Source organism: Myodes glareolus, chromosome 17 (genome assembly GCF_982192425.1).
Source record: "Myodes glareolus chromosome 17, mMyoGla1.1, whole genome shotgun sequence".
Taxonomy (NCBI): domain Eukaryota; kingdom Metazoa; phylum Chordata; class Mammalia; order Rodentia; family Cricetidae; genus Myodes; species Myodes glareolus.
The window spans coordinates 43,422,645-43,566,823 of record NC_142042.1 but is presented as its reverse complement, the minus strand read 5'-3'; the positions used below and the strand labels follow the sequence as shown (position 1 = coordinate 43,566,823).

Below are 144,179 nucleotides of genomic sequence, written 5' to 3'. Positions count from 1 at the left end.
GGTACCCAGACATTAACCTATTGAAATTATGTTTAATAAAATCTTCTATTCATCTTCTGGCTAACAAACTGATGTCATTTATATATACATACTTGTATTACTTTACCTCTTGAAAAATGAAAGGTCTGCTTCCTTGAGAGAACCATTGTGTATTTAAGTTATGCAATTTGTCCAAAACAGCCTTTATGTCTCCAGGCCACATGTGCTTAGAAGCATCAAGTCTGAACCCTGCTACACCAATGTCAATGAGATGATTCATATAGTCAGCCACCTTGGTACGAACATAATCTTTCCCAAGTGCAAGATCCAGAAGGCCAGACAGACGACAATCTCTGACCTATTGAAACAAATAAAAACAAGCCAAATAGAAGGTGATTGATTTAAATGGCACCTGTCACCTCAGACTCCCTTTGACTAGTCACATCTTTACCAATTGGTTTATTAGGAAGCTTCATAAAGCCTATTCATGGGACAGTGGGAATATTCACGTTCTACTGTGAATACACCCTAAGAAGATTTTCCAGCATGAAGGAAGAACAATGAGGAAATGACATAGGTAATATTATAATTGATTGAGAAAACCCTTTGTTTTCTTCTCTCTTTTCCATTCTTTTTTATTTCTTTCTCTTTTACTGGTACACAAATCAAACTTTGAGACATCAAATAACTAGAAATGTTTTTGAAGATTTATTTGTATTTCTCACACCTAGTAGTGCATTGCTTAAGGAATCTAAACTACATTTCAAATATTATTCCAAAAGTTCTATGTGCATACTAAGGACAGATATTTTTATTCTGATCATTTTCCTCACCTGAGCAGCATCATTGTAGTTTTCAATGCCTCCACTTCCAGTTCTACATTTGCCATCATTAAAATCCCAACCGGAGTATGGAACTCCAGGGAATTGCCTGTTTTGTGGGTTGAAATAAGTTCCACATGTACTGCTGGTTCCTGCTTGAGCCCCTTCTCCACACATGTGGTTTATGACAGCATCCACATAAATACGGACCTGAATGGAAAAGTGTGTTATTTGAATTAAAATAGAAAGATAAAATGTATATAAAGTGTATATAGCCTGCATAGAACACTCAAATATATAGATAAATGGATGGATGGATAGATAGGTAGATGATAGATGATAGATAGATAGATAGATAGATAGATAGATAGATAGATAGAAAGACAGACAGAAAGATAGTAAATAGATAGAAGATAGATAGATAGATAGATAGATAGATAGATAGATATGCTATTTTATAGTTTAATTTTAGACAAGACAGAAAGTCAAGTGTGAAAGAAAACCAATGTGAAATGACAATCATGAACAGTCCTAATATTAGCTTGAGGATTTATAAAGCTGAGAGGTGGAAACCCAGAAACAGTTATCACTAAAATCAAATAAAATGTGTTATTTTTAAAAAAAATATATAATTAGGTTAAGAGAAAATGGACATTATTGATCTTAAAAGGAGTTAATGTGAGTCATTTTTAGTCTCTGAAGAAAAAAAAAAAGGTAGATACTGGTCATTATTAAAAGGAGAAATAGCTATTGGCCATAAAGTGAAAGTAAGAATTGCCCTTGAAATTTCTATTACCTGACTAGAAAATGGTTAGTAGAAAATGAGTGTGGTTACAAGAATAAATAGTCCAAGTTTTGCTTTATGGTTTGTTAGAACCACTAAAAATGTTGACATTACAATGGAGAGGGCCTTCTTGTGTTATAAAACAAGATGCATAGTTCCCATCCCCCTAAACTTTTCAAGTGGTTCATATAAAAGAAATTTTAAAAACTGACCATAAAGAAATTAATTTTGAGTTGTAGTTAAAATGTAAAGAAAAAATAAAGTTTGAATGTTTGTTTTCATGAAGACTAGGAAATGTAAGACAGAAAATAGTTTTTCAAATAATAACTTCAAAGGAAATATGACTTCACTTACCCCAACATTGTTACACCTAGTCACCATGTCCCTGAATTCATCTTCATTTCCAGACCTTGAACATATTTTGTAGCTAATTGGTTGGTATCTTTCCCACCAAGGTCTTGAAGGATTGTTAACTACAAGATTTTCATTGGGTGGAGAGACCTACAAACAAAACAATTAAGATTATCAGATTAGTTATGGTTTACTTTACGTAAATAAATCCTGTAGAAAACTATGAATGATCCTGCAATTCTTAGACTGTGTACTTGTAGATCTATATGTTAGAACCACTAAAAACACTGACAGCACAATGTAGAGGGCCTCCTGGTGTTCAAAAACAAGATACAAATTTATCATCGCCCTAAACTTTTTTCTTCCTCAAAAATGGACATTGAGCCTATAATTCATGATTCTCATGAAGCTAAATAAGAAGGTGAACCCAAAGAAAAACATATAGTTATCCTCCTGTATATTGAAAGTAGACAAGATTGCCAGGCAAAAGTGGGGAGCGTGGGGATGGCGGTGGGTTGGGGGTAAGGAGAAATGGAGAGAGAGAAGGGAGAAGGGGAGAATGGGGAGAGCTTGGGGGAATGGGATGGTTGGGATGGAGGAAGGATGGATATGGCTGCAGAGAAGTAGATATTTTAATTAAGGGAACCATTTTAGGGTTGACAAGAGACTTGACTCTAGAGGGGTTTCCAGGTGTCCAAGGAGATGTCCCCAGCTTGTTCCTTGGGCTGCAAATGAGAGAGTGCCTGAACTGGCCTTGTCCCACAGCCACACTGATGAATATCTTGCATATCACCATAGAACCTTCATCCGGTGATGGATGGAGATAGAGACAGAGACCCACATTGGAGCACCGGACTGAACTCCCAAGGTCCAAATGAAGAGCAGAAGGAGGGAGAACATGAGCAAGAAAGTCAGGACCATGAGGGGTGCATCCACCCACTGAGACAGTGGAACTGATCTAATGGGAGCTCACCAAGGCCAGCTGGACTGATGGAGCATGTGATCAAACTGGAGTCTCTGAATTTGGCTGACAATGAGGGTTGACTGAGAAGCCAAGGACAATGGCACTGGGTTTTGATTCTACTGCATGGATGGGCTTTGTGGGAGCCTAGTCTGTTTGAATGCTCACCTTCTTAGACTTGGATGGAGGGGGGAAGACCTTGGACTTCCCACAGGGCAGGGAACCCTGACTGCTCTTAGGACTGGAGAAGGAGGGGGAATGGGGGGAGGAGAGGGGGTGGAAATTATTAATAATAATAAAAAATGTAAAAGAAAGGAAAAAAGAAAGTTATATATGAAGTAAAACATTGCTAAAAATAATCAAAAATATAATAGAAAACAATTTTATATAAGCACAGTGCACTCTGCATTTAAATTGTGAACCAATATTACCTGCACCCCTCCGAATCCCTTAGGAGCTAAGTATCTCTCACATTCCTTGGCAATATCAGCCCAGCGCCACTCGAACAGGTGGACAATAGCACTGCGTCCATATTGAGTATGTGGGTCATACTGAGCCCAGCAGAACCCAATGAAGGAAAGCAGAAGGAAGAACTTCATTTTGCTATGGTGTTGTTAGTGTTTTTTCTAACAACCACTTTATTCCTGAAAAATAAAAATTAGAAAGAAAATGGGAAAGAGTACAATGAAATAAAAGCTAACGTGAATCAATATTCGAGTTCTGGTTATTTATAAACTGTAAAGTATTACTAATAATATGGTCCACAAGAGCCTAATAACAAGAAAAGGAGAAATGCTAAACATCTAGGTTTTTGAAGGTACTATCACTTATTAAGGAGAATAAAGGAGAACGTATCAGACCTGAGAAGAATAACAAGACTGATACAGATTTAATTTTCCTCTGTCAATACTGATGCTCCTCTTTCCTCCTTCCCCTAACAAACTGCATGAACAGCACCTTTAACAAAACTATACTTTTTCATATTTCACAGGCAATGCTGGAGTTCCATGATAATCCTTGTTCTTTCTATGACCCACTACCCTTAGGAAAATGGTGCATTGGCAACTGAAAAATGTTTTATTTTAGTCTACATTTATATTCTCAGGTGAAATTAGTAAATGTTTTATCTGTGACAAGTTTGAGGGTTATACCATTGAATTGTTTGATTTTTATTATAAATATATTAATATTTACACATTCTCCTTTCTGAACCAAAGTATATTACTGGTTTCCTTCAGAGATAATATTCCTAGTCTTAGCAAAAAATCAGTAAATTCTCTTATGTTCTCAATAAATGGCTGTAATAGACATACACTGAGTTCCTCGTTTTTTAGTAAGTGAACACTATACCAGAAAATCTATATTAGAGTCAATTCTAAGACTTGTGATATACACAAAAACATTCACACAGGACCAGAATAACTAAGTCAATTTGGCTTATTTAATAATTGATAATGGCAGAATTTGATAATATGTCTAACTGAAAATTGGTGTATTTTTTATTTTAGCAATATTTCTGAAGCTCTACTTTACAATATAATACCCATTCGTAGTAATTACTTGTTTAACCAAATTAAATAGAGAGAAATTCACAACAACTCCACTAAAATCAGGAACATGAAATGTTGTACACTCTCTCCATATCTATTCAATATAGTATTTGAAGTTCTAGCTAGAGCAGTAAGAAAACTGATGGAGATTTGCAGATTATACCAGAGTATAGAAAAGTGAATGGGATAGTAGAGGTGGAGGAAGGGCAGAGATGATAGCTCCCCAAGTCCAATTGAAGAGTGAGAGAAGTGAGAACATGAGCAAAGAGCTCAAGACCATGATTGGGACACCCTCTGAACAGTTTATATGAGCTAATGGCAGCTCACCAACACCAGCCAGACAGGGAAGGAACCAACATAGGACCAAGCTAGCTCCTCTGAATGTGGCTGACAGTTGTATGGCTGGGCAGACTGCAGGGTCGCTTGCAATAGCACCAGGATTTATCCCTACTGCTTTGTGAAAACACATTCTCTCTGGAGGAATATCTTGCTCAGCCAAGATCTAGCAGGGAGGACCTTGGATCTTCTCCAAAGCGATGTTTCTTACCCTCTCTGATGGAAGGTAGGGCAGGGGGGAAGGTGGAGGGAATGGGAGGAGAGGAGGGAGTGGGAACTGGGATGGGTATGTAAAATAAAAAAAAAAAAAGATAGCTTGGTTTTTTTATAAAAAATAAAAAAGAAGAATCTAAGATCTGAGGGAAAGAGTTAAACACTGTAATACCTTGCCATATGGATTAAACACGATTTTGCAAGTGTAAATGCATAGCAAATATGATCATATGCGCAAGACTTGCACAGAAAAATAATGAAAAAGAAGTTGGACAAAAGACGTTAAAACTGTGGGTATGGGACTTAGAGAAGATAAAAGGGAAGGGAATCTGTTCAAAATACCAGGCTTTCAGTTCATATATATATATATATATATATATATATATATATATATATATATATGAATATTTGATTTTGATATCAAACAAACAACAACAAAACAGTTCCTCTCAAGAAGCACAAATACTTAAATTTTCAAGAAAACCTATACAATATTTGTAGCTACTTTGTAGTATTTTATTACACATACACAGTGCATACTTAGGAAAATAGATGATTTAATGTTTCTTGGTCCTCGTTATAACTTCTTGTAGAGCCTTTCATCTCATTTCCTGTAGTGAGTCATAAGGTATTCGATAGGCTATTGTGAAATACAAATCACCTATGTACTGTGGGCAGCAATTACAGGTTTATAAAAAATTATTAGGTGGAAATGTTAATAACCCCAATTTAGTAATTATTTGAATAGCGTAATATTTTTAAGTATGCATAATGCAAATTAAGTTATGTAAAAAAAATTAAAATTCCTAGTTAACATTAAGAAATCTAACTCATGTGTGGCTTGGAGAGTTTGTAGGGACAGCGGCAGTGGAACCAATATTTATTCCTAGGCATGAACTGAGTTTTTGAAACCCATTGCCTATACCTTACTCAGCCTAGATGTGGGGGTATGCCTTGATCTTGCCTCAAGTTATGTGACAGACTTTGTTGACTTCCCTTAGGAGACCTCACCCTCTCTGAGGAGTGGACAGAGGCTGGGGGAAAAGGAGGGAGGGGTAAGAAGAGAGGAGGGAGAAGGAACTGGGATGGATATGTAAACTAAAGGAAGATTGTTTTAAAAAATAAATAAAATATCTAACTGAAAATTAAACAATGTTATCAAAACATTTTTCTAATCAATCTTATAAAATTGGTGTCTTATTATTTCAGTATAAATATTAAAAAGGAAGAACTCTATTATAAATTCAGAATTCCTCTTAACAAATGAAACTTCAATTTAGGCATTTAGCTTAAACTCTACTTAGGGATATGGAAGTCATATAATTAGAAGAAAATTGGTCTAAATGTTAAAAAGTAGCAAGCTCTAATTTGTATTTATATCTCTAGATTTCCTTGTTTGCATATGTAAATGCCAATTGTTTGCAAAATTTTTCATATTGGATTCTCCTGAAATTGATGACACACTAAGACATTATGAAAATGAGTTAATGATGAGCAACAAGAGGCAGCTTACCTACTCTTGCCATTAGTAGTTAGTAGCCTAGAAGTCTCATAGCTAAATATCTTTATAGTGAACAATTTAGTATTAGGGTAATTAAAATATTGGTTTCTCTAATCTTAACATATAATTTTTTCTTCTATATGACATTGACTATCTCTAAGTGTTGAAAGTGTACATGTTTTATTTTTCCAGTTTTTAGCATTCTAAAATATTAGGAAAATATATTATATAAAAATTATTCAATTTATGGGTGCTTTCCTTAAAATAATTCATAATTTCTCTGAATTGTACACTGAATTCTGTCTCAAATCAGTAAGCATTTATCCACCAATACCACCCAACAGAAAAATATATAATGTTTTGCTTAGTATAAGTTGCATATGAAGGCCAGTACTGTAGAATTAAAGATAAGTTTTGAGCCAGGGCTCTGGAGCGTTTCCAACACAAATAGTACATTCTGTGCTGCTGGGCAAGTGAACACGGTCTGTCAACAAACTGATAAAAGACCACGAAACACTTACATCTAAAAAGGACGGTGAGATTATTAAATAATGAAACACAAACAACTCGTATTTAAGTACAAACAGGTGGAGAGTAAAAAGAAAATGCATGTAGTTTTAAATAACTTACCACAATAATTTGTATAAATAAAAAATCATCCAAACCTACCGTTAAGTGTTTGCCAATTATAAGCAAGAGAAATTTCAATGTTTTGGTTTCAATTTCTCTTCAGTCAAAAAAAAGAACAGATTTAGAATTTTATAATTTTCTATAATCTCATCCTTTCAACATTCACTCTTGAAAACCTTATATAATTCTCCAAATATGACTTCTGTCAGCTTTGTGATCTGATCTCCAAGGTGACTGACGGTGGACTGGGCACCACCACCCTGGTGTCCTTACACTGCCTTCCCTCAGCTGCTGCTCTGCCACCTCTTCTATTGCAACATAACTCACCAGCTTGCTTTCTCAATAAGCAACTTTTCCTCCTACGGTCAAATTTTCCTCTGAATTATTTATGTAAAATATAAGGGTACAAGTCTAGAAAAATAATTTTAATGATCAGTTTTGCTTGTCTCTAATTAGTGAGCCAAACTGAATCAATAAAATAGATGAGACCATAATGGGAACAAACTCACTGGATCAGATGCCTATTGTTAGGTCTGAATTTATCACCCACAACGTGATGTTTGAAAAAAAATATTAAATTAATGGGATTTATGATGTGCCCTTTTATCAAATTATAAAACTATTGTTAAATGTGACTTTTTAAAAAAGACAAAACTTCTAAGAAAAACACTTAATGTTTAGTGACATGTTTCCTCATACACGCGAAAGGGAGAATTGTAATCATCAGTACACTTAGAATGAGAAAAGAAAGTTATGGATCGAGGTGGTGGTAAGATTGGTTCAAAATCATATAACAGGAAATATTGCAGTCATAATTATAATCCAAACATTCCAACTCCAGAGTGAGATCACTCTTCTTACTTTGTCCCTTAATAGTTGCTATGATAAAATCAAATAAGTTTCCCATTGCCACAGTAGATATTATACACTCTGTTTCTATTCTGCTAAGGATATCACATCATGCAGATTTTTGAAATTCAAAGAAACATCAACGCTATTTGCCAGAGAAAGTAAAGTGACATTCGGACAAGTGAACATTTCTTCTAAGTATACAGACCCTGTGTTCATTCTTAAACTATCCTCATATTTAATCCAGGAAGGCATTATCTTTGAAATAGTATAGATTAGCCCAAATGCTTGTCAATTTGCTTTCAACTTATGGATCTAATTGATCAGAAATTCTATCTAGGATTACTCAGGACATCCAAAATAATTTATTATTTTTTTGGTGACTGTCTCATCATACATATTAATTCTGTTACTTGGTGGTCTAAAAGTGACTCTGTTTTTTAGTTTATTGTTCAAATTATGACATAAATAATATCATCAAGATAATTTATTTCAGTTCTTTTAAAGTATTCTAAAGACATTCATGGTATTTTATAAGCATTCAGCGTAAAGATATTTTCAGCAGTTACTTAGAGTGGCATAATGCTTTTGTACACTGTAAAGATTTATCCTTCATATTGGTGTAATAAAATGCCGATTGACCACCAGCCAGGCAGGGATTATAGGCAGAGCCACCAGACTAAGAGAATTCTGGGGAGATGAAAGGAACAGATGTAACCACCAGCCTGACACAGAGAAAGTAAGATAAGAATGCCTCACTTGGAAAAGGTACCAAGCCATGTGGCTAGACATAGACCAGAATTATGAATTAATTTAAATTGTAAGAGCTAGTTAATAATAAGTCTGAGTTAATAGTTCAAAAAGATTATAACTAATATAAGTTTCTGTGTGCTTCTCTGGGACTGAACAGTTGCAGGGCTGGGTGGGACAGAAACGTCTGTCTGCAGTTAGTACTTTAAAATATTTTGTGATTATGACCAGAAGCCTTAATAAAATATATGTATTTTTATTTGTGTGTTTCTTGGAACTGGAGAGAACTCAGAAGTGTTTACCTCTCTTGGAGAGGACCCACTTTAAGTTTCTTGCACCTACATGGCAGTTCATACTCACCAGTAATTTTACTTTCAGGAGATCAAATACCATTTTTTGAACAAATGGACTCTAACACATACATGATGTACACATATATATTCAGGCATACATATTTATATATTTTTATTTACACGTACATGTTTATAAAAATAATTTTTTAATTTTCTTTTTAAAAGCAATCTTCTTTATTTTGCATGCCAATCCCAGTGCCCCCTCACTCCTATCCCCCTGCTCCACCTTCTTCACCCACCCCACCCCCATTAGCTCCTTAGACAGAGTAAGAACTCCTATGGGCTGTCAACAAAGTCTGGAATTTCACACTGAGTCAGGATCAAGGCTCTGCCCCCTGTATCTAGGCTGAGCAAGGTATCCCTACCATAGGGAATGAGTTCCACAAAGCCAGTTCATACATTGGGGCTAAAAATGCTTAAGTACTAATAGCAAAATAAGAAATAAAAAGAAAAAGAAAAGAAAAAAATTTAAGGCTATGGAGAAAATGCCTGACTAATAGTTGAGAGTTCTTAAAATATATTTGAAGAAGATACAAAATGAAGAGATGAGATTTACTATGCTTTTCAAAGATACTAACATCTATTTGGACTGCTTAAGTTATCAGTACTACATTGACAGATATACATCCATGTCTTGTTTCCCATTTCTCTGGATGAAAAGGCTATGAAGGACATTTTTATATGTTTTCTAGGTTAATTGTTTTCTCTTTTAACTATTCAGTTCTTCCTCCTGCCTAATGTGTGGTCAACATTTATGTTATATTTGTTTCTATTTGTAAAAGTGCATGTATTCTCTCTTCCAACAGTAAATTTTTAATTTTGTAAAGTTTTAAATAAATGGAAAATATTAAAAAAAAGATTTTAAAATTTTGTTTATTCCTTTGATGTATATTTACCAGAAATGCAAGATATAAAAGTTGCAATGTTAAACTATGTTTGACTTCTTTGGGATTTGTTTTAGGTAACTTCTTCCCACTTTTTTGTAACTTAAAGGAAGTATATAAATGGTATCACTGATACTAACGTTATTTTGATGAGGAATTACCTAGTAAAGTAAATGAAGAGGTCTTAGCCCAAGCCAGGTGTGGTCATTCTGTCCTGTTGCAGAACCACAGGTTTTATTGAAATTAATAAGAGAGAGTAGATTGTAGGTCCATATTTCTAAATAGTGTGACAGCCAAGTTCTCGGGCCATGGTTGGTATCCAGAGCAGTCATGGACCCTTCCAGACAGGCTGTCACTACCCTAACAAAAGCTCAGGATATGCTGCTCCTTTTCTTTTGTAATTGTGTAGACTGCCTGAGAAGAGGTGTTAATTCCAAGCTAGTGACCTAGCTCTGGATGGGACTGTAGTACTGCTACCCCGGAAACAGAATGCTAATGAACTTCATGCTAATGAACTTCCACCTTAGTTTACCTGGGGAGATAAAAGGTGTTTGGATAACAAACACAGGTAGGTGATCTTCAGGATTTGAATGAATCCAGAGACTCTCTTCTGATATTTCTTTGTGTGCTGTGTCTCAATTATTCCCATGCCTCCACGCCAGTCCAAAGCGAGTGAAAAATAGTTTATGTTGGGGCATTGAACACTGAATATGTTTACTTGATGTACATTGGTGTTTGCCTGCCTGCATGTCTGTGTGAGGGTGTCATTTCGCTGAAACTGGAACTGGAGACAGCTGAGAAATGCCTTGTGGGTGCTTGAAATGGAACCTGGGTCCTTTGGATAAGCAACCCATGCTCTTAAAACCTGAATCATCTCTCAGGCCCCTTTCACATAGTTCTAATCATATTTCAGGTTTCTGGTTTAACAATGATATATATGTTGATTTATGAGGGAGAATTTTTAATTTTATATCTTATGCAACTATTCATGTTAAATTTTCCTTAACTAATTATATTGTGAAATGGTATGAAAAACCAGATATAAGCATATGTTTAGGTATTTTCACATAGAGTTGAATAATTACTGAATATCATTTATTCCACTCAAATAGCGCTCAATGCCTTCCACCAGCAATAAGCAAACAAGTCAATGGGTGTCAACAAACATGCAGCCATAACACAAAATACAAACTCAGTTGCACTGACAAAATAACATTAAGACACTAACATGAAATTTGTACTCAAACAAAATAGCATAGCCTTCAAAGAACACATACCATGTGCAGCCTTCCAGTGCAGTTGGACTATTCTGCTCTGGGTCAAGAATGGTTGCCCCAATCTGAGCAGCAGAATTTATTATCAGCTAGGAAAAACATTGTTCTTATTTTTGGCTGTTCTTTTTGGATTGTGCGTCCATAAAACATTCACCGGTAATCTCCATAATGCACCAAGTAGAAAGAACAATGTGTGTTTCCTCTGGCCACAGAGCCATTGTACCTCAGGTGTCAGAGTAATGGGGTAGGTTGTAGAGAACAAGCTGTGCTTTGACCTGAACTGTTCAATACTGAATAGAATAGCAGATTTGGGGGATGTATACTACACTGACTTATCTTCTTCATTAGGCAATAGCTCTTCCACTATGAAAACAATTATCAAAGTAGAACAACCTTACATCATCTTAGACCACTAAACAGCCACCATATGCCTAGGAGCACATCAAAAGACAGACTTATCTTTTCCTCATAATTCTTAAAAAATTTATTTGTGATTTTTCCAAATGATTTCAGGAACACCAAACATATGTGCTGATCAATATAACTTCCTGCCACCTTGAAGGTATAGCAAAAGTGCAATGAATGTGTCTCATGAACTGGTCAGACCATATCCACTACAATATATATCAATAAAAAGTGTAGAATCATTGGGAAGACACTGATTTTTAAAAATATGTATCTCCAGATTGCCTGTTTCAAACAACTTCACAATCCCACATAGTTCTCCTGGTTATCAATGGCTACTGCAGCAGTTATTAAAGAGTTATTTTAATATACTATATTGCTCAAGTTATTAGTAGACATTCATGCTATCCATATGGTGATGGAGTTTTCTCAGGTGTAGTGATGAAAAGCTGTGGAGTCATGCAAGCTTTGATCATACTTTTACAGGAAGATGTGGGAGGCTAGGTGAATCAAAATTCATGCATATAGGCCTCCAACATATGATTTATGAAACATTAAAAAGAATGAAGCTAATGCTAAGATGTTATGTAAGAGTTATAGATATTGTGGATGTGAAAAATCTATTGAAGAAAACCCAGGCCATGAACAGAGCCAGGATAAGACAGAGATTATGTCTGCTGTATCCAGCAAGAGAATGGAGATGCGAATTCCTAAGATTTTGAAGGTCACACCACAGTGCAATGTGGTCAGAGTGCTGGGTGTGAAGACATAGGATTTAACGTTTTCTTATTGGGTCTTGTTCTTTCCTTGGTTTTATTTTCACAATTTTCTATTCCTCCTCCTGAAAATGAACCTTTCACTCCATGGCACCTCACACTGAAAGCACATAGAGTAAAATTGTCTTACAGAGTATCACAGATCAGATACTTTCTTTAGTGCTCAAAGGAAATTCAGGACTTAAAGTTTAAGATATACAGGATGGCTGAGACTTTTGGAACTCTTGAAGTCTGGTACTTTGAATTTTGAAATATACATGAATCTGTGGGGGATAGAATGGTAAGGTTGCTGTAGCATATATGTAACATAAAACATCTTCCAAAAATATATATATAGTGGAAGTTTCATCCCCAACTTATGAACATATTAAAAAGTAATAAGATAAGTAGGGTGATTACTACCTTGGTGAATTAATCTAGTCATGAATTTTTATTGACGGAAATAGCAGAAGGAATTGTATGGTTAAAGAAGAAAGTCCCTGCGGGCATAGCTCTGAAGGAATGTTTTATCCCTGGCTCCTTCCTGTCTTTCTCCAGTTAAACAAGCTTTGTTCCAACTTATGATCCCAGTATTGGTGTTCTGCCTCACAGACCAGTTTACATATAATAAAGGAAGTGGATGTGTAATGAAATCTCTCAAACCATGAAACAAAGTAAATCCTTTCTGTCATTTTTCCTCTGGGATATTTATTCACAGTGATGGAAAATTACTAGTGCACTTTTGTTATTGGAAATTTAATTTGGATTCTAAATCCCTAAGATGTGTGCCACCAAATTCTGCATTGCATCACTTAAAAAGAATAATATGAGTGTTTTTGTCACTGGGAACACTTTGGTCTCCTGCTATCAAGAGTGACAGTGTGTACTATCATGCATTGAAGTACTCTGTTGTAGAAGAAAGGCCTTCAGTTTGTATGTTGTCTTATTTTATTTTCTATTGCATAAACCAGAAGTTTCTTTGTATACATCTTAAGTAAAATAAAGAAAATTGTAACATATTAAATATTACTTGAAAGTTTACATATAGCAATACAATTTACATATTTAATAGCAGAGTAAGAGAATTATTTGATATAACTTTGAACAGAAGAAAAATGGGGAAATTTCAGTTAAAAACCCTCACCTTTAAAAAACATTTTTAAAAATATCTTGTTCTAAATCGGTCAATATGACAAACATACTCAGTGTCTAATTCCTATTGCATTAATGATCAGTAAAATTAAAAGAAAAATGAACTTTCACAATCATTTCCTTAAAACGGTAATACATGTTTTGGATTCTTTGGAATATGAAAATAGTATTTCTTCCTCAATACATAGACATTTGAAATCACACATCAATCGTTGTGAGATTATTTTAAAATTGTGAGTATTAGACCCCTTTCTGGTTTTGTTTTTGTTTTTTGGTTTTTGTTTTCTTTTGGTTTGGTTTAGTTTGGTTTTTCAAGACAGGGTTTCTCTGTAGCTTTGGAGCTGAGCCTGACCTGTAACCTGCTCTTATAGACCAGGCTGGCCTCAAAGAGATTTAGCTGCCTCTAGCTCCTGTGTGCTGGGATTAAAGGCGTGTGCCACCACCGCCCCGCCTATACCCCTTTCTGAAGTGCAGAAAAATTCTGAAGTGATAAATATTTTTCTTCCATTCTGTGAGCTCTTTTAATCTGTTGGTAGGTCTTTCCCCTTTGTTTAGCTTTGTTTTGTTTGCTATACATAAACTTTTTAAATCTGATGTAGTCCCATCTGTTGATTCTACTACATTTTGTACAAACAAAATCTGCCAGTATGCCTCAAGAGTAATTCAGTCATGTCAATAAAAATTCTGCCTCTGAATATTTCAAGCAATCTCTGAAATATCATACTGTGAACTGTATATTTCCCTCACTCTAGACTATAAAAGAAAAACTGGCACCAACAGATTTGAGACCATGTGATTCCACAGTCATTTGTTAGGGAACTCTTTCAGGAAGATCACCTGAGGACAAACTTCTGACTGTCCCTGGATCTCAGGTCAAGCATACTCTCTCCTGACCAGGATACATGGTCCACTTCAAGATGATATTCCAAACTGACACTCAAAACTGCCTACTATGTAGATTTGTTCTATTCCCTGGTAGTCCTGTATCTGTGTTCATTAATCCCTTATCTGGTCCTGAGTATCACCTCTACACAAGTATCTACCTTGTATTTTTGCATTCAATATTAACATTTTATACTCTACAGCCTCAATCAATTTTTTGGCCTTTTGGTAACTGTCATAAAATATATTTTTATGTGAAATACAACGTAAGCTCTTACTGATTTTTGCAATCAATATTGGAATGGATGGAGATGGCAGAATAAGATATTCTACATACAGTGAATTAATTTCAAGAATTGCAAATATACATTGCATTCTAACAGGACACTTTGAAAGAGCATCAGGAATCATAGACAGGATGATAATACATTAAAAAAGCACAGAGAATGAGAAGTCTAACTCAGCATAAAGTGCAAAGCAGCATATGAATTCATCAGAATCCCCATAGGGTTGTAGGTGTGGATGAGGAAAACACAGATGTTCCTAGTGAGAAGTAATTGGCAGTCATACCCACAACACAAGCTTGCAGTTCTTTAAAGTCTTGCATCTAGTTGGAGAATTTGATGAAACATTTTTTCTTGCTTCATGCAATCAATAGGAGATTGACTTTGTTACTCCTCTAGTTCTAGAGAGTGATAGATAGGTGAGTACCATCTTCACCAGTAATGGATCTTTTAATGTTACTCTATTCTAGGACTCTGACATAGGGAATGAAACACAAAGTACACAAAGCAGTAAGTACCTGTAAATAATTAAATTTAAGCACACTTTAAGCAAGAAAGTTCTAATGGAGCTGAGGGTCATATTTGTCCAACAAGTTAAAATATTCCAGAGTCTCTACTTGATATGAGTAATTCACTTGATAGTTGAAATGTAAATGGCCATCACCTATTTTAGATAGTGTAATAATATTTAGTTTGTGTTTTAGAAAATTCACTAGCCTGAAATCAGAGTGCAGAGCTATGCCACTAGAGACCAGGCAGTGGTGGTACATGCCTTTAATCCCAGGACTTGGAAGGCAGAGGCAGACAGATCACTGTTAGTTCAAGTCCACCCTGGGCTACAGGAAATTGATCCAGTCTAAAAGAGAAACAACTCACACAGAGGTGATCCTAGCTCTTGGGATCCCATGCCTTGAATTGCAGTGCTAAGGAGGTGGAGACAAGATTGACATGGCTGGGCAGAGAGAAGAATAAAAGGCAGGAGGAGAAGGAACTCATGCAGTTCGAGGCAGTCAGTCTGAGGATGCAGTCTGAGGAGACAGTCTAAGGACAGGATGGCCTCTTTGGTCTAAGTTTTGATAGAGGTAAGAACTCCAGTGACTGGTTGCTCTACTTCTCTGAACCTTCCATTTTCACCTCCTGATAGCTGACTCTGAGTCTTTACTATTAAGAACAATTAGAATTCGTGCTACAAAAATAAAGAATTCAGTTTAGAAAGACATCCTTTTGTTTTACTGCAGTAGCTTATCATGGATGGGAGCATTTTCATGAATTCTCACCTTAAATGAAACACTAAGAACAATTAATAGGTACTGAGAGGAGGGAAATTAGTCTACTCTTGTGATGAACTTCCTGATATGTTATCCAATACCAAGTGATTAGTCCTAAAACTGTACTAATATGAACCGTGTGTGAGTGTGTGTGTGTATTTGTGTGTGTGTGTGTAACAATAAATAAATAAAAGGCCATGAATCTGAGAACAATATAGGTGGGGCAGAAAAAGGGTTGGATTGGTAGAAATGGCATAATTAAAATAATCCAGTATGAGATTCTCATTTTTTTAACAAAAAAAGAAGAAAATGCAACCCCTCATCCATATTCCTACGTGTATGTGTCAAGCTAAAGAAAAAGAAGAGCAAAAAGGAAGAAGAGGTATTTCAGGACTGGGAGTATAGCTCAGTTAGAGTAGTGGTTGCCAATCGTATTGCATGAGGCCATAGGTACTATCCCTCGCACCACAAAGACTATTTTAATAGTTAGTAGATGTAGCTTCCTTAACTTAAAAATAAAACTTTTTGTGTGACATGACATGAAATACCAATAATATTCTTTCTTGAAATTTAATTTCCTCAAGCAAACAAAATGATTAATAAGAGAAAACAAAAGAAATTATCAGGATACAAGAAAATCATTAATCTTAACATTCTTTCATAAATGTTATTAAATATTTATTTCAATATCTTTTAAGTTAAATTTGGTTCATAACTCTGGCTATATAGGATCCCATGTTTCACAAAAGTTTTGAGGTTTTTAAAGTCTGTTGAACCTACTATAATTTTATCATGATTGTTATTTTAACATACTATAAAAAACATAAAAATGGATTGCTATATTGCCCTCCTGAACATGCATTTTCTGTGCTATTTCATATAGCCATGAGCTGTCTGTGTATAGTTAAGAAGTAATCTTGCTTTGTTAATTTTCGTGTTTTGCATGTGTTGACTCTTTAAATTCTTAGATGATTTCTTATATGTACAAAATATTGTGAGTGTATTTATTCCCCTCTTACTCCTTTATATCCACTTTTCTTCCTTTCTTATTCCCTTATTCTTCCTACTGATAACCCCAGTGACTACACCCTTAGAAGAAAAAGTGACACTCCCTTCTCCAAAAACCATTCTCAGTTATTAACTCCTCAAGAAAGGATACATTCATGAAAACCTCCTCTGTTTGTGGTGGAAGGCTAGAAGGACTATTCTTGTGCAGGTATCCATACATGCTCAGTGTTCACGATAGCAATGACAATGTCATATCTGGATATTAGTGCTTCTTACCTCTTATTCATCTTCAGATTCTTAAATCATTCCATCTTCTCTATTGTGAAATTCCTAAGTCTTAGGAATAGGAGACTATATATATGTCTTGAGCACTCATCAGTAACTTATTATCAGCATTTGGATCATATGTAAGTCTATTTATCAACCATCATTCTCTGCAAAAACTCATATTCCCAGGCTGAGACTTTCATAAGACTGTAGGCATATACATATTTATAAGCCAGTTTGATAACATATTCACTTAGAGAAAAATGGTAATGTGTTTACCACTTGGATACTTATTTTTCCCAGCCACAGGCTTTTGATGAGGTTGATAGTTTCTTGTGTGTATTCCCTAGTGTCGTATATACCTCAAAATCAATTAGTTATTTTGAGGTTTTTATCTAAAAATATTCATATCACCACTATTGCACTGATGAGCATAACCTGCCTAGTGTCAGTACTGTAACACAAATAATTTGGAGCTGAATGATATAGTTGATGCATTTTCAACCTCAGCAGTCTATATGCCATCATCAGACACTGTGAACCCTAGGTAGCAGGAACCTGTTAGGTTCTATCTTGTTTACTCTGGGACATGTAGCCTAAATGTGGTATTTTCGCCAATCTGGATTACCACCAAGGTATGGTGGTCTTGCTTATTGGCTTCTGTAAACACACTTAAATTTAAAAACAAAAATCTCCATTTGTAGCAAGTCTCTGAATTCAACATTTTCTTTCTGAGCCTGACTACCTCACTCAGTATAATATTTTTCATTTTCATCAACTTTCATTCAAAGTTCAATTTTACTTTTATGGATGAATAGGATTACATTATGTAAATATACATTATATATTACATTATGCATGTATGTACATATATGCATGTTTCTTTCATCAGTTGATGTACATCTAGTCTGATTACATTACCAAAATATTGTAAATAGATTCATGAATTAGGCTGTAAAGTCCTTTAGGTACATGCCCAAGATGATATAGGTGGATCATAAAAGCATTCCACTTTTAGCTTGGAAGTAGCCTGGAATACTATGCCCACATTCCCCAAAAATGGACTATGGATATTTTCCTTTGTTTGAAAAAAAAGGGGGGGAAGTGGTGCAGGAGATTTATTGTCTATATTCTGTCAATTATGTTTTAAATAAATGCTGATTGGCCAGGCAGAAAGTATAGGCAGGTCAACCAGACAAGAAGTAGAGGCAGGGCGATGAGAACAGGAGAATTCTAGGATGGAAGAAGCCCATTCCTCCCAGTCCTTCCCTGATCACCGAAGAAGCAGGATGTGACCTGCCCAGATAAAAAAAGTATGTGGCTATCATAGATAAAGATAATGGGTTAATATAAGTTACAAGAGTTAATAAGAAGCCTGAGCTAATGAGCCAATCAGTTTATATCTAATGCATTTAGTTTATATATTAATGCAATTAGTTTATATATAATGCATATGTTATTCTTTGGGGGCTTACCAGCTGTGGGAAGTGGGTAGGACAAAAACCCCCAAAAGCCTGGCCCTCATGTTACAAGAAAGGAGTGTCTCAAAAGGTCTGAGAGGCAATGGGTGGAATATACCATGATTGGCCCAGACAAGGCAATCTTGAGAGCCTCCCGAGTGAGTTCAACTTCTGCTGCCAGGGCTGTCAGGCATGGTTGCCATCCACAAAGGGTGACATCCAGCTGTTTGGATAAAAAGATTACTGCCCGATTCAAAGGCCCAGCCTGTTGGGTTCGAACTCCTGTGGCCACTCTTGACCTCTCATCTGTATAGAGATGGTAAGGCTTTGTGGGGTATGGAAGAGCAAGGGCAGAAGCTGTTAGAAGGGCACCCTGCAGTAGAGAGAAGTGGCAATGGACAATGGCTGGGTGGGTGAGAGGTCTCATCATTGTCTCTCTGGCTGTCTGGTACAGAGGTTTGGCTGTTATGGAAAAGTTAGGGATCCAACAGCGAAAGAACCCCAACAAACTCAAACATGAGAGGACCTGAGCCCCTGTGGTTGGAGGCTGTAAATTTCGCAGTGCCTTGACCCTGTCATAGGTGAGGGTCTTAGACCCCAGGCTAAGTTGAACACCCAAATATACCACTGTAGGAGAGCATAGCTGAGCCTTATTTGGTGAAACTTGATATCCCAGGGATTCAAGGAAGTTCCCGAGTGCAGAGGTGGCCTGTTGGGACAGAGACAATGTAGGACTGCAGAGAAATACGTGGTCCACATACTGGAGGAGCACGTTGGAACCTGTGCCAAAGTTTGAGAGATCTCAAACCAGAGCTTGTCCAAAGAAATGGGGGCTGTCTCGAAAACCTTGATGGAGAACAGTTCATGTAAGCTGTGTGGTTGACCGGGAGTCAGGGTCCTCCCCAGGTAAAGGCAAAGAGGAAATATGAGTCAGGGTATAAAGGGACAGTGAAGAAGGTATCTTTTAGACCTAGAACTGTAAAGTAGGAGATGGTAGGAGGGACGTTAGACAGAAGATTGTAAGGGTTGTTAACCACTGGGTGAACTGGAATGACTGCCTCATTTATGAGGTGGAGGCCTTGAACTAGGCAGTGGGTGCCAGAGGACTTCCACATAGGAAGAATTGAAGTGTTGTAAAGTGAATCGATAGGAATTAAAAGTACTTGAGACAGGAGACAGGTGATGATAGGCTTAAGGCCTTGGTGGTGGATTTCAGAAACAGGAAACTGGGGTCTGGAAAGGAAGTATGAAGGATCTTTAAAACTAACTAGCACTGGCTGGTAGTGAGTAGCAATCACAGGAGTAGAAGTGTCCCATACTTCAGGCTCTACTGGGTAAGGGAGTGTAGGGACAGAACAGTCTGGGACAGTAACCTGAGAGGCTGTTAAAATGAGAAGAAAGTGTGACTCAGAGGAGTGAGTGGGGCATAAAGTGAATGTGGTCCTGAAGCAGCTAAGGATATCTCAACCCAGTAAAGGTGTTGGGCAAGCAGGTATCACTAAGAAAGAATGAGAGAAAAATTATCCTGCAAAAATGCAGGGCAGTGGCAAAGTTTTAAGTGGGGGAGGAACAGGTCGTGCCTACCCCCATAACTGAAATTGGTGAGGGGAATGGAAGGCCTGAGTGAGAAGTTAGAACAGAATAGGTAACTCCCCTGTAATGGACTCACCTACTACCTGTAGCATTACCCTAGGCTCAGATAGGGTTACAGGATACACCAGGTCTGGGCAGCATCAATTCTCTGCAAGGTTGAGAAGTTTGAGAACTGGCACAGTTTCACTTGCTGATGTTGGTGAGGCCGGACCTCCATGGCATGGCATACAAGACAACCCTGCATGGGGACATTGTGATTTCTAGTGTCCAGGTTGCTGGCAGAAAGGGCATTACCTTGGAGGAGGCATAGTGCAATATCATGCCACATGACCATTTAAGCCATACTTGAAACAGCTTGCCTGTGAGCTTGACTTAGGCTGGGCTCTAGCAGGGTAGAGCCTTGTTGTTGGCTTCCTTTGTCCCCCTTCCTGTGGCCTTAGGGTGGCTGCTAAGGCCTGGGCCTGCAAGGTACCTGTCTGTTACAGTCTTGTTTGTTGGGAAGACTCAGCTGTTTCTTTTCGGGCATTAAAAATTTTGAAGGCCATTTTCACCAATTCCTGTATAGGGGTTTGGGGACCCTCCTCAACCTTAACTTTCTCCTGATATCTGGTGCTGGCTGAGAAATAAAATGACTAGCCAAGACCATGGCTCCTGCCGGGGAGGCTGGATCTAGCGTGGTATATTGGACCATCGTCTCTTGTTGGATTTTCAAATCAAAATGGTTGGATTTTCATCTGTTAGCTGTGTAATCTCTTGGAATTTGTCAAAATTAACTACTTTTTCTGAGACCATTTCCATACTCTGAAAGAGACAATGGACTGTGATGTCCCACCTCTGTTGACCACTTTGGCCAGGTTGGTAGTCCCGGTTTGGTTCTGGGGCCCGCACAGCCACTTCTCCCACAGGGACTGTAGTGTCTGTCAAATGAGTCTGGTCTGCATACTGCCTAGCTGCTACCTGAGTTCTATTTCGCTCCTCAGGAGTGAGAGTAGAAGCTTGGATGATGTAATAGTCATGCCTGGTAAGACTGTAGGTCTGGGACAAATAACAAAACTCCTTGATAAATGCAGAAGGATTAGTAGAAAAGGAATCTAACCACTTTTCTATCAGAGAGATCTGGAAGAGAAAAGGGAACATGAACTTTCATAGCGCCATCGACTCCCGCCACCTCCCTAAGAGGACAGAGAAGGGCGGAGCTACAGTGAGATCTGGTTTGGGAGGAAACTGAGGAGGATTGGGAGGGGCTAGCTCAGTGTGCAGAGGGGGTCCAAGGGTGGAGAGATGAGGTCGGAGGGGGAGGGGGAAGGTGGGTAAGGTGGAAGTTGACCTTAAACCTCCAGATTAAGATGGGAGGGGTTAGTAGAAGAGGAATGTGGAGAATGTTGCTCCAAGTGGGGGGTAGGGTAGTGTGGATTTGAGGGAGTGGGGGAGGGGACAGTGCCTCTGACTGTATGTTCCAGCTGGAATTGTCGGGTAACAATTCCCAGATTACCCGGTATTTGGAGGCATTGCAGATTTAGCGACCAACACTGGTGCTGCGAGACACTTGCTACTATGGGGAGGGCAGGAGCACAGAGCCCCCAAACCATGGACATATGTAAGGTCTGCCCATTTGTCTTTATGGTGACAAAAATTTTCTAGGTCCCAGAGGGCGTTAAGCTCAAGGCTTCCTTCTGATGGCCAGCGCGTCCCATTTTCAAGATTATATTAAGGCCGAATCTTAGTGAATAGGGATATTAGGCTTTCAGGACAGAATGTGTCAGACAAGCCCAATTTTAAGAGATTTTGTAAGAGGCATTCCAGGGGAGACAGTGGATGTGGCTTTGAACTGCAAGTGCCCATTTTAAAGTCTACGCCCAACCAAGTGGTCTAAGTCTATTACAGCCCGTCTGCTAAAATAGCTCTCAGGCCCAACAGGGTTGTGGAAATTGAATGTTTAATGTCCCAAAACCAACAAATCCCACCTCAGCCAAGCCCAATCTTGCCGGTCTGGCCCCCCTTGGTGCGAGCTCAAGGCTTCAACAAGAGTCCAATAATTAACAAAAGTAAGTACAAATGGGTCCCCCCAAAACCCTATAGCATAGACAAGAAAAAAGGACTCACCAAGACGCAGCTGCTGTAGCCCAGGGGCCCATTTTAGCATGGCGTGGAGAGCTCAGATTTTGGCCTAGGGGCTTTCGACATGTGGCCACACGGAAAGACCGCCCTACCCAGTGGGACCTCCAAGATTTTGGGAATTTTTTCTAATGCGAGCTGTCTGCCGACACAAAAATCCCAATCAAGGCAAATCACAACAAACCAAATTTTAAAATATTCAGATTTAATGGGATTCCTGCACCCTCGGGTGGTCCCGAGGGGAAACTGGGAGGCCTCTAATGTGACCACCAGGAGGAAGGAAAAGAGACCACAAGGAAACTTCCCAGGGAAGCAGTTTAAATAGAATGAGGGCATGGTCAAGATTTTGGTGGGCTCATCTTGACCCTCCTCCAGGGAGGGATCAAGACTTGGCGGGCACAGGGATGGGGCCTCCAAAGATGGAGACCAGAGATTGGGGCTTACAGAATGATTTTTCTCACCTTTCTAATTAAGGTCCATATAGAAAAAAACAATAAATACAGTAGAAAGATATATATTTAAAATGTTCAGTTTGGGAGGATAAATGGCTTACAAACTGCAGATAAGGCCAGTTCATGAAAAGCAACTGTAATCCTTAAGGAAAAGGCTATTGTTAGTGACTGGAACAAATAAAAGCTGTCCAAAAGGGGTTGTTCCATACATCACAGGCTTCAATGCATGGGAATACACATTTGCTTGAAAAGACAAAGTCACTAAAGTAATTTCCAGGTCTTAAAAGGAATTCTCTAAGGCAGGATTTCTTCAGAGTCAACAAATGGAGCAGTATGGAAAGATAGAAATTTACACATTAGAACTTTAAATAAAAAGACAAAAAAAAAATGGAGGAGTAAGTGATTTGTTGGGAAGAGGAAGGCATCTGGTAGAAAATAGAGAAAATAATTGAAGATAAGTGAGTGAATAAGATAAAAGTAATTATATATATACTTTATATATGAAATAAAAGTATATTCAATAAAGAAGAGACATTAGGGTACTATGAAATAAATGGTACTTGTGATAAAACAATATGTTTGACAGGACTTCATCTTAAATCTGAGAATTGTCTTTGACAAATAATTGAAAGATAATCTTCTAAAATATATTAAAAACCTGTATGTAACTTTCTTAAAATTATATATGATTTTAATGTGCTTTTTTTACCAATTCAGTTCATTGCTGTAATAGATTTTACTAAATGTGGCTGAAGTATAAAAATTAAATTATGCAAAAGAAAAAAATACAAATTATTTTTTGATGCTCTCAGTATGTATTTATTTTAAATTTTATACTTTTGATTCTACATGGATAGCAATAAATGGGTCTTCGGCAGAGTTACTAATAGAAAATTGAGCAGTGCCATCATCAGAAACATAGACTTGAATTCCTGTGCAATAGCCATTGATTTTATCTCCAGAAATGACATCACAGTACGTGCCAGCAGGGAGGCCAGTTTGTAAAGTTGTTGACAAAGCCCTGAAAAAGTAAAAAGTAGAAAGTCAAGTTCAACAAAGGCAACTTTAAGAAAACAGATTGTCTCCAAATTAAATAATTTCCTAAACTTGGTACTATAAAAATAAAAATTAGAATCAAGATGGATATAGATAAATAGATAGATAGATAATTGGAGAAATTGTGTCACTGAAAGCAGACCTTGAGAAAAAATAAAAGACTTCTACATTTTCTAATCAGTTCTTTCTGTATTGTACTGTGGTTCGTAGTGTAAGCCATCAGGGCTCCTGCCTTCATGCCTTGCTTTCACAAAGTCTAACCCCTGGATTTGCAAACCCAAATGAAATCTTTCTTCTGTAAGTTGACTTGTTCATGCTATTTAATCACAGCATCAAAAAAGAAACTAATACAATAATCCAAATGAAAAAAAAAAAAAACCTTGCAACTGAGATTTTCAACTACTTGCATTGAGAATCTCTAAGTATAGTTGTATATATAGGAAAATGTTAAAGGAAAAAAAAAAGAAGCATGCATGAAAAATGGAAGACCAATCTTTGGAATCTGTAGAACCAAACGCAACTGCTTCCTGAGGAAAACCATCAGCCACAGCAAGTATACAAATGCGTTGAAACTATTCATCGCACAAAGGCAGAGAATTTAAGATCAGATAACAAGGGACCAGAAAAAGAAATAGTTGTGATACAGAGCCAGGAGATGGGGATGTACTTTGAATATAATGTTCATATTTGTGCTGATTTTTAAGATTTTTATTGAATGTGTATATGCTTTGTACAGATGAGTATATAAATGAGAATATATGTACAAGACAGTGAAAGAATACATCAAGAACAATACCAAAATTCTACTTGGAATCTACAAAAATTTAGAAACAAGTTAAGTACAAGCATCACTTTTTCTAGTTTTCAAGTCACTATGCTTATTTAAATCTATCAATGAAAATATTTTCAGCTACAAATGAACAGGAAGTGAAAGGAAGGGTCTAAAATATAAGAATATACAATCCTACTTTAATTGATTTCCACTTACCAGTCATCATTATTAAAGACAATGAATCCTTTGTTTCCTCGGCCAAAGGCTACTTGGTTGCTGCCATTATCCCACCAGTTTGCGAAAGGCTGACCATTGACTACGTTTCTGAAGGCAACCATGTTTCTAAAAGCACAATATTATGTAAAATGCTCATTCCCTTTATTTTCAACAATTTAAAACAAAATGTTAAACAGTTTTCTTATTAGATAAGATCTATAGGGTAGACTCTCAACCTTATCTGGCGCCATCTATGTTCACAGACCCAGCCATTGCCACAAGTGGTGTCTTCATTAATCGTCACTTCTTTGGTTACTCCATTGTCATTTGGTGGTCCAACCCAATTATTGACATCCTTAATTAAAGAGAAAATTTTCAGGATTTTAACATGCATATTCTCATTTCCACTGCACTAAACTAAAAAAAAAATGTCTGCTACTTGAGTCTCTAAAGTATCTACTTAGTGCCTAACTTCTTCAACATTTATACAGACCTTTACTGAGTTCTTTCTATTTGAGTATATATACTATATTTTTCTAGAGTCATATTTCAAAGAATTACACATTTCTATTCACTCAGTGCCTTTTAAAGCAATAACTTCTTAATACCTCTTTTACTTCTTTAATGTCATTAAAGTGGTATTTGTAACAGAAAGATAAGGATTAAAGAACAGGTTTCAGTACCAATGATTTTAAAAAACTCATTAAAGATACATAAGTTCTCTAGGCTTAAATTGCATCATTTATAAAATAGAAATAACAGTTTGTTGTTATAAAAATATAAATGTCTGTAAAATACTTTAACAAGTATAATTAATTTCCAAATTAATATTAGTTTATGTTCCATACCATCTTTTAAATAAAAGTCCTAATAAGTATATCCTGATATTCTGTAATAAATTTTCCAGTTTAAAATACCAATGGCTTTAGAAATGGCTCATTCAGGATACCTAAGTCCTCTATCCCTGAATTTCATCATCTATAAAATAGAAATATTGTTTGCTCTCTATAAAAATATCAATATCTATAGAACTTTTTTAGCAAGTATAATTAATTTTTAAATTAATATTAGTTTAGATTCCATACAATCTTTTAAATAAAAGTACTAATAATTATAGTCTCATACTCTATAATACATTTTCCAAAATTTTAGTATGTATTTCATGATTTTCTACACATTTACACATCTTCCTAAAACAATTGAACAAGCATTCTTCCCATTGTTAATAGAGTAAGGGTTTCTCCCCTAAAGCTAGAGCTAGACAATTTGATGGTCCAGAAATCTGTGATCTCTGCCTATTGGGCAATTGTGTTAAAGTGAGAAAACAAACTGCTCAGCATTGAAAGATACCAAGGAACTGAACACTTGTCCCTCCTGCAAGAGTTTTCCCCTCTAAGTCATCTCCCCAAACACTTACTGCTTTTTAAAATTGTTCAGATTAATGTTTGCATAATATTTTGCAATCCTTAGTATTCCTGAATGAGTCTTCAAATTTGTTTGCTTAATTTACCATACTTTCTTAAGCATATTTTTTTTATGATAACCTCAGTTAAACTGAATGATTTCTTTCCATTCCGTAGAAAAATATAAAAGTACTTAGCAAATACTTATCTTGGTTAAGTTTTAAACTACAGGACTTGCCTGAAGCTAAGGTGTTGAAGCATGCCTGAAACCTAGATTTTTTTTCATTCTGAGAGGTAAGATTTGGCCATTTCTTTCTTAGACTCCACACTCATCCCCTGCCTTGCTCAGATGCCAACAGACCTCAGCAGATAGACATCCCTGGGTGTATAGTGCCTTGACGCACATAGCAAGTGATAAGTGCATGCATCTCCAAGACCATGAGGACTGGTTGCCATGTATCTGACGACTAAAACATCCTTCCTTTTCTACATGACTTTATGAGCTTCCTTCCCCTGGCCCAACGACATACCAATACTTGAATCCAACTGGCCATTCTTCCTGGGCTCTAACTATCCGCTGCTTCCTTCTAATAAATGAGCTGTCCTTCAACTGTCTTTTTTCAGCCCTGGCTGGTGCAATGCCCAAGATGAGGAAGGACTCCGGTATAGCATTAAGCAAACTTGTTTCTCTTCTTTACAGATGTTACTATGCACAATCTCCACATCAAATTGACAAGGTAAGTATGATTAGATGCCTGTGTTTTTCTTTATGTACCTTGTTCTATAATTTTCAAGGTTTTTTCATAGTGACAAAGCAGTGGATACTTCTGTAATAAACTTAAATTGCTAACATTATAGTAAATAAATATTTGATGGCATGTGTTTTCTGAAAATTTTTTATGTAAAATTAAAACATGACTGCTTCCCTTTTCTTAGAAAAAAATGTATTCAAACTTACCTCTCCATTCTCAAAATATCTTGGCCAGTAATAACTTGACATTACTCGTGTGAATCCATAAGGATGAGCCAACATAAATCCAACTGCCATTTTATAGAGTCTGAAAATTGCAAAATAATATTAAAACAGAAGAATAGAAAACCTGCAATCACTAAAGGGCAAGTAACAAATCATCAAAGAATAGTTTTATTTACCTAGCATCCCAGAATGTCAGGATGGATGATCCTCCAGCCCCATGACCTCGCTGATTATCATGGTTGTCCACAAAGACAAGGGCTCTATCAGAAGGCATGAAACCCCAACCTTCGCCCCAGTTCCTATTTTTTAAAAAATATGAATATATTATTATTTTACAACACCTTTAGGTTACCCTAAATCTGCATCTCTTTCTGTAATCTATTTAGATTTAACTACCAAGTCTCAAGCTAAGTGGTTATTCCACAGGAAAAATTTCTTCTAGGTATGTGCATATACACATATATAATTGTCTAACATGTTTCATGATTCTATGCATGCTATTATTTACGTTTCATTCACATTTCTCCTGTAACATTGTAATGTAGATAAACTCAAGAAGGGTAAATATTCCATATCGCATTATGTACAATGAAAAACAAAATGAGATTGAATATTGCACTCTGCATTATAAACATTAAACATTTAGATTAATTATTGCAATATATAAGTACAACAAAATGGCCACATTATAGCTTTATTTATGAGTAAAATGGTTTTAAAGTAATATCTGACTTTAGAAGATTATAATTACCAAAATCTAATTGACTCACATCTCAGACAGAAAAAAAAAATCTCTAGGTGATATTTTGTGTTTATAGATGCCTCTTTGTTATTGACATTTAAAATAAAAATTATTAATTCCAGATGACTAATTGTAACTTAGAGGGCAGTGCATCTTTTTGATAGCTAACTTCTTGATAAATATTTAATAAATTTGAATGTTCTAAGATTATCGTGTATTGGGATGACAACAGATATGTGACAGACAAAATGACAGAGTGTGATATATTTACTGTAAATAGGCCATCTTCTCTCCATTCCACTTGCGGATAACATTGCCCAGTTTTGCTCCATACTTGAATTCTGTCACACGGCCATTTCCATAATACTCAGAACTTGTCACTGCCTCACCACCCAGATCAATCACCTAGTAAAGATAAAGGGGAAAATTGTCAGTTGGATAAAGTAATATTAAAATGTTTAATGCCAAAATAATATCCTATAAATTTCTTATGTTTTTGATGCTTTAACTGATTTTCTTGATTCTTTATAAAGCATATGCATCACTATTGAAAGAAACTTAATGTCAGTGCCATTTCTTGTCCAATAAAGAAAGCTGATATATTTCAATTTAACATATAATTGATTATTTAGACATTCATACAAACAAATTACTTTCTGTCAGATAAACAATTTCAATAATTACAAATTTATTGTTTTCCAAAGAAATCAAATAAAAACAATTCTAACCTCTTCACATGAAAAATGTGAACAGAAATATTAATCATTTTACCCAAATTTACACACTTAATAATACCTCAGACATGAGTTAAATTTAGAAAGACTGCCTGAAGTCAATGACAAAGATTTTCTATCTTGCATAATTGTCTCCAAGTATACATTAAATGACCTGATAATGTCACAAGCTACACAAATTTTTTACACTTCCTTAGACTCTTATTCTGGTAAAGAATTAAATCTATTATCACCCAATAAAAGTGTTAAATAAATTGCACATTTAATAAGGCACTCAGACATTAACCTATTGAAATTGTGTTTAATAAAATCTTTCATCCATCTTCTGGTTAACAAAAATGATGTCATTTACACATGCACATATATGGATTACTTTACCTCTTGATAAATGAAAGGTCTGCTTCCTTCAGAGAACCATTGTGTATTTAGGTTATTCAGTTTGTCCAAAACTGCCTTTATGTCTCCAGGCCACATGTGCTTAGAAGCATCAAGTCTGAATCCTGCAACACCAATATCAATGAGATGGTTCAAATAGTTAGCCAACGTGGTACGAACATAGTCTTTTCCAAGTGCAAGATCCAGAAGGCCAGACAGACGACAATCTCTGACCTATTGAAACAAACAAACAAATAAGCAAGCAAGCAAAACAAAATGGTTATTGATTCAAATGTTACCTGTCACCTGAGAATCTTTTTGACTATTCACGTATTCATGTCTATAGGAAGCTTCAAAAAGCCTGTTCATGGGACACTGTGAACATTCACAATATACTGTGAATACACCTTAAGAATATTTTCCATTATGAAGACTGAACTATGAGGAAATAAAGTAGTTAGTATTGTTAGTTAATTGAGAAAATGCTTTGTTTCTTCCTCTCTCTTGTCTTTCTTTTAATGTGGTAAAATAATCAAACCCAGAAATTCTAATATTTAAAGAACTTTCCTTGAGCCATTAAATAACTAGGAGAAGCTTTTTAAAGACTGATTTGCACTTCTAGTTTTTAGTAATATATTTACTAAGGATTCTAAACTGTGTTTCAAATAGTACTCTAAAAGATCTATGTACATACTGAGGGCAGATTTTTTAAAAATTCTGTTTATGTTCCTCACCTGAGAAGCATCATTGTAGCTTTCAATACCTCCACTTGAAGTCGTACATTTGCCATCATTAAAATCCCAACCAGAGTATGGAACTTCAGGGAAGTCCCTGGTTCCTGGGTTGAAATAACTTCCACATGTACTGCTTGTTCCTGCTTCAGCTCCTACTCCACACATATGATTCATGACAGCATCCACATAAATACGGACCTGGAAGAGAAAAGTGTGTGCTGCAGTTCAATTTAGAGACATAAAATGTGTATACTTAAACTTTACAGAAAGCACGAGACAGATGCATATATAGATAGATAGATAGATAGATAGATAGATAGATAGATAGATAGATAGACAGATGATAGATAGATAGATAGATAGATAGATAGATAGATAGATAGATAGATAGATAGACGGACAGATAAATTATGGACAGATAAAAGATAGATAGATAGATAGATAGATAGATAGATAGATAGATAGATATTGATTCATTATAGTTTAATCTTAGACAATACAAAAAGTCATGTGTGAAAGAAAACCAATGTAAAATAAAGATCACAAACAGTCCTAATATTTGGTTGAAGATTTACAGAACAGATAAGTGGAAAGCCAGAAACTGTTATCACTAAAATCAAATGAAAAGTACTGTTTTATAAAAACTAGAATTGTATTAAAATTTGGACATTATTGGTTTTAAAAGGAGTTAATTTGAGTCATTTTTAATATCTGAAGGGGGAAAGGTAGATTCTGATCTATATTAAAAGGAAAAATAGTTATTTATCATAAAATGGCAGTAAATATTGAATCTGAAATTTCTAATTCCTGACTAGAAAAAGGAATAGTAGAAAATGAGTGTGATTGTAAGGATGAATAGACAAAGTTGTTCTTTATAAGTGCTCTTCTATAAATGGTTTATATAAAAGAAATTTTCATGACCATAAAGCAGTAGTTACTTTTGAGCTATAGCTAAAATATAAACAAAAATTAAAGTATGAAGCATTTTTCTCAAGAAAAATAAGAAATAGAAGATTGAAATTGGTTTTTCAAATAATAACTTCAAGGTAATATGACTTCACTTACACCAACATTGTTACACCTAGTCACCATATCCTTGAATTCATCTTCATTTCCAGACCTTGAACATATTTTGTAGCTAATTGGTTGGTATCTTTCCCACCAAGGTCTTGAAGGACTGTTTACTACAAGATTTTCATTGGGTGGAGACACCTACAAATAAAACAACCAAGATTATCAGATTATAGTTTACTTAATAAACCCTTTAAATAAATTAATAAACCCGTTAGAAAAATATGAATGATTCTGCAATTCTTAAGTTGTGTACTTGTAGACCTATTTTTTAGAACCACTAAAAAGATTGACAGCATAATATAGAAGCCTCCTGATTTCCTAAAACAAGATATAAAGTTGCCATCCCCACCAAAATTTTTCTTCCTCAAGAAAGTTATGTGTGAAGTGAAATATTGCTTTAGAGTAATTAAAAGATATTAGAAAACAATTTTGTATAACCACGGTGAACTCTGCATTTAAATTGTGAACCAATATTACCTGCACCCCTCCAAATCCCTTAGGAGCTAAGTATCTCTCACATTCCTTAGCAATATCTGCCCAGCGCCACTCAAACAGGTGGACAATAGCAGTTCGTCCGTATTCAGTATGTGGGTCATATTGGGCCCAGCAGAACCCAATGAAGGAAAACAGTAGGAAGAATTTCATTTTGCTGTGATTCTGTTAGTATATTTTTTTCTAACAGAGAGTTTATTCCTGAAAAATAAAAAAATGGAAAGAAAAGGAAAAAGGCATAATGAAATAAAAGTTAGCATGAATCAATATTCAAGTACTAGTTATTTATAAACTGTTAAGGGTTACTAATAATATGGTCCAAAAGAGACTAATAACAAGAAAAAGACAAATACTTAACATCTAGGTATTTGAAGGTAATGCCATTTATTAAGGAGAATAAATGAGAAAGTATCAGATCTGAGAAGGTTTATCAAGACTAATACAGGTATTAATTATTCCTCTGTCAATTATGATGCTCTCCTTTGCTCCTTCTCTAACACACTTCATGAACACTCTTCTAAAGAAAACTAGACGTTTTCATATTTCACAGACAATTCCAAGCTTCTATGATATTTCATGTTATTCCCGTGACCCAACTAAAAGAACATTTTTTAGTCTACGTTTATATAGCCAGGTAAAATTAGAAAATCTTTATGCATGACAGTTTTTAGATTATGCTATTGAACTGATTGATTTGTATTATAAGTATATTAATATTTACAATTCACCATTCTAAACCAAATTTTATTAATATGTACTTAATATCTAATATTCACAGGCCTAGCAAATGATTGGTAAAGTCTCTTTTGTTCTCAGTAAATGGCTATAACAGACCTACACTAAGTTCCAGATATTATCCAAATATTGCTATGAATTATGTTCCCATTTTTAATAAATGAACATAGTCTCAGAAAATATATATTATAGTCAATTCGAAGCCTTGCAATACACACAAAAACATACACACAGGAGCACGGAGACCAAGTAAGTTAGGCTTATGTAATGATTGACGATGGCAGAACTTGATAATATATCTACTAAAAATCAGTGTATTCTTTATTCCAGCAAAATTTCTGAAGTCATACTTTGCAATAAGATACCCAGCAGTAGTAATTGCTTGTATAATCTAACTAAATGGGGAGAAATTTACAGCAAGTCCATTAAAATCAAGAACATGACACAGTGTATTACCTCTTTATATCTATTCAATAAAGTAGTTAAAGTTCTAGTTAGAGCAGTAAGAAAAATGGTAGAGATCAAAGAGGTACAAATTGGAAAAGAAAAAGTTAAATCTGTAACTAGCATTTATATGGCTTTGAGTTCAATTTAATATATATATTAAATTTAAGATATAACATTTAAATATATTCCATCTTTGATAATATATTAGAGCACTTAATATCTAATTTTTAATTAGATATTAATTAAAATATAATTAATTTATAATTAATTAAAATATAAATAATTAATTATAAAATATAATTAATAATTTAATTATTAATAATTAATAATTCTAAACAATGAAACAGTTCCTCTCAAGAAGCACAGACTCTTAAATTTACAATAAAGCATGTACAATATTTATGGCTACTTTGTTGTGTTATAATACACACAAAGTGTATACTTGGGAAAACAGATTATTTAATGTTTCTTGGTCCTCGTTGTAGTGACATTTTATTTGTTTTTTAATAAATAATGCTTGCCTGAAAATCAGAGAGTAAAACAGCCCCACTGGCCAGCCTTAGAGACAAGCCAGTGATAATACACTCCTTTAATCCCAGTAGCCAAACTCTTTGCCGTAGAAACCGGGCGGTGCTTGCGTTTAATCTCAGTCATGCACACCTTTAATCACAGCTCTAGAGAGGTTTACAAAATGGGAGGAGATAGTTCTCAGACACAGACTCATTCTGAGATTCCTGAAAACAAAATCCCCATTTCGGACTGAGGCCGAGATAAGAGCCAGTGCCTGACTGTTTTGCTTTTCAGATTTTCAGATTGGACTACAATTTCTTTCTGAGCTTTATTAATCGTGCTTCACATCATCATAACTTCTTGTGGAGCCCCCTGTTTCATTTCCTGCTGTTACTTCGTATTTGATAGACTATTGTGAAATGAAATCGCCTATGTATTGTGGATAGCAATTACAAGTTTATCAAAAACTTTGATTTAGAATTAAGATTTTTATAGTTTTCTATAATATCATCCTTTTCACATTCACGCTTAAAACCTTATTTAATTCTCCAAATATGACTTCTGTCAGCGTTGTGATCTGATCTCCAAGGTGACTGACAGTAGACTGGGCACCCCCACCCTGGTGGCCTTAACAAGCTGTGCCACCTCTTCTATTGCAACATAACTCACCAGTTTGCTTTCTCAAACTTTTCCTCCTACTTTTAAATTTTCCTCTGAATCATTAATGTCAAATATAAGGGTTAAGAGTCTAGTAAAAAATTTTAAATATCATTATTAGCTTATCACTGAGTCAAACTGAATCAATAAAAAAAAGATGAGAGCATAAATGGGAACAAATTCACTGAATCAAATATTTATAGTTAGGTCTGAATTTGTCACCCACCAGGTGATGCTTAAAGAGAATATTAAATTCATAAAATTCATGATGTGTTCATTTAGCAAATAATAAAACTATTGTTAACTGTGATTTTAAAAAGACAAAAGTGCTAAGTACAAACAATGGTTTGTGATGTTTCATCATACACCTGAAAAGTGGAATTGTAATCATATTTGTATTTTGGACGAGAAAAGAAAGTTATGGATCAGGTAGGTGGTGAAATTGGTTAAAAATCATAACAGGAAATATTACAGTTATAATACTAAGCCAAGCAGTTCAACTTCACACTGACATCCTTTCCTCCAACTTGTCCCTTATTAGTTGCTATGGTAAAATCAAACAATTTCTGTTATTGAAAGTATCTTGAAATAATGAAAAAAATTGAAGGTCCTAAAAGTGAGCATTGTACTCAGTTTTGTTTATTAAATGTTCACTCAAAAGATTACTTGTGCCAGGTGATTGTGTGCATGCCTTTAATCCCAGCACTCAAGAGGCAAAAGCAGGGAAATCTCTGTGAGTTTGAGGACAACCTGGTCTACGAGAATTTGTTCCAGGACAGACTCCAAAGCTACAGAGAAACACTGTCTCAAAAAACAAAACAAAACAAACATACAAGCAAAAAAGATTACTTGCTTTTGTTACAAGATTAAGATTACTCTTTAATCTTACACAGATAAAATATATTATTATGTATTTTATTATTATGTATTATGTATAATAAAATATATTATATGTAATATATTATATTATTATGAAGAAAGGATTTGATGCTTTTCCATTTATATGAATATATACACAGATGAGAATGAGTGTCATTGTGTGATGTTGGCAATTAAATGAGAAAAAAATAAAATGTTTCAACTAAAGGCCTCCAAAATTGCACATGTAAAAATTAACTTTTCGTTTTCATTTCTTTCTTTTGATAGTAAAGAGACTTCTAAGAATCTTTTTGTTGATCTTAGATGAACATGAAAATCAAATTTGAAATTTGTAAGTCACTGGAATTTTCAGAGTTTTTCTTTTCCCTAAAACATAGTATTTTCTCTAGTGATTAATAAACACATTTGGTTCCAGTGCTCTGTTTAATCCACATATTTAAATAGCATTCATTTTTCATGGGATGTATGATGCCAAAGGGAAATAAATCAAGTGTTGTAAAATATTAACAATGAACTAAAATTTTGGAATAATTTAGTTCAGTACTTTCCAGATGGTTAAATGGGAATAATGTATCTCAAAACCCAGCAATACCACTCCAGGGCATATACCCAAAGGATATGCAAACATACCACAGGGACACTTGACCAATTTTCTTAGCAGCATTATTTCTAATAGCCAGAACCTGGAAATAGCCTAGATGCCCCTCACTTGAAGAAAGGATAAAGAAAATGTGACACCTTTATGTAACGAAGTATTACTCAATTGTGAAAAACAATGACATCATGAAATTTGTAGACAAGTGGATGGAGCTAGATAAACACAACTTGAGTGAGGTAACCCAGACTCAGTAACAGAAACACATTATGTAATCACTCATAAGTGAATATTAGGTGTAAATCAAAGAATAACCAGGCTACAATCCACAGCTCCAGAGAAGCTAGATAACAAGGAGGGACACATGGATCACCCAGGGAAGTGGAATTAGATGAGATCTCCCAGGTAAACTAGCAGTGGGGAGGGGACATTAAAGGGGAGGTGATGGGAGATGAAAGCATTAGAGAACCTGGTGGTAGAGTGGGGAGAGGGACAGAGTGGGAGAGCAATGATAGAAAGCCACTGTCCGGATAGGGAAAAGCCTGGTATAAGGAAGTCCCCAAGAATCCACAACAATGACCCCAGCAATACTCCAAGCAATAGGGGAGAGAGAGCCAGACTGTACTTCCCCTGTAATCAGACTGGTGAATACCCCAACTACAGTCTTAGAGCCTTGATCCAGGAAATGAAGGAACCAGATGCAGAGACCGACAACTAAGCACAAAGTTGAGCTCCAGGAATCCAATCAGAGAATGGAAGGAGGAAATAGATGATCAAGGGAGGTCAAGATCATGATGGAGAAATCTACAGAGACAACAACCAAGCTCGTGGAAACTCAGCAACTCTAGACTGACAGCTGTGGAGACTTCATGAAACTGAACTAGACCCTCAATATGTGGGAGACAGTGGTGAAGCTTGAACAATCTGTGAGGTACCTGGCAGTAGGATTAAAATCTATCCTTGATGCATGAGACAGCTTGTTGGAGCCCATTCCCTATGGTTGGATGCCTTCCTCAGTCTTAATGCAGGGGGGAGAGCTTGGTCCTGCCCCAACATAATGTGCTGGACTTTGTTGACTCCCATGGGAGCCCTTACAAATTGGGAGGAGTGAATGGGGAGTTGGATAGAGGAGTAGGCATCAGGAGTAAGGGGGGGGGGCAGGCAAGCAGAGGAGCATAGGAGGAGGGATGGGAAAAGAACTGTGGATGGAATGTAAAATGGAATTTAAAAAATAAATTAAAATAAAAAAGAAAACCAATATAAATTTTAATATTAATCAACCCCCACCCCATTTTACTGTAGCTGTGAAGATAAATCTGGGACTTTTGTTTGCTAGAAAAGCACTCTAACTAAATTGGGACATATTTCTAGTCCAAGTGTGAAAAAAATTATAGAACAACTTTCCACTTTGATAAATCTATCTAATATGCCTTTCTTAACTTTTTCTTAAATTTAAAGTCACATATATCTCTTCTTATTTAATGTTTATGGAAGATGAGGAGTAAGAACAGTGACATGTGCTTAAACAGCAAATTTTAACATTAACAATAATTTTACAAAGTAAGACTTTGAAAAAATAACTCTAGAATATCTATGGTGCTATCCTAATTACTAATCTATACACAACTAAACTTGTAGCAGAATAAGTACTGAAAAATAAGCAATTGGCTAGAAGAATTTAACAATATAAAAATAATGAAAACATAAGAGCTCTAGGTACTAAATAAGAGGAAAAATAGAAAGAAATTTGAAACAAAATGGCAAACCTTTTCAACAGGAAAGATGATCAAAGAAACATAGCATAGCTTAAACTACTTTTTCAATCATAAAGGCAAAAATATGAAATACAAAAGCATCAATTATTTGCTAGAGTATGAAAAATGATTCAATAGTGCCTATAAAGAAAAAAAGAAAATATGCTGGGCAGTGTTGGTGCATGCCAACAATGTTGGTGCAGACTGAGACAGGGGATCTCTGTGAGTTCAAGGCCAGCCTGGTCTACAAGGGCTACTTCCAGGACAGACTCCATAGCTGCAGAGAAACCCTGTTTGAAAACGAGGGGGGGGGGATACAAAGTGGTATGTATTTTAAGGAATTTGTGCATTATAATTCCAAATATAGTGTAAATTCTATTTATATTTATCTGTGCTGCAGGATGGCTCACAGAGAAACATGGACACATGCTCATTAGAACCTTTCTTGTAACAGCAAAGTCTCAAATAATAAATGTTCATTGTATAAAATAATTAGGGCAATACAAGAATAAACATTTCCTATGTGATCTTTGTCCTGTTAACAGTAGACTACTGTCCTGTTCGATTTCTCTAGGAGACTCACTGTCTGAACTCACAGGTAAATGACTGTGCAAAAGACAGGTATATTTATAAACATGTCCAAATGGTCCTTAATAATTACTTGTGTTAGTATTTTAAATATCTCCCAATTTGATAGTATATTTCTTAACATTCCTAATCTCTTCTCCCTCCCTTGGTCTTGATTTTTTAACATAAAATTGATTCAATAATTTTGAAATTGTTGAGTTTCTAGTCAAATTAATATATTTTGATATATAAAAGACTAATAATCATTAATCTGGCCTCTCATTTATTTTGTGCTACACTCACATAGTTATATTCAATGTTTTGTTGTTGCTTATTGTTTTTGCTGTTTGTCATAGTTTACATTGGCAATTTTTGCTATAGTCTCTTATTTGTATCAACTACATTATTGATTTTTAAAATCCTACCTGAAAATGCTTGTGTTTTTGACAGAGACAATCTTCTCATATTGGGTTATATTTGGTTTCTTATATTCTAAGTTTATAGTCCCTGTGTTTATTTTTAAACCATGCTCAAATTTAAACATATTTAATCTTTTGAAATAGGGAAAATAGTGTAGGTTAGACCATAAAGCTTGCCACTTTCTACATATGTGTCTAATAGCTCAGAAATTCTATCTAGGATTACTTTGATCATCTAAAATACTTTATAATTTGTGGTGACTATATTCTGTTACTTGGTAGTCTAAAACTGACACTGTATTTTTTTACTTTTACTGTTAAATTTATTGCATAAATAGAATTATAAGAATAGTTTTCTTTCAGTCTTTTGAAGGTATTCTGAAGACATCTACTATATTTAATAAACATTCAGTGTAAAAAATATTTTCAGCAGTTGCTAATTTAAAATATTTTGTATTTATGATGAAAAGCCTTTACAAGTGCCAAATATATGAATATTTATTTTCAGGTTTCTTAGAGCTGGAGACACAACTTATAAGTGTTTGCTATTCTTGCAGAGGACCCACTTTCAATTTCTAGCACCTTCGTGGCAGCTCACATTCGCCTGTAACTCCAACTACAGAGGATCCAATGCCATTTTCTGAACATCGTGGACTCCAGCACATACCCAGTACACACACTTACACTCAGGCATATACTCATACATAAAAATTAAATGATGTTAAAATTGTATTTATTACTTTCATATACACTAAGCTATATTTATCAGAAATGTGAACCATAAAAGTTGCAACGTTAAGCTATGTTTGACTTCTTAGGGATTTGTTTTGTAACTTAAAGGAAGTATATAAATTGTATCGCTGATTCTAACATTTCTATTAATCCTAATTCCATATGGTCCATTTGTAATTTTTTTACTATCAAAGTTGGGTTTTGTAGCATGTCTTTAAATATATATGGAGAAAAGCCTGTGCCCTGTTATGGGGTCCACTATGTTGGACAGAAGAGTAACATTCAGGCTATGTTTTGCCTGCATGAATTGATTTAATAAAGAGAAATTTGCCACAAGTTTAAGTGCCAAAGTAGAATGTCCTATTGAAACAAGTAAACACTCACCTGCCAGCACAGCACAGGCCACCATTTATTAATGCCAATAAAAATTTCCTCCCGTGAATATTTCTAAAATAAGAGAACTATCAGACACATGAACTCCATCTATGACTCCAGTTTTGTCTCCCATATTAAGGACTATAAACAAAGGCACTCCAAGATAAGGACACACCTGTCCATCCATCACTTAGTCATTTGTCAGAGAATTACTGGGGTGGATCAACAAGAGAATGTCCAGCTGTTCTCATAGTTCAGTTAAACGAGGTTTCTCCTTCCAATTCCACATGGTCCACTTCAGGATGACCCGTCAAAAAGACACTCAAAACTGCCTGCCATGTAGGCCAATGCATAATTTCTCTGTCTTGCTTGGCAGCACTGGGATGGGGTTCTTAATAATTTATTCAGCCAGCAGTATCAACTTTCTACACCAGGATTTGCTGTCGAGTTTGCTTTCAATACTGACTCTCTACATCCCATGACCTCTTCATAAATTTACTTCTTGCTCTGTAATCCATATGTCATTGTATGAAGTATAATTTATTTGCATGTTATCAATTTAACAATCAAAATTTGAAGGGAATATAGAGCTATGATTGTCATAGTCACATTTACCAAGTTAACCAAGTTACCAAGTTAACTTTGTGGCTTAAAGCTGATGAAAGAAATAACTTGCAAATTCTGACATAAGTGTAAGGTCAGATACATATGATGGCACTCCTGGCAAATTTTACTAATAAGAATTGTAGAAGTTATCATGATTCCATTAAAATTCAACAAATAAAATAACTACTGCAAAAATGTGAAATAATATATTTTTTCAAACAAATTAAAACATTTGTTTAAAATGAAACTCAAAATTAACTCGTGTAAGTCAATGCCTGCTTTGTATTAGAGTGTAACATCACATCCCTCTTTGTCATGGGTGACCATAGGGATGGTATAGCCCCAATCAACACAGATCAAAACTTCATGCTTAATGCGATGGTAAATCATACCACAAAGAAAGGAAGGGGCTTATTCTCATGAGGAACAAGCTAGGAAATGAAATACACAAAGCATCATAAAGAAGAGAAGCAAGCATCAGATAATGCACCGAACATTATTTTAATGAAAATTGCTATGTCTGTTTTAACTAATTTGTGACATCGTTTTTTCTAAGATTTGTTTATTTATTTGATGTATAGATGCTTGGTGCATGCATGTCTGTGTGACAGTGTCAGCTCCCCTGGATCTGCCATGTGGGTGCTAGAAACTGAACCCAGATCCTTTGGAAGAGTAGCCAGTGCTCCTAACTGCTGAGCCATCTCTCCAGTCCCTGTGACATAGTTTTAATCATATTGTAGGTTTCTGATTTAACGATAATATATATGTAGATTGTTAAGATAGCATTTTTAAATTTAATTTTATATCTTATGGGACTGTTCATGCTATATCTTCCTTTACTAATTACTTTGTGAAATGATATGGATACCCAGTTACATTTAGGTAATTTCATATCTAGTGAAATAATTACTGAATATTATTTAATTCCACTCAAAACATCACCCAATGCATTCCACAATCAATAAGCAAATAAGACTATGGGCTTCAACAAACAAGTAGCCATAACATAAAATACAAATTCAATTGCACTGACAAAATAACAAAAAGACACAAACATAAACTTGGTATTCAAACAAGCTAACATGTCCTTCAAAGAACACATACCATGTACAGTCTTCCAGTGCAGTTGGACTATTCTTCTCTGGGTCAAGAATGGTTGCCCTAATCTGAGCAGCAGAATTTATTATCAGCTAGGAAAAACATTGTTCTTATTTTTGGCAATTCTACTTGAACTTTGCTTCCAAAAAACTTTCATCGGTAATCTCCATAAAATGCACCATGTAGAAAGAACAATATGTGTTTCCTCTGGCCACAGAGCCAGTGCAATTCTGGTGTCAGAGTCATAGGGTAGATTGTAGAGAACAGGCTGTGCTTTGATTTTAAAAGTTCAATGTTGATGAGAATAGCAGTTTTTAGAGTATATCCTACCCTGAGTTTTCTATTTTGAGGCAATAGTTTTTTTTTATTAGTTATTCCATTATGAGAACAATGATCAAAGTAGAACAACACTGCATCATGGTTAAACAACTAATCAGCAACTGTCTACCTACCAGCTCATCAAAAGACAGACTGAATGTTAATTAGTAATTAACAACTCCATTTGTGACTATTCAAAATGATATCCGAATCACCAGATACATGGTTAATCAATGTAACTTCCTACCATGAGATTAGAAAGGAAGTCATAAGACTAGGGGATAGTGCTGTACTATGCAACCCATCACTCTGACACTTCTCAGGGGACATTTTGAAGAAAAGCACCCGAGAAAGAACTTCTTGCTTTCTCCAGGCTTCAGCTCAAGCATGGGTTCTCCTGTCGATGGTACATAGTTTCAGAGTGACACTCAAAATTGCCTGTCATGTGAACCTGTGCCTGATTGTTTTGTGCCTTAGCATCTTTGTGGCTAAATTAATCTCTTACCTTCTGACAATCATTAATATTGTGTTCCAGTCATTGCTCTTTGGCCTGGAGAATGAGGGGGAGGGGAGGGGAGGAAAGTGGGAGGAGGGAAGGAGGTGAAAATTTTTAATAAAAAAATAAAAATTAAAATCAAAAAAAGAAATTCAAAAATAGAAAATCACATTTACTTATTACAGGGGCCCCATTTTACGTATGAGGGCACATATGAAAAATTGTGGAAGGCTGAATTTGAAGAAAGAGACTAACTAATATGATAGTAAAAATTCCAGAGCAGCTCAGACAGCACTCAAGTGGTATTATACGGTTTTTTTGGAGCGGGGGGGTGTGCTGCTCTCAGGAATACAATGGGAATCAGAAATATAAAGCAGAGCAGGATTCAAAACTTTCAGTTTGGTGAGGAAAGAAACAAGCTTAAAGTTGGGACTTAAAAAACTAGTAGCTAAAGAAATTAACACCAAGAGAAAATAAATGAAGAAATTTACCTTGAAGGTTTTGTAAAAGTGCAAAGAAAGTAACTCTGGAATTGGCCAGACCATATCTACTACAAGCTACACTAAGTAAAAATGTAGAATCATTGGGAAGACACTGATTTTTAAAGAATTTATCTTCAGATTGCCTGTTTCAAACAACTTCACATTTCCACACTTAGTTCTCCTGGTTCTCAACGGCTAGTGCAACAGTGATTAACGAGGGAACACATATTGCTCAAGTTTTTAGTAGACATTCCTGCCATACATATGACAATGCAGGTCTTTCAGGTATAGTGATGGAGAGTTGAGTCATACAAACTTCAACCAAACTTTTACAAGAGGATGTGGGAGACTAGGAGAATCAAAATCCCTCCAACGTATGATTCAAGAAACATTAAAAAAGTAAAGATAATGCTAAGATGTTATTTAAGGGTTACAGCTATTATGGATACTGAATATCTGTTGAGGAAAGCACAGGGCATGAACAGAGCCAGGATAAGTTAATTAGTTTATGTCTGCTGTATCTGGCGAGGTGATAGAGATGTGAATTCCCAAGATTTGGAAGCTCTCACCACAGTGCAATATGGTCAGAGTGCTGGGTGTAGAGACACAGGATTTGGCATTTTCTTATTGACTCTTGTTCTTTCTTTGGTTTTGCTTTCACTATTTTCTATTCTTCCTCTTGAAAATGAACCTTTCACCCCATGGCACCTTACACTGAAAGTGCATAGAGTAAAATTTTCTACAGAGTATCACACATCAGATGCTTTCTTTAGTTCTAAAAGGAAATTCAGGACTTGAATTTTAAGATATACAGGATGACTATTTGGAACTCTTGTAGTCTGGCTAAATGTATTTTGAATTTTGATGTGCACATGAATATGTTGAGGCCAGAAGAGGAAGGTTGCTATTTGAACATATAGCATCTTCCAGAAATACATATATAGTGTAAGTTTCATCCCCAACTTATGAACATATTAAAAAGTGATAAAAGAAGTAGGGTGCTTACTACATCAATGAATTAATCTAGTCATGAGTTATTATTGACTGAGGTACCAGCAGGGATTGCATGGTTGAAGAAGAACGTCACTAAGGACATACCTTTGACGAATGTTTTATCCCTGACTCCCTCCTGCCTCTCTCCACTTCACGAACATGAAATGAAGTGAGGTTTCATTCATTCACGAACAAAAATGAAGTTTTGCTCCAAGTCATGATCTCTGTCATTATTTTCTCCCTCACCACAGTTTACACATAACAGAGGAAGCTGATTATAATGAAATCCTTTATACTGTGAAACAAAGCAAATCTTCCCATCCATTTATATTTGGGATTTTTTTTTACAGTGATTGAAAATTACTAATGCACTTTTATTATAGAAAAAAAATTGTATTTGGATTCTGTATTCTGAAAACTTGTGCTGCCAAATTCTGAACTGCATTACTGAGAAAGAATAATGTGTGTTTTTTATCACTGGGGAAGCTTTGGGCTCCTGCTATCAAGAGTACTACCACGTATTGAAGTACTCTGTGTTGTATAGAGGAGAGGCTTAAGTTTGTATGTTGTGTTGTTTTATTCTACTGAAAAAAACAGAAGTTTCGTTGTACACATCTAAAATACAATAAAGAATGTAAACTCTAGGGGCTGGAGAGATGGCTCAGTGGTTAAGAGCATAGCCTGCTCTTCCAAAGGTCCTGAATTCAATTCCCAGCAACCACATGGTGGCTCACAACCATCTGTAATGAGGTCTGTGCCCTTTTCTGGCCTGCAGGCATAAATGTAGACAGAATATTGTATGCATAATAAATAAGTAAATATTTTTTAAAAAAGAATGTAAACTCTAACATGTTAAATTATTACTTGAAACTCTTAACCAGACCTCACATATAGCAATTAAACTTACATATGAAATAGCATAGTAATTGAATGATTTGATTTGCTTTTGAACAGAAGAAAAGTAGGAAATTTTCACTTAAAAAACCCTCACCTTGAAACATATTTTAATTGTTTATCCTAAATGGGCCCAATGTGACAAATATCTTCAGTAACTAGTGTGTCTAATTCCTATTGCTTAATAATCAGTAGAATTAAAAGAAAAATGAACTTTCAAGATCATTTCCTCAATACAGTGACAAAGGAAATTCATATTTGATTCTTTGGAATAGGAAAATAGTACTACTTCTTCAATACACAGAAAGTTGAAACCACACATTCATCATGATGTGTTGACTATAATGGAACTGAAATTAGGGGAAATATCTTTACATACTCTTTTATGATTCATGTGCCTTTTTTCTATATTCCATTCTTTCTTATCACCTAACGTTATACTGTCTAGGTCTCCTATCTAAATTTTTAGACTTTACCTGTGTGTATGCCCACTTACACACACACACACACACACACACACACACACACATATATATTTATATATATATATATACAAATATATGAATTTACATTAAAGGCTGGAAACAGAATATGACAGAGAATATGGTGGAATTTTTTCCCATTTATTCTTCCTTCGGATTTTGGGTCATCTCACTTAATATTATACTTTCTATGCTCATGCATTTTCTGCAATTTTTATTACTCCATTTTTCTTAACACTTGGATAATATTCCATAATGTATTATATCACATTTTCATTATCCATCAGCTTTTGATTGAAATCCAGGCAATTCCCTTTTCTGTTGTGAGTGCAGCAGTATTAAACATAGATGTGCAACTCTCTCCATGGTAGGAAATGTCATCATCACCCTACATGCCCATGAGTGGCACAGGTGTAACCTACACTAGTTCGACTTTTATTTTGTGAAGACTTACCAAGTTAATTTCCATAATAGCTACATTAATTTGCAATCCTGCCAGCAGTGAATAAGAGTTTTTCTTTCTCTTTATTCTTTGACACAGTTATTGACAGATTTCTTAATGATAGCCATTCTAAGGTGAAATTCTGTGGTACGTTTAATTCATTTGAACACTAAATACTTTTTAAAGTAGTTTTTGGCCATTTCAGTTCCTTCTGGTGAGAGTTGTCTATTTTACTGGCCCATTTGTTCATTTTGCTTCCTTGGTATTTAATTATTTATATTATTTATAAATTATGACTTTTGGACCCCTGTCTGAAATATAGCTGATAAAGATTTTCTCCCATTCTCTGAACTTTTTAAAACTTTTGGTAGGGTTTTTTTTTCTTTGTTTTGTTTTGTCTGCTGTACATGAAATTTTTTAGTCTCATGTAAACCCATCTGCATTTTGTATAAAAGTTATAACCATAATCCTCCAGTATACCACAAGAGAAACTCGATCACATCAATAAAAATTCTGTCTCTGAATATGTCGTCATCTCTGAAATGCCATGCTGTGAACTGATCCATACCTCAGTATAATTCCAATAGCCTAGACTATAACAAAAGAACTGGCCCCCAACAGACTTCATAGCATGTGACTCACCAGTCGTTTGTTAGGGAACTCTTTCAGTGAGATCACCTGAGGACAAACTTCTGACTATCTCTGGAACTCAGGTCAAGCATACTCTCTCCTGACCAGGATACATGATCCATTTCAAGAAGATACTCCAAGCTGACACTCAAAACTGCCTGCCACGTAGATTTGTAAAGGAAAGTTCTATTCCTTGGCAGCCCTGTGTCTGTGTTTCTTAATCCCTTATCCAGTCATGGGAATCCCATGTCTGCACAAGTATCTATTTTATATTTTTGCTTTCAGTATTAACCCTTCATACTCTACAACCTCAACCATTTTTTGGCTGATTAGAAACTGGCATATTATATTTTTCTGTGAAATAAAACACATCAACTGTTACTGATTTTAGCAATCGATTTTGGGATGAATGAAGATGGCAAGTTAGAATAGTCTGCATATGATGAATGAATTTTAAAGGAATTGCAAATGTACACTGTATCCTAACTAGACAGTTTGAAAGAGTTTTGGAAATCATAGATGGGACGATAAGACATTGGGAAAGTGCAGAGAAACAGAAGTCTAACTCAGCACAAAGTGCAAATGTCCCTCGAGGCTTGGCTGCCAAAGGGTTGTAGGCGTGAATGGGACATAACCGAGGCTTCTCATTCAGTGATAAAGCACTTGTTTCTGGTGGGAAGTTATTGGCAGTCATGCCCACACCATAAGCCTGAAGTTCTTTAACACCTTGGATCTAGTTCGAGAATTTGATGAAACAGTGATTATTCCTTCAATCCAGTTCTGCAATCAATAGGAGATCAATTTTGTTACTCCTCTAGTTCCAGAGAGCTGTAGGAAAGCACCATCTTCAGCAGCAGTGTATCATTTAATGTGATGCTGCTCTCAGACTCTGAAAACAGGGAACGACCACAAGGCAATAAACACCTGGAAGTAATTTAAATGAAATAAACTTTAACCACAAAAGTTCTAACATGGTTGAAGGTCATATTTGTCCATCTAATTTAAATACTCTAGAGTCTATATGAATAATTCACTTAATGTAAATGGCTATCATTTATTTTAGATAGCACTCAGTTGAAAAAGACATCCTTTTGTTACTGCAAAAACATAATATGAATGGGAGAATTTTCAGGAGGCCTCAACCTTAGATGAAAAGTTGAAGGCAATTAATGGCAACAGAGATAAGGGAAACTGAACTTCTCTTGTGACAAGTCTCCTGATAGATTAACAAGTAGTCAGTCCTAAGGAATACTCATATGAACTTTCTCTGTCTCTGTCTCTGTCTCTGTCTCTGTCTCTCTCTCTCTCTGTGTGTGTGTGTGTGTGTGTGTGTGTGTGTGTGTAACAATAAATAAATAAGAGACCATGCATTTGAGAATAATATAGGTGGGGCATGGAAGGAGTTGGATGGGTTGAAATAGCATAATTACAATAATCATGCATGATAGTCTCAATTTTTTAAAATAAGAAAAGATACAGCCCCTCACCCATGTTCCTATGTGTATGTGTCAAACTAAAGAAAAAGAAGAGCAAGAAGGAAGAAGAGGTATTTCAGGACTGGGAATATAGCTCAGTTAGTGTAATGGTTGCCTATCGCATTGCATAAGGACATAGGTACTATCCCCAGCAACACAAAGACTATTTTAATATTTAATAGCTGCAGCTTCATTAACCTAAAAATAAAACTTGTTTGTGTGACATGACTTGAAATATCAATATTTTTTCTTGAAATTCAATTTTCTCAATCAACCGAAATGATTAAAAAGAGAAAACAAAAGGAATTATTAGAATGCAAGAAAATAATTAGTCTTAAAATTCTTTCAAAAAATGTTATTACGTAGAATTCTTGTTTCAAGCTAGCCTCTTGATCTTAAATTAGCCCATTTCTATTCATCTGTGTGTTGCCACAAGAGTGATTTACCAGTAAAGTTTTGGCATCTTTCTCCTTCGGCAGCTGCCTGACTCTATCTTCTTTCCTTCTTTATTTCCACTTGGACTTCCTGCCTTGCTATATTTTCCCCTACTATAGGCCAAAGCAGCGTCTTTATTAACCAATGGTAATAAAACATATTCACAGCATACAGAGAGGAATGCCACATCATATATATATACGTATATATATACGTATATATATACGTATATATATATGTATATATATATATGAGACACCTACTGATATTTTGAGTTAATCTTGTAACCAGCCCCCTTGGGGATAGTGGGGACATGCCAAGAGAGTGGAGGTCCATGAGCAAGCAACCTACTAGACTTCTGGCAGCTGGCATGGCCTTTGGTCCAGTAGCGGGGTCTCTTTCTGAGTTAACTAATATGTTCTTTTAACTGGTGTGGCCAGAGCTTGAGCAGGAAATGTCAACTCATGTTGGGTTGGAGGACACGACAAATTGGGGTGTGGAATGGTGATGGAGGACTGCGTATGTGAGAACTATGGGAGTGGAAAGTTCTGAGATTGGGTGCCTTCTCTGATTTTCTAACTGGCATGGATTGCACTTTAGCAGGGTACATCTGCCCCAATTGGAGGCTGGGACAGGGCAGCATGGGTCAGGAATTGGGTGGGAAGGGATGGCAGCAAATTAAGTCTGTGGGACTTAATCTTAAGCAGAGGAAGTAGGAGATATCTGTGACTGGGTGGCCTACCTATTTGCTTGCCTGGCATGCTATGCTGACACACCTCATCCTGTTGTGCTCCATTTACTACCCCACAGGAATAATGCTGTCTTTATCTAAGAGATGAATCTATCTGAGTAGATGAACAAAGTATCACAAACAGGGAGCATCTTAGGACAGAATCCTAATGCTTCAGGTCCTGGATTCCTGGTGAACTCTGAGAATTATAAAGACTAGACCTGTTCGCGGATGCCACTGGCTTTCCTTGTCCCAGGATCTTCCATCTCATACAAAAAGAGAAGGTATGGGACCAAGATGGCTCCAGGAACTCAGGCACTACACAAAGAAGATGAGTCTACAGAGATCCCCCAATTCAGCTTATGATGAGCATACCACTTTGAAGTCCCCTGGCTCATGAGGCCAGTCACAGGCATTCTGAGATCAAGTCTTTGGGCCTAATGATCTAGACTGCAGTTGCCCAGCTAGAGTCCTGGTCATTTAACCACACCATGTAAACTTCACAGAATCCCTGTTCTTGTATTCATGTGTGCAAATGGGTGCCCCTAGAGTTGGAAAAAAGAAATAAAGTTAAAGGGACTCAGAGGAACCCAGAGGACTGAGGCGTTTCCAAGGGTAGTACAGATCAATTTTAAGCAGCATCAGTGGCCTGAGGCGGTCTGATGAGATGAAAGGTTGACAGAAGAGCCCAAAGGGTCAGATTCCTGACTTCTTGGAGGGACAGAGGGTTGAGAATTCTCGTAAATAATTACGCAGTCTCAACACCCTTGCAAAGGTTGTGAAGGTAGACCTGCCTAGTCTTGTGGCAGGTCAGGCTCTGCTGCAGTGGACTATGACAGGTTTACAGCCGGACAGCCTACATTTAGTTACCTCAGATCTAGGTAACTTTGAGGGCAGGGAGAGCCACAAAAGACAGTCTGGGAGACCTTAAATCACCCTGGAATGTTGTCAGAGAGAATGGAGGAACCGGTAACCGTCATCCCATCCCCAGTCTTCGACTTCCTGCTGATTCCTCAAGTTACTGGCCTTTCTAGACTGGGATTTACAACCCTGAAGCCTTTTGGAGCCAAGTAGACCCATAGGAAGGGTCCAGGAACTGATTCAGTAAAATAAGGTACACTGATATTGCCTGAGACTCTCACCTCTCTGCCTGCTTGCTCATCTTGCCACAGTGAAGACCTTATATATGCAGAGGTCTGTGTTCTTTGTGCATTTTGTCTGGAGATGGGGATTTATTAACAAACTAATGTAAGTATGAAAAGAAGCCATTTCTCACTGCACTCCAGTATCAGGCTGGGCCTAAATACCTATGGATTCGAATTGTATATATAGGTGGAAGTAGAGGGTCAGGGACATATTCAAAGGTCATAGGTTCCATATCCCTCTGCTTGTCAGCCCGATAAATAAGTCTAGAGCAATAAAAGAAAGTTTATATACTGAAAATTGCTGCTGGTTGTTTTTGTCTTATTTTTAATGTTTTTGTTGTTACTATTGTTTTGAGACAGGATCTGAAAGACCCGTGTCTCAATACCTCACTGGCCTAGTACTTATTGTGTAGCTGATTCTACCTCACACTCATAATAATCCTCCTATCTCAACATCCAAAGTCCTGGGATTATAGGCATGCACTACTATGCCTGGTGGCTGATGTTTAACAGAAAGATAACTTCTGCAGAATCAAAATGATGGGAGGGAAAAGAAGCAGGTATGAATAGAGAGACAAGTAAGAAACAGAGAGAGGTGGAGAAAGAACCCAGATGTCCATAGAGTGCAGTCAATTTGACCCCAAATGAGGTCAGAGGGAACAGGCAGGATGTGCACATGGTAGAGAAGAGGTCCAAGAAGAAAATCAAAAAGGAAAGAAGGGAAGATGACCCAAGGAAGGAAGGGAGCCAGAGTGGGAGGTGACCAGCAGGGAGAACCATCTGCTCCAGAGAGCACCAGGACCTAGGTTTGGTAAATGTTTCCACCTTAGCCATCTCAGTGAGTGACAGCTGACTTAGCAGCAGGATCCAGGGCAGCCTGCCCTTTGGCCACTCCCCTACCATAGACTGGCAGCCAACCAACCTCAGTCCAGAGCACAAGAAGTCTATTCAGGTCAGGCATCCAGAAGTAAACTTGTCCCCTCAGAAGAGTGTGCACAGAGCAGGGCCTCTATGTGCAGGCATATATGAGCAGGTGTGTGAGTAGGTACCTGACAAAGTCCAGCTTGGACCACTGTAGAACTGTGGCACCCTTCACATGCCTGGGGCTCCCCAAGCATACTTCTGTCTTGGCTGTGTGCTGTATCACTTGTTGGGAGAAAAACTGGTCTGGTTATCTCTTTCTATAGCCCTAGCAGTTCCTCCACTTGACTCTGCAAGGCCTTTACTTTATGTCCTTGACTGTGTAGCATAGAATCTTCTGACAGACTGGCTGGATTGGACTGGACTGAGTCAACTCAGTTCTAGCAGCCTGAACTCAGAAAGGCCACATCTTTCTTGTGGCCCTGACACATGAAAGTAGACATCAGCTCACTTCTTCAAATCAGACTATGCTGTTGACCCTACTCTGATCTGAGGTGTGGTACAAGATAGGAGAATCTTTGTGTTTGTAAGTATGCATCTTGGATGTTTCTGTGTCTCGAAGCGTCATGGATGTCATGAAGCATCCAGAAAACTGAGATGTGTTGGATACTCAGCCAAGTGTCATGTGGACCCCAGGTGTCATGAAAAGCCCCTTGTGACTACAGTCCTTCAATTCCCATACTTTACTAGCTCAAATGTATCCTCCTCCATAAAGCTTTCTTTGGACATAGCTAGGAATGAGCACTCTTCCTCTGTGCTCTGCTAAGATCAACAGAATATAGCAATTGGCTCATTTCCAGTGATTTTTATATATGCAGAAATGCAGTGATGTAACCACACCATCTGCAGGGAGGTATAAGGGCCCCAATGATCTTCACCTCCGGGTTTTCATGACTTTGGATAATGGCCCCCAACTCTGAATATAGACAGTGCCTCTGACTTGCTTCTGATAGAATCTAGAAACTGGGATAAGTGACTTCCTTACTGAAGACTCTGTTTCAGGAGGTTCCATTTATTGTTTGTTGCTCTCATAGTCTGTGCTATTGGGGTTATATTTAGAAAGCAGTCTCCTGCGCCAATGCATTCAAGGCTATTTCACACATTCTCTTCTATCAGGTTCAGTTTATTTGGATTTAAGTTGAAGCCTTTGACACACTTGGACTGTGTTTTGTGCATGGGGATAGATATGGATATATTTGCACTCTTCTATGTGTCAACATCCAGCTAAGTCACCAACATTTATTGAAAATGTTTTATTTTTTCCATTGTACAATTTTGAGTTCTTTGTCAAAAATCAGGTGTTCATAGGTGTGTGGATTAGTATCAGCGTCTTCAATTCGATTCCTTTGATTCACGTGTCAGTTTTGATGCCAATATCAAGCTATTTTCATTACGATAGCTCTATAGTAGAACTTGAAGTCAGAGATGGTGAAGCCTCTAGAAGTTCCTCTGTTGTACAAAATTGTTTTGCTTATTCTGGGTTTTTTGTTTTTTCATATTAAGTTGAGTATTGATCTTTCAAGGTCTGTGAAGAATTATGTTGGAATTTTAATGGAGATTACATTGAGTCTGTAAATTGCTTTGGTAAGATGACCAGCATTACTATGTTAATCCTAACTATCCAAGAACATGGGAGATCTTTCCATTGTCTGATATCTTTTTCAATTTCTTCCTTTAAAGGCTTAAAGTTCTTGTGATACAGATCTTTCACTTGTTTGGTTAGAATTACCCCAAGATATTTTGTTATTTGTGGCTATTGTAAAGGGTGATGCTTCCCTAGTTTCTTTTTCAGTCCTTTATCATTTGTGTATGGGAGGGCTAAACATTTTTTTGAGTTAATCTTATATCATGGCACATTATTGAAGGTGTTTATCAGCTGTAAACATTCCCTGGTAGAATTTTCGGGGTTACTTATGTATATTATCATATCATCTGGAAATAGTGAAAGTTTGGCTTCTTCCCTTTCAATGTGTATCCCCTTGATTCGCTTTGTTGTCTTATTCTAGTTAGAACTTCAAGTACTATTATGAATGAATATGGAGATGGTGAACAGTTTTCTCTTATGCTTGATTTTAGTGGGATCATGTTGAGTTTCTCTCCATTTAGTTTGATGTTAGTTGTTGACTTGCTGTTTATTGCCTTTATTATGTCTAGGTATGTTTCTTGTATGCCTGATCTTTCCAAGACCTTTATTATGAAAGGGTGTTGGATTTTGCCGAAAGCTTTTTTCAGAACCTAATGAGATGATAATGTTTTTATTTCTTTCAGTTTGCTTACAAGGTAGATTATATTGACAAAATTTTATATGTTGAACCATCTCTGCATCTCTGGACTGCAGCCTACTTGATCATAGTGGACAATTTTTTATGTGTTCTACAATTTCATTTGCCAATATTTTATTGAATATTTTACCATTAATGTTAATGAAGGATTGATCTGTTATTCTCTTTCTTGCATCTTTGTGTGATTTGGTTATCAGCTAACTGTAGCATCATAAAGAGTTTGGCAGTGTTCCTTCTGTTTCTATTGTATGGAACAACTTGAGGTGTATTGGTATCAGCTCTTCTTTCAAATTCTGGTAGAATTCTGCATGGAAACCATCTGGCCCTAGGGTTTTTTTTTTCTTCTTCTTCTGTTGTTATTGGAAGAATTCTGATGACGACTTCTATTTCCTCAAGGATTGTAGGTCTATGTAAATTGTTTATTTGGCCTTAATTTTGGTATGTAGAATCAAATCCAGAAAAATTGCCATTTCTTTTAAATTTTCCAATTTTGTGAAGTACAGGTTTTCAAAGTATCATCTAATTGTTATCTGGATTTCCTCAGTGTCTGTTGTTATGTCCCTGTTTTCATTTCAGATTTTGTTAATTTGGGTATTCTCTTTGTGCCTTTTAATTTTGATAAGGGTTTATCTATCTTGTGGATTTTCTCAAAGTACCAAATCTTTATTTCATTGATTCTTTGTTCTGTTTTTATTTAATTGATTTCAGCCTTCAAATTGATTATTTCCTGAAATCTACTCCTTTTGGGTGAGTCTGCTTCTTTTTATTCTAGAGCTTTCAGATGTGCTATTAAGTCACTAGTGTGAGATTTCTCCATGTTCTTTATGTAGGCATTTAGTGCTATGAACTTCCCTCTTAGCACTGCTTTTATTGTTTTCCATAAGTTTGGGTATGTTGTACTTCTATTTTCGTTTTCTAGGAAGTCTTTAATTTCTTTATTTCTTCCTTTATCCAGTGTTGAGTATTGTTCAATTTTCATGAGATTGAAGGTTTTCTGCAATTAGTGTTGTTGTTGAGTTGTTGAATTAGTTTATGCCATGGTGATCTGATAAGATGCAGGGGGTTATTCCATTCTTTTTATATTTGTTGAGGTTTGCTTTGTTACCAAATATGTGGTCAATTTTTTAGAAGGTTCCATGAGATGCTGAGAAGGTATACTCTTTTATGTTTGAATGAAATGTTCTATAGATATCTGTTAAGTCCATTTGAATCATGATATCCATTAATTCCCTTATTTCTCTGCTATGATTCTGTCTGACAGACCTGTCCAGTGGTGAGAGTGGGATATTAAAGTCTGCCACTATTAGTATGTGGGGTTTGATATGTGATTTAAGTTTTAGTAATGTCTGTTTTGCAAATGTTTGTGCACTTGTATTTGGGGCATAGATGTTTAGAACTGAGACTTCATCTTCACAAGTTTTCACTGTGACGAATATGAAATGTCCTTCTCCATCTCTTCTAATTTTAGTTTGAAGTTTATTTTATTAGATATTCAGAGAGGTATGACAGTTTGCTTCTTATGTCCACTTGACTGGAAAGTTTTTTCCTAACCCTTTATCCTGTGTTACAAGGAGTGGGCCCCCTTGTTTATCCCTGCCACCTGCAAAATAACCACACTAAAACTGTATTAATTTAAACACTGAATGGCCCATTAGCTCTAACTTCTTTTTTTTAAATATATATATATATTTATTTATTATGTATACAATATTCTGTCTGTGTGTATGCCTGCAGGCCAGAAGAGGGCACCAGACCTCATTACAGATGGTTGTGAGCCACCATGTGGTTGCTGGGAATTGAACTCAGGACCTTTGGGAGAGCGGGCAATACTCTTAACAGGCAATGCTTTTAACCACTGAGTCATCTCTCCAGCCCTAGCTCTAACTTCTTATTAGCTAACTCTTACATATTAATTTAACCCAATTCTATTAATCTGTGTATTGTCACATGTGGCTTGCTGGCAAGATTCTAACCAGCATCCATCTCAGGCAGAAGATCTATGGCATCTCTCACTCTGCCCTTTTTCCCAGCATTCAGTTCTGTCTTCTCTGCCTACCGAAGTTCTGCAATTTCTTTATTCATTAATCAATGAAAGCAACACATGAACAGAAGAACCTCCTACACCATTTCCCCTTTTCTGTTTAAAAAGAAAGGCTTTAACATAGTAAAATTACATATAATAAAACAATTAACAAATAAGAATTACAGTTATAATACTTATATTTACTTTATTTTATCATACCTAAGGAGAACTATAACTATAAATTCTTCAACATGTTACAAGGAGGGGGGGCCCTTTGTTTGTACTACCCTCCCAGCCAGCTTACACCTGAAGTAACCACAGAAACTGTATTCATTAAAACACTGCTTGACCTATTAGCTCTAGTTTCTGATTGGCTAATTCTTACACCTTAATTTAACCCATTTCTATTAATCTGTGTATCACCACGTAACTGTGGCTTACTGACAAGATTCTAAACAGCGTCCATCTCAGGCAGAAGATCCATGACATCTCTCTCTCTGCCCTTCTTCCCAGCATTCAGTTCTGTCTTCTCTGTCTACCTAAGTTCTGCCCTATCAGGCCCAAAGCAGTTTCTTTATTCATTAACCAATGAAAGCAAGACATGAACAGAGGAACCTCATATACTAATCCTAAGGTAATGGTCTGTCTTTGAAATTAAGGTATGTTTCTTGCACGCAAGTCATTCCCTTTCTTCCTATCCATTCAGTTAGCCTGTGTCTTTTTAAGAGTTAATTGAGTCCATTGGTATTAAGAAATTTTAATGATCATTGATTGTTAATATGTTATTTTTGGCTTTATTGTTAGTGGTAGTATTGTGTGGGTTTCCGTTCTTCAGGTTTTGCTGGTGTGGGATTACCGATTGCCTGTATTTTCATGGGTACAACTAACTTTTGGGGTTGTAGTTTTCCTTCTGGTAATTTCTGTAGGACTGGATTTATGGATAGGTATTCTTTAAATGTGGTTTTGTCATGAAGTATCTTGTTTTCTCATCTATGGCGATTTAAAGTTTTGCTGGGTATAGTAGTCTGGGCTGGCATTCACAACCTCTTAGTGTCTCCAGAATGTCTGTCCAGGACCTTCTAGCTTGTAGTTTCTGTTGATAAATTGAGTGTAATTTTGGTATGTTTGCCTTTATAAACCTCCTAATCCTTTTCAAAATCCTTTTATGTCAACTTAAAACCAATCATCCAAATGCATTTCTACGGGACTCATTCTCACATTTTCATTCAACCACAGTGGTCCTTGGTTCTTAGAGTGAACATACCCATTGCAAATGAGAACTGTTCATTATAAAACTGTATGTGTATTTATACTTACGTACATTAAAGGGCTTTAAAATACAGTTAATAGTAAGATTGTATATGATTTTTGCAGATATCATTATGGTTATTCTACCATGTCGTCCACATTTTTCTCCCATCTCTCTCCCTAATGAGAACACCATCCCTTTTTATTCTACTTTACTAATCAGATCATTTGTACCATGCTATTCTTCTCTATTGATCCTATAACAATACACCATTGCAATGGTCTTATTTCCTGGTTTCTGCAGTTACTTCACTATCATTATATATACTCACATCTAAAGATTTAGAGCTAGGAGACTCCAGAGAGAGAACATGTGACATATGTCTTTCTGAGGGTTGCATTACACAATATGATCTTTTCTAGTTCCATTTACTTGCAAATTACAAAGTTTCATTTTTTTTTTTTAAACCAAATAGTATTCCACAGTGTATAGTCACATTCTTATTATCGACTCCATGATTGAAAGACATTTCGGTTGCTTCTGTTTGCTATTTTGAATAGAGCAGCAATGACCATGGCTAAGTAAGAAACTGTGGAGTATGAGGTTGTATCCTTTGGCTATGTGCCAAGTAGTGGTAAACATATGGTTTCTTTTCTTTTCTTTTTTTTTTTTTTTTGAGAATTCTTCAGATTTCCATAGTTTTCAGTTCAATCAGCCATCAATGCGGGATTCCTTTTCTGTCAACTCTCTCCAGCATTTATTGTTGCTTTGCCAGTCTCTGTGGCAAGATATCTCAGAATTATTTTGATTTGCCTATTCTTTTCTTTCCTTTCATTTTTGGTTTTTTGAAACATGGTTTCTCTGTATAGCATTGGTGCCAGACCTGGAACAAGCTCTTGTAGACCAGGCTGGCCTCGAACTCACAAAAAGATCCTACTGCCTCTGCCTCCCGAATGCTGGAATTAAAGGTGAGTGCCACACTACCCACCTTGATTTGCATATTCTTTTTAGGGTTGATGAACATTTTTGAGATACTTCTTAGACTTCATTTTTCTTTTGAGAACTCTTTTTGGGTCCCAAGCCTATTTTTTATTAGGTCATTTGATTTTTGTTTTATAAGTTGTACAGTCTGTATAGCAATCTTTTATTTAATATACAGCTGGGAGATTCTCTCCCATTTTATGAGCCATCTCTTCACCCAATTGATTTGTTTTAGCTGTATGTACATATTTTTAGTTTTATGAAGTCCCATTAGTAAGTCTTAACTCTTTAGAAAGTACTTTCCTACACCTGGATCATGAAGGGTACTCCCTATGCTTTCTTTGAGCAGTTTTGGTATTCCAGGTTTGTATTAGGTCTCCAATCCATTTGGAGTCACTTTTTCTGCAAATTGACAAATATAGTCTTATTTCATTCTGTTCCACACAGACATCCAGTTTTCTCAGCATCACTTGTTTAAGACACTTTCTCTATTCCACCTTATAAATATTAAATGTCTGAAGTTATGTGTACTCATATTTGAGTTTTCAATTTTGTTCCACTGGTCTAAATGTCTGTTTTTCTGCCAGTACCATATTTTCCGCCAGTTATTACTATAGTTCTGTAAAGTAACTTAATATCTGAATAGTGATCCCTACAGAATTTTCATTTTTGTTCAGTATTGTTTCATCTATCTCAGCTCTTTTGTGTTAGCATATAAATCTTAGAATATTTTTTTTTTGTTTCAATGAAGACAAAGTGTTTTGATTGAGGTTGCATTAAATCTATAATTAACTTTCACAAAATATCTTCAAAATATTAAGGCTACTAACTTATGAGCATTGGGTGTTTTTCTATATTCTTGCATCTTTATCTCCTCCTTTACAGATCTAAAAGTTTTATTGTATAGACTTTCACATCCTTTGCTGTTCTTATTTTCTGAGGCTTCCATGAATGGGTGTGTGTCCATAATCTCCTCTGTACATTAGGTGGTGATGTATTATTCAAATTGATTCTGCTCTAATTCTAAATTTTCCCTTCCTGGACCTTTTCGCATAATATTTGGGGTATCTTTACTGTAGAGTATCATGCCTTCTGCACAGAGCAAGTTTGATTCTTGTGTCCCTAGTTGTACTCTTTTAATGTCCTTCTCTTGCCTTACTGCCTCACCTGGTACTTAAAAACACAATATTCAAAAGGAGTAGGGATAGTAGAAATTCCTGTTTGGCTTCTGACATCAGTGGGATTGTCTGAAGTTTTATCCATTTAATATGTTGACTATGGGTTTCTCATATATAGGTTTTATTTTGTAGAGGTATTTTCCATCCAGCTTTATAGTCCCTTTATATCACGAAAGCCTACTCGATTTTTTTTTAAGATTTATTTACTTATTATGTATACAACATTCTGCCTCCATGTATGCTCTCACACCAGAGGAGAGCACCAGATCTCATTGCAGATGGCTGTGAGCCACCATGTGGTTGCTGGGAATTGAACTCAGAACCTCTGGAAGAGCAGCCAGTGCCCTTAACCACTGAGCCATCTCTCCAGCCCAGCCTACTCAATTTTTGTCAAAAGCTTTTTGTGTGTTTATGGTCATCTGATTTTTGTGTTGAGCCCATTTACATGGATACTACTACACTTACTATGATGAAAACTTACCAGTAAGTATAAAATCAATTTGGTCACAGTATATAAACTTTTGCATGCAAGCCTGTTGGGTTTTTTGTTTGTTTGGTTTTGGTTTTTTTGTTTTTTGTATTTTGTTGAACATTTTTGAGTCCATAGTCAAAGTCAATCCTTAGTAAATTAGGTCTGGTATCAAAGTGATATTGGCATTTTAGGAGTCCAGTTTTTGTATAGTCTAGAAAAATGGATGTAGATCTTCCCAGAAAGAATGGAAAAATTTTGTCGTGAATGCATCTGATCCTGGACATTTTTCCTGAAAGACTTGATTACTGCCTCAATATCTCACATATTATAGGTATGTTTAAGTTGCTAACATCATCTAATTTTGATTTCACTGAATCCAGAAATTTCTACACCCCCAGCTAAATGGAGGTTTTTAAAAATATTCCCTTTTAACATTCTCAATTTCTTTGATATTTGTTGTAATAATTCCTTATTCATTTCCCAATCTGTTAATTAGTGTTCTTTGTTATAGTTAATTGTGCCAAGGATGTTTCAGATTTGTTTATCCTCTAAAAAAATTTTTTTGTTTAGGGTCACTGATTCCTTGAATTGTTTTCTTTCAATTTCTCTGATTTCTGCTCAGATTTTTAAAATATTTCTTGCCATCAACTAGATTTGGATTGTTAAATTTGTGAATTCTATCACATCATGTATTTATGAACTTCCTAATTTCTTAATGTAAGTATGTAGAGCTATACATTTCTCTTATGAGTTTGCTTTCAATGTGTTGTTATATTTCCATTCAGTTCCAGGAAACCTTTGCTTTCTTAGTTTCTCTTTTTTCACTCATCATTTGGTAATGATCTGTTTAATCTCCCAAAATGCATTTATTACAGATTTGTTTGTTGTCAATTTGTTTAATAAATCATTTCATTATCTTTAAATTCATTGCAATTTGTCCCAGGATGTGGTCTACTATAAAAACTTCCATGTGTTGCTGGAAAGAATGTACATTCTTTGGTGTTTGGGTAGAATTATTTTGTAGGTATCTGTCAAGTCCATTTGATTGTTGTCAATTAAATCTAATATACTTATTTACTTTCCACATTATCTGTCATTTGGAGGAGGGAATTGAAATCACCTGGGTTAGTATTAATCTTTGCCTTTAAATTCAGTACTTGTGTATTTTTAATGAAACTGGGCACCAGAGTTTGGTGCAAATATGTTCAGGACAGTAGTATCTTTTTGATTAACTGTACCCATAATTAGAATGGTTTCCTTTTTATCTTTTCTGATTAGTTTTAGTTTGAAGTCTTTTTGTCAGATAAAAGGATAGCAACATCTACATTCTTCCTAATCCCATTTGATTATTGTTATCCATCCTATTACTCTAAGGCAGTGCCTATGTTTGAAGCAGTGGTAGACAGAAGACACGTAGATTTTGTTTTCATTCCTTATAAAATTTAGGTTAAGTACAAAATTCTCTCTGAAATTTGCCAGAGTAGTTGGGGAACATCAGAGCAATAATGATGTGTGATTCTTTTTGATAAACTATAACTCCTTACTTTTCCTAAAATAAAAGTAGGACATTGCTACATTTTTCCCATGAATGACATATGTTCTATATTAGAAATTACTTTGTAAATTTTGTGACACAGAAGCTGTAGATATATGTAATTTAATAAGTAGCAGTAGTAACAGATGTTTTATAAATTTATGTGGACAGTTCACACCTATTAATATGGAAATCAAAGTTCAGATAGGTATGAAAGAAGACAAAAAAATTGCACTGACCTCTGCAGATACAGGCAAAATTCTCCTATTAATAGCAATAGTAACAACGAATATCCTCAAATGGGCTTACAGAAATAAAAATCAGTGATGAGTCTGCCTAGCCACCAAAACTGCAGATACTACATATATAAAATAGATCACAGATTAATACTTGAAAGGCATACTTAAAATTACTTTAAATGAGGGAGAAAATTACATTTAATAAGCTTGATATCTCATGATAAAGATACCTAAGGAGAATCAAAGCTTATCATGGGAAACTCTATATTACTTACCACAAGCATATACACAAATCACAAAAGGCATAGAACAGGACAAATTAACTTTATTATGTATATTTGTATACATTAAAATGTGTTGTTTGATGTTTAGATCTACAGTTTTGATACAGTGCCTTTATAATAAAGAGAACCACAATATAGAATAAAATTATAGTGTTCCAAACTCTCAAATCATTTTACACTCAACTTGTTCATCTACATTTTAATTCTGAGCAGTTGTGCCTTGTGCATCCTAGAGTAAGTCTTCACAAAAAAATTTGAAAATGCTGTGATAGTAAGTTTTAAGCTTGTTCCCTTTATAGTTACATTTTCCAAAGGCATGTGATGTTTATAAACATTTGGGTGCTAATTTGCTGAAATTAACCCTTGGACTAAGTGTCTATTCACATTTGTTTTCCAGTTTTGTGTTGCCCATTTTCTGTTCTTTCCTATTTTGATTCCTTTATGTTTTAAATACAATTGCCATCAAATGTACGCTTTACATTTTTTTCTCTGTATCAATTACGTCTCTTTATTAAGTGCTTTTGCAATGCAAAATTACTGTAAAATCCACATCATTTAAATGAATCAAACAATTGGTGTTGCATGAACCCATTGCTTAACTGGAGTCAGTGATTTTATCTCATATTTTATAGTTTTCCATTCTACAATAGGCACATCTCTTGAATATGTTTTTGTGTTAGGGATATGTATGATTTTTATACGGGTGTTCAAATATTCTATTTTGTGCATAGATGCATTTTAAAAACACCAAAATACAACTTTATGTCTACTGAATAGGCATCTCACTGTGTCAAAGTCCTAACAGAGTGAATATATGTGAAGTAAGTTCCTGGAACTTTGTTTCATTACTTATGTCTTTTATTCTCAAAAAAAATTCATTTTGATGACCTTTGGACCTATGCAGAAGTTGTGAAACATGAGTTCTCTATTTCTGCTGCCTCTACAAGGAAGGATTTCTGAGTTATTCTGTCAGCATAAACACAGTATCTAACTAATAATTGAATGAGAATGAATCACAGGAAAAGCAAACAACAAAAAAGTCTTCTGACTAATGTACATACTATATCAAAAAAATCACTGTTTGCAGAACCTAGGTCAAGTACATTTCGGTGATTTACTAGCATTTATTATATTTGGTAATATTTAAATACTTTAAAATAAAACTCAATTTTTAATAGTTTGTTAATACACATTTGTAGTTTGTACATTTTCAAACCTAGCAACTATGTTTATACTGTGAGAACCATTTCATTATTTGGTTTTCTGTCAATTATCATAGTAACTTAATGTGAACAGCTTCATCTTCACAAGCCTATTCATGACTATTATTATTGCAATACTGGCTATGTCAGTAAGACTTAAATGGGAGTGGTGACTTTTGTGAATCCTTGCCTTGTTCTTAATTTCAGACAAGGACTTTCACTAAGTTCTTCAGCATTAAGAAAAATTCGTTTGTAAACACTGTTAGGAATAGTTCTTCCTTCCTTGGTTTCTTAAATTTTTATTAGAAATGAATAATGTCAATTTTTCTTCCTTTTCTATCATTTTGCGTTGTTGTGACTAATAAGACTAATTTTCAAAAGCTGAACAAATCTAGCATCTCCCAAAATAAATACTACATGCAAAACTGATATTTTTACATACTGATGACCAACTTATTTATATTTTAAAGACATTTTTATTGTACATTCCTGAGAAATAATAACCTGTGGCTTCCTTAAACATGGTCTTCAATAAAGACATTGTAAATGAATTTGAAACTATAAAATTAGTTATCTTTCATGTTTGTCAGAATTCATGAGTGAATATGTATGGACCCTGATTTTTCACTGTATGAAAAGTTACAAAGTAAATTTTGTTGACAAATTTCATATTAGATTGTCTACCAGATTTTTTTTTAAATTGATTTTACTGAGCTATACATTTTTTCTCTGCTCCCCTCCCGACCCCTCCCCTCCCTTTCAACCCTCCCCTCGCTCCCAATTTACTTAGGAGATCTTATCTTTTTCTACTTCTAATGTAGATTAGATCCATGTATCTCTCTCTCTTAGGGTCCTCATTGCTGTCTATGTTCTCTGGGATTGTGATTTGCAGGCTGTTTTTCTTTATGTTTAAAAACCACTTATGAGTGAGCATACATGTAATTGTCTTCCTGGGTCTGAATTACCTCACTCAGTATGATGTTTTCTAGCTCCATTTGCCTACAAATTTCAAGATGTTATTTTTTTTTCTGCTATATAGTACTCCATTTTGTAAGCGTACCACATTTTCCTTATCTATTCTTTGGTAGATGGGCATTTAGGTTGTTTCCAGGTTCTGGCTATGACAAACAATGCTGCTATGAACATAGTAAAGCACATGTCCTTGTAGTACAATTGGGTGTACTTTGGGTATATACCCAAAAGTGTTATTTGCTGGGTCTTGAGGAAGGCTGTTTTCTAATTTTCTGAGAAATCGCCATACTGATACCCAAATGGACTGTACCAGCCTACCAAATCTTAACTACAGGGAGAGACTTTAACTTTCAAGAACTGGTCCCCTTTATTAAACTATTTAATGTTATTAACTGATATACAATTACATCACTTTACCCCACTCCCATCTACTCCAGCCACCCTCTCTGGAATCCCTCCAATGTCCCCGAGTTGACAGCCCTTTTTATTATTATCATTACATAATATATACCTGTTAAGTTATACCTATTTCTAGAAGAGAATTGCTAGGAGAGAACCCTAACACATCTTCAGCTGTACCATTAATATATATATATATATATATATATATATATATATATATATATATATATATATATATATATATATTAGTGTGTGTGTGTGTGTGTGTGATTTTCTACAGTCTCAATCTTTTTTTTGTTTTGGCTTTGTTGAGACAGAGTTTACCAGTGTAGCTCTGGCTATCGTGGAACTCAATTTGTAGACTGGTGTTCCAAACTCAGAGATCTGCTTGCCTCAGGAGTACTGGGATTAAAGGCCTGGGCCATCACCCAGCCTGCCTCAACCTCTACTTTACTTAATTCCTTGGACTATCCTTAAATTCAAGATCCTTGTTCCTTTTCAGCTTTTGTTATATTTGTTTATGAAAATCTCATCTTTGATTAAATTCATAGCCTGAACCTGTATTTAAGGATAGCACTTAGGCAGAACTTAAAACATTCAGTCCCCTATTTTGTGAAGTACTGTAAAAATTGATCACTGTGGATTGCTCTTGCCATGGTCTTTCCAAGTTCTTGTCTTTAAAGTTTCTGTCTGCTGCAATGTAGCAATTCTTTCCTAAATGGCCTTCTACCATGTTGTACTATCTCACCATAAGCCCAGAAACAATCCGAGTCAGCAACTATGGACTAAACTTTCTGAAACTTTAAGACAAAATAAATCTTTCCTCCTTTAGGATGATGATATTCTCAGGCATTTGCCATGTAAACAAAGTTTTAACATAATTAGTATCAATAAAAATGTATCATGGTCTATCAAACTAAAAATATTTAGACTGAAAATTTGTCTTTCACAGTATTAGTATTTATGAGCTACTTGTTTTCCTCTTTAAAACTATCCTATTAATATGCAAGATTCCTAATTCAGAAATATTCCTCTCCTTTCTACAATGTTTCCTCCTTTAATCAGCCCCATTACCACAGTTTCCTTGTCAAATCTTTTAATTTTTTATTCATTTGATATATCAACCATAGTTCACCCTCCCTCCCCTCCTCCTGTTTACTTTCCTAACCCACCTCCATCCCCTCCTCAAAAAGGGTAAGGCCTCTTCTGGGGAGTCAACAAAGCCTGGCATATTAAGTTGCAGCAGAACCAAGCCCCTCCCCCCTCTATCAAGGCTGAGCAAGGTACCCACCATAGGGAATGGGCTCCAAAAAGCCAGCTCATGCACCAGGGATAAATCTCTTGTCCACTTAAAAGACAAATTTTAGGAATTATGGATGAGATAATGAAAGATAGTACATGCACATATAATTTCAAAACAAGAAGTTTTGAAAACTAAACATACAAGGATTATACTTTTTACCTGAGGGAAAGAATTGCTCCCATTTTTTTTTTTTAAATCTTCTCTTCCATTTGACTGAATATTATTTCTCAATTCACCCAGCTAACTAGTTCATTCTGATCCGGGTCACGCGGACAGCTAAACCTTAATCTTAACAACTCATCTTTAGTGACTCATTGAGGAATTACTGTATTTGTCTACTGTCTGCATTAGATAAGGATTTTCCTTTTTGTTCTCTGTTTATGGTTACTTACCTACTTGGCCAGCTAAACATTATCAGCATGTCTCAAGGTACACCTCTATTTCTAATTCTTATATTGAATTCTTTTATTCTGCCCATTTTGCAATCCCATAAAAACAAAGGAAACAGTTATAATTCTCAAGGGTATATCAATGAAGGCACCAGCCTTTGTAGAGCAGCTCTAAGGTTAAGGCGTGCGTGCGTGTGTGTGTGTGTGTGTGTGTGTGTGTGACAAATAAAAACCTTTGAAAAATCTAATTCTTCAACTAAAAATAAATTTTACTAAGTAAAAAAAAAGTTAACTATAAGAAATATCTTTACCTTTGAGCAATATTTCTACAGAAATTAAGTTTAAAGATATAAAATTCAAATTCTAGGTTAGAAATGATCACAAATATTAATACTTTATTACAGACAAATCTACCATTATCAAAACAGCTAGCAATAGTATCAGTAAAAACTGACACTCCTCTTAAAATAATTACCTAAATAATATTTTTTAAATATATGTGTAAAAGTGCATTGTATATAGGTAAGAATAAAAAACAGAATTAAGAAGCATAAAGGAAAATATATAGCCAGTACTAAAAATTAATTTAAAATAATTACTTTATAATTAATTAGTTTATACTAATTGATAAATTACACTTCCTTAGGTCAAGTAATGAAAAATTATGGACATTGCTGAGAAGAAAATAATTTATTATATCTGCAATAAACTATTATAAAGTACTCCAAACACTAGTGTGAGAATATGAGATTTTTGAGTGCTTTCAAAGTTGTTACGCACAGTTCAAAAGTCCAGAGGGCGATTTTCTTCTCTCATAGTTCCACAGTACTTGAATTCTGGAGGAACCTAAAACACCATAAAATTTCATTAAAAATAATAATTCAATTCATTAACTTAAGAAGCCCAAATACTTATATGTAGAAAATTAGTGAATCATGTCAATACAACAAAGTATTTGTTAATGACTGCTACTTATTGGTGTGGTACAAGTCTGTATTCTGTCAATTATGTTTTAAATAAACGCCAATTGGCCAGTAGTCAGGCAGGAAGTACAGTCGGGTCAACCAGACAGGAAGTATAAGTGGGGCAATGAGAACAGGAGAATTCTGGGAAGGAGAAAGCCCATTTCTCCCCAGTCGTGCCCAGACACAAGAAAAGGAAGATGTGACCTGCTCTGCCAAGAAAGGTACTGAGCCATGTGGCTAAAAGAGATAAGAATAATGGGTTGATGTAAGTTATAAGAGTTAAGAAGCCTGAGCTAATGGGATAATCATTTTATCATTAATATAGACCTCTGTGTGATTTCTTTGAGGCTAAACGGCTGTGGGACCTGGAAGGACAGATACCCCAATAAACAGGCCCAAATGTTACAACTTATAATATTTAAATCTAAATATTTCAATTGTATAAATCAAGTGACTATAATCTCAATTTTGGAAAGCTTCTACTATTGGGTGACAAATAAGAGAATTTGAGTAGTTTTACACAATTATACTAGCACCATTTCCCACAAAACGTTGAGGATTTTTATTTTACTGCTAAAATAACATTGTATGCCTTACTAAGTTGGTACACAATGGTCAATCACTTTAACAAAGTAGCATCTAAATTTCTCAGTGGTCCTTTCTATTACTAAGGGAACCATTCAAAATATATTACTGGAAGTTATTCCAAGTGATTTTTATTTATTAGCTCTAAGATAAAGAGTCTAAAAATATTTATACATAGAAACTCTTCCTTGGTGGTTCTCTCTACATTAGTAATACACTAGAATCAAACTCTAAGACAGAAAGCAGGTAATTCATTATTACATAATTTAAAATTCTCAGGATTCAAATGTGCAGTAAAATTTGAGACTGGCTGTTCTGAGAGATTCTAGTTATCATAAAGACTAGAATCATTGTTCTTAGTTCTAGAAAAAAATTGACGAAACTATCTGAAGTCTAGCATGTCTTATGTTATTCTTTTCAAATACATTTTCAAATGTATTCTTGACAAATACATATGTCAAAATTTGAACACATATATTTAAATTTAGTTTTTGAATTTTTCACTTTTGTTTTGAAAGACCAAGAATAAGGAAAATCCTTCCAATTGGCAAAGACATTTCAGTTAGACTTTCAAGTGATTATCTGCTACTCTACTATTGAAAATTTTATAGAAATCTTATTAGTTTTCAATATATTTATTACTAATGGAAAAAATATTCTTTCCCAGTCAACTTTTTTAGAACATATTATATACAACAACTGTGCTAGATAATTTTAACTGTCAACTTGACACAACACCAAATAACCTGGGAAGACAGTCATAATAAATACTATCTAGACTATGTTGGTCTGAGGGCGTAACATGGTCTTGATAGACATTAAGACTCAGCCAATTTTGGTTAGCACTGTTTCTTAGGAAAGGTGACCCTGAGAGGAAAAACTAGCTCAGACTAATCAAGAAAAGATCTATGGGTTTATTCTCTTTCTGATCAACTGTGGATATTATATTCAAAATTCATGCCGTGCCTTCCCCACAACGAGTTGTAACTTGGAATTACAAGACAAATAAACCCCTTCATCCCTAAGTTGGATTTTGTCAGCGTATTTGTCATAGCAACAAAACGAAACTAGAACAACACCTAAATGGGATATACCATGAAACAGAAAGCATGTTCTTGAAACAGACTGAGAAAACTCACATATAGAGGAAATACTACCAGATTCTGTAGTAAAGCATATGTATACACTAAGGGACCTGATTCACTAACTTTCCTTGAACGAATCTCCTTGATTATATGACAATATAGAAAATTAAACAGTCAATTTAAAATACATGTAAAATATTTGTTCAGGCTACAAAACTCATTTGAGAACTATTTCATTTGAATAAAGTATAAAAAGTATTGCTTAATCTAGATGAATGGTAGACAAAGCATTTCTAGAAAACAAAATAAAACAAAACCACTGCCCCAAAAAGGATACAACAAGAAAGGATACACTTGTATGACAGTATTACAGCAGTATTTACGCAGGAATGCTTCTAAGGAAGAACAGCAGAATGCAGTTTATTTTCTTTGCTAATTGGTAGCAATCGATTTATAAATGATTTACTAAAATACAGACTGAAATCTTTTTTTCTGCACAGTATTTAAGACATCTGACTGTCTTGAAAATAAGCTTAAATACTCCAAGAAACTCAGAGAGATTATACAGTATGCAAATCTTCCTATTTTGATAATCTCTTACCCCTCCACCCCTCCAAACAGCAATTTTGAGCTATTATTTTTACATGTTCTTTCAGGTTCTAAGAGTAGAATAACTAAAATATCTAATTCATACCCCAAAAAATCCTGAAAGGATTATTTCCACTCATTTCTCAAAGTAACATAATTTAAAAACTCTAACTCTACTAATTGAAATCATTTATTCACTTACATAAGTAATGACTGTGTTGCAAAAGATTATGCCACAAAATCATATTTGAAAAGACTACTGATCATTCTAAATATATAGCACTGAAGCATTTTAGTAACTGTTTTCCTTCAGTTTTCATTGAGGTCCCTGGAGTAATCACCTCACTGTCATTCAGGAACTCAATGACTTTACAACTGGAACAGTGCCAGTAAGAATACCTAATTAGTCCTGGCTTCCTAGATATTGTCGCTTTCGGTATTGCAATTACTATATGCTGAGAAATTCCTTAACCACAGGATAAATGGGACCACCTGTCACCCACCTCAGAACTACTGATACAGAAAATTTTGGAGGGAAGGACCAGCAACCTGTTTTTATCAAGCTCTCCAAGTCATTACAACAATGGTTAGAAATTAAAAGCATCATGCAAGGAATATATATACAAAGTAAAACTCAATACATTCCATTTAGAAAATTTTCTCTAAAAGTTACATACAAACTGATTTTATTCTAGTTATAATTTTGAAGCTAATGAGACTCAACTATATACACAGAATTTTTATTAAAAAATTCTAAAATATGTCTGAATAGTAATAATCCACAAGACTTTTATGCTTCCTTACTTTTACCCCAAATAACCATCTTATCTTTCACTGTTTTCTCCAAACTTACCTTTATCCACTCCTATCACTTTCGTTTTCCTTCTTTAGAGTCTTGTTTTGGTCTAGCAGATCGAGCAAACTGCTAATGCGTTAAAATTAAGGGTCCCATCGTGAACATGAAAGTGATATTTTTATCAAGATCTAATATATAAAAATATATACTATGCAGTCCTACTACCTAACACAGAATAGAATCACAATTCGAAAGGAATTAAAAAGTATCTGCTCTTCTTTATAACAGTCACATCTGTACCCTCACTAATTTAAACTTGGTTTTACTACAAGATAGCTGTGCAATGATAGATATATTTTGGTCACTGAAATACCAAAGCAGAAATGTTAATTACAAAAACTCTACAGTGGAATCACTTCTGTGACTCCAAGTGTATTTCTAGATAGTATGTTTTGACCTTAACATGATAAAATAATTTAGAGCTGAATAAATGTATAAATTTGGCTGAACTTTCCCTGAAATTGCTAAAGTTAAATATTTTCCAATAATGATTAAGGAAATTTGTCACCTGACTGAGCTAAGGCATGTTGAACTGTTAAGTAACAACTCAACCTTGAATAACAATTATTGATATTATTACAAATCACAACTTGAAATTAATTACTTATACCCCACTTATAAAAAAACCCCAGGGTTTTAGAAGGGATTGATTCAAAGGATACAACCACCATGGGTTTTCCAAAAAGAACATAGCCATTAGCTTCTTTTAAGGCTTTGGCTGCGGCTTTCTCATTCGGAAGACCAATAAAAGCTTGTCCTTTCATGCGTCCTTCCTTCATCAAGCGAATATCAAACCTAGAAGCAAAAGGAAAACACCAAATAGTCAAAGGTCTTAACTATTCAAAAATTTGCCATTTCAATGTAAAAGAGCTATTAGATAAATATTAGAATTAGATATTCTAAAATTATATTTTGTATTGTTCTTAACAATCAACAATTGTGCTATGTTCATAGTTTTAAAATTGTATCACTATCATAGATAAAAGAAAACTCTTAATTTCTTGTTTTACTATGATCCAGGGTTCTAGTATAGTTATACTAACAAAGTAAGCTAAAAATTTTTAATTAATCTTTTTGCACACATCTTGCAATGAGTTCAATATTATATACTCAAGCGATTAAAAATAAGAATAAAAGGCTAAGAAATTAAGAAATTTAATTAAGTAATTGGCTTTCATTGTTGAATTTACATAATATGAGCATTTACAAACTTTTACAGAAACTATCTACTAGATACTCAAAGCTATCATTTTATTAATGGTACATGGACAAAGAATGACTCTTCTAAGCATAGGGATAATGTCACACATTATTCCTAGTATACTCCCCTAGTGTCTTATTATACTACAGTATAATCATATAAACATTTTTGACATAAAACTATTTTTAAGCTATTTATAAACATGAGATTGTAAATTTCAACAAAAACATGATCCAGTATTATAAACTCAAAAAACAACAACAAAAAAGACACATAATACATACACACACAAACACACAAGTGAAAATGCAGTGCAGTTTTTTTTTGCAGTGAAATTTTTTTCAATGTCATTACTTCTCTCAGAAGAAACAGTCATTTGAGGATCTATAGCTTTTCCTAAATCAGTATTTCTTTCACCTCAAATTGTAATTTTAGGCAAGATAATACGGAAAATACAATCTTTATAATACGTATCTTGCATGTACTTATACATATGAACATAAAATATATCCAAATGACATATAAGACAGGTAAGATTTTAAAGTATTGGTTTCACTTAGAAATAAGATAAAATTAAATAGCTAAAATCAATTTTAGAACTGCAAATCCAGAGCTCTGACCAAACTAGAAAACCTATTTTTGGAGATGGGCCTATAAAATCATTGAACCAAGCTCTCTACAGAGTTCTCAGGCAACATAAGAATAAATAAATGAATAAATAAATAAGTTTTAAAAAAGAAAGGAAGGAAGGTAACAATACTTTAGTGTCAAAGGGTTTCAGACAAAACTTATCAGAAGTCCTGTGCATACAGGTTATTTAGTAGAATATAGCAATAAACATTTCTTTACATATAGTCAATACAAGCTTTCATACTAGGAAAAACTGAACAGTTGTAGGAAATATCTGCTTTAAAATATTAAAAATTTTATTTGCTCATTTACATACAAACATATCTATTTCTGTTCTAGACTGTAAGAGGACATTTACACAGGCGAACATGTGAATGAATTACCACGTGAGTTTCAGCACTAAAGAAAAAAAAGTATAACAAACTATGGTGAATTTACAACAGATAAAACACAATTTGCAATTATGTCTGCCACTTACATTATCCGCTGTGTTTCTGAAGAAAAGTCAACATATCTTCCAAAGATAAATTTAAGGTCCTAGAATTTGAAATTAATAATAATAAAAAAGGTAAGAAGAACATAGACAAGTAAGAAAATTGGGGGGGGGCAAAACAACAAAATCAAATTGCAAATTTCACCTTACCTTTTCTTGAACATGTCTAGCTAAATTCTTGACATAAATTCGGCAGTTTGGTTCACCAGGTTCGTAACTTCTGAAAACCGAAAGTGTTTCCATTTCTTTTTAAGAACAAAGCAAAATAAAAATATAAAATTAAAATATCTGTAGCAATTTTTAAAATAACATTCAATTGTAACTGCTAAAAAGGCAAAAAATAAGCTTTATGAAAATGTTAACAGATAGTAATAACAATATTTCACAAATTCATATTAAAATCTAAAATTAAGTATATTTAAAAAAATTGAATCTTTGCTTAAAATTTCTCAACTATATAGAATAAAAATTTGTTCCCCAATCCAGATTGACCAAAAAAAGAAGCCATTTTACTAAAACTCCTAAATATGTGATGAAAACCATTTATTAACTATTGTGCTTAAAATGCATTTCCCAAATCATTAGTCACTGTCATGTTCAAACATAGGAATAATGGATTCAAAATTTATAGCCAGAAATTTCAGACAAAGGTCGCCAAACTTCTTTATGATTCCTCTTATTTATCTGCTTTGGAAAACTAGATTTTATATTCAAAGATATTAATTGAAGGCTAATTCCTGATTATTGTGAAGAACGGTATTAAAGAAATACTAAACTAAAAAAATAATCATAGTATGTTGGTTTGAATGGGGGCTATGAGCTCCTATGTTTGAACACATAGTCACCAGTTGGCAGAATTGTTTAGAAACAATTAGAAGGTGTGGCCTTGGAGGAGGAGGTGTGTCACTGTCAGCAGGCTTTGTGATTTCTACAGACTTGCGTTATTCCTATTGTGTTCTCTCTTCCTACAGCTTGTGGATACAGACATGAACATTCAGTTGCCTCTACCATGTCTTTGTTCTGCCATCATGGAGTCTAAAGCTCTGAAAACACTAACCTAGTTAAATGTTTCTTTTGTAGTTTCCTTGGTCCTGGTATTTTGTCATATAGAAAATGATTAAAATATGTGAAAACAATTTTAAGAATAATATTGGGATATAAATCCTAAATTCAGCTTTCTAATCACCAAATTTTAATAATGACCTTGTATCTACTTTAGATATTCTATAATGATATTCTATAATGTCAACTCTTTTATATACACAATATGTAACTTCAGCCTTGTGGGACTTACTGATTACCAAATATTTACTGCAAACACTGTATAGTAAGGAACTTCCCTAGTACAAGGTGAGCTTTTAAAAAAAAGAAAAACGTGTCAAACTAATTCTAGAAAAATATAAAAGTGTCTATCTTAATGTAAATGACCTGTAGAGTTGTAATTTCAATAAGACATGAGATACAGGAGTAGAACACTAAATATCAAATGGATTATGAGTTGGTTTATGTCATTATATTACCTTCTCTAGAAATTCGACCCTTTTCCAATTCTCTTCGAGAAATACATTCTGAGGGCATTTCATCAGAATCATCTTTAACCTCTTCTGTGATGTTCAAATTAGGTTTGGGGAAGATTTTTCCAAATCCCGTATTTGAATCATCAAGTTCAGTGTCTGGTGAATCTAAGAGTCCAACATTAATATCAGTCATAAGAATAAAACCAAAAGAAAACAAACCAACCAAAAATCCCTTCATATTTCAAAACACATTTTAGGTTTCTTTTCCTGTTTTCCACTTACAATTTACAAAAGTATCATTTGGTAATTTAATGTTTCTCAGTATTTCAGAACAGAAGCAGGATAATCTTTCCTATAAATATCTAAAGAAGAGTATTTTAGGGTTTTGTGGGCCAAGGCAAGACTTTGGTTTTGACTCTTCAGTTCTGTTATTGTAGCATGAAGGCAGATACAGACAACAGCTAAAGAGCCAAATGCTTGCTTTGTAGTGCTACTTAAGGGGCAAAGAGGAAAAAAAAATGAATTAAGCTTTAGCATATTCCGTTTGATGTACCAAATGGGAATCTAATGAAAATGCTCAACATCAGATAAGAGTGTGTATATTGGTATGTAGCAATTATTTATCCTACTCACTCTAAAATAGTAGTAACTCTATGTTAAGCTAAATGTGCAATTAGTTAAATTATAAAACTGATAATATTCTAGCCAAATACAGTGAATCAAGATAATCTAAAATGGTTTTCAGAATGTAACATCAGAATAATGTTAAAACAGGCTGACTCCTTTCAACATAAATTAAAAGATTTGTGTCAACATGTTAGTCTGGAATAAAAAATACAAAAGATACATTTGGGGATACAAATTAACCTCCCTACCCCTCTATAATCAGCAAATCCCTAACTTTCACGGAGATGTCATCACTTGCAAAAAAATTAGTAAGAGTCAAGAATTAATAGACACAGTCTTAGTGTTTAGCACTTGGGAAAGGAGGACTCCATGGTTTTAAACTGTTTTGAAATGTATAGAGAATCCTATCTCAGAATACCAGAAAATAAAAAGCAACAGTAACAATCTTTCCACTTAGCTTAAGTTTTATTAAAAGTTGAATGTTAGTCCTTGATATTGAGACTCACCTAACCACATATATGTTAATGTCTGATATATATATATATATTTACATTTTAGATAAAGTCTAGTTTATTCCACATTGTCCTCCAACCATTAGCCAAGGATGTCCCCAAACTTCTGAGTATCCTGCCTCCGTTTCACAAACATTGAAATTACAAGCTACATTACCATGTTCAGTTCATGAAGTACTGGGGACCAAACACAGAGTTCTATGCATGTTCTCTATCAAATGACCTACAATCTCAGTCTACAACTGTATACTTTAAGTAAAGCTGACAAGCACTATTATAAAATTTTAACATTAAAAAAGGTTGAAAAGTATATGAAATAACTATTTTTTTCTTACCAGATTTCTTTTCCTCATTATTCTGCTCCTTCTCCAAATCTTTCTTAAATGCCACTGGCATGTTGTTAGATATATTGAATTCAATTTTTTTATTACCTACAGGTTGTGGTTGGTCAAATACATCTGATGGTAACAGCACAGGATGCAAACTGGTATTTATAATAAAAAACAATCATAACATATGATTATAATTTAAAATAAAATTCTAAGAACATTACTTCAAATATTCTTTTTCTCAAATATTTATTTATTATATACATAATATTCTCTCTTTGTATATGCCTACAGGCCAGAAGAGGGCACCAGACCTCATTACAGATGGCTGTGAGCCACCATGTAATTGTTGGGAATTGAACTCAGGACCTTTGGAAGAACAGGCAATGCTCTTAACCTCTGAGCCATCTCTCTAGCCCCACTTCAGATATTCTTTAAAAAGCTCATGAAGATAACTAAAACATTTTATACATTTTAGGGACCACAAAAACTGACTAGAGTTAGTAGTCCAATAAAGCTCAACAGTTGGCAAAGATACTATCAAACACCTAATTTAAGATGAGGAAACTAAAATTAAAAGATGTTCAAAGTTTAAAGTCATTTGGTAAATGAAAAAGTTAGGACTTATCCATTCAATTTAAACAGCAGATTTTTATGTTTTACATGTATTTTGTATGGTAGGGAATATTTTAACATCAGAAGACAAACTGTGATAGACAGTTATTTTCTTCCACCATATGGATATTTAGGATCAAACTCTAGGTTCACTGGCCACAGGAACCTTTACCTTGCCAGTCAATTTAACGCAGGCTTAAGCTTGGTTTATATAGCAGAGAATTACTTTGACTTCTAATCATCCTGTGCCCTTCTCCCAAGTGCCAGGATTACAGCTATACACCTCATCATCTGGCAGTGTTTTTAATGCAGTATATATTGTACACTGAGTAATCAGTGATGTGGTATGCAACTCAACAGTCAGTAGCTACATGCAATTAGTGAATTTCTGTAAAGAAAAATGTCGAACTGCTCAGTAGCTTTTCTATACAGATTGTATGATGAAATACTTTGAGTATTAAATAATTATCATTATTGGCCCTGATTTGCTCATTTTTACTGTATAAAACAGCTACCAGAAAATGCGGCTTACAGTGTTTTTGCTGTTATAAGTGTTTGCTATGTTACAGTGTTTAGCAATGTTATAAGCGTTAAATGAAAAGAAATGCCATGTCAACACAGAAAGAGGTTAAGATGTCATAATTTATAAGAAGATTATTTCTATTAAAATGTAACTTGCAGAAGACTGAAGTGAAGTTAAAACTGCAATCACTAGTAAGAAGTAGTAAATATGCCTGATAAGGGAAAAGATGTTAATCTGAAATAAATACTGAGTATTATCAATTGCTGGTAAATAAACAGAATTTTATAAACTCTGTGAGTTTGGCAAACAGAAACCCAGTAACCAACCCAGTGTGTGCTACCATGGTCAGTTTTTTAATACAAGTTTTTAGAAAACTTGACTGCTATGAAATTTCATACTATGCAGTATATGCTTATACTTTCACCTGTTTACTGGAAAAAAAGTCTAGTCTTTAGCCACACCCACCTTTTGATATAACGTGTTGTTATATCAAACTGCAAGTTTATTAAATTCCTGAGAGTTGTTTTTAATATCTCCTTTGTGATAGATACCAAAATATCCAAATAAGATCCATACTAAACATTAACTGCCCAGAGTCATAACAGAAGAAAAGTTATATATGATACCAGTAATCAACCGACAAACTGTCAGACTGAAGAATAATCTGAGTTAAGTGAATAAACAAAGCAAATACAAACAACCTTCATAAGTATACATAAAGCTACCTATGTGAAGTTGAAGGTATATTCAACATATCCTTTAATTTTCGTTTTTTTCTCACTTGGCGTGGCTTTGTGGCTTTGGGTCTTTTGGGCTGAAGATTTGCTAGCTCCATTAGTTTGTTCATTCTGTTAAGAAAGGGGGAAGTAAATAAGAGTTGATATTCTAGAATATAGTTTCTATCTTTAATAAGAAATATATTTAAAACTAATTAGCTTAACTTTAAAGTCACCAGTATACATAATCGATTTGACTAAAATTCACATTTTAAATTGACCTGCACCATTTAAATCTTATTTTTAAAATATTGGCCAGATTTTACATTACCAATTTAAAAAACTTTCATTATGAATATCAGGTATCCAAATAAAAAGCCATAAAACTGAATAAATATACAAATATATTGTATTATTTGAGCATTTTATTTTAATTAACTAACAAAACATGGCCAGGTATATATAGCAAATTCCTGGCAGCTAGGGCTAAACAGCTAGGGCTTTTTCTAGAAGTCACCAAAACAAACACAATAAAAATGTTATTAAAAATACAAACATTTAGCCAGCCAGCGGTGGCACAACCTTTTAATCCCGGCACTGGGAAGGCAGAGGCAGGAGAATCTCTGTGAGTTCAAAACCAGCCTGGTCTACAAGAGCTAGTTCCAGGCTAGAGAAACCCTGTCTCGAAAAACCAAAAAAATAAATAAAAAATAAAAAAAAATCAAACATTTAAATATTCAAACTACACATCAATTATCAAAATTATCCACCAAAAATATACTAACCTTCTAAAACAAGACCAGGCACATAATAAGGCATTAATAAATATTTGACAACTAAATGTATTTCTTAAAAATTGTTTCGTTCCCAATTCTATTTGGTCTTAATAAATAAATCCTGTCTAACCTGTAGTCAGATATTAGGGCACGAAAAAAAAAATCAATCTAAAAAATTATTCTTTATCCAAAAATTTGTCCAAATTCACTGAACTACTATATATATGTTCAAGATCTTGAGGAGGTTTGGGATACAATCAATGCACTCTAATTTTGAATAAAGTATATGTGAAATATAGGAAGAGCATGTCTTTTCCACATTCTTATTCTTAGAAATAGTATGTCACATCACAAACCTCTGCCGGTCCTCCTCATCACTGCTTTCATATTCTGATTCTTTACTAGATAAATCCTCATCCTCGTCTGGTAAGGGAGGTTCCTCAGGTGGTTGAGGTGATGTAGGTGGAAGGGGTGCATGCAATGGCATATAGTCCTCATACTATTTAAAAGAACAAAACAGACACTATGTAAACTAATAATATTTACACAACAGACAAACTATTTTGTATAACTTCTTGATTATCATCAACAGAATCTCATTCAACATAAATTCTTGAGTCTCTCATTTCTCTTCTTTGATACATTCAACATACATTCAGGGAATATCTGTGGTAGCAGACTGCTAGATGGGTAAGATTTATATTTTCTTTATTCCCTAGCCATCTAAAGCTTGGAAAAATATCTTATATTTCACCACGCAAATTACTCCATGGAATAAGAACATAAAAACTTGATATGTAATCCTTCGTTTCTGACCTACAGTATGTTCTAACTAGCATGGACAGGTACATAATAAAGACAACCTGGATCTTCTGAATGACTCAAACATCCCTCTTTCCCTGTTATTTGAAATGGAATAGCCATGACAAGACACAACTTACTGAATTAATAGAATCAATATTACTTTCTAAACAACAAATACATGGTGATATAACAATAAAAAGTTAGGAAGTTAATAGTTCATAGAGTAGTAGCCAACTACAAAGAAAACTTCAGGTTTACCTGTATGTTAAAAGCAAAAATAATTTTGCATCAATATTACTGATAACTACACAGTATCACAGTGAAATAACCTCAAGGAGCAGATACACTACTATGTAAATTTTTGAACAACTTTTAGCAACCTTACTTATCCTTTCCAAATGAAGCTAGCTGCATTTGGATCAAAACCACAGCAACAAATTTTTAAATAATTCAGTTAAATACAATTATCTTATACTTACAGATTAATATAATATCATTTGTGATTCTTGGGATTAAAGAACAGAAAACTGGAAGAAATTACAAAATTAATAAAATTTACCTCTCAGGAAAGAAAGCCATGGTTCATAAAAATTCTAAGAATTTCTTACCATAGGGGGTCGTGCAGTAATAGGTCCAAATGGTGTGGGCAAATTCATTTTATTCATAAGATGAAGCACCTTAACGTAGCAAAATATTTAAGTAACATAGAATTAATATCATGATTAATATCATATATCTTATATATCAAAAAAAAAACCTGGAAAAATGTTCTGTTGTTTTGAGAAAGTCTCACTATACAGACCAAGCTGATCTTGATTCACAGATATTTTCCTGCCTCTGTCCTCTGAGTGCTGGAATTTAAGGCAAGTACTACTACACCTAGCATGTAAACACACTTGATTAACATAATAAAAAACAAAGTCACTTCTCTGTCTGGCCTTCACATTTCTTAAACCAAGAGAAAATAAGGCACCAGTATCTCAGAACCTTAATCTTCCTACAATACTTGTCATTTCTACAAATACATTGATTTTAACTCCTAACACTAAGAACATGACAGTCTTGTAGTATAAAAACCTATTGAAAATGTTCCCATATAACTGTCCCAGCTTACTGTGACTATGAAACAAAGGAAAGAAAACATAAACGACCTATATTTTATAATTCTGAGAAATAATATTACTATCAAGGTTCTCAACCATTTACTGAATCAATACTTTTTCTTTAAGTATTTCTATAAGCCAATGTTATACTCAAGTAACAATTATAACAAATTACATCTTCAAATGTAGCCTCAATCTCCATTCACTGTATTTATGAAGTTACTACTTGAGAGTAGCATGTGACAATTCATTACATTTAAAAACACTACATAAAACACTGTCTCTCTGGAATTTTTAAGATTCCTATGTTACAAAAATGTTATGAATACCAGCATCAGCACAGTATCTACGGTACCAAGTTATAAATTTTATCCCATAAGCAAAAGTTAAGTTGATTCTGCATACCTGTACATAGAATTTGGGCACACTTGCCAAAGCATTTACTATATTTGCAAGGATTGTGCTTGAAGGTGGTGGGTACATATATTTGAGGCATGAATTCAGTGGAAAAGTCAGTCTACAAAAACAAAATGAATTAAGGAATATACTTACTACATTTTAATAATTCCAAATCAGTAACTCACTTTAGATAGATAATCTATTAACACATAAAACTGCCAAACTGATATGTCATGTATTTATCTTATTCCTTAATATACCTATTACCTTAAAGAAAATGGCAGCATTTACCAGAGCACTTATCAGAGTTCATTTACAGACCTGAACACTTTTAACAGACTTATGCCTTATGAAATTCAATGAAAATCCCTCATACCTCAAAATTTAAAACATTAAATTATACATGACATATTAAAATGCCGACTTTAAAAACGATCTTACTTATAACATGTATGTATAATATATGTATACACACATACATACAACAACAAAGAATAATAAAAAATAACAAAAATGCAAACCCATGATTTGGTGCAATTCCATTTTCTATTGTTAAAAAGTCAGGTTCTTTCTTCTCTTTGTCATCTTCCACAATGTCATCTGACCTAGAACAAAGAAAATCAGAAAATGATATTATCTTTGGAAACAGTGTGAGACTGTATACAGAAAATGAAAAAGCTTTTCAAACCATGTTATTACAAAATCAATTTCATTAAAAAAAGAAAAGAAAAAGAAAAACACAAAAACCTTTAAAGGACTTCTCAAACAAGCACCACTGAGAAAAAAGGAGAACATAATTAAACACTACTTAATCCCTACACTTAGATTTTAGTCAATTTATAAACATGGTATGGCAATTCCAAATGATCCCAAGGAAACAAAAATATACATTATATTATACATCTGTATTGGGGAACTCAAATCTTTTTAATGTGCATCTACACACAAAATTAGAGACTTGCAGGGCCTTACTTACCTCTTTCACCTTCATCTCTTAAATTTCTAATTCTAATAAAATTAGGTTTTACATTAAAAGGCCTAAGATGCTGTAATTCAGGCAAGTTCCCGGAAGATGAAGATGTTTTTTGCATATTACATTTTGAGGTCAATGAAACTCCACAAAGGCTAGCCTTGGAACTAAAATACTGCTCTTTAATCTGCTTTTATCAGTAAGATTTTTTTTCTCATACAATATATCCTGATTATAGTTTCCCCTCCTACTCCTCCCAGCTCCTCCCCTCTGGATCTGCTCTCTTTCTGCCTCTCATTAGAAAAGAACAGCCTTCTAAGAGATAACAACCAAATATGACAAAATGTGGTAAAGATGAAGAAAAAAACTATTATATTGAAGTTCAACATGGCAACCCAGTAGGAGGAAAAGGCTCTCAAGATCAGGCAAAAGAGTCAGAGACAACTCCGTGCCCACTGTTAGGAGTCTCACAAACACACCAAGCTAACAACCTCAACATATATGTAGAGAACCTAGCACAGACCCAAGCAGGCTACATGATTGCTGCTTCAGTTTCTGTGAGCCCATAAGGGCGCTGCTTAATTGGTTTAATGGACTGTGTTCTCGTGGTGTCCTTCAAATTTTAGGAGCTCCCTTGGCTCCTCTACCTCTTCTGCATGATTCCCTGAACTCTAAGGGGAGCAATTTGGTGTTACTGGAAGCAGCTAGAAACCAGAGTAGAAGAATCACATTACAGAAGATGAGGCAGAGAGTTGGGGAAGAGACAGCTGGAACTAGGGAATCATTGGGGAGTGGTATGGAAACCTAGTGCAGTGGAAACTTCCTGGAATGTGAGGTGATCTTAATGAAGACCTCAGTAATGGGGGACATGGAGTCTCAACTGGCTATCTTTTGTCACCAGACAAGGCTTCCAGCTGAAGGACTGGGTTGCACTCAACTGGTTGTTGGCCAACAGGGTCCGTTAGAAATTCCCAAACAACCCAGGTTGTTGTTAAGAAAAAGGGTGACCCTACACAAACTGACAGTAAGGTCCAAATGCCAAGGACAACACTGAGCAAGGAGGGAGAAACTGAGCTGTTACCTACATGGAACCTTCACCCCTACATTATGTCTTTGGTTCAGTAAGGTACTCTGCAAGCTTCAGAATGAGAAACATGGACATCAACCCAGGCACAATACCTTTGACCTATAATCTGTTCTGTTTGCAACATATGCTAGGGCAATGTTGGTTTAGAACCTGTGGGAGTGGCCAGTCCTGTCTGATTTGACTTAAGGCCCACTCCACAAGAGGGAACCCATGCCTGATACTACTTGGGAATCAAGAACCAGAAACTAGACAGCCTAAGGATCTAGGGTAAAATCAAACACTACTGGTATTAAACTACAGATAGATAGATAGATAGATAGATAGATAGATAGATAGATAGATAATCAATAAAGTGACTCCTGATGATATCTTGCCATATTCATAGATCAGTGCTGTATCCAGCCATCATCAGAGAGACTTTCTCCAGAACAAATGCACAGACCCACAGGCAGACATTTTGCAGAGAAAGGATCCAAATGAGAGGCTAAAGGAAAAAAAAAAAGCCATGCCTATTCAGGGTACCCTGTTATCGCTAATAAAGAGTGTTATTCCTATAGGTTGGATTCTGAAATCTATTGAAAGATGAAACTGTTTGAGGCAACATGATGTTACAAATTAGAAAATTCTACTGGTAGCCTCATGTAACAGATCACAAAACAGGGACACACTAAAAATATTATATAAATTACTTTATATAAAATATTATATAATTACAAGGCAGATATAAAACAAATGAACTCCATGCTTAGGATTGGGATTAACATTTCAAAGATAATTAATCATGCAAATGTAATTATTCCAAATAAAATACTATTTATCCCAAATATTTCAGGTAAAGGATAATTAACCTGTAGTTGCCCTTCCACTAAAAGTAGAATGCCATCCACCCCACTTCCTTTTTCCTTTATTTATTATCTTTCAAGACTCAGTCCTCTGTACAACTAGAAACAGAAATACTACTTTACTTTTCAGATTTACTAGAGCTACATGTTATTAAGCCTTTCCACTTATTTTGTCAATCAACAATGCAGTTAAGTATAAAAATGACTAGACAAACATGCATATGCGTGTGCACGCACGCACACACAGAGGCACTTTTCAAAATGGGAGTAAAACATGAGTATCTACAAACCTTTTCTTTTTCTCTGTATTTGAAGTGGGACAGGGGGAATGAACTCGATCTTGCTCTTTTGCAAATTCAACAACTAAAGTATGACCTAGAAGTTTCAGCTGATGGAGTCTTGTCAACGCCTTTAGGTACAGCAATAAAAAAACACAAAAACAACAACAAAAAAAAATCACTTAAGTCATCTTAATTGAACAAAATATATAGTTTTTTTTTACTACTAAGATTGTATATACTTCCTTCTCTGGCTATTTTACTATTATTACTTCTCAACCTACTGTTCTTTAGTAAAATGAAATCTGACTTCAATATTCTGCTAACTGCTTATACCTAAGCTGAATACAGATACAAAAAAAAAATAACCATAATTAATCTTCTGGTGACACACTAAATTTCAACCACAAAATGTTCAACATGACCCTTATTGACACCAGACAATTATATATCACAATCTTGGCATAAATTGCACTGATCTCTAAGCAAAATTTCTGTACGTTTTTTTCCTTAATAGGTCACCTCACAGTCTCTTCTCCTATCTTAGTATAGTACCTTGATTCCTACTTTGAGACAAATAAGGAGACTAAATGAAAAAACTGTGGACTTTAACTCTTTATCCCTAGCATATGTATCCCCATGTTCCACTTTGCCTGTGTTACTATAAGTTAACTGTTCATATTCTAAATCCAGCTGATAGACTTAGTGACAAAATTCCATCCTCTATCATTTCATGTCTATCTTTAGCTACTCTTTGGATAATGGTTCTCATAAGCTGAGACCCTCTATACATTTCATCATGTTGTGGTTACCCCCAACCATAAAATTATTTCATTGCTACTTCGGCCAAGCTTTCGTAATTTATCAGTCTCGATGCCATTATTTGGGAGCTTGCAGTACAGAGAACACTTGCTACAAGGGAGAATATTACATATTTTCATTACACGACTATGTAAAGACCCTCAGGTTTTTTTTTTGTCATATAAATTTATCAGTCCAAAGATCTGAACTAGGGCTAGAAAGATAACTCAGATGGGTAAAGGCGCTTGCCGTTAAGACTGATAACCTTAGTTCTATTCCTGAGACATAAGCTGTGGAAGGAGACAACAACTCCTGTCGTCTGACCTCCGCATGTGTGTAGTGGCAAATGTGTAAATAAAACGTACATGCACATACATATGAATAAATATAAATGTAAAACAAATTAAGAACCTGAACTACTTTTTTGTTGTCAAATTCTATGTATCTATGACCTACAAACTTTATTTCTGTAGAACTGTGATTTCAACTCAGGTCCTGTGTATTTTATACATACTTTACTGAATTACTTCTGTAGTCCAAGATCCACAAACAATTTCTCTCCAAAGTGTACATATATTCCTCTCCCATAGTTTTCTTATTGCCCTCTTCAGATTCATAGTCTTGCCTTGGCCTCTAAAACAGCCCATGTAGTCTTCCCAGTTCCAATTTTTTCTCTACATTCACTGCACTATTTAAGTGCATCAACCCAATCAGATAGTTTTCATGGGTCTAACCATATTTTTGCCTTCTCAAAATAATCAGTTCAGTTAGGTTACCTCCTAAACAAAATTTACTACCTCTCTTCCACATATATAGAGACTCAATTTTTTTATTCTTATTTCTGCCACTGCATTTAGCGCCTGGCTGACTTATACCATTCCACGCCCAATTTTACTGTTTTCTAAACGCGAAAGAACAATTTGTTTTCTTCTCAAAATTTAATGACTCATCTGAGGTCTAGCTCAAAGATGACAACTCTACAAATGATTCCTTAGATTTATACCTTTTAATATTAAAAAGTACCATAAACATTACAAATAATTATCTAATATCCTTTCAAATTTCTTTTTAAAAAAGTATACATGATGTTATTATCCTTACCTTGCTTATTAATAATCTATGATTCCTATATCTCAGTATCTAATCACTGGACAAGCTTTAACATCTGCCAAGTCAGCTGTAGCCTTTTGGGGAAAGTCTTGGAACACAAATAATTTTGCTTCTGAAAATGACAGTTTACATTACCTTCCATTCTGTCCTAAGAAGGGAAAAGAAATCTCTGAAAGCTTTAATAATAAAGAAAAATGCATACCTTTATTGCTGCTTTTTCATTAGGGAAGGTAGCAAACGCTGTATGTTTCTGAAATAAAATGAAATGGTCTTAGTGTATTTAGACTGAGCCATAGAATATTTTTAATTTCCATTTGTTAGAAAGCATAACACTGTAAATGCGCAAATATCGGGGTCTTTCTTCTAAATCAACAATTCTCAATTTTGAGTACACAATCAAAGTCTCCTAAAACTTTAAAACCTGTCTGGCTCCATCACAGGCTATTATCTTTTTTTGCTGTTGTTGTTGTTGGTTATTTGGTTTTTCGAGACAGGGTTTCTCTGCAGCTTTGAAGCCTGTCCTGGAACTAGCTCTTGTAGACCGGGCTGGCCTCGAACTCACATAGATCCTCCTGCCTCTGCTTCCCGAGTACTGGGATTAAATACGTGCACCACTGCCCTTTTAAAAACGTAGAAAAATATCAAACATCCGCACGAAGAAAAAAAGAATTAGCTGAGCATTCCACAAGGACTTTCAACTCTCAAAATATCGTTACCTTGGGGAAAGCTTTCTCACTGTCAATAACACGCGACATCCAGCTCACTCGCTTTTCCGGAAACAACGCAGTCCCTGCTCTACAACCGCGAGTTTTCAAAAAATCCTTTCTCAGACGTCTGTAACCCTCTAACAGAAATATGTGCACGTCTGGGGGTGGGTGCACGTAAAGCGGCACTGGGTCGGGCAGCGGGCCGCGGTCTGCGCAAGGTGGTGATCACATCACAACCAGGGACGCCGCGCACGCGCAGAGAGCCTCCTCCCCCCCCCCTCGCCCCGGCCTGGCCCGCACCCCCCCTCCTCCCCTCTTTCCCGCCATCCCCCGCTTACCAGGCGCCCCTTATCGGACAGAACGCGCACCGACTGCGCCCCGAAGTACTTCAGCAAGTCCTCCTTCTCCTCGGCTGTCAGCTCGGCCGGTAGGTGCCTGACGAGGAGGGTGCGGTCTCCCCGGGGCGGAGAGAGCGAAGCGGAGCCTGGGCCTCCTCGCGGCAGCGGCGGCTCAGGCCCCGCCATCTTCCGAGAAGCCGCAGCCGGATAAGGGTCGCTCCGCGGGAGCTTCCGTCCAAACGGCGGCGTCCGGAGGCTGAGCTGCAAGAAGGTTCCGCCTCGCGCTAAGGAGTCTGGAACCCAGGAGACACCGCGAGAGTTGGTCTTCTCGCGAGAATGGCTTCCCGGAGCCCTTCGCTTCTCTGCTGGGTCGCCGCCCTTTGCGCCGAGAGTAGTTAGAGCCGGTGTTCAAATTCAACGAGTCATTGTCATCAAACAGGGGCCAAAGAAACGCCATTCCAAAAGTCTAATCGAAGAAGAGGAACCTCAGTCATGTGAAAGAAAAGGGGCTGCAGCCCCAAGGACCGAGTACTGACGGAACCGTGTTTCGGCTGTTGCTCTCTGAGAACTTAATGCAGGTTTTCAGGAAATCAGTCTGACTGGCAGAGGGAACTAACTCTCTGGAGACGGAGACGTGTTCTAGAATTTGGAAGTGTAGAAATACAGGTAGCCACAAAAACATTATTGCCAGTTGTGGTTCAGGCAATACCTACATCCAAATAGCAAGTGAAGGCACCAGGCTTACCCTTAATGCTTTCCGCATTGTATTCATCTCAATTTGACTTTCATAGATCTTGTCCACGTCAAACCTATTGAGAAATCTTCTGAACAGCCTCAGGTCAGTACAATAGACTTCAGCGTAATTTGTCAGGCCAATTTTTACACTGTACTTTGGCAGTTATGCGCATGTGCTGTGCAGACTATCTTATCCACTTCTACAGGCATACACATCTGGCAGATGATATCTCTGTTAGTTACACAAGCTGTCATCCTGTATTTGAGTGAATTGTACTTTGTCCTGGATCACCAATCGTTTATAAGCATAGTAGTCAGTTTTACCCTCTCACTGCCTTCTGAATCTCACTTGGTATCTCTTAAAGTAGCCCCATATTCTTGCCCCTTTCATAAACCCCATTCTGAGGAAGAGAAACTCACAATCTTGGTTCCACACGGGCATGGAGGCCTGGTGGCACTAATTGGGGGAAAGACTGGAGTATCGTGTACCCATCTTAAGCTACCTCTCCTCTCAAAAAGTATTGTTTTATAATGATCTATTGAATATCCCTTTCTTGCCCTATCACTTAGCTTACATATTCATTTTGATTTCTTTGATTTTTAAACAGTACTGTTAGAATTGGGAAAACAGCTCAATCCATAAAGTGCTTATCTGGAAAGCAGGTAGACCTGAGTTTGAACTCAGAATCCAAATTGTAAAAGCTGAGTATTGTAATTATATTGTGATCTTAAAACAAAAACAAACAAACAAACAAAAAACTGAGCATGGTGATCTGCTCTAGTAATATCAGGACCAACAGATCCATGGGACTTGTTGACTAGTCAGGGTTCTCTAAAGTAACAGAACTTACAGAATGAACCTCTCTATATAATCACAGAAAGGGGCTGTATTAGAATGGCTTACAGGCTGTGGTCTAGCCAATCCAACAATGACTGTATACTGTATAGCCCAAGAATCTACTACTTGTTCAGTCCATTAGTTGGGATGTCTCAGTTACTCATCAGCCTACACTAGAATCCCAAAGAAATGGGCTCTAAATCCAGTGAAGGGATGAACTTAGTTGTGAACTTAGTTAGCAGGCAAAGAGCAGATACTGCCTTCTTCCATGTGTTTATACATGTTTCCAGCAGAAGGTGTGGCCCAGATTAGATATGAATTAAAGGCGTGTTCTCCTGCCTCAAGGTCTGTATTAAAGGTGTGTTTTTCTACCTCAAAGATCCAGATTAGACGTAGCTCTTTCCACTTAAAATTAATCAAAAATGCTTCACAGATGTGCTGTCCATTTTTGTGTTTTATTTAATTCCAGATGTAGTCAAATTGACTACTAAGAATAGCTATCACAAGTGCACTCCTTGTCAACTTCACACACAATCATATCTCATGTAATGATTAATTGCCAAATGAAAACAATAGCTAGGTCATAATAACACTTAAACATGATACAAGTAGCCCATGCACCATCACAAAGGCATTTCAGATTTAATCAGGTCAAAAGTAACACCTAACGTGATATAACTATACCTCTCACAAATGCAAACACATTGTTTTTTTTAATTTTTATTTTTCCATTCAATTATTTACACTTCCTTCCCTCCTCCCAATCCCCTCCGGCTCCCCCACACACCCTCCTCCCTGTCACTCCCTGCTTGAGAGAGGGAAGGGAATCCTGCCCTGTGGGAAGTCCAAGGCCCTCCCTGCTATATCCAGGCCTAGGGAGCTGTGCATCCATATAGACTAGGGTCCCAAAAAGCCAGAACATGCTATAAAAACAAGTCCCATTGCCTTTATCAATAGCTTCTCAGTCAGCCTCCATTGTCAGCCCTAATCAGAGAGTCTGGTTTGATCTCATGCTCATTCAGACCCGGTCCAGCTGGATTTGGTGAGCTCCCATTAGAACTGGCACACTGCCTCAGTTGGTGGACCAATCCCTCATGGTCCTGACTTCCTTGCTCATCTTCTCCCTCTTTCTGCCTTTCCACTGGACCTTGGGAGCTCAGTCTGTTGCTCTGATGAGGGTCTCTGTCTCTATCTCCATCCGTCACCAGGCGAAGATTCTATGGTGATATTCGAGATAATCATCAGCGTAATAGTGGGGCAAGGCCAGTTTAGGCACCCTCTCCTCTGCTGCCCAAGGACCTTGCTGGGGACATCCTGTCGACACCTGGGATCCCCTCTAGAGCCACCGCAAACACGTAAATTTCAAATAGGCAGCAATGTTCCTTGAGGGGCATTTTTTTTAGTATCTCAAACTTAAAAATGATATAACCATTATTATTCTCTTAATTGATGTTATATCACATGGTAAGTCAAGGAAAGAAAACATAAAGACCTTTCAAACACATTCTTAAAATAAGAAAATTTCATGTCAATTTTAATCTCTGCAACTGGTTATGTGGCCTTAGCAGGTATTTATAACTACTTTCCTCTACTACCCATTCTGTATTCCTTCCACTGTTGGCAAGCACCTCATGTCTTGGCACTTTTCATGGAGGAGTTGCCCATTCCTTAATTCCTGATGGCTCTGTGCCCTTTGTCAGCCTGCCTGGGTTAGGCTGCTGAAATTTCTCACTTTAAATCATAGGACATGGTAGCACCAAGAGAAACCATAAAGGATATCCTGCACTCCAGACATGAACTTTTTTACCTCCATTGTGTAGAAGCAATTCAGTTTCACCATGGTAGTTGTAAAATGGCACAAGTGGGACCCCTGCAGAAGCCCCAAAACAGGTAAGGGACAAACATGGCCAGGCAGATAGAGCTTAAGTGGGAAGTTTTATTGAGATAAAGGGAGTGGGGAAAGGAAAGGGGGAGGGGAAAGAGAAGAGAGAAAGAGAGTGAGTGAAAGAGAAGAAGAGACAGGAAAAGTCCTGCTGTGCCCCTTCAGATGAATAGTAGAAAAGAGAACAGGAATGGCCTGAGATTATCTCTTAAAGGGACCTTTGCACCTTGCACCTCCATACAGTCTATGTTGTGATGTAGCAGCCATAGGACCGTGGGCTGGTCAGGGTCTAGCCTAAGTACATCCTGCCAGAGGACAGAACAAGCCAGCCTGGCGCCTGAGTCCCAACATTCTCATCTTACATTTTCATTCTTACAATGAAAAGTTGTGGAGATTAAAGGGGATCCAGGTGACACTGGGATAGGGACACCAGGTACTCAAGACTTCTGGCTAATCCGTGGCATTGAACTTCTTTGGGGGACCTGAGAAAGCTGGGATGCTGGTTACGTCCTGCAGTTTCTAGTTGTTTCACTTCACTGTCCAGGCTATGTGGAACCGTCTGGTGCCTCTTAGACCTGACAAGATGTTGGCAGAGCACTGGACAAGGTTAAGGTAGGGAAAAAATTTTTCTTAAGTCCTGGTGATCAAAGGAGAGGGTTCAGGATTGGGGGTCCCAAGTTGAGGGAAGGGGATCCCAAGATCAGGGAAAAGTTGAATGATACTTATCTTGAGTGAATCTGATTTGTTTATGTGGGTCCAATTAAGCTTCTTGGAACTTACAAAAATTTTTTGAGTTTGTGAAAACCTAAGTTTTAGACATATTAGCATTTCCACTATTTATAATCTCTCCTAAAATTTGCATTGTAGAAACGGCAGTATATTCATGTTGGGAATGATTTTGGTTGAAAGCATTCACACTCTCCCATCCATCTAGAAAACTGTGACAGATATTTTTTATTAGCACAACGAAAAGCAACTTTTAAGTCTATAGTTAGAAAATGACCAAAAAGAATTTGAAATCTTGAGCTTGTGGCTATAATGACAGTGGTATAGTATGGTGTTTAGTATGCTGTCAGAGTTGGGTTAATAGCTTATTAGAATTTTACTGATTAATATTAAGTCTATGAACAGTAGCATAATGAGAGAGCGAAATCTCATAACATGCATTTGCGCAGATTATGTCAGTTATACCCTGAAACATTCTTAGAGCCTCATATCTTAAACTTTGCATCTTAAAACACATTTTATTTAAACAGAGAATTTACTTGTTTATTGAACACGTCCTCAGCTGAAGTCAGCTTTAGATGAGCATTTACATGGGACACAGGTATCTTCACAGCTTCACCCTTTTGGAGAGATCTATCCACATACTTCTTCCCCAGATGTCTTTCTCACCAATTTTCTGATGATACTCTTTCCAAGTCCCTGATCATCCAGCCAATCCATTGGCTGCAACTCAAGAATTAGTGAACAGACACACTTCTGGCCATTTCTCCTAAAAAAAAAAATGCTTGGATATGTATACTACCTAAAATTCTGCCCACTGTGAACATTTCCCTTCACTGGTTTCTCTCAGGGTTATCCCAGATAAAGCTTGTAATGCTGCCTCTGTCCACTCTGAGTGATGCCTACATAATGTGCAGAAACATCAGTAAACCATTCCCTAGCCTGCTCTTCCTCAGTCAACTGATCATAGGGCACACCCAATGAGGCTATAGGTACATGTTTGGCAAACAACTATGTTGTAAATGTTTTAGGATTTCTATTGCTGTGAACAGACACCATGATCACAGCAACTCATATAATGGAAAACATTTGATTGAGGTTGTGGCTTACAGTTCAGTCATTCAGTCCATTATCATCATGGTGGGGAACATGATGGTGTGCCAGCAGGCATGGCGCTGGAGAAGTAGCTGGGAGGTCTACATCTTGCAGGTAAAGGAAGTCACTGAGACAGTCGACAGTATACTGAGCATAGGAACCCTCAAGCCCACCCCAACAGTGACATACTTCCTCCATCAAGACCATACCTACTCCAACAAAGCCATACCTCCTAATAGTGCCACTTCCTGTAATGTTATGGGTGCCAAATACATCCAAACTACCACAGTAACTAAAGTAGAAACTATAGGCATTTGGACAACATTTTAATGTAACTAGATTGTGCCTCAGGGCCTGCTTGGGCCTGATCATGTATATAAATACCACTTCCATTTGATAACAGATTGCTGCCAGACTTGTTCTACTTTATGGCTTGGTCGGTCAGAAAACTCCCACCTCATGATGGTTAGCTCAGGTTGTGTGGTGACTTGGTAGCCCATTGTCAAACATTCAGTTTCTACTGAATAGGCCCAATAATAGGCTGAGCTATCTTTCGAAGAATAGTTGCCTGCAGATGATGCTAGAGCCTTGCTCCAAATTTCCAAAGGTCTTTTCTGTAATTCACCTATAGGGGCCTGCCAAATAGCATCCCTATTTGCCACTGACACCACAAGTACCATGACATCTGATGAACATGTGATCCAAGAGGAAGAGCAGCCTGCACAGAAACCTGGACCTCTTAAAGAGTCTTCTCCTGTTCCAGGTACTACACAAGCTAATAGCTTTCCAAATCATTTGATATATCAGCTGGGGTAGCACATTAAAGGGGGGAATGTGCCATCTTCAGAACCTAAGTAAATGTAGTGCTTCTATCTTGGTGGTGGGAAGGACAGGTGAATCTATCCACGACCATAGAAGGAATATCTTTGCATGTCCCATACCACTGGACTCTTAAGCCTTTAACTGAGGTAGAAAGTCATTGAATTTTGCTTGGATTTATTTCACACCTTCTGATGTACATTTGTGTTACCAATGAGTTCAAATTTGATTTCTATCTACTGCTCATTTGATCCAATCAGCATAGTGCCATCAATATAATGCATCAGTGAGATATTTTGTGGAGAAGACAGATGAGCAAGATCCTTTGTAACTAAGTTATAATATAGGGCTGGAGAGTTACCTTGAGGTATACTGCAGGCCTTGACAACTGAAATCAAGTTGCTTCTGGTAGTGCTATGACAGATACTGAAGAAAAGGGCATTTGGTAGAACAGAAAATGCATTTCATGTACCTGGATATGTATTAATCTCCTCAAGTAAAGATACCACATTTTATACAGCACCTACAGGTGGGATCACTACCTGATGGCATTTTTGATAGTCAGCTGTCATTCTTCACCATCCATCCATCTTCTGCAGGAGATGTTAAAAGAAAATAGGTAGAACCCACCACTGCTGCATCTTTCAAGTCCTTGATGGTGGCTCTCATTTCTGCAGACCTCCCAGGGGTGCGATACTGGCTTTGATTTACCAATTTCCTTTGCAGGAGGAACTCTACATGTTTCCATTTAGCCTTTCCCACACTCCATGGGTCAGGAAACTGTTGGGAGCCACCTGGAGGCACAGGTGGTCCTGCAGTTTGGAGGTATACCTGGCTTAGCCATGTGGGGCTGAGCACCTGTGCCTGCACCCTTGCTTGCACATGCTCAGACTAGCAGAATGGCATTAACCAATCAGGACAGCGTTCAAGCCTCTCCACCGTTTAAAAGCAGCTGCCTCTGGGCTCTACTTCCACTCTCTCTAAGCTTTCTCTTGTCCCTGCTCTATCTTCCCTTCCCCCAATTTTCCTCAACTGAATGCTCCGAATAAAGACGTGACCAGGGAAGGAATTCTCGTTTTTAGTGGCGTTCATTCCTGCCGGACAGGAAGCATGCCGCAGGAAACCAATATGATAATTCATCCAGCTATTAAGTATTTCTATCATAATTACACATTCTGAGACTGGGAAAATAACCACAGGATGAGCTCAGGGACCTACTGAACATACTTTGAATCAAACATCAACCAAAACTACATTGATCATCTGATCTGCATAAACCCCTACTTTAGCTTGAGAGCCACAGTGATTTTTAGGATCTCCCAGAATTCAGAACCCAGCAGACCCAAGAAAGCTTGATTGTCTCCTTTCCCCCAGTGTAGTTACCCTTATAAAAGGCCTTTGGTTACTCTGGGAGAAAGTATAACAGTAAAACTTTTAGGTATCTTATCAAAGTCCTTCTTCTAGAAAAATACAGCCCGATCTTGTTTTGGGTTCTTTCTACCATTATCCCACACTTTTAAAATCCATTTCCACACATATTCCCTAGACTTCTGTTTGAATGAATTGGTAACTAATTAAGCTCTTTATTTTAATTTAAGCACCCCTCTTGATCTACACTTTCTTCTTCCCATCTAGGAGCCTGCCTTGCCTTAAGTCTGGTTATACATCTAGAGAAAACTATTGAGAGGCCCTGAGGGACATCAGTATTGTCTTGCCTAGAATTTCCTTCAGAGAAAGTCACTGCTAATTTCACAGATGATGATTAATTTTTCTCAGTCAAAAGTGAAAGGGCAGTATTTCAGGGAGTGGCTATGTGAGTTCTTCCTCTGTGGCGGCTAGAGAGACCATTTCCTTAGGAGATATAAACCCTTGAGAACTGGAGGGTTCAAAGTTCTCAGCTTCAATAGGGTCCTCCCACACATCACATCACAAGTTACAATATCCTGGTCTTTAACAATCAGTGTCCTTACTTTAACTGCCAGCACCTTCCGAGGATGAGACTTGAATTTTTCATTGTAATTCAGTCAGCTTCCAATGAGGGCTTGAGTTTGATTTTCCACAACTTGACCCCTGTGGCTGTTGGAGAGATCTCTTTAAGGGCACACTTGGAAAACTTGAGACTGTACACATCTGGAAATGCTCAATATTATCACTAAGTTCATTGTTGTTCTTCACTGCATTCTGAGATGCTAGAAGTTGATTAATTTTTATCATGAGATCATTCCTTTCCTGTGTTAATGTATCCAAAGACACTAGGAGCACTCAGCCAGCATCATTATTTTTGTTTTTCCACAAACTATCAAAAGTTTTATATACAGAGTCACTAAATCCATTGCCTACAACAATTGGTGAATTAGGATAACCAAATACATGCATCTCCTTAAGTTCATAAAATTGTTCACACCTTGGGATTTTAGTACTCTTCAGGCTCCCAGGAGAGGCTTCAGTAACTGAGAGGCTTTGGTAACATTGGGTATTGGCAAATTTAAAAGCCTATTCCAGATACTTAAAAGTTTCCTCCTTATACTTCTGCTCCTCTAACCCCCCCCCCCCCCCGGTGCCAAAATCTGTGTTAGTCAGGGTTCTTTAGGGTCCAGCAACCCAACAGTGATTACCTATAAAAGGAAGGTTTAAAAATCTAATATTGTTCAGTCTTCTATACTGGACATCTCAGCTGGTCTTCAATATATGATGACATCCCAAAGAAGCAGGCTTTAATACCATTGAAGGAATGGGCTTCCTAGTGAGATGAAAGCAATGAGGCAAAGAACAAAAGATGCCTTCTTCCATGTCCCTATGCACTGTATTATATACTATAGACTATACAGACTTCTAGCAGAAGGCATGGCCCACCTTAGAGGTGGATTTTCCTGTCTCAAAATGTCTGGATTAAAGGTGTGTCTTCTTACCTCAAAGATCTGGATTAGGAGTAGATCTTCCAACTTCAAATTAAGCAAAAATTTTCCACAGGTGTGCAATCCATTTGGGGGTTTAGTTAATTCTAGATATAGTCAAGTTGACAAGCAAGAAATAGCCACCACACTTACCAAACTAAAGTTTATGACTTTAGAAAATGCTTTTCTGTACAGTCATTTGAGTTACATATGCAAAATTTTAAGTTTTACACCATCATAGCTTTATACCACATTTCTTTTAAGTTCTCCTTAAAATTCTTGATTTTTGGGGGGGGGATTGTTGTTGTTGAAGCAGAGTTAAATCTATCCTGTAAATGAGTGAAGACTAGAACAGGACCATAGCCAAGTGGAAGACAAATTGTCTTTTCTTACATAACTTGTGCTGTGGGGTCCGAGGGACAACAATACAGACTCGGGACTGACTGCGTCCCTGAACGTTCATGGCAGCAAGAATTTACACACAAAACCCACAACTGTGCCAAGTTATAATTACATTTTTCTGTCAATCAAGATTCAAACATTAGGGACTTTTCTAGGAACATTTGCTTGTGTTATACTTTTCTTGCTACCATTGGTTGGTTTACTCAACTGTGGCAGGGTGACTTGCCCAGTATTCATGTTTCAACCTGCCAACTGGAATGTCATTGATGTCAGTTACCCAGGAAGGTCTAGGAGCGGGGTGTTCTTGGGACCTTAAACTTTGTTTCACTCTGCTTTTCAAGATGGAAATTTTGTTTAAAATGCCTCAATTTGGTTCCTTCTTTCACTTGTAAGCCAGTACTAAGAGCCAACAGTTACAGCTTGTTGGTTGGGGATGATTGAGAGATGCATGAGTGATCATAACGTTACTCCCTCAATGAAGAACCCATCTCAGTTTGTGCAGCAGGCCACAAACTACATCCTCAGAGCCCTTCGTGACTTGTCCAGAGCCCCATGGTCAAGAGTCTCCTCTCACTAACAGTTGTTACTGCTTATATAGCCTTGGGATGATCCTAAGTGATTTTGTAAGTTCTAGAGCTTTCTAAGATTTTTTTTTACCTTTTGAATCAAAACTGACCTTCCTCTAAACAAGACTGTTTTAATTCTGAGGAAATAAGCCCATATATATTGATAAATGCCGATTACACGGCATTTATCAATATTGTTCATTTTACTGAGAGGCAATCCTCTAGTTGATACTATATTTAGTATTTCATTAAGTTCTTCCAAGACCTTTATTATTTCTAGCAACTTACTGCTTTATGGTAGAGTCCATTATGTTGGGCAAGTCCTAGCATGAGTAGATGGAGGCATCTAGTGATAGTTCATCCCCAGTCACGACGCAAAGAATGATGAACCGTGGTGTTATTCACCTGTGGTGACCTGAATGAAAATGCCCCCACAGACTCATATGGAGAGGCACCATTGAAGTAGGTGTGGCCTTGTTGAAGGAAGTACGCTACTGCAGTTTGGGCTTTAAAGTTTCAGAAGTCCAAGCGAGGTCTAGTGGCTCACCATCTCATCCTGCTGCCTGTGGATCCAGATGTAAAACAGCCATGTCTGCCTGCATGCCACCATGCTTCTCACGATGACAATAATGGACTAAATTCTGAACTTTAAACCAGTCCCAATTAAATGTTTTCCTTTAGAAGAGTTGCCATGATCATGGTGTCTCTTCACAACATTAAAAATTAAAACTAAGCCAGTTTCTTTTCTCATTTGTATGTGACTGGTTGTTCTGTTAAGTCTTCTTATCTCAGATAACCTAACGTAAATAATCCCTAGCAAGAATGCCCTATGGCTTTGCTCTTACATGACTCCACATCATCTCAAATTGACAATCATTATTAACCATCTCAGAAATCTAGTAATTTACAATGGTTATAGCTGTTTAATGAGTTGTTATGACTGACATTTGGTTTCAAAACTACTTACCAAATTCATCAGAAAAGATTGCATTTGATTAACAGACTATTTTTATAGCTGTTAACTGTAAACCTGTGGGTGTCTTTGCCATTGAGCTATGTTTTCTGGAGACAACAGTTAATTGAATATAGTTTTTCAATCCTGTCAATCAGTATGAGTCTCTGAACTGGTGAACTGAGGCTACTTACATTTAATGCTGTTATTGAAAGATGTTAATAATTGATAAAATTTTGTTAGGTGTCCCTAGCATGATTTTGATCATATATTTCTCTTTTGAAATTTCTTCTTTCTTGTACTTCATACTTTTTTTCTTCTCTGTATAGAATATCTCTTTATTATCTCGTGTAGTACTGGGATGGTGGCTGTGAACTGCCCAAGCCTATGCTTTTCTTGAAATGGCCTTATTTTTCCACCAGTTTTAAAATACAGCTCTGCTAAAATAGCAGTATTTATAGCTAATTATCTACTGCCAAGATTTAAAATGCACTGTCCTATGCTTTCCTAGCTTTGTAATTTTCAGCTGAGAGACCAGATGTCATTGAAATGTCTAACTTTGTGCTTGATTACATATTTTAATTTTATCCCTTTCTATTTATAACATCTTGACTGATATATTCCCAAAAGAAAGTAGTCTCTGGTTATTACGGTTAGTGTTAATCATCACCTTGAAAGTTTCCCTGTATACCTGTGAGAGATTACCTTGGTTAAAGTAGCTTCTGGGTAAGCCTGTAGGGTTTCCTTTATTAGACTAGTTGACTTGGGGAAATCCACCCCCTGGGGCTGACACCATCCCCTGTATTACCAGTATGCTGGACTGTGTGAAAAACTGAGCTAAGCACAAATATTCCTTGCAGTCTGTTTCTTGATTGCGGATGCAGCTCCCTCATGTTCCTGCAGTCTTGACTTCCTCTAGATGATGTACTTTAAACTGAGCCAAAACAAATGCTTTATTAAGCAACGTTTATATTTATTATTTTTAAGTTATTATTTATTTTCATATTTGTGTGTTTGCTTGTCTGTATTTGCACCAGATGCACTTTTGGAGGCTAGAAAATGGCATTTGAACACCTAGAACTGGAGTTACAGTCAGTACACACAATGTGGGAGCTGGAAGCTGAACCCTAGCATCTTCAAGAGTATTAAGTTCTTTTACCTGCTAAGACTTCTCTCCCAATCTAATTAAGCTGTTTTGTCAGGGTATTTTACTTCACACTAAAAAGAAAACTAACTAAAACCCTGGTCATGCTTGTTTGTGTTGTAAGTGCCTCATACCTGGATATTCATTTCTTATTCTAGATTTGTGTCATTTTCCACTATAATTCACTCAATAGTTTCTCTCTGCATTTAGTTTTATCTCAGACCCTTTTGTACTGTAGATGTTTAGGTTTAGTGTCTTTACCATTTATTAAGGTTTCTGGATTTTGTGGACATCCTACCCTCCAACATTGATATTTGAATATTGTATTTCATAACCTTGTGATCCATCCTTAGTACTGTTCTTACTCTTTGTTGAGTCTAGTGATGATACTTTCCAATGTTTTTTTATTCGATTGAGTTTTTTACCTACAATATTTCTGTATTTTTCCCCCTGAAAATCTGTTTTCTTCCTGACTTTTTCCTCATCTGTGTTAGTTCTCCCATCTACTTTGTTGAGTTTTTACTGTGCATGGATGATTTTCCTTTTCAGGTCCTAGTTTGGATTTATCCTCTTGTTTTGTTCCTTTTCACGTCATTAGTTGTTTTACTTTGTAAAATACCATATTTTGCATTTGCACTGTTCTATCACTAGATGGCAATCTTGTCCAGGCAACATAAATGCCTGCTTCAAGCTTTCATAAATCAAGCATGGCTTATAGGGAAATTCTCAGGAATCCACAAGAATGACCCCAGCTAAGACACCTAGCAATAGTGGAGAGGGTGGCTGAACTGGCCTTCCCCTATAATCAGACTGATGAATACCTAACTGACATCATAGAGCCTTCATCCAGTAACTGATGAAACCAGATGAACAGCTCCAGAACCAAGCATCAGGCCGAATTCCAGGAATGAAGTTGGAGAGAGGGAAGGGGGGAATATATAGTAACGGATGTCAAGATTATGATGGAGAACCCCACAGAGACAGCTGAATCAAGTTCGTGGAAACTCATGAACACAAGACCACCAGCTGTGGAGCCTCATTAGAACTAAACTAGGCCCTCTGCATGTGGGAGACCATTGAGTAGCTTGATTTTTTTTTTTTTTTTTTTGGAACCCATTTCTTATGGTGGGATGCCATGCTCAGCCTTAATACAGGGGGGAAGGTTTTGGTCCTGTCTTAACTTGATGTGTCAGACTTTGTTGATTCCTCATGGAAGGCCTTACCCTATGGGAGGAGTGGATGAGAGGTGGACTGGGAGGGAAGCGAGAGTGGCAGGCGGCAGGAGAGGTGGGAGGGAGAACTGTGGTTGAAATGTAAAATAAAATTTAGAAAAATATTAAATCACTTATTTATTAAAGAATAGATTAAGTAGGCCTGGCTTCCAATAGGGGTAAATGTTGAATATGTTTTGTTGGATTGGTAAAATTATAGAAAAAGAAGGACAGTAATCGTGCGACACCAACTGCTTATACTTATTCCTGTTCATTCCACTACTTTCCTTATCTTCCTGACAAGTTCTTCTCTTGAATAATGATGTTGTTTTATCATTTCTACTAACTTATTCCTATATTAACATCTATCTAGTAAAAAAAGTTTTGAAAGAACATTTAATATTTCTGGATCCTGTCAGACCTGGAGTCCTTACTACTTGTCCAAAATACATTTTCATTTTGACCGGGACATAAATTACCTAATATTATAGTTCATGTCTAATCTCATATACATATAATAATATAAAGTGTAATATAATGTACTGCCTACACTATAAAAGAGTCTACAAATAACATGATAATTTTACAGGTCATTTTTGAAATTATTTATTCATCTATCAATTATAGAGAACTGGATATGCTTTGACAAATTTTAATTATCAAATATTGAAATTGTGGTCATTTAAAAATAAACAATAATACTGTAAGAGTAGTAAAACATTTAATTATAGTAATCTTTAAAGTTATTATATCACATTTACTTTTTAACTTATCTTTTGAACTGTGTGGACTTATAAAATTAACTTTTTATTAAATACCTTTTATGACTAGATAAGACATATTTTGAGCTAAAATAATGTTCCTTTCTTTTCCTCTTTTCTTAGTCCATTCTGGCTTTTGTAGCAAAATACCATGAGTTAAGTATCTTACAAATGAGAAGCATTTATTTCTCAAAATGATGGAATCTGAGAAATTCAATATTTAAAACATCAGTTAACCCAAGTGTCTGGTAAATCACTTTCTATTGGTTTATATATGGCGTCTTCTCATTATGAGGTAGAAGGGCAGGGAAGATATCTGGAACTTGTTATTATGAGGGCAATAGTAAACTTTTGACTCAGTCACCATTGAATAGGCTGTTTTAATAACATCACCGTGGGAGTTAGGGTTATATCGTGCTAGTTGTTCGGCATCAGAAACATTGAAATTACACTGTCTCTCCTTGGAATGATGTCGAATTGTTTAATTCTATAGAATATTTTTAAATGCAGGAAATGTAAAATTTTCATATACTTATGTTCATTTTTTTCCTTCGGGTTTTCTTAAAAGCAGCTAAGAAGCTGTCACTACCGATATTTATAAGGAATTCAATCATGGGCACACTATTTCTCAAGTTAAATGGTTAGATCGAAGAAAATACTCACTGGCAGGAACTTCTGGGGAAAGCTTATTTGAAATTTTCCACTCACTTCTACTTATTCCCTATTGCTGTATTTTCTCATTATTTCCGCACTGCCTGTCATATAGCATGGACTCCCAGAACTGACTTATATCCAACTTGAGGCTTTGTAGATGTGCTACCATAGTGAGAAGGAATCATCCAAATACATTCCCTAATTACATTGTTGTTCCAGAACTATCCTATACTAAGTCATCCTAAAGACTTACATTTTATCAATCAGTATTAGTTGAACGTATACTTTACTTTCTCCTAAAGGTAATTTGTAGCCACTCTTGAAACTCTATACTCCCCAATAAAAATTAAATGTGTGTATGTGTATATATGTGTGTATAACTATACCAAGTATTCATAGTGTTTTTAACATCTTAATGTAATTACTTCAATTCTGTTAGCTATATTATGTTGATGTATTTGTAAAAGCTTGAATATTACCAACAATCTTGATTTTTAATTTTTAGCAAATTACACACTAAAATGAAGGTAGGAAATATACTTAGAAAGCTAGAAGAAAATCCTTGCTACATGATATAGCCATTGTTTTCTTAAACTCTGAGTAACTGGTTCGCTAATGGAGACTTGCACACAATTAGATGTATCAGTGTTCTGCCATGGATTGGGGAAGGGCTCTGAGTCCTGCCCCTCGGAAGTTAGGGGTTGCTAATAGAGAGGAGCACACAATGCTCTACTCATCTATGAACATGTATAGGCAATTTGGTTCCTGCGAGGGAGGGAGACATTTCTTTCTTTCCTTTTTAACTTTCTTTCCTTACTTTCTTCCTTTGACTGCTTACTTTTAAAATTTGTATTTATTTATTTTACATCCCGACCTCAGTTTCTCCTTTCTCCCCTTCTCCCATTCCCTCAGCTCACCTCCCTTCCACTCCCACCCTGCTCAAAGCTCTCCTCTGTTTCTGTTCAGTAAGGGGAAGGCCTCCCACAGGTATCAACCAAGCATGGCATATCAACAATTGAAGTAAGACTAAGCACCTGCCCTTGTATTTAGGCTGAACAAGACAATCCAGTATAAGGAATAGCTTCCTAAGAGCCAGCAGTAGAGACAGCAGCTCCTACTCCCATCGTTAGGAGTGCCATAAGATGACCAAGTGACACAACTGTCACATATACGTAGAGGGCCTGCGTCAGTCCCATGTAGGGTACTTGGTTGTTGGTTCAGACTCTGTTGAATTCCTATGAGCCAGGCTAGTTGTTTCTGTGGGTTTTCTTGTGATGTTTTTGACCCCTCTAGCTCCTACAATCCTTCCTCCCTTTTTTCAGCAGGATTCCCAGAGCTCGGCCCAATGTTTGGCTGTGGGTCTCTGTATCTGTTTCCATCAGTTACTGGATGAAGACTCTCTGATGACAATTGGAGTATTCACCAGTATGACATTTCTCCAATGATGTTGCCACTTAAGTTGCCCATAGTCATGTTAATAACACTAATTAAATGCATCAGTTTCTCAAGACTTGAATTGAATAATTTTTTAAAGTCTTTTATTGATTTTCTTTTTGGAGAAAATGACCTTGTTTGTCTTCCCAAGAAAACACAGACGTGCTTGGCCAGTTTTCATCAAAAAGTTCATTATTAATACTTGAGAGTGTAGAAACCTGATTTAAGTACCACACTGCATATACATACAGGAATAACACAGGACTCCACTAATACATACAATTTCTTTAATTAGTTTAAATATAAATTTAGTAAAACAATAAAAGGCAATGATTCTTGCCAGCAAAAATAAATTGTTCTAAAATTTGTAAAAGGAGTTGTAACAGTGTACAATTGTTTCAGTTTACTAATTTTAGAAGCTTAGGCTAAATATTGGTCATCCATTACTCTAATTCCTTTCAAATCCACTTTATACATATGCCCTGGTCACAGCATAGTCATTAAGTATCATGCAGTGTAATGAGCAAATGTGATTAAATGAATGCATATTTTATTATAGAACTATATTTTAAATTTAAGATTCCTCAAAAATTTTATGAAATTTTTTGAATAGTTAGAAGAACTACCAATGAAAAAGCAATTCCACCCTAGGATATCTAATCAAAGGAAATGAAACCTATATATTAACATAATATCTGCCCTCCCATGTTTTCTGTAACAGCATTTACAGTGGTCAAGAAGGGAGATGCGTACCTGTCACTGATGAAAAGATCAAGGAAATGTTCTACATATCCTATATGGAATACTATTAAGCCATAAAGTGAGTGCAAAACATGAATGAAACGGGAAATCATTAGAATTAAGTCATTCACAGAAAGACAAGTACTTTGTGTTGTGTGATAAGATTTTCCTGTGGAGACTCATCACACACATCTACTTGAAATGACCCACATAAGGTAGTTATTGACAGACACACTAATTAAACCAGTTAACGGTGTGTAAATCCTTCTATTTCCAACAATCAAGAGCAGACTCATGGCTCCAAGTCTCTTGGTGTTGAAACTCAGAAGTACAACATTTTTAAAGACAAAACCATAGTTACATCAGTGATTTTATTTTGGGGGGGGGATAGAGTGGAGGCGGGAATTGAAGAAAAATCTGTACTTTTGCAGAGCTTAATGACATTTTTTCCCAGACACCATAAGTTTTGTTCTTTAAAAAGAAGATAGGTTGGGATGTCCTGAGCGGCCTGCGAGCCAGGCAGAGGCTGCCGCCAGAGCAGTGTTCCCTGGGCGAGCGGCAGAGTCAGGCGGCTGGATGCAGTGGGCGGCAGAGTAAATGGACATAAGGCTATACATAAAGCTAAACATAACATATTACTTAGAGAAGAGGGAAACAGAGAAACATAAAGAGAAACATAGGGAGAGACAGAGACACGTATGTACACACCAAGAGACGGGGGGGGGGACAGAGAGAGAAGAAGATGGCAATGAGAGAGATCAGAAGTGGCTGGGGAGTGGGCGTGGTTAATCCTTAAAGGCACCGCAAAGGAATAACATTCCCGGATCCTTTTTATAATAAAAAGTAGAAGGTTAGACATTACAGTTTGAAGGAACTGGGGCGACGAATTCGCAAGACTGCTTCCGGCTGATGTGTGGGCATTGTCTTTGGGGGGGTGGGTAAGGGAGATCCGAGAAAAGGCTGGGTGCTGTTCACATCCTGGCATAGCTGGTCTCTGTTCCCGACAGGTGTCTGTGGCATGGAAATGTCTGGTGTCCCTTGTACCTGGTTAGGGTATTAGCAGAACAGAGGACAAAGTTAAATTTAAAAAAAAAAACATTTTTAGGACCAGGGAATTGAGGGGTTTGTATCTTACCTCTTTATGATGGGTTCTTTAATTCGGCTCCCTGGAACTCATAAGAAAAATAGAAGCTTTAGACATATATTAAGAACTCCTTGGGTTTGTAAAAACAGAAATTATAATGAAAAGTATTTTTATTTGGTGAAGCAACCTGGCAAAACCTCTTCGCTATCAGACCATCAGAGATCTTTGAGAAGGATAACATTTTACTTGAGTTACTGATTAAAAAATGACAGAGAACTTACTTGGTTGGCATCCAGAGTTACTCTTTTGGGTCCTCCCTGGCCGCTGAAGGTTGCATTTGACCTTTGTTGTTTAGTGCAGAGCCTGTCAGGCTTTTGAAGACCCTGTGGGCTAAGAAATCTTTAGGAAGACAGGCCTACCTTGACCTGGGCAGCTAGGCTGTCGATTCCAGTGATCCTGTTCACGTTTGGAAGTCTTCAGTTTAGGTGAAAGGCAGTTTTTGCCCAATGATCAACGCTTGACAGTCGAAGCAAACTGCAGATGGACGCTGGTCTTTGACCGTTTGTCTTTTGTCTTCTTGGAGGAAACAGAGTGCTTGCTAGGAGCCAACCTGTCTCTTTTTGTTATGAAAAGTTATTTAGTAATTAAATATTTAAATAACGCATTCCCCAGATCGCTGAGCAATTGAGGCTGTTTATTAGGTATAGCTGCAGTATAGAATCTGTCTGGAAGGTTGGGTTTGAGTTTGACTGTATTGACTCTTAACAGGTAAGATCTATATTTGTAAAAAGACAGAAAGAAAGAAAGAAAAACTGTAACATTAAGATTAGTGGCAGAATTGACAATGGTAGAGAACAGCTTAATATTAAATATGAGAGAGTTAAAAGTACATACCAGTTTAAAATATGAGACTTATGATTTTGTAGTCTGAAACGAGATGAAATGAACAATCATTATACATAGAAAGATTGAACAGGAATCAGGCAGAGGGCATGCTTCTGATGGGCCCTATCAGAAAGCATGTCTGTATGCAAAACACCTGTAATCAGAGTTAACGAGAACACCGAGAAGGGGGAGAGGAAAGGCAGGACATACATAAGAATGAGAGAGCTTGGTCGCGTGATCTGGCTCTCAGTGAATCTAGCGATAAAGTCACCTGACCCCAATGAACATGGCGGCAGCCACGTGTTGTGGCTTGATTGGAAAAGCCGTAGGAATTTTAAAAGCCGGGGGCCGCCATGGACGGTTGCTATTCAGAGTCTGAATCGTGAAAACTCATGCAACAAACACCCAGGACCACGTGAACAAGCGTCCTTGATCCACGGGTGGGGTGTTATGGGCCTAACTGGATCTGGGCAGGTTACTCAGAAACCAGAGGCCGGGGCCACTCTGTAGCGTCAGTTACGATGAGAGGAGAGAAGAGGAAAGAAAAGAAGTGAAAATAGAAAAAGATAAAGAAATCGAGGACCCAGTCCCCAGACGAATGTCGAATGCACAGCACGGGAAGTATGCAGTGCTAACGCAGGCGGACCAACCCCCAGGGTCGTCCAAGCACTATTCCGGTAAAGGAAAGCAACCGTCTGTAGCGGAACGAGGAGCGACTCACCCATTGAAGCCGTCTGGGAAGCCAGTGGTGGGAGTGGAAAAAGAGCCCAGTTCAGGATATCTGAGTCACGGCACCAATTTTGTTCTTTAAAAAGAAGATAGGTTGGGATGCCCCGAGCGGCCTGCGAGCCAGGCAGAGGCTGCCACCAGAGCAGTGTTCCCTGGGCGAGCGGCAGAGTCAGGCGGCTGGATGCGGTGGACGGCAGAGTAAATGGACATAAGGCTATACATAAAGCTAAACATATTACTTAGAGAAGAGGGAAACAGAGAAACATAAAGAGAAACATAGGGAGAGACAGAGACACATGTGTACACACCAAGAAATGGGGGACAGAGAGAGAGGAAGATGGCAATGAGGGAGATCAGAAGTGGCTGGGGAGTGGGCGTGGTTAGTCCTTAAAGGCACCGCAAAGGAACAACAGTAAGACAATTCCTTCTGATTTACAGTTTCTCTTAATTATTTTAGTTTTTGGTTTTAGCTTGCCCAAACATTCTGGTTAATATGTCAGGTCCCAAAAGCATTGCTAAAACAGATGTGGCCATTGAGGGTAAGAAAGGCTGCAAAATATCTAGCAGACACAAATGAGAATCAGGACAAGATTGAATTACTTTAGCTATTTCATATCCCAGATAGGGAGCCCATTACGGAGTATGGATACCACCAAAGCCCAATTTGGTGAACCAATGAGTTTTATTGGATACTTACAGGATTATGGGCAAGGGGTTATTTGCAGGTGTTGAAAAAACTCAGACAGCTGCATCATGAAATCTCACTCCAGCAGGAGTGCTAACTCATAAAAGGTGGAAACCTAGATAGAGCCGACTACACAGCCTGTAAGCAAACTGGAAAGGGTCCTTTCCAGTCACTCTAAACCTCTTTTAGGCACCTTGGCTGGGTCGAGTCTCCAAATCTTCTTTGGAGTTTGACTTATCTGAGAGTCTTTGCAGCTTGTCCACTCTGGGAGGGAGGAACACAGAGAATCTGGTCTGTTTCAGGAACTTCCTGAGGCTGTTTTGTTTACATTTGTTTACATTCCTATTTAAGGAGTGTCTCTGCAGAAGGTTATGTTTCAATCTTGGAATAAATTATTACACAACACCCAGCGGTTTCATCTATTTGTGCTTTTTAAAAATAGTAACTGAAACTGAAAGTAGAAAGTAACTGCCAGAGTTTGGAAAAGACAGACCAGAGGACTTCAGGTTAGAGTTGCCACAAGTAAATATTTTGTTGTACCATTTTATAGGCACAATATAACAGGAATAAACTCCATATTTCAAAAGGGTTGGATAAAAGATTTTGCATGATTTATCACAAGAAAAGAAATAAACAGAACATGTTTAAGCTGATTTAACATACTATATATTATATATAATATAGTAATATATTAAAACTTTACATGTTACTCCATAAAGATGTACATTTTTGTTTTATGTACTGATTTACAAATATAAATTAACAATAAAACAAACATAAGATTCTAACATTATAAATCATCTCTTTGTCTGAATCTCCAGTGACTTTATATAATTATATCTTCTCTGGGTTAATGTTTCTTCAGACAATTATTTGAAGTTTTACTCTGTATGACTTCAACAATTCTTTCTCTTTTCCTTTAGATTTTTTGAGACAAGGACTCAATGTATGTGAGCCAGGCTGACTTCAAACTCACAATACTTCTGTTTAAACCTTTGCAGTGCCAAGAATACTAGCAGATACTACCAGGTACAGCTTTCAAAAGGTATTCAGAAAATTTTTCTTTATTCCGTGTGATCCCATGTAACCCATGAGGGCTTACATGTTTAACAAGGGTCTATGGGTCACCAGTTGTCAGCTAGACCAGTTATCTCACTTCCCTTCTCATGTTGTCATCTTCCCACCTAGGCCAGTGTCAGGTGAGTGTGGCAACAGTGTTTCCAATAAAGACGTGGTCTTGCCACCTCATGTCTCAGCATGTGATAAGAATTATATTTTGTGCTTAAGATAGCATATATATGTGCACACACACACATTTTTAAAGAAATGGTTGGAACTTGAAACTACACAGGGCTACTCCCAGATTTTATAATTTAGTTCATAATTATGCTTAGTGGATGGTAGTCTTACATATTTGTCTGTTCAATTTCCTGATACAGGGGTCATATATTATTTAAAAAAATGTCTTTGAAATTTCATTTTCTAAATTCTCATGCCTTAAATCTAATAAGCAATTATTTTCATCTTGCATCTTCCTCCAAGATGACTGACAGCTGAAAGAGTGAGTCATTTTGAAAATACTTTGATGAGTCTTGACATATATCACTGCTAATATGCAAGAAATATTTATTAGAGAATCTCCAAAAGAATTACCCACCAGGAGTAGAGAACATTATTCCTTAGTAAATTTCTCAAGGTAGAAAAAAATATCAAGTGAGAAGTTACAGTTAAACAATCTCCTAATGTCAGATTTGTCTTGAGGTTTCTTTACCATCTTAAGTTCAGTTTTTGTCTTCTCACACACCTCTCTGGAACAAAGTTAGGCAGATAGATACCACAGCCCCACAATAACTTTCAAAGACATCATGTTAATCTAAACTTGAGTGAGTTAATGTTTTTGTAAGATAAATAAATGCAAATGAACTATGTATAATTTTACAACATGCTTTTAAAGATTATTTATTCTATTTATAACCATTTAAAATTTTAGCTACTATTAGATATAAGGCTTTTTAAATTAGTAGACATTTTTTTCTAGTTTGCTAAGTCAGAGAATAGTTATATGTGAATATCAAAACAATGTTGTATATAGTTCTTATGAGTTTTTATGGTATTTTTACTAGTGGAAGGTCTGAATGTTGTCAATATTTGTTAAATACATATTTTAGATAGTGCAGTTATTTATTAAATACACAATTATCTTGAATTAAGGTATCTGGTAGTTTATATTATGTACAAATAAACCTGTCGAACATTCAAACTAGGTGTTAAAATCAATATAATAAAATTTCTCCTATGTATGGAGATCTTGCTACCCATCCCATATTTCTCAACTACTTTATTAAATTTTATCTAGACTAGCCTTATCCTGACTGGAAGTAATCATAATCTGAATTTTATGTTTCGGTCTGAGTAAGAGAGTTTATTCAATTAAAGCATCTTTCAAGCATTGTGAAAATACCATCAGAAAACATCTCTTCTGGGACTTAAAGCTGCAGTGAGTGTGGGAAGAGTAGTAAAGCATTTTGCCAAAACATGAAGAAGGGCCTAAGATCCATTTCTCCAAAGAGAGTACAGCCTTGAGACTTATGCTGGGAAAATTGTCATTGTATGTAAGAAGTAGGTCTACCATTGTCTTAGTCAAGACCTTATGTTCCTGCAGCAGTCAACTAAATAAGCATTCAGGTGAGCTTATATACCAGAAGTCTCATGAAGTAAATGGGGTGGATCTTGAATTTCTTTGTATAATTTTTGCTCTCCATTGCCTAAATAATATATTACAATTTGCAGTTTCTTAATTAATATCGAATGCATTAATAGAACTAATATTATTTTTAAGTATCTAGTTAGATATATGTTTGGAAGTTATTGGAGATCAACCCCTCTTTGACAATATGTAGCTTGTCAAACTGAAAACTAAGAGCTCTGGTTAAGAGTCAAAAGAATAATAACTGAGTTGAAAGTCTGGCCCCAGAGTGGCCAGACATTCTAAACTTTTAGGAGAGTCATTAATAGATAAGGATTTAAACCTTACCAGGTCACTATTTGCTCAAGGGTTTCTAGTTACAGCAAGGCTATACTATTAACCTCTCACATTAAAGTCAATTCCAATGTGCCTGTTAATCACCAGGACAGAAAACATCCCTCTGGCCATAAGCTATTAACATTTGTGGCCAATATCCACCATTACACCAAGTATGTTCTACTTTTATCCCATTTAAACTCAGCCTATCTTCTGTGTGTCCTCTCTAAATTTTTTTTATGGAGATACCAAAGACCAGAGAACACAGGAAGAGTCCAGATTGATACTCTGGTGATGTTGCAATCTAGTCTTTTCTTTTTTTAAAATCTTGCTTATTTTGGCCAAAATATCTGATAACTGTTGAAAAGAAGATTTGGAATTTAAAATATTCACTTACAGGCCTTGCAAGATTTCTCAATGAGTCTCTCCCCCTCTGCATCAAGTCTGAGCAGGACATTCCACCACAGGCATAGGCTTCAAAAAGCCTGCTCATGCATCAGCTACCAATCTTGGTCCCACTGCCAGGGACCCCTGAGATACACTAAGCTACACAACTATCTCTCCAGAGTGGATGGGGGTATGGGCTGGGAGATGGGAGAAGTGATGGGAGAACTGTGTTTGGAATGTAATATATATAATATATATATATAATATATATTATATCACACACACACACACACACACACACACACATATATATATATATATATATATATATATCAGAATTTAGAAAAAGATTGCTCAGTGGGTGGAAAAGAAAGCATTTACTTATCAAGCATGAGGACCTGAGTTCAGACCCAGTACTAACTCACATAAAAAGTCAAAGGGTTCCTTGTGTTTCAATAACCTCAGCAGTTACTAGAGGTTGAGGGTAGAGATAGGAAGATCTCTGGAGTTTACTGTACCCCAACCTATCCAAAGGTTTCTAGGGTGAGGATTGGTGGGATTTCAAGTCCAGAGATTTTTTTTTCTCTCTCTTAGGGTGTGGGCAGGATCCAGCCATTAGGGCATTTTGAGGGTTCTTTAGGTGGAACCTGGCAGTTGGAGGTCCTCAGGGGAGGGGCATGGTCACTGGTGTGCATCATGGGGCTTTTAGCAGTAGCTTGTTAATCTCTAAAAAAGACATTCTACCTTTTTTGGTTTATTATTGATAAACCAAATGGAGGGGCAAATGTTATCAACTTCTTGTTTAATGGAGCACTGAAATCTTTGGGCAAGCTGATCTTCACAGTCAGGGTATAATCTGGCCTCTGGCTCTGTAGCTAGGGGCCGGTAATCCTGTAATAGCAATTGATTAGAGGTCTGGTTAGAAATCTTCTGAATCTGTTGTTGAAATCTAGACAAAACATTTATAAGGCAAAGTGTGACTAGTAGGATTAAGCAAAGAGGAAGGGCAAGTTAAGAAGGGAAATATCCAATTCCATATAGGATTATCAAGGATCCACTGGCCAGAAGCATTGAGCTATTTCTTACAATTTTTAAGATCCATATGGAGTTAACAGATACTGTCTTTTACTATACCTAATTGGTTGACTAAGAAGCAACATTTCTCCCTGAGGAAGAGATAGAAACCACCTCTTTTTGCTGTTAGTAAATCTAATCCTCCCCAGCTTTGTAGCACTACATTGACCAGCGAGGCTATTTGCCCTTGGAATGTAAGGATGATCTCAGACACCCATTTAGAGATCCTGGGTGAACGAAGAGGAAAACTAATGCTAAATAGCTAAGGGAGTCCTCAGTCCTGCTGCTCCAGTAGTGATACCAGCGGTGAATCTCAGGACTGCTAGGGAGTTTATGACTTGAACAGTTCCTTTGTCATTCCATGCTGCTATAAACCTGGAATGTGAATCAAACATCCAAGGAAGAATGAGAGAGTATGGAAGACATTCCCATGGATGAGAGAGGGGCAGGAAAATGTCACTGCAGCCTGTGGTCATAGGAATTTACAGCACTCAGGGAGGACTGAACAAAGGCCAAATCATTCAGGGGTCATTGCCACACTCAATAGGAATCGGGCTGAGCCTGTCTAAGCCAAAGAAAAAAATCAGAGCCTGGTACTACTGTTCTTGTAGATGCCACAAAGAGAGGACAAAAACCCTAGGGGAGGGGATTGATCTACAGAAAAAGATTGGAGAGTGGAGTCACAAAAGCCACGAGGACCTAGAGAAGCTTTGGGATTGCAGAAATCTCCGAAGGGAAGGGTGGAGAAAAGGGCAGGAAAAGGCACAATAACCCAGTTGGTCCCAAGGAAACTGTATGACTGCAGCTACAAGGGATAGGCGACGGGTCAGGTGAAGAAGGCCAGTCATCGCCTTAAAGATTATAGCTTGGGGCTACTCTACCTCCAGGAATACTAGAGGGGTTTCAGGGAAATGTTTACAATGACATAAGGGGGAACTCACCTAATTAATTGCTGCTGGTGGACAGGGTGCTTAGTGACCAATGAGCTGGCAGGAGAGTCTGCTGCAGATGGACTGAAGATGAGGAATAGGGCAACCCCAGTGCAGCTTAGCCCCAATGCAGTTTAGAGGGGGAAAGACAGGCAGTAGGAGAGCTTATCCCAGGTTTCAGCACCAAATAAGTGTTATAGTTCAGATGGAAAGGTATCCTGGCAGTTGGGAGTCAAGGAAGACCACAAAGTCACGCTGCACCACAAACCTCACAAGATTATTGGAGAGGGAGAAAACCAGGGGGGTAGTTGCCTCTGTTAGGTGAGAAACAGCAGAGAACTAAGCAGAAGGCGGAGCTTATACAGAATGTCTTATGGAAGGTGGGTGGACCCTTTCAGGGTGAAGCTTTCCCTGGCAGGGATTTGTGGGGTTTCAAGTCCAGAACTAGGGCTTTTTACTCTGTAGGCAGGGACGGGGGCTAGTCATTAAGGCAGTTATAGTGTTCTGTGTGTGGAACATGGCAGTTGAAGGTCCTCAATGGAAGGGCCTGGTCAGTGGTGTGCTTCATGGGGCTTATAGCAATAGCTTGTTAATCTCTAATGAAGATTATTTTTTTATGTAATTAACAAGTAACTCACACAATTGATTTTATATTCTTAGAAAAATTGTTCAGTGTTTGCAAATTGTCATAATCAAAATGAATCTAATATGCTTTATACCATAAAGAAATTCTTGATAGAGAAGAATTAATTTTTCATAATAGGTAACAGTTTCATTTTTAATCTATTTCAGCAATGTGAGTCACATTGCTGGCATTGTCGAAGTTCCTGAAGAGAGCCCAGGAAAGGCCACTGGTGAAAGTGTAGCCCAGTTACAGCAGGTGCCAGTACCATGGGATGACTACCAAGAACAGCAGCACCAGGGGAGTACAGCCAGCTGAAGACTAGTAGACAAGCTTTATAGGACGGAGCCAGCGAAGTGACTCAAGCCTTGTGGAGGAGCCCAGAAGATCATGAGTTAATCCCAGACATTGGACATTGAGTTATTTATGTGGTTAGAGTTTGCTTTTATTTCATTCAGATTATGACTATGCCCTGTTTCCTCCCTCTTGAAGTGAAAAATTCTTTAATTTTTTTTTCAGGAGCCCACAGTTGACCTCCAGGATTGCAAAGCAAACTCCAGGAGTGCCCAGTGACTGATAAGAATTACGAATTACCTCCTGGGTGACTAGAATGTGGTTCCAACTCCACAATAGGGAGCAACCAACTTAGCCTTGGATCCACTGGCACCTGGAAGCGTAATCACCAGGGACATGGCCTCAACTATACCAATCAGAGGCAAAGAAGGGTAGATAAGATAAGATAAGAACACACTCAACACCATAAAGAGCAATACAACATGGACAAAAACTAGTGACTCACAAACAGCAAGACTTGAACACCTCAATACAGATGAAGCAGAAGAAAATGACCTAATAACTTTAGAAAAATGTTTGAGGCTATTAAAGCAGATATGAAAAATTCTCTCAAAGAATGGAGGAAAAGAAAAGCAAAAAATTGAAAGTGATCAACAAATCCCTTAAAGAAAATCAAGAAAAAGCAATCAAACTTATGAGAAAAACTATTAAAGACTTGTAAACTTAGAGACAATAAAGAAAACACAAACTGAGAAAATTCTGGAAATGGAAAATATTGGGAAATTATCAGAAAACACTAGTGCAAGCATAAACGGCAGAAAACAAGAGACGGAAAAAAGAATATCAAATATTGAAGATACAATAAAGGAAATAGATTCATCAGTCAAAGAAAACATTGAATATAACAAAACTTGATACAAAATATCCAGGAAATCTGGGACACCATGAAAAGACCAAGCCTAAGAATAATAGGAATAGAAGAAGAAGAATTCTAACTCAAAATCACAGAAAATATATTCAACAAAATCATTGAAGAAAACTTCCCAACTTAAAGAAAGATATGCATATGAAGATACAAGAAGCTTACAGAACACCAAATAGACTGTACCAAAAAAAATCCCCTTGCTATATAATAATCAAAACACTAAACATACAGAATAAAGAAAATGCTAAGAACTGCAAAGGAAAAAAGCCAAATAACATATAAAGGCAGACCTATCACAATTACACCTGACTTGTCAATGTAAACAATGAAAGCCAGATGGTCTGGGCAAGCATTATACAGACATTAAGATACCACAAATGCCATCCCACATTAATATACCCACCAAAACTTTCAATCATCATAGTTGAAAAAAATAAAATATTCCATGACAAAACCAAATTTATACAATGCCTAGCCACAAACCCAGCCATACATAAAGTGCTTGAAGGAAAACTCCAAATCAAGGAAGTTAGCTACATTAATAAAAACATAGACAATTGATCTCACAGCAACAAATCCCAAAGAAGAAAAAAATACAGTAATATCACCACTAACAAAAACTAAAATGACAGGAACTAGCAATCTCTAGTCATTAATATCCCTTATTATAAATGGAATCAACTCACATATAAAAAGAAACAGGCGATCCCTATTTCATTGCTGAGGAGTTCCATCCAGAGGGGTGAGTCTGTGCTATCTGGGGCAGACTGTCCCGGAAGAGAGCATAGCCCCCCCCCCCAGCTTCTGCTGCAGGGTCTTCTGTGTTCCACTCGACTCTGCCCTATCCCCACGGTTGCCCTTTTGTCTCCTGTGTCCTTGGAATACCAACTATCCCTATTTCAGTGCTGAGGATTTCCATCCAGAGAGGCGAATGCATGCTATCCGGGGTGGACTGTCCTGAAAGAGAGCACAGTCCCCCACTCAGCTTCTGCTGCAGGGTCTTCGGTGTTCCACTTGACCCTACCCTGCCCCCACGGTCGCCGTTTTGTCTCCTGTGTCCTTGGAATACCAGCTGTCCCTATTTCAGTGCTGAGGAGTTTCATCCAGAGAGTGCGGAGGAGTTCCATCCAGAGGGTGCTGAGGAGTTCCATCCAGAGGGCTATCCCTGTGTCTGTGCTGAGGAATTCCATCCAGAGGGTGCTGAGGAGTACCATCTAGAGGGACAGGAACAGCTCCTGTGCCTGCACTGAAGAGATTCACCCAGAGAGTCAGTCACAGCAAAAACTGAACCAAGACACCAAGACTATCCTGGCTCCATTTGAAGGAAGAGATGGGCAGGTGCCAATGCAAGAATTCCTCCAAGAACCTGAAAGGCAACATGACATCACCAGAATCCAGGGATCACGAAACTAGAAGAATTGAACACCCTCCTACAGAAGAAATAGAAGAAATCGACTGTAAGTGGAACTATATGAAAATAGAGGAACTTTAACAGGAGGTGAAAAATCTGCCATAAAGAAATGGAGATAACAAACAAAAAAGTAGATGAAATGAATAAATCTCTCAAAGATACCCAAGAAAAACAAGAAATCCAAGAAAAAACAATCAAACAGGTAAGGGAAACAGTTCAAGACATGAAAAATGAAGTGGAGGTAATGAAGAAAACACAAACCGAGGGAAGGCTGGATATGGAAAATCTGGGTAAATGAATAGGAACTGCAGAGACAAGTATTACCAACAGAATACAAGAGATAGAAGAAGGTGTTTGCTCTTGACCCGCGACAGAAGCCTGTTAAGGAGGAGCTCAGACATTCCCTGACCCCCTCGACTTCCTGGTCACTCAGCAGGGGCTAAGCCCTCTCGCCTCCAATCCCATCCCAGCTTTCACCCAGGAACCCTTTCCTTTGTTCCTCTCTTCCTCCTCAGGGCCATAAAATCCCCCAGCACAGCCAGCTGGCATGCCTGGACTGGGCTGGAAGTGTAACTCGGCAGGAGGGAGTTCCTGGGTTTCAATAGCCTGCCTGCAGAAAGGTAGGCCCAGTGTCAGCTCAGCGAGAATCCTGGCCAGCAAGGGGTACTGATCCTCTAGCAGAAGATTCATCAGAGGGGGGAACCTGACCTGGTACCAGAGGATCCATTAGAGAACATTTGAAGGAAGAGATGGGCACACGCCAAGGCAGGAAATCCTCCAACAATCTGAAAAACAGCATGAAAACACCAGATCCCAGCGACCCTACAACAGAAGGACTTGAACACCCTAATCCAGAAGAAGTGGAATAAAGTGCCATTATGAAAGCAATAGAGTCCCTTAAACAGGATATGAATAACTCCCTTAAAGAAATGGATGAGAAGTATAACAAAAAGTTTGAAGAAATGAGTCAATCCATGAATGATATCCTGGGAAACCAAGAAAAAACCAACAAACAGGTAATGGAAACAGTTCAAGAATGAAAACTGAAATGGAGGCAATGAAGAAAACACAAACTGAGGTCAAGCTGGATATGGAAAATCTAGGTAAATGAACAAAGACTACAGAATCAAGCATAACCAATAGAATACAAGAGATAGAAGAACGAATCTCAGATTCTGAAGATGCCATAGAGAAAATAAACGCTCTGATCAAAGAAAACAGCAAATCCAACAAATTCTCATCACAAAACATTCAAGAAATCTGGGACACAAAAAGACCAAACATAATAATAGGAGTAGAAGAAGGAGAAGAATTGCAGAACAAAGGCCCAGAAAATATATTTAACAAAATTATAGAAGAAAACTTTCCCAACCTAAAGAACATATTCCTATGAAGGTTCAAGAAGCATACAGAACACCGAATAGACTGGATCAAAAAAAAATCCCCTTGCCATATAATAATCAAAACACAAAACGTACAGATTAAAGAAAGAATATTGAGAGCTGCAAAGGAAAAAGGCCAAGTAACTTCTAAAGGTAAATCTGTCAGACTTATACCGGAATTCTCTATGGAAACCATGAAAGCCAGATTGTCCTGGATAGATGTACTGCAGAAACTAAGAGACCATGGATGCAAGCCATCCAGGATAAAAACAAATTTAACACAAAGGATAAAGAAACAGAGAGAGAAATCAGAGAAACATCACCTTTCACGATAGCCACGAATAGCATAAAATATCTTGGGATTACTCTAACCAAGGAAGTGAAAGACCTATTTGACAAAAACTTTAAGTCTTTGAGAAAGAAACTGAGGAGGATACCAGAAAATGGAAAGACCTCCCTTGCTCTTGGATTGGGAGAATCAACATAGTAAAAATGGCAATTCTACCAAAAGCAATCTATAAATTCAATGCAATCCCCATCAAAATCCCATCAAACTTCTTCACAGATTTTGAGAGAACAATAATCAAGTTTATATGGGAGAACAAAAAACCCAGGATAGCCAAAACAATCTTATACAATAAAGGAACTTCTGGAGGCATTACCATCCCTGACTTCAAACTCTATTACAGAGCAACAGTATTGAAAACAGCTTGGTATTGGCATAACAACAGAGAAGTCGACCTATGGAATTGAATAGAAGAACCGGGTATTAACCCACAAACATATGAACACCTGATTTTTTGACAAGGGAGCTAAAGGTATACAATGGAAGAAGGAAAGCATCTTTAACAAATGGTGCTGGCATAACTGGATGTCAACCTGTAGAAGAATGAAAGTAGATCCATATCTATCACCATGCACAAATCTCAGGTCCAAATTGATTAAAGACATCAACATTAATCCGGCCACTTCGAACCTGATAGAAGAGAAAGTGGGAAGTAGTCTACAAGATATAGGAACAGGAGACCACTTCCTAAGCAGAACCCCAGGAGCGCAGTCAATAAGAGAATCAATGAATAAATGGGACCTACTGAAACTGAGAAGCTTCTGTAAAGCAAAGGACACTGTAAGACACAAAGACTACCTTCAGACTGGGAGAAGATATTCACAAACCCCTCATCAGACAAAGGCCTGATCTCCAAAATATACAAAGAACTCAAGAAACTAGACACTGAAACTCTAATTAACCCAATTAAAAAATGGGGTACTGATCTGAACAGAGAATTCTCAACAGAAGAACTTCAAATGACCAAAAGACACTTAAGGTCATGCTCAACCTCCTTAGCGATCAGGGAAATGCAAATCAAGACAACTCTGAGATACCATTTTACACCGGTCAGATTAGCTAAACTCAAAAACACCAATGATAGCCTATGCTGGAGAGGATGTGGAGTGAGGGGAACACTCATATATTGTTGGTGGGAATGCAAACTTGTTCAGCTACTGTGGAAATCAGTGTGGCGGTTTCTCAGAAAACTGGGAGTCAACCTCCCTCAGGACCCAGCAATTCCACTCTTGGGGATATACCCAAGAGATGCCCTATCATACCACAAAAGCATTTGTTCAGCTATGTTCATAGCAGCACTATTTGTAAAAGCCAGAACCTGGAAACAACCTAGGTGCCCCTCAATAAAAGAATGGTTAAAAAAGGTGCGGAACATATATACATTAGAGTTTTACTCAGCGGAAAAAAACAATGACATCTTGAATTTTGCATGCAAATGAATGGAAATAGAAAACGCTTTACTGAGTGCTGTATCCCAGACCCAAAAAGAGGAATATGGTATGTACTCACTCATTAGTGGATTCTAGCCATAGTTAAAGGTCTTTGAGCCTATAATTCATGATTCTAGAGAAGCTAAATAAGTAGGTGAACCTGAAGAAAATCTTATAGTTATCCTCTTGGATATAGGAAGTAGACAAGATTACCAGGCAAACTTGGGTGCAGGGGGTTGGGGTGGGGGGGTGGAAGTAAGGGGAGATGGTTAGAGAGAAGGGAGAGGGGGAGGATTGGGGATGGCTTGGGGGAATGGGAGGGGAGAGGAAGGATGGATATGGGACTAGGGAAGTATATATCTCAACTAAGGGAGCCATTTTAAGGTTTGCAAGAGTCTTGATTCTGGAGGGGTTCCCAGGCCCAAGGAGAGGTCCCCAGATTGTTCCCTGGGCAGCAGAGAAGAGCGTACCTGAACTGGCCCTGGTCCATAACCATACTGATGAATATTTTGTATATCACCATAGATCCTTCATTGGGCGATGGATGGAGATAGAGACAGAGACACACATTGGAACACTGGACTTAACTCCCTAGGTCCAAATGAGAAGCAGAAGGAGGGAGAACGTGAGCAGGAAAGGCAGGACTAGAGGGAACCATCATCTGATGATAGATGGAGATAGAGACGGAGACCCACATCGGAGCACTGGACTGAGCCTCCAAGGTCCAAATGAGGAGCAGAAGGAGAGAGATCATGAAAAAGGAAATCAAAACCATGTGGGGTGCGTTCACCCTCGGATACAAAGGGACTAATCGAATGAGAGCTCACCAAGGCCAGCTGGACTGGGATTGAACGAGCATGTGATCAAACCAGAGTCTCTAAATGTGACTGACATCGGGGCTGACTGAGAAGCCATTGTCAATGGCACTGGGACTTGTTTCGTCTGCATGTACTGGCTTTCTGGGATCCTAGTCTGTTTGGATGCTCACCTTCCTAGACCTGGAGGGAGAGGGGAGGAACTTGAACTTCCCACAGGGCAGGAAACCCTGACTGCTCTTAGGTCTGGAGAGGAAGGAGGGGATGGAGTTGGCGGGGAGGAGAAGAGGGAGTGGGGGAAATGGGAGGGCATGGGGAGGAGGGGAGGAAGTGGAAATTTTTATAAATAAATAAATAAATTAAAAGAAAAACAAATTTAAACTATATATAGCCACAAATCCAGTCTTAGAGAAAGTAATAGAAGGAAAATTGCAACCCAAGGAATCCAACATTGTCAACAATGCCTACAATAACTCAGACATCTAGCGACCCGTCGCAAGCACAAGTTAAAGAAGTGAAACACACAAACTACTTCACAAAAAAATAAAATTAAAAAATAACCAGAGTCAACAACCACTGGTCATTAATATCACTTAATATTAATGGACTCAACTCACCTATAAAAAGGCACAGACTAAGAGATTGGATATGAAAACAGGATCCAACATTCTGCTGTTTACAAGAAACACACCGCAACCACAGAGATAGACATCTACTCAGAGTAAAGAGTTGGGAAAAGATTTTTCAAGCAAACGGACCTAAGAAACAAGCGAGTGTGGCCATTCTAATTTCCAACAAAATTGACTTCAAACTAAAATCAATCAGAAGAGATGGAGATGGACATTTTATAATCATAACAGGAACAGTTCATCAGGAGGAAGTCTCAATCCTGAATATCTATGCCCCTAATATAAAAGCACCCACTTATTTAAAAGAAAAACTTCTAGAACTCAAGGAAGTCATCAAACCACATACACTAATAGTAGGAGACTTCAACACACGTCTCTCATCAATGGACAGGTAAATCAGACAGAAACCTAACAGAGAAATAAAAGAATTAATAGAGGTAATGAAGCAAATGGACTTAACAGATATCTATAGAACATTCCACTGAAATAGGAAAGAATATACCTTCTCTGCAGCTCATGGAACCTTCTCGAAAATTGACCACATACTTGGTAACAAAGCAAACTTGCACAGATACAAAAAAATATTAGTAACCACCTGTGTCTTGTTGTATCACCATGGAATAAAGTTAGAATTCAACAACAATTCTAATTCCAGAAAGCCTACAAACTAATAGAAGCTGAACAGTCAACTACTGAATTACCCCTGGGTCAAGGAAGAAATAAAGACACAACATACTTTCCCAAAGTTACATCAAGACCAGGTGAACAATCTAAAGAGACCTGTTAGTAGAGAAGAAATAGAAGCTGTTACCAAACACCTTCCTACCAAAAGAATCCCAGGATCAGATGGTTTCAATACAGAATTCAAGAACTTCCAAAAAGAGCTAATACCTATACTCCTTTACGTATTTCAAAATATAGAAACAGAACAGTCATTGCCAAATTCTTTTTATAAAGCTAGAGTTACCCTGATGCCAAAACCACACAAAGACACAACCAAGAAAGAGAATAACAGGCCAATCTCACTCATAAACATCAACACAAAAATTCTCAATAAAATACTGGCAAACGGAATCCAAGAATACATTAGAAAAATTATCCATTGTGATCATGTAGACTTCATCCCAGAGAGACAGGGCTGGTTCAACATACCCAAAATCTATCAATGTAAACCATCATATAAATAAAAAGAAAAAAACCATATGATCATTTCATTAGATGCTGAAAAAGCATTTGACAAAATTCAACACTCCTTTATGATAAAGGTGTTAGAGAGATTAGGGATACAACGATCATACCTAAATATAAGAAAAGCTATTTACAGCAAGCCGACAGCTAACATCAAATTGAATGGAGAGAAACTCAAAGTCATTTCACTAAAATCAGGAACACGACAAGGCTGTCTACTCTCACTATAATTTTTCAATATAGTGCTTGAAGTTCTAGCAATTGCAAGAAGACACCATAAGGAGATCAAGAGGATTCAAATTGGAAAGGAAGAAGTTATACTTTCGTTATTTGCAGATGATGTGATAGTGTACATAAGCGACCCCAAAAACTCTACCAAAGAACTCCTACAGCTGATAAACACTTTTAGTAATGTGGCAGGATACAAGATCAATTCCAAAAAATCAGTTGCTCTCCTATACACAAAGGATAAAGGAGCAGAGAGGGAAATGAATCTTCACCTTTCATGATAGCTACAAATACCATAAAGTATCTTGGGATAACTTTAACCAAGGAAGTGAAAGACCAATTTGACAAGAACTTTAAGTCTTTGAAGAAAGAAATTTAGGAGGATGCCTGAAAATGGAAAGATCTCCCCTGCTCTTGGATTGGGAGGATCAACATAGTAAAAATGGCAATTCTACCAAAAGCAGTCTATAGATTCAATGCAATCCCCATCAAAATCCCAGAGAAATTCTTCACAGACCTTGAGAGAACAATAATCAATTCTTCCTTTTCCAATAATCAAATTTATATGGCAAAACAATAAACCCAGGATAGCCAAAACAATCCTATACAATAAAAGTACTTCTGGAGGCATTACCACCCCTGACTTCAAACTCTATTACAAAGCTACAGTAATGAAAACTACTTGGTATTGGCACAAAAACAGAGATGTTGACCAATGGAATCGAACCGAAGAACCAGATCTTAATCCACAAACCTATGAAAACCTGATTTTGGACAAAGGAGCTAAAACTATACAATTGCAGAAAGAAAGCATCTTTAACAAATGGTGCTGGCATAACTGGATGTCAACCTGTAGAAGAATGAAGATAGATCCATATCTATCACCATGCACAAAACTCAAGTCCAAATGGATTAAAGACATCAACATTAATCTGACCACATTGAACCTGATAGAAGAGAAAGTAGGAAGTAGTCTACAGGAGAACACTTCCTAGGTAGAACCCTAGTAGCACAGACAATAATAGCAACAATGAATAAGTGGAACCTCCTGAAACTGAGAGGCTTCTGTAAAGCAAAGCACACTGTCATTAAGACCAAAAGGCAACCTACTGATTGGGAGAAGATCTTCACCAACCCCTCATCAGAAAAGGTCTGATCTCAGGTAACTGGGAATCAACCTCCCTCAGGATCCAACAATTCCACTCTTGGGAATATACCCAAGAGATGCCCTAACATACTACAAAAACTTTTGTTGAACTATGCTATGTGCTGTTCACTATTTGTAATAGCCAGTACCTGGAAATAACCTAGGTTCCCCCACAATAGAAGAATGGTTAAAGAAGGCGTGGAACATATACACATTAGAATTTTACTCAGTGGCAAAAACAATGACATCTTGAATTTTGCATGCAAATGGATGGAAATAGAAAACGCTTTACTGAGTGCTGTATCCCAGACCCAAAAAGAGGAATATGGTATGTACTCACTCATAAGTGGATTCTAGCCATAATTTAAGGACTTTGAGCCTATAATTCGTGATCCTAGAGAATCTACTACGTAAGAAGGTGAATCATCATTTCATAACTGAAGAAAATCATATAGTTATCCTCCTGGATATTGCAAGTATACAAGTTTTCCAGGCGAACTTGGGTGCACGGGGGGTGTGGTGTGGAAATAAGGGGAGATGGTTAGAGAGAAGGGAGAAGGGGAGAATGGGGGATATCTTTGGGGAATGGGATGGGGGGATGGAGGAATGATGGATATGAGAGCAAGGAAGTATATATCTCAAGTAAGGGAGCTATTTTAGGGTTTGCAAGATACATGATTCTAGAGGGGTTTCCAGGTCCAAGTAGAGGTCCCCAGATTGTTCTATGGACAGCAGAGGAGAGGGTGCCTGAACTGGCCTTGGCCCATAACCATATTGATGAATATTTTGCATATAACCATAGAACCTTCATCTGGCGATGGATGGAGATAGAGACAGAGACCCACATTGGAACACTGAACTTAACTCCCTAGGTCCAAATGAGAAGCAGAAGGAGGGAGAACGTGAGCAAGGAAGGCAGGATCAGAGGGAACCTTCAACAGATGATGAATGGAGATTGAGACAGAGACCAACAATGGAGCATTGGACTGAGCCTCCAAGGTCCAAATGAGGAGTAGAAGGAGGAGGGAGAACGTGAACAAGGAAGTCAGGATCACGAGGGGTGCGTTTACCCACTGATACCAGGGGTCTGGTCTAATGAGAGGTCACCAAGGCCAGCTGGACTGGGACTGAATGAGCATGTGATCAAAACAGATTCTCTGAATGTGGCTGACATGGGGGCTGTCTGAGAAGCCATTGATAATGGCACTGGGACTTGTTTCGTCTGCATGTACTGGCTTTTTGGGATCCTAGTCTGTTTGGACGCTCACCTTCCTAGACCTGGAGGGAGGGGGGACGAACTTGAACTTCCCACAGGGCAGGAAACCCTGACTGCTCTTAGGACTGGAGAGCGAGGAAGAGAGGGAGTGGGGGGAGTGGGAGGGTATTGGGAGGAGGGGCGGAAGTGGAAATTTTTATAAATAAATAAAAATAAATGAATTTACATTGATAAAAAAAGATATAGAAGAAAGAATCTCAGATATTGAAGATACTGTAGAGGAAATAAACTCACTGATTAAAGAACAAAACAAATCCAACAAATTCTTAACACAAAACATCCAGGAAATCTGGGACACCATGAAAAAGCCAAACCTAAGAATAACAGGTGTAGAAGAAGGAGAAGATTTACAGCTCAAAGGCCCAGAAAATATATTCACTAAAATTATTGAAGAAAACTTTCCCAATCTAAAGGATATTCCTATGAAGGTACAAGAAGCATATAGAAGACCAAATATACTGAATCAAAAAAAAATCCCCTCGCCATATAAGAATCAAAACACAATACATACAGAATAAAGAACAAATATTAAGAGCTGCAAAGGAAAAAGGTCAAGTAACATATAAAGCGAAACCTATCAGAATTACACCTGACTTCTCAGTGGAAACCATGAAAGCCAGAAGGTCTTGGATAGATGTGCTGCAGAAACTAAGAGACCAGGAAATGCAAGCCCAGACTACTATACCCAGCAAAGCTTGCATTTATCATCGATGGAGAGAACAAGATATTCCAGGACAAAACATTTAAACAATATGGAGCCACAAACCCAGACCTACAGAAAATACTAGAAGGAAAACCACAAACCAAGGAAGCCAACAATACTCATAATAACACAAGCAGCTGACAACCCTCCACCAGCACAACTCAAAGAAGGGAAACATACAAACAATAGCACGAGGAAAAATAACCGGAGACAACAACCACTGGTCATTAATATCGCTTAATATCAATGGAATGAACTCACCTATAAAAAGACACAGGTTAAGAGAATAGATATGTAATCAGGATCCAACATTCTGATGCCTACAAGAAACACACCTCAAACACAAAGACAGACACTACCTCAGAGTATAGGGTTGGGAAAAGTTTTTCCAATCAAATGGACCAAAGAAACAAGTGGGTGTGGCTATACTAATATCTAACAAAGTAGATTTCAAACTAAAATCAATCAGAAGAGACGGAGATGGATGCTTTATACTCATATCAGGAACAATTCATCAGGAGGAAGTCTCAATATCTATGAGACTTCAATATTCAGTATCCTGAATATCTATGAACCTAATATAAAAGCTCCTACATATGTAAAAGAATCATTACTAGAACTCAGAACACACATCAAACCCCACACTCTAATAATGAGTGATTTCAACACTCCTCTCTCACCAATGAACAGGTCAACCAGACAGAAACCTAACAGAGAAATAAGAGAACTAACAGATGTAATGAACCAAATGGACCTAGCAGACATCTATAGAACATTCCACCCAAACAGAAAAGAATATACATTCTTCTCAGCATCTCATTGAACCTTCTCAAAAATTGATCACAAAATTGGTAACAAAGTAAACTTCCATAGATATAAATAAATTGTAGTAATCACCTGTGTACTATCAGATCACCATGGAATAAAGTTAGAATTCAACAATAACCCCAGAAAGCCTACAAACTCATGGAAACTGAACAGTCAACTACTGAATCACCCCTAGGTCAAGGAAGAAATAAAGAGGAAATTAAAGTCTTCCTTGAATTCAACGAAAATAAAGACACAACATACCCAAACCTATGGGACACTATGAAAGCAGTGCAAAGAGGAAAGTTCATAGCACTAAATGCCCACATAAAGAATACGGAGATAGCACACACCAGTGACTTAACAGCTCACCAGAAAGCTCTAGAAAAAAAGAAGCAGACTCACCCAGGAGGAGTAGAAGACTGGAAATAATCAAACTGAGGGCTGAAATCAACAAAATTGAAACACAGAAAACAATCCAAAGAATCAATGAAACAAAAAGCTGGTTCTTGGAGAAAATCAACAAGAAAGACAAACCCCTATCCAGACTAATCAAATGGCAGAGAGAGAACACGCAATTTAATAAGATCAGAAATGAAAAGGGGGACATAACCACAGACAGAGGAAATTCAGAAAATCATTAGGTCTTACTAAAAAAGCCTGTATGCCACAAAATTGGAAAATGTGTAAGAAATATACACTCTTTTAGATAAATACAATTTACCAAAATTAAGTCAGGACGAGGTGAGCAGTTTAAACAGACCTGTAAGTCACGAGGAAATAGAAGCTGTCATCAGAAACCTCCCTACCAAAAGAAGCCCTGGCCCAGATGGTTTCAGTGCAGAATTCTATCATATCTTCCATGTAGAGTTAATACCTATACTCCTTAGTGTGTTTCACAAAATAGAAACAGAAGAGTCATTGCCTAATTCCTTTTATGAAGCTACAGTCACACTGATACCCAAACCACACAAAGACTTAACCAAGAAAGAGAATTACAGGCCAGTCTCACTCATGAACATTGATGCAAAAATTCTCAAAAAAAATACTCGCAAACAGAATCGAAGAACACATCCAAAAACTTATACATTATGATCAAGTAGGCTTCATCCCAGAGAGGCAGGGCTGGTTCAACATACAAAAATCTTTCAACATAATCCATCATATAAATAAACTGAAAGAAAAAAACTATATGATCATTTCATTAGATGCTGAAAAAGCATTTGACAAAATTCAACACCCCTTTATGATAAAGGTCTTGGAGAGATTAGGGATACAAGGTTCATTCCTAAATATGATAAAGACAATATACAGCAAGCCGACAGCTAACATTAAATTAAATGGAGAAAAACTCAATATCATCCCACCAAAATCTGGAACAAGACAAGGCTGTCCACTCTGTCCATACCTCTTCAATATAGTGCTTGAAGTTCTAGCAATAGCAATAAGACAGCATAAAGAGATCAAGGGGATTCGAATTGGAATGGAAGAAGTCAAACTTTCAGTATTTGCAGATGATGTGATAGTATACATAAGCAAACCCAAAAACTCTACCAAAGAACTCCTACAGCTGATCAACACCTTTAGTACTGTGGCAGGATACAAAATCAACACCAAAAAATTAGTTGCCCTCCTATACACAAAGAGCAAAGATACAGAGAGGGAAATCAGAGAAGCATCACCTTTCACGATAGCCACAAATAACACAAAGTATCTTGGGGTAACTTTAACCAAGGAAGTGAAAGACCTATTTGACAAGAACTTTAAGTCTTTGAAGAAAGAAATTGACGAGAATACCAGAAAATGGAAAAATCTCCCATGCTCTTGTGCTGCGGGAGTACCTTCCACGGCTTCAGCCAATAGTCGCTGAAGCACAAGACCACAGTGCTGCAGGAGTGCCTTCAACTCCATCAGCCAATAGCCGCTGAAATACCAGCCCACTGAGGCGTGGTATATTTCTCTTTAAATGAAGAGCAGCAAGCCTTGTCTCAGCCTCTTGGTTCTGGGGCTTGGTTCCAGCTCCTGCTCCAGCGACTAGGCTCCTTTCCTGATGCTTTATGTGTATGTAAGTTTTACCCCCCAAAATAAATACCCCTTTAAAACCTAACTGGTGTGAGATTGATTTGCCATTACTCTTGGATTAGGAGGATCCACATAGTAAAAATGGCAGTTTTACCAAAAGCAGTCTATAAATTCAATCCAATCCCCATCAAAAACCCAGCGAAATTCTTCACAGACCTTGAGAGAACAATAATCAAGTTTATATGGCAAAACAAAAAACCCAGGATAGCCAAAACAATCCTATACAATAAAAGTAATTCTGGAGGCATTACCATCCCTGACTTCAAACTCTATTACATAGCTACAGTAATGAAAACTACTTGGTATTGGCATGAAAACAGAGATGTTGACCAATGCAATCGAATCAAAGACCCAGATCTTAATCCCCAAACCTATGAACACCTGATTTTGGACAAAGGAGCTAAAACTATACAATGAAAAAAAGAAAGCATCTTTTAACAAATGGTGCTGGCATAACTGGATGTCAACCTGTAGAAGAATGAAAGTAGAACCATATCTATGACCATGTTCAAAACTCAAGTCCAAATGGATTAATGACCTCAACATTAATCTGACCACTTTGAACCAGATAGAAGAGAAAGTGGGAAGTAGTCTACAAGACATGGGCACAGGAGACCACTTCCTAGGTAGAACTCTAGTAATACAGACAATAAGAGTTACAATGAATAAGTGGGACCTCCTGAAATTGAGAAGCTTCTGTAAAGCAAAGGACACTGTCAGTAAGACCAAAAGGCAACCTACTGACTGGGAGAAGAGCTTCACCAACCCCTCATCAGACAAAGGTCTGATCTCCAAAATATACTAAGAACTCAAGAAGCTAGACACTAAAACTCTAATTAACCCAATTAAAAAATGGGTTACTGAACTGAACAGAGAATTTTCAACAGAACTTCGAATGGCCAAAAGACCCTTAAGGTCATGCTCAACCTCCTTAGTAATCAGGGAAATGCAAATCAAAACAACTTTGAGATGCCATCTTACACCTGTCAGAATAGCTAAACTTAAAAACACCAATGATAGCCTATGCTGGAGAGGATATGGAGTGAGGGGAACACTAATCCATTGTTGGTGGGAATGCAAATTTGTGCAGTCACTGTGGAAATCAGTGTGGCAGTTTCTCAGGAAACTGGGAGTCAACCTCCCTCAGGACCCAACAATTCCACCCTTGGGAATATACACAAGAGATGCCCTAACATACTACAAAAACATTTGTTGAACTATGCTATGTAATAGCCAGTACCTGGAAACAACCTAGGTGCCCCTCAATAGAAGAATGGTTAAAGAAGGTGTGGAACATATACACATTAGAGCTTTACTCAGCGATAAAAAACAGTGACATCTTGAATTTTGCATGCAAATGGATGGAAATAGAAAACGCTTTACTGAGTGCTGTATCCCAGACCCAAAAAGAGGAATATGGTATGTACTCACTCGTAAGTGGATTCTAGCCATAATTTAAGGACTTTGAGCCTATAATTCTTGATTCTTGAGAAGCTAAATAAGAAGGTGACCCTTAAGAAAATCATATAATTATCCTCCTGAATATTGGAAGTAGACAAGATTTTAAGGCAAAACTTGGGTGCACAAGGGTAGGGGGGTGGGGGTGGATGTCAGGGGAGATGAGTAGAGAGAGGGCAGAAGGGATGGATGGGGAAAGCTTGGGCAATGGGATGGGTGGGATGAAGGAAGGGTGGGTATGGGAGCAGGGAAGCAATTATCTTAATTAAGGGAGTTATTTTAGGGTTTTCTAGGGACTACTCTCTAGAGGGGTTCCCTAGTCCCCAGATTGTTCCTTGGGCAGCAGAGGAGAGGGTGCCTGAACTGGCCATGTCCCATAGCCACAGTGATGAATATCTTACATATCACCATAGAACCTTCATCTGACGATGGATGAAGATAGAGACAGAGACCCACACTGGAGCACTGGACTGAGCTCCCAAGGTCCAAATGAGGAGCAGTAGTAGGGAGAACATAAGCAAGGAAGTCAGGACCACAAGGGGTACATTCACCCACTGAGACGGTGGGACTGATCTAATGGGAGCTCACCAAGGACAGCTGGACTGGGAGTGATGGAACATGTGATCAAATTGGACCCTCTGAATGTGGCTGGCAATGAAGGCTGACTGAGAAGCCAAGGACAATGGCACTGGGAGTGTATACTTTTACGGCTGCTTTGGAAATCAGTATGGCAATTTCTTAGAAAATTAGGAAATAACCTTCTTCAAGACCCAGCAATACCACCTTTGGGTGTGTACCCAAAGGATGCCAAACCATTCCACAAAGACATGTGCTCAACTATGTTCATAGCAGCATTGTTAGTCGTGGACAGTACCCAGAAAAATTCTACATGCCACTCAATTGAAGATGGATAAAGAAGATGTGGTACATTTACACAATGAAGTACTACAGAGCAGAAAAAAATGACATCTTGAAATTTGCATGTGAATGGATGGATCTAGAAAACATCATTATGAGTGAGGTAACCTAGATCCAGAAAGACAAATATAATATGTACTCCCTCATAAGTGGCTTTTAGACATAAAACAAACAAACAAACAAAAAAACCAGCCTACAATTCACAATCCCAGAGAACTTAGACTGCAAAGAGGACACTATGAGAGACATACTTGGATCTAATCTACATGGGAAGTAGAAAAAGGCAGGATCTTCTGAGTAAACTGGGAGTGTGGGGAGCATGGGACAAGGTACAAGGGGAGGGGAAGGAAGGGAGGGAAGCAGAGTAATATACGTAGCTCAATAAAAACAACAAAAAAGAAAGAAGTCTTTAAAAAGATAGTAAAGTAATATTAAAAAAATAAACCACATAGAGATGGGAAATACAGAAGTTGTCTGGATCCTGTATGGTGTTTGGTGACTTTGAATTTTTGAGTTTTTAAATGCCATTGAACAAAAAATGGCATCTGCTGAGAGATATTGAAGCATGAAAAGGAAGAAAGATGCTGGATCTGGATGGGAGGGAAGGTGGGAAGAAACAGGAATGAGTAGAGAGAAAGGAAATCATAATCAGAATATATTGTATGAAAAAAATAACTTTTCAGTAAAGAAAAGAGTTTGATGTAGCTATTATTTATACCTAACCAGTTCAATGTTGCATTTCTGTCTTCCTTTCCATGTGAGGTGTTGGATATCAATTATCTTATCAGATCTTATGATTATAGGAAGTGCAAAAGTTCCTTCATGTGCCACAGATTTTGAGGACAAGCCCTGGAGTGGAGGATATTCACATCAAAAAAAAAATGAAAGTAAAACAAAAGAAATGACACCACTTGTAATTTCACAAATTGCGTAGTCAGAGGTTTAGATTTTCAGACTGAAGTAGATCAAGTAGCATGCCTTGCATAGGATTTGCCTGAATTAGTTGAAATGAATGAGTGCTTATCTAACCTTTCTATGTATTTGTGTGTTATCTTATTCAGTTATATCCCCAAAAAGGTGTATTCTTCCAAACCATTGTTTGAGTTGTAATCAAACTGACTACAATTAAAAAGGGGATAGTGGTTAATTTTTGAATGTCAATTTAGTTGGACCCATTGCGCAGGTATATTGTAGATAATTATTATAGATGCTTGTGTGGTAATGTTTCTGCATGCTGTTAACTTTGATTTCTTTCAAGTAAGGCATCTATCCAGCCTCAGCAATGTAACTGGGTTGCATTCAGTCAGTTGAAGGCCTGAGCAGATAGGACAGACAAGTTTGTTCTCTGCAAGAAAGAGCTTTGAAGCATACAACCACTGTCTACATTTTTTTATTTTGTACCCTCGATAATAATATGAACTGTTTCCTTAAAATAAAGTGTGTCTTTTTCAGGAGAACCTTGAATAATAGGAGAGACAGTACCAATATACACTTGCAAAATATGATGTATGTTCACACTAATTTTCTAGGAGAAAATTCTATTTCGTATAAAAGTAAAATGGTTATGTTAATGTAGGTAACAGTTACAACACAGATGCACGATGTATAACTTACTTTATGACTTCCGTTGTTATACTACTCTTTGTGTGACGTGGGCCATTATTCCTAGCTCCTATTTGGTTAATGATTTGACACACAAAAGTACTTTGTACAATGGAATACTACAATAATAAATTTAATAGTTTCTGAGAAGTAAACAGGAATGTTTATCCAGGAAGATTTACCTTTGGTTTGGCTTGTAACTGTAGAAAATGCCTCCTGTGCAAATGAATAGCTTCAGTGAGGCGGGCCAAAACACCTGCCAAAAACACCTTTAAAATGTTCCTTTTTACACAGCTCCAAAATTAAAAGTGTTCAAAATGTTAATTTGAAGCAATAAAGGAACAAACACATGCCCTGTGTTAAGTACTGTTTATGTAAAGTAGGAATTCAAATTACTGAAGCTTAGTTATGTTATCTGAGCCTTTGCTATAATTTTGGGTAAAGTGTTTGGATAAGGTACTATTAAACATAAATACATGGCTTGGTAGTTTTTGAAGAATAAAATTTAATGATTATTTTAAAAATTTGTAAAACACCAATGAGTAGAAAATAGTGCTGATGAGAGCTGATGTGACATGCATGAGCTAAAATAGAATAATTGTCAGACTTTAAGTACTTACTATGTGATTAGAAGTTATTCTAAGTGTTCGCTCTTATGTACTTCCCCTGTGATTAAGCGTTGATCAAACTCTTTACCCAAGTGTCGTTGCTTGCTTAATCCTCATGACATCACTATGAATGCTCTCATTCATTAATCTCTTCCATGGATCTCTGATAATTCATTAAAAATTGGCTTTTGTTGAAAATAATCTCTTGCCATAAAAGGCCAGATGAACGTTTTATCTTGATTTTATTTATTCTTGGTGGCATTTAGTACTTCTAGTTACTCTTCATGGACTCTTCATTTACTAAAGTTAAATTTGGAAAGAATCTACCTTTCATGTTTTTATAATAGGAAACGTTGAAAGTACTAATCTTGAGGAAAGCAATAATTATTCAATTATGAAATTATTAAATATTCTTATTTTTCATATATATTTATTTTTATTTATATGGCAAAAGTAGTAGTGTTTTCTCATTCCTTGGGTGGTTCATGTCTGAGTTCCTCACAAAGAAGCAGAGAAATGTACTTTGTTTTGTTTTACAATTATGCAGCAGTACAACTGAAGGACAAGATGGTGATAAACAGTGTAGGAGGGTCTTTAACAAAACCTACTTATTAAGATTCTTTTAAGCTTCAGTGATTAGAACATTTCTTTCTTCCAGATACAGGGAGTATGTTTCTGGAATGAGGATTTTATGACCCACATCTGGGAAAGATCAACTAGGGCTTATGGCTCTCCTTAGAGGAGAAGAGAGGACGTGTGAGCGTGGCTTTCCTCCTGTTTTCAGCAACCTTAGTTATATTTAGGGGTTGCATATCTAGAAGGCAGCCGTACACATATGTGGTTACATAGTGTAGATATGTCATTACTTATTTAATCAATGTCTTTTGTTTTGAAATTTTATTCGTTTTAAAAATGCCGTTATTTTTTGTTATGATTTTCCAAAAGTATATACACATATTTTAAAGTCTATAAACATGGTACAAACAAATGTCTCTTAGAATCCTCCTTGAGTACAGCATTCCTTGGACTCTGCTTTCCTGGGTCTTTCTTGCCTTGTATACTAAAGCTCCATTTTCCCTTTGTTCTATAGACATTGGTTTTCCAGACACCACTTTTCATAGAGTCATGCTTGTGGCAAGAGTGTGATTCTTTCTGACAGTTTTCTGCACTGGGTATTTTTTTCCTTCTGTGCTTTTTCCTTTCTTCCTTCTTTTTAATTTTTTGTCTTTGACAAAAGTTCATTATGTAGCTCAGAACAGTCTCAAACTCTTCATCTTCCAGTCTCTGCCCTTCTTGGGTGTGGGGATTTCAGGCATATGCTGCCATGCCCAACCCTCTTTTCTGCTTTATCAGGTTTCCACTCATCAGTCAACCCCCAAGCCAATGTCATTTATTTTGTATTTTTAATATTGGATTCATTACATATATCTTTTAGTAAGTTATATGATGGTGCTTGACAAGTTACTCAGAATTTTGCTGTCTTAAAACATAAAATAGTTATGTGGGCTAGAAGTTGGGTTCAACTTAGTTTAGATCACCATGTGGTTATTGTCATTTGAAGACTTCGTATGTGTGTGGAGGGGGAAGTAAATGCTGAAGGTCCTATTTTAGTATACTAATTTTTTATACTACTAAAAATAAATTACCCCAAATTTATTGGCTAGAAGCACTACAAATTTATTATCTCACAATTCTATGGGTGAGATGTCTAGTGTCTAGATTACTTGGCTGGCTCCTCTGTTTTGGATTTCATAAGGACAAATTAATTGAGTTGTCTAGCTGGCTTTTACAGAGAAAAGCTCTACGAATAATATGCTGTCAAGCAGGTTCAGAATGTTCATAGAATCTAACTCCTCCAGTTCATAAGACTAATGTCCTTTCTTCTGCATTGACATTTATCTTTGGGATTGTCATTAGTTCTGTGAGCAATCTTTGTACCATAGTTGTTATATGTAGATTTTGACGCCTTAGCCTACTTCAATTATTGAATTAGTCTTAAGCTTAGAATGGCTCTGACTTTCCTTTTGTTGTTCCAACTCATTCTGCCTTTGAGTGAAAAACATCATGAGATAAAAGAAAGCACATCAACATCAGATTAGAGAGTTAAAGACATACAGACAGAACTGAGATTTGTAACTTGCTACTTAGTGTCCATTTTCTTGTTTTACAAAATGACACACACATATGTGTACCTGTCCCATTCTTTTGTTTTCAAGTTATACTAAGAAGTTAAACCGATAGAAACTAAGTTAAATAAAACAAAAATATAAGAAACAGACAGGACTGGAATCGTAAAAGTGTAGTTGTCCTGAAAATGAAAATGCATAAGGTTGGGTCTCATGTGGGCTGAATTAGGGACATAAGGATTAGAGAAGACTCTGTTCTCAGACACCCTTTTGATTTTCACACTTGTTTTTCTAGCTTCTAATTTTTGTTCGGCTGCACCCTTCTCTCTCACAATCATCACCTTGCTGAAAACACCATCAAAGACAGACGCAGAGATGTTTTGTAAGTGATTCCAAATGCAGGTAAGTTAGAAAAAAAATTAACCATGACCGGCTGTCACAGATGTCATTGAGACTCTGTTTTCTCTATTACTAGAGAAAGGAAAAGTAGATGAGAAGATGTTTCTCATTTTTATATTGTATAGTTATAGCAGCTTTGCAAAAATGAGTGTTTAGGAGAGAAATGACATTAAAATTTAACTAAAGTTAGAAAAGTTTTAGAAGTGTTTAAATGATATTTATATATTTACAGTTAGTATATTGATTTATGTATAGTCTTCGTAGGAACATTTGTGATTATGTTGAAAATGGTTATGTTCACAAATGTGTTTCTAATGTAAAATACTTTATTTTGCTTTGATTTCTTATCATTTATTTATATAGTATAAATATTTCTCAGATCATAAGTGTTGTTACTACACACAAAAAAGAAAAAAGTTGTACAAAGTAACAGATGTTAGTTTACTTGTGTTTATTGCATATCATACATATTCATAATTGAGTTATACACAAATATACATATGGCTTTTACTTTTAAATTACGTCTCAGAAGAGCTAAAAAAAAAGGCAAATGTTTAATGACTACATTGTATTATTTAAATGCAGAGTTCACTTAGTTTTTGCTTTAATGGTGGAGACTTGCGTTATTTATAGTATTATCGGATTTTGGTTTGATAAATATCTATTCTTCTTTAGTAAATTTGATGCTATATTTTAGATTTCATTTTTTTTTGTAGTTCCTTAAAGTATAAACTGGGTAAGTCAAATGTATCTACTTTTAACATTTTCCAATTTTTCCAAGTTATTGTCAAGTTGTTTCCTGAAGAATCATGTCATGTTACCACTTGGATTCTGTTGCTCCTGTTTTAGTTTTGGTGTCATATTGAACTACACTGTTCTGATATTTGTTTTGTTTTGTTTTACATTGTTTTATGGTGAGATAGAGTGCACAAGAAATTTAGTGGATAGGGAGCTTAGGAAGATCTCAGAGGAGTTGAGGGAGAGGAAAGAATATGATAAAAATGTATTTTCTAAATTTTTAATAAATAAAAAATAATAAATAGTCCTGAACACAAGATCTTAGTTGATATTTTAAGTGTAGCTCCAAGAAGAAAAACCTGAACTTGAACTTTCTCTAAAATCAAGCATTGTTTTATGAAATATAGTTTATAAAATGTAATCCCTTTCCTTTGAAAGATCTATTCATTAGAAAGTAACTTAATAACCTTTTTTGTTTGACACTTAGATTTATATTTAAACATAGAACAATACCTAATTAATCTTTTGTGATTGTTGCAGTTACCTTCTTCTATTTTATTTTTGTTTTACAGAAAACTGCATATGGTTTCTCTATTTTTACTTATATACTACTGTAATTAAGAATAATAGGTACAGAAGGAGAAGAAGTTCAATTCAAAAGCACAGAAAATATATTTAACAAAATCATAGAAGAAAACTTTCCCAACCTAAAGAAAGATTTGCATATGAATATATAAGAAGCTTACAGAACACCAAATAGACTGGATCAAAAAAAAAGTTCCCTTGCTACATAATAATCAAAACACTAAACGTACAGAGTAAAGAAAGAATATTAAGAGCTGCAAAGAAAAAAGGCCAAGTAATATATAAAGGCAAACCTATCAGAATTACACCTGACTTTTCATTGGAGACAATGAAAACCAGACTATCACGGTCAAGAATTATGCAGATATTAAGAGACTATGGATATCAGCCTAGACTACTATACCCAGCAAAACTTTCAATCACCATAGAAGGAAAAACAAGATATTCCATGACAAAACCAGATGTAACTGATACCCAGACACAAATCCAGCCCTATACAAAATACTGTACCAACCCAAGAGAGTTGGATACATTAACAAAAACACAGACAATTGATGGTCTCATAGCAGCAAATCCCAAAGAAGGGAAAAATGAACAAATTAACATCATCAACAATGAAATTTAAATTAACTGGAGATAGTAATCACTGGTCATTATTATCCCTTAATATAAATGGACTCAACTCACCTATAAAAAGCCACAGGTTAACAGATTGGATACGAAAACAGAATCCATCCTTCTGCATACAAGAAACACATCTCAACCTCAAAGACAGATATCATCTCAGAGTAAAGGGTTGGGAAAAAATGTTCCAATCAAATGAACCTAAAAAACAAACAGGTGTAGCGATCCTAATATCTTACAAATTAGACTTCAAACTAAAATCAATCAAAAGAGACAAAAAAGGACATTTCACATTAGTCACAGAAAAATTCCATCAAGAGGAAATCTCAATACTGAACATCTATGTCCCAAATACAAGGGCACCTTCATATGTAAAAAAGGCACTTCTAACACTTAAATCATACATCAAACCCCAAACACTAATACTGGGAGACTTCAACACTCCACTCTGACCACTGGACATGTCAGTTGGACAAAAAATGAACACAGAAACAAGGGAATTAACAGATTTTATGACTCAAATGGACTTAACAGACATCTATAAAATATTCCATCCAATCTGAAAAGAATATACCTTCTTCTCATCTCCTCATGGAACCTTCTCAAAAATTGACCACATACTCGGTAACAACAAAACAAACCTCAACAAATACAAAAAAATGGAATGACCCCATAAATGTTATCAGATCACTATTGTTTAAAACTACAAGTCAACAACAATACTAATTCCAGAAAGCCCACAAGCACATGGAAATTAAACAATGCTTACCTGAATCATCAATTTGTCAAGGAAGAAATAAAGGGAGAAATGAAAGACTTCCTAAAATTCAATGAAAATGACCACACAACATACCTAAATTATGGGACAAATGAAAGCAGTGTTAAGAGGAAGGTTTATAGCACTAAACGCCTATATAAAGAAGCTGGAAAAATCCCACATTAGTGAATTAACAGAACATTTGAAAACTTTAGAACAAAAAGAAGCAAACTCACCCAAACGAACTAGCTGTCAGGAAATAATCAAATTGAGAGCTGAAATCAACAAAATGGAAACAAAGAAAACAATACAAAGAATCAATGAGACAAAGAGTTGGTTCTTCCAGAAAATCAACAAAATGGACAAACTTTTATCCAAACTAAACAAAAGGCAGGGAGAGAAGATCCAAATTAACAAAATCAGAAATGAAAAGGGGAACATAACAACAGACCTGGAGGAAATACAGAGAATCATCAGGTCATATTTTGAAAACCTATAGTCCACAAAATTGGAAATTTTAAATTTAAAGGAAATGACAGCTTTCTGGATAAAAATCACATGCCAAAATTAAATCAAGACCAGATAAGCAAATTAAACAGATCTATAACTGCTGAAGAAATAGAAACAGTCATCAAAAGTCTCCCAACCAAAAAAAAATCCCAGGATCAGATAGTTTAGGCTCAGTATTCTACAAGATTTTCAAAGAAGAACTAATACCAATACTCCTCAAATTATTCCACACAATAGGAACAGAAGGAACATTGCCAAACTCTTTTTATGGGGCTACAATTACCCTGATACCCTGTTGTGATCCAGCTGCCCTCACTCCCCATGACGGGCAGGGTAGCTTCCTTGTGGTCTGTAATTGACAAGGATGTTTGTGTTCTTTCTGGTCATGGGTCTCCACAGAAGGAGTAGAGGTATAAAAGGTTGCTGGGCAAAGTAAAGCTTGCTGTTCTTCCACCTGAAAAGAAGCCTGTGTGTCTCAATCCGTCCCCCTTCCCCCTGCCAATCTTGGCTATCCAGGCTGCGCTGGTTACAGCAATACTCAAACCACAGAAAGACAGTACTAAGAAAGAGAATTACAGACCAATCTCACTCATGAACATTGATGCAAAAATACTCAATAAAATACTGACTAATCTAATCTAAGAACGCATCAGAACCATCATTCACCATGATCAAGTTGGTTTCATTCCAGAGATGCAGGGATGGTTCAATATATGAAAATCTGTCAATGTAATCCACTACCTAAACAAACTGAAAAAAACTACACGATAGTCTTATTAGATGCAGAAAAAGCTTTCGACAATATACATCACTTCATGATAAAGGACTTGGAGAGAGCAGGGATACAAGGAACATTCCTAAACATCATAAAGGCAATATACAGCAAGCCAACAGCCAACATCAAACTAAATGAAGAGAAACTCCCAGCAATCTGACTGAAATTAGGAACAAGACAAGGCTGTCCACTCTCTTCATATCTATTCAATATAGTACTTGAGGTCCTAGGCAGAGCAATAAGACACCAAAAGGAGATCAAGGGGATACAAATCAGAAAAGAATAAGTCAAGCTCTCACTATTTGCTGATGATATGATAGTTTACATAAGTGACCCCAAAAATTCTACCAAGGAACTTGTACAACTCATAAACACTTTCAGTAATGTAGCAGGATACACGATTAACTCAAAAAATTCAGTAGCCCTCTTGTACACATATGATAAAAGGGCCGGGAAAGAAATCAGAGAAACATCACCCTTCACAATAGCCACAAATAGCGTAAAATATCTCTGAGTAATTCTAACCAAACAAGTGGAAGACTTGTTTAACAAGAACTTTAAATCTTTGAAGAATGAAACTGAAGAAGACACCAGAAAGTGGAAAAATCTCTCTTGCTTTTTGGTAGGTAGAATTAACATAGTAAAAATGGCATTTTTCATAGCAGAATATTAACCATAGCACACTTTCTTTTTCCAAGTGGATAAAGGGATATTTTTTGTTGTTGTATTCTGTGAATACTTTGAATTGAAATTAGAGTCCTAAGATTTCTATGAGCCTACATTTTTTTGTTATATTTTAAATACAATACATCATCTGGCATTGAAGTTTTTAATATTTCTGCCACAATCCTTTAGGACAGTTACTTTCTGAGGGCCTGATGTTTTAGTTGCCCTGTAGAGGTCACTATTAGCAGACATATGAAAGCTTCTTGAAATTATGTCAGTATAACTAAATTTTAATTTCTGCCTGCCACAAATCACTAGAATGACAAGCATGTTATTCAGCATTAGAACAGTATACAAATTCAAAATAACTTAAAAATTTTATTTTGTTTAGAAAATTAAGTAATGAAGCAGCTGCTATTACTTGAGTGGTTTTGCCAAGTTCTGTGATTTCCTGCCTACAGTGTCTTAGACTTCCTGACACAAGATACCCCATGCGTTTGAGTTCTTGTGATTTCCTACTTAATTATCTTGTCTCATGTGGAAGAAATTGACGTGGAACAAGGAAAACAAGAACTAATTTATATACTTCACACCTGTAGCAAAACAATATCTTAGAAAATATGAACTTGACTTATTACAAAAAGTACTGAGGAGGTAATTCTTGTAGAAAACAATTTAAAGTGATATTTTCTATTTTTATTTAGTTAGGTGGCATTCAAATGGGCACAGCGAGGGGAAAAGACTAGGGCTGTTTAATAGAGAAAGGGCACGATCGTGGATGCCAGTAAAACTCTCAAAATGAAGGGAATCGGTCATTTTTTGTAAGTTCTCCTCTGCTTCTATAAACACAGCCGTAATCAATTAAAGGCCGAGTTTTGAGGGAGCTATTGTTTGTAGTTGATTCAAACATTGCTGAGTCGCCTTTTAGACTACCCGTGCGGAAACTCTGGGAAGGTAACCAGAAAGTTTAAAGTACCTAACTCTTCAATGTGAAGTTTGTTCTTGACAACTCACTCTGTCTTTACTCATTCAGAGAAACTGGAATGTAACCTATGCGTTAGAAGACTTAGGAATATAACAAGTACCCTTCCCGTGTACGTGTAGGTAGCAATTTGTTATTTATTAAAAGAGAATCAATATTGACTCTTTGGAAAGAAAATAAACAGCGTGTGTCCCTTGGAAGAAAGGGAGAGAGCTTTCTCCAACACTAAGGAATTATTCATTAATTTTAGTTGTGACTGCTGAGTTATTTTGGTGCTCAGCCTCTTCCTTACATCCCTGATTTGAGGGAGACAGTGTTGCTGACATTGAAATTGGCAGTGTTCAGTTATGACTCCTAGATCTGGGAGACCAGTGGAAGCTTACTATCAAAGCACTTGTGAAAACACATTTGGGGAAAAATTTGGCAAACCTATTTTTAAAAATTAGCAAGCTAAAGTTGAATTAACATTAAATGCTTAATGCTGCTGCTATGTATTCACTATAGAGAATAGACAAATTTTCTTTCAAATGCAAACAGTAAAGGGTTCTTAGTAATAAAAATAAATTCTGAGGCTTTTATAAGTAGGAATGGCAGAATTTCTTCTCTAGCTGTGTAAATAATAATCAGGAGTAGGCTTGGAGGAAGTCCCATTCAGACCTATTTAAATGGATATTTATGCCAAATATGAATATGTTTGGACTGGAAACTAAGGAATGAAATGATCATTAAGAATGTTTTGTCTCCTAAACCTTTTGCTTTCTGGATCAAATAAAGAGAAGTGGTTTTTTTTTCTTTTTTCGTGTTCGATTTAATAAAACTTCTGTGTCATGCCACTGCTATTCAAGCACAGAAGCCTCTCTCTTTTCTTTGAGTGACTCATCTGGGAGGTTAGAAGGCAAAGCCTCACCGCCCAGACGAGCCTCTGTAGGGATGACTCAGGACACCTTCACTACATCCATTCATTACCTTGGCCCTGGTGGGAGTTGCAAGGAGAGCCTGCCAATTAGATGTTGGTAATGTGGACTTTGCTTTAGGGAATTGGGTACAACTGACAGAATTCATTCCTGAACTTTAGCAGTCACAAAAGAGTATTTTTTCTGTCCTCTGAAACTGGTTCTAAACCAGGTCCCAGAAGGACAAGCTTTCTTTTGTGCACCACCTACCCCAAGTCCAGTTACTAACAATGGCACAACATTCAGTTTTCCCGAAATCACAGGAAACATCTGAGGAAGGAGAAAAGGAGAGAAAACGAGTCATCTATTGAGCTTATTAGCGTCTGTTTTGATTTTGTTTTTCTTCTGAATTTTGAGCCTTCCTTCTGTAAAATAATTCCACGGTGACAGCTTACCAGAAAATAATAGTGCTCTATTACGAAATGAGAGGGTAAGTCTGTGGTGTGTCTGGACTACCTTACCACAAATCTTTAGATGTCGAATAGAAATTAATGTTTGTTTATATTCAAGACTACTAACACTTTTCCTTTTGAAAAAAATAATTCTGGAAATCCCTGGTCCCAAAGCTGTGTGAGCATCAGTATTTCCTTGTCTTCTCATATATAAGCATAAAGATGCTCTGGATTCAGATTGGATTGTATCATTGGTGTTTATTGATACAACTTTTATGTTTTATTCAGTTTGAATGCTTAGGTGATATTTTGAAATTTTAACAGGCCAAGTGTTCTTTAAGGATTCATAGAGATATTATTAGTAAAATGAAAAATTTTGGTAAATTCTCAAAGCATCTTTCAAAAAATGTCAGAGTATCTTAACAGTAGGGAGTTAGATAGAGAACCCACTATGCAGTCCCTATGTGCTGTAATTAGAAAAAAAGTAGCCCCTGCCCCCTTTAAAGAAATGTATATTTTTGGCTTCTATTCTCAATTTCACATTAGAAATTAATTTTACTATATCTCAGACAGGGGCCCTTCTATCCTAGTGTGGAATGAATACGAGTACTGTATCTTCATTTTGTAGTCTTGTACAAACATATTTTATTGGAACCCACTTCAAATTCTTGTTAAACATATGAGCTTATTCACATGAATGCACATAGCGGTAGAAGCTGGAACAGAGAACCCAATGTCTCCTATGCTTGGCTGCAGCTCAACCTTTGGGGGAAGAGGTTTCTCCAGCAGCTCTTTGCTGGTGCTCATGTGGTGTTTCACACATGCTTCCTCCTTTCTGCTTTGACATGTGCACACCGATGCACTTGTGTGCATTGCTGGGATTTAAGGGAGAGACAGCGATTAGAATGCTTAGGAGTTGAAAGTAAGCGAACATGATCATGACAATAACTGTTCAGAACTTGAATGAATCGCCACAGTTTTCACCAAGCAACTGGCTGGCCTTCTCAGGCAGTCTCCAAATTCCTGTTGAAATTAAGACTTTCTTTCCTGGACTGGGCCTGGCATTCCTAGGAAACAATGGTTCTTTTCAACGAGGCTCTGAAATTTCACAGGTGAAGGGAGAGGGGCAGTCATTTGATCCCACCCTCAAGAAGCCTGTTAGTATTTTAAATAGCGAAGACAGAGCCGATCATGGAAATGCAGGCAAAACTGGCTAGTGGCTGAGAGCTGCAATCTAGACTCGCAGTTCTACAGATCCCTGTGCAATATGGATCAGTTTCAGCGCTCTGACTTGGACTTGCACTGCAACTCTGTTTCTGGATTTTTTCAAGAACAGATTACAGGCCCTCTGTAATGGCATTGAACTTTATATCACGTCTTATGGAAGAGAAGTATTCATGCTTTTTCTCATTAGGAATTTGCAGTAGATTATAAAAGCAGGCATTTGCAGATGTATATGTTTGTATTAATTAATTTTAGACAAGATGAAAAGTAATATTTTGTATATGTATAAACCAGTATGTAATTGCATAAGTAATCTAAAATGACAGTTCTAACTAGCATCCTTTTCAAAATACTTGTCTATATTACAATTCAAGTTTTAAAAGTATTTAGGCAATTTTAGTACATGTTTATGAAAATGTGAACAATATACAATTAGGTAGAATTAGTATACACACACACACACACACACACACACATATTACCAGAACAATTTAAAAAATTTTATGGAAAGCTTTGTGAATAAATTCCTGGCTGTTTGTAACTTTTATTTGATCAAGTCTATTTATAATTGAGACATTTGCATTGATTCATATATGTGAAAAATGAAATATCAACTTGCATTTTTGTTAGTCAAATGTGTTTAAAATAAGTTCCAAGTCTCAAAGAAAGAAGTCACAATTCCAACTTCAGTGTTTGGACAGGGCAGACTTTACTGTGATCAGGATATGCTTGGGAAGTCAGAGTATACCTAGACAGGAATGCACCTACCTTTTATTTTAACTCCGGAGATGACCATGTCTTTTCCCCATTGCCTGGGGTCAGACCCCCCCTTCCATATTATTCAGTTGGCTACTCTGAAAAGAACCAATGCATAGGAAGTGGAGGAAGGAAAAAGGAGTTTGTGAGAAAAAGGTCAAACTTCCAGGCCGTTGAGTAAATAAAGGTTTTACTGGATGGATAGGATTAAAACATTTATACGTCTTACCCGGCTGAGGACACAAAATACTTTAATTCCTTGTACTAAACACAAGTTTTATAGCATTTTACAGAAAAATTTCAAAGTTGATATTTCTTATAATTAGTGAGTGAACATTTGTCTGTTTGGGGCTAGGATTCCTTACTCAGAATGATTTGTTCTAGTTCCACCCATTTACTTGCAGATTTCATTACTTTTAACCACTTAGCCATATTCTATCTTTCAAATATACAACATTTCCTTTCATTTGTTGAGGGGTTTCAAGACTGCTTCATATTCTGCGTATTATGGATATAGTAGAAGCGAATATGCTTGAGCAAATATCTCAGCGGTAGAATAAAGTAGTCTTTGGGAATATGCCCCAGAGTGGTACAGCTGGATCTTTAGGTAAATCAATTCCTATCTTCCTGAGAAAACACCACACTGATTTTCATAGATGGACTGGCTGCTCCCCTTCCTGGTAAAGGAGAAATGTTCAATAGTACAGAGGCAGCCATGTAAGGACTCTTATTGCCTCCATTACTCATTTTCTCTGATTGTCTTACCTCAGTTGTACAGCATCCTCATTGTCAGCTTCGCCACTTGTCAAAAGGAGTAAACAGGTAATGATGTAAAATGCTTTCCTCATCAAAAAATAATTTAAATAAAATTTGTGAGCTGAATAAATGCAATACATATGAGGTATTAAAATAATAATTTATACTCCCTTAGAAGAACCTTTGAGATAAAATTAGCTTGTTAAAGAAAAGGTGACTTTCTTAAAGTTTGGGATTATATTTATTTTAGAATTTTTGGGAACACATATATGCATCTTGCACACACAGAGTTTATATGACTTGACATGTTTTATTTGTTTACATAGTATCTCTCACTTAGATATTTGTGTGTTTTGTGATAACACTTTAAAGTGGTATCTTTTTCTCAATTTTGAAACATACAGACTGAAAACTATATAGGTGATGAAGGGGTATATATATATTTAATTAGTGACTAAGGATTTACACAATGTATATACATAATGTTACACCATATAGGCACATATATATATATATATATTTATATTTATGTTCACCTTTGTGTGGAAAACACATATGTGTGTGTTCCATATAGGAATATATGTGAGAACTGTAGTTAAATCTCCTAATAGCCATATGACATTTATGTTAATATATTTTTTTTATTTTACAAGTGAAGGAATTAAGAAAAAGCAAGGCTAAACAGCTTGGTCATTGCTATTCTCCTGGAGAGTGTCAAAGTCCAGCAAAATAGTATCAGAGTTTCCTTCTTAAATCCTTCTTGTTATTCTTATTGTCCCCAAGCTGATCTACAATGTAGCCTATTTCTAATTACAAAAGAAGTAGTTAAAGATCAGCATTGTAAACCGGGCGGTGGTGGCGCACGCCTTTAATCCCAGCACTCGGGAGGCAGAGGCAGGTGAATCCCTGTGAGTTCGAGGCCAGCCTGGTCTACAAGAGCTAGTTCCAGGACAGGCACCAAAAACTACAGAGAAACCCTGTCTCGAAAAACCAAAAAAAAAAAAAAAAGATCAGCATTGTAAATGGCACATATAGAAGTGAAGATTAGTAATTCACTTGAGTTTAAGAAGTCTTCTGAGAGTGCTCTGAGCCCCATTGATGACGGCAGACTACATCCTACCTATCCTAAGTTCGATAACTTAGGATCATCACTTGATGATTCAGTTTATAGTTTGATAGAC

At 36.5% G+C, this 144,179-nt stretch overlaps 3 protein-coding genes and 1 pseudogene across 6 annotated transcripts in view; all 4 read right to left on the bottom strand.

Moving 5' to 3' along the window:
- The window catches only part of LOC146891235 (alpha-amylase 1), a 12,789-nt gene extending 5,377 nt beyond the window's left edge, over positions 1 to 7,412 (bottom strand). Inside the window, exons 1-5 of the mRNA XM_085677802.2 lie at positions 7,166 to 7,412; positions 3,328 to 3,540; positions 1,939 to 2,085; positions 813 to 1,010; positions 107 to 337 (exon numbers count right to left, since the gene is read on the bottom strand). Coding sequence (XP_085533928.2) covers positions 107 to 337; positions 813 to 1,010; positions 1,939 to 2,085; positions 3,328 to 3,495 — 744 coding nt within the window. The 5' untranslated portion in view covers positions 3,496 to 3,540; positions 7,166 to 7,412. The remainder of the gene's footprint in view (positions 1 to 106; positions 338 to 812; positions 1,011 to 1,938; positions 2,086 to 3,327; positions 3,541 to 7,165) is intronic.
- Positions 7,413 to 23,657: 16,245 nt separating this feature from the next.
- On the bottom strand, positions 23,658 to 65,630 carry LOC146891234 (alpha-amylase 1-like). 3 transcript variants are annotated; one of them, XM_087897620.1, is made up of 12 exons: positions 65,559 to 65,592; positions 64,378 to 64,434; positions 31,437 to 31,652; positions 30,951 to 31,097; positions 29,886 to 30,083; positions 29,155 to 29,385; positions 28,314 to 28,447; positions 27,477 to 27,599; positions 27,283 to 27,382; positions 25,158 to 25,276; positions 24,922 to 25,047; positions 23,658 to 23,898 (listed from the first exon to the last, which is right to left on the bottom strand). In XM_087897620.1, the coding sequence occupies exons 3-12, from the start codon at positions 31,602 to 31,604 to the stop codon at positions 23,709 to 23,711; spliced, it is 1,536 nt and encodes a 511-aa protein (XP_087753746.1). In that variant the 5' UTR covers positions 31,605 to 31,652; positions 64,378 to 64,434; positions 65,559 to 65,592; the 3' UTR covers positions 23,658 to 23,708. The 3 variants fall into 3 exon arrangements, with proteins under 3 accessions (XP_087753746.1, XP_085533924.1, XP_087753747.1); XM_085677798.2 differs by lacking the exon at positions 64,378 to 64,434 and having other exon boundaries at positions 65,559 to 65,630; XM_087897621.1 differs by lacking the exons at positions 64,378 to 64,434; positions 65,559 to 65,592 and adding an exon at positions 41,649 to 41,693.
- Positions 65,454 to 85,513, bottom strand: Rnpc3 (RNA binding region (RNP1, RRM) containing 3). Of its 2 annotated transcripts, none has more exons than XM_048456781.3 (15): positions 85,236 to 85,512; positions 84,393 to 84,440; positions 82,292 to 82,410; positions 79,624 to 79,707; positions 79,109 to 79,220; positions 78,209 to 78,277; positions 77,153 to 77,295; positions 76,030 to 76,152; positions 74,173 to 74,321; positions 72,702 to 72,863; positions 71,332 to 71,426; positions 71,167 to 71,225; positions 69,520 to 69,652; positions 68,855 to 68,926; positions 65,454 to 65,624 (listed from the first exon to the last, which is right to left on the bottom strand). In XM_048456781.3, exons 1-14 carry the CDS (start codon positions 85,419 to 85,421, stop codon positions 68,870 to 68,872), a joined length of 1,539 nt encoding a protein of 512 aa, XP_048312738.3. In that variant the 5' UTR covers positions 85,422 to 85,512; the 3' UTR covers positions 65,454 to 65,624; positions 68,855 to 68,869. The 2 variants fall into 2 exon arrangements, with proteins under 2 accessions (XP_048312738.3, XP_048312737.3); XM_048456780.3 differs by having other exon boundaries at positions 65,558 to 67,808; positions 85,236 to 85,513.
- A 142-nt stretch (positions 85,514 to 85,655) lies between these two features.
- LOC125414668 (large ribosomal subunit protein uL18-like) lies at positions 85,656 to 86,370 on the bottom strand (annotated as a pseudogene).
- Positions 86,371 to 144,179: the final 57,809 nt, after the last annotated feature.

Excerpts from the sequence above, each read along its gene's own strand:
- LOC146891234 (XM_085677798.2), bottom strand. The coding sequence starts at position 31,604 with ATGAAATTCTTCCTACTGTTTTCCTTCATTGGGTTCTGCTGGGCCCAA. Across the intron at positions 29,386-29,885 it reads GCTACAATGATGCTTCTCAG|GTCAGAGATTGTCGTCTGTC; the intron begins GTGAGGAACATA and ends TTGTTTCAATAG. Across the intron at positions 28,448-29,154 it reads GACCTTTCATTTATCAAGAG|GTGATTGATCTGGGTGGTGA; the intron begins GTAAAGTAATCC and ends TATCTTTACTAG.
- Rnpc3 (XM_048456780.3), bottom strand. The coding sequence starts at position 85,421 with ATGGCGGGGCCTGAGCCGCCGCTGCCGCGAGGAGGCCCAGGCTCCGCT. Across the intron at positions 79,221-79,623 it reads GGAATTGCACCAAATCATGG|ACTGACTTTTCCACTGAATT; the intron begins GTTTGCATTTTT and ends TTGTTTTTGTAG. Across the intron at positions 76,153-77,152 it reads GATGAGGAGGACCGGCAGAG|AATGAACAAACTAATGGAGC; the intron begins GTTTGTGATGTG and ends CTTTCTTAACAG.